Source organism: Tachypleus tridentatus, chromosome 8, assembly GCF_004210375.1.
Source record: "Tachypleus tridentatus isolate NWPU-2018 chromosome 8, ASM421037v1, whole genome shotgun sequence".
Taxonomy (NCBI): Eukaryota; Metazoa; Arthropoda; class Merostomata; order Xiphosura; family Limulidae; genus Tachypleus; species Tachypleus tridentatus.
The window spans coordinates 139,646,720-139,790,898 of NC_134832.1; the positions used below are offsets into that span (position 1 = coordinate 139,646,720).

At 34.4% G+C, this 144,179-nt stretch overlaps 3 protein-coding genes, 1 long non-coding RNA gene and 1 other non-coding gene across 9 annotated transcripts; 2 read left to right on the forward strand and 3 right to left on the reverse strand.

Moving 5' to 3' along the window:
* Positions 1 to 46,677: 46,677 nt before the first annotated feature.
* Vta1 (vesicle trafficking 1) lies at positions 46,678 to 70,633 on the forward strand. 2 transcript variants are annotated; one of them, XM_076451777.1, is made up of 7 exons: positions 46,678 to 46,991; positions 48,980 to 49,074; positions 51,144 to 51,271; positions 54,839 to 54,914; positions 55,357 to 55,462; positions 61,813 to 62,070; positions 69,491 to 70,633. In XM_076451777.1, exons 1-7 carry the CDS (start codon positions 46,886 to 46,888, stop codon positions 69,637 to 69,639), a joined length of 918 nt encoding a protein of 305 aa, XP_076307892.1. In that variant the 5' UTR covers positions 46,678 to 46,885; the 3' UTR covers positions 69,640 to 70,633. The 2 variants fall into 2 exon arrangements, with proteins under 2 accessions (XP_076307892.1, XP_076307893.1); XM_076451778.1 differs by lacking the exon at positions 46,678 to 46,991 and adding an exon at positions 47,053 to 47,101.
* A 1,253-nt stretch (positions 70,634 to 71,886) lies between these two features.
* LOC143223611 (uncharacterized) lies at positions 71,887 to 85,888 on the reverse strand. 3 transcript variants are annotated; one of them, XR_013012979.1, is made up of 2 exons: positions 84,707 to 85,888; positions 71,887 to 78,127 (listed from the first exon to the last, which is right to left on the reverse strand). It is a non-coding gene; the product is annotated as an uncharacterized LOC143223611 (long non-coding RNA). The 3 variants fall into 3 exon arrangements; XR_013012977.1 differs by lacking the exon at positions 84,707 to 85,888 and adding an exon at positions 83,007 to 84,693; XR_013012978.1 differs by lacking the exon at positions 84,707 to 85,888 and adding an exon at positions 82,886 to 83,016.
* Positions 72,282 to 72,418, reverse strand: LOC143224373 (small nucleolar RNA SNORA14). Its single transcript, XR_013013366.1, has one exon. It is a non-coding gene; the product is annotated as a small nucleolar RNA SNORA14 (small nucleolar RNA).
* Positions 85,889 to 90,378: 4,490 nt separating the features above from the next.
* On the reverse strand, positions 90,379 to 107,246 carry LOC143223612 (transgelin-2-like). Its single transcript, XM_076451779.1, has 4 exons — positions 107,064 to 107,246; positions 93,031 to 93,167; positions 92,559 to 92,769; positions 90,379 to 91,190 (listed from the first exon to the last, which is right to left on the reverse strand). The coding sequence occupies exons 1-4, from the start codon at positions 107,115 to 107,117 to the stop codon at positions 91,020 to 91,022; spliced, it is 573 nt and encodes a 190-aa protein (XP_076307894.1). The 5' UTR covers positions 107,118 to 107,246; the 3' UTR covers positions 90,379 to 91,019.
* An 18,667-nt stretch (positions 107,247 to 125,913) lies between these two features.
* On the forward strand, positions 125,914 to 140,404 carry LOC143223613 (sorting nexin-12-like). Of its 2 annotated transcripts, none has more exons than XM_076451780.1 (4): positions 125,914 to 126,125; positions 129,926 to 130,021; positions 133,974 to 134,098; positions 138,389 to 140,404. In XM_076451780.1, the coding sequence occupies exons 1-4, from the start codon at positions 125,928 to 125,930 to the stop codon at positions 138,492 to 138,494; spliced, it is 525 nt and encodes a 174-aa protein (XP_076307895.1). In that variant the 5' UTR covers positions 125,914 to 125,927; the 3' UTR covers positions 138,495 to 140,404. The 2 variants fall into 2 exon arrangements, with proteins under 2 accessions (XP_076307895.1, XP_076307896.1); XM_076451781.1 differs by lacking the exon at positions 138,389 to 140,404 and adding an exon at positions 136,978 to 138,365.
* Positions 140,405 to 144,179: the final 3,775 nt, after the last annotated feature.

Consider the following 144,179-nt stretch of genomic DNA (forward strand, 5'->3'; position numbering starts at 1 on the left):
AAACACGAGACTGAGATAGAACTTCCGAAACATTAAAGTTAGTAGGTTGTATACAAACACGAGACTGAGATAGAACTTCCGAAACATTAAAGTCAGTAGGTTGTATACAAACACGAGACTGAGATAGAACTTCCGAAACATTAAGATTTGTAGGTTGTATACAAACACGAGACTGAGATAGAACTTCCGAAACATTAAGATTTGTAGGTTGTATACAAACACGAGACTGAGATAGAACTTCCGAAACATTAAAGTTAGTAGGTTGTATAAAACACGAGACTGAGATAGAACTTCCGAAACATTAAAGTTAGTAGGTTGTATACAAACACGAGACTGAGATAGAACTTCCGAAACATTAAAGTCAGTAGGTTGTATACAAACACGAGACTGAGATAGAACTTCCGAAACATTAAAGTCAGTAGGTTGTATGAAAAACACGAGACTGAGATAGAACTTCCGAAACATTAAGATTTGTAGGTTGTATACAAACACGAGACTGAGATAGAACTTCCGAAACATTAAAGTTAGTAGGTTGTATACAAACACGAGACTGAGATAGAACTTCCGAAACATTAAAGTTAGTAGGTTGTATACAAACACGAGACTGAGATAGAACTTCCGAAACATTAAAGTTAGTAGGTTGTATACAAACACGAGACTGAGATAGAACTTCCGAAACATTAAAGTCAGTAGGTTGTATACAAACACGAGACTGAGATAGAACTTCCGAAACATTAAGATTTGTAGGTTGTATACAAACACGAGACTGAGATAGAACTTCCGAAACATTAAAGTTAGTAGGTTGTATAAAAACACGAGACTGAGATAGAACTTCCGAAACATTAAAGTTAGTAGGTTGTATACAAACACGAGACTGAGATAGAACTTCCGAAACATTAAAGTCAGTAGGTTGTATACAAACACGCGACTGAGATAGAACTTCCGAAACATTAAAGTCAGTAGGTTGTATGAAAACACGAGACTGAGATAGAACTTCCGAAACATTAAAGTCAGTAGGTTGTATACAAACACGAGACTGAGATAGAACTTCCGAAACATTAAAGTTAGTAGGTTGTATACAAACACGAGACTGAGATAGAACTTCCGAAACATTAAAGTTAGTAGGTTGTATACAAACACGAGACTGAGATAGAACTTCCGAAATATTAAAGTCAGTAGTTTGTATGAAAACACGAGACTGAGATAGAACTTCCGAAACATTAAGATTTGTAGGTTGTATACAAACACGAGACTGAGATAGAACTTCCGAAACATTAAAGTTAGTAGGTTGTATAAAAACACGAGACTGAGATAGAACTTCCGAAACATTAAAGTCAGTAGGTTGTATACAAACACGAGACTGACATAGAACTTCCGAAACATTAAGATTTGTAGGTTGTATACAAACACGAGACTGAGATAGAACTTCCGAAACAATAAAGTCAGTAGGTTGTATGAAAACACGAGACTGAGATAGAACTTCCGAAACATTAAGATTTGTAGGTTGTATAAAAACACGAGACTGAGATAGAACTTCCGAAACATTAAAGTTAGTAGGTTATATACAAACACGAGACTGAGATAGAACTTCCGAAACATTAAAGTCAGTAGGTTGTATACAAACACGCGACTGAGATAGAACTTCCGAAACATTAAAGTCAGTAGGTTGTATGAAAACACGAGACTGAGATAGAACTTCCGAAACATTAAGATTTGTAGGTTGTATACAAACACGAGACTGAGATAGAACTTCCGAAACATTAAAGTTAGTAGGTTGTATACAAACACGAGACTGAGATAGAACTTCCGAAACATTAAAGTTAGTAGGTTGTATACAAACACGAGACTGAGATAGAACTTCCGAAACATTAAAGTCAGTAGGTTGTATACAAACACGAGACTGAGATAGAACTTCCGAAACATTAAGATTTGTAGGTTGTATACAAACACGAGACTGAGATAGAACTTCCGAAACATTAAAGTTAGTAGGTTGTATAAAAACACGAGACTGAGATAGAACTTCCGAAACATTAAAGTCAGTAGGTTGTATAAAACACGAGACTGAGATAGAACTTCCGAAACATTAAGATTTGTAGGTTGTATACAAACACGAGACTGAGATAGAACTTCCGAAACATTAAAGTCAGTAGGTTGTATGAAAACACGAGACTGAGATAGAACTTCCGAAACATTAAGATTTGTAGGTTGTATACAAACACGAGACTGAGATAGAACTTCCGAAACATTAAAGTTAGTAGGTTGTATACAAACACGAGACTGAGATAGAACTTCCGAAACATTAAAGTTAGTAGGTTGTATACAAACACGAGACTGAGATAGAACTTCCGAAACATTAAAGTCAGTAGGTTGTATACAAACACGAGACTGAGATAGAACTTCCGAAACATTAAGATTTGTAGGTTGTATACAAACACGAGACTGAGATAGAACTTCCGAAACATTAAAGTTAGTAGGTTGTATAAAAACACGAGACTGAGATAGAACTTCCGAAACATTAAAGTTAGTAGGTTGTATACAAACACGAGACTGAGATAGAACTTCCGAAACATTAAAGTCAGTAGGTTGTATACAAACACGAGACTGAGATAGAACTTCCGAAACATTAAAGTCAGTAGGTTGTATGAAAACACGAGACTGAGATAGAACTTCCGAAACATTAAGATTTGTAGGTTGTATACAAACACGAGACTGAGATAGAACTTCCGAAACATTAAAGTTAGTAGGTTGTATACAAACACGAGACTGAGATAGAACTTCCGAAACATTAAAGTTAGTAGGTTGTATACAAACACGAGACTGAGATAGAACTTCCGAAACATTAAAGTTAGTAGGTTGTATAAAAACACGAGACTGAGATAGAACTTCCGAAACATTAAAGTTAGTAGGTTGTATGAAAACACGAGACTGAGATAGAACTTCCGAAACATTAAGATTTGTAGGTTGTATACAAACACGAGACTGAGATAGAACTTCCGAAACATTAAAGTTAGTAGGTTGTATAAAAACACGAGACTGAGATAGAACTTCCGAAACATTAAAGTTAGTAGGTTGTATACAAACACGAGACTGAGATAGAACTTCCGAAACATTAAAGTCAGTAGGTTGTATACAAACACGCGACTGAGATAGAACTTCCGAAACATTAAAGTCAGTAGGTTGTATGAAAACACGAGACTGAGATAGAACTTCCGAAACATTAAGATTTGTAGGTTGTATACAAACACGAGACTGAGATAGAACTTACGAAACATTAAAGTCAGTAGGTTGCATACAAACACGAGACTGAGATAAAACTTCCGAAACTATAAAATTAGTAAATTGTATACAAACACGAGACTGAGATAGAACTTCCGAAACATTAAGATTTGTAGGTTGTATACAAACACGAGACTGAGATAGAACTTCCGAAACATTAAGATTTGTAGGTTGTATACAAACACGAGACTGAGATAGAACTTCCGAAACATTAAGATTTCTAGGTTGTATACAAACACGAGACTGAGATAGAACTTCCGAAACATTAAAGTTAGTAGGTTGTATACAAACACGAGACTGAGATAGAACTTCCGAAACATTAAGATTTGTAGGTTGTATACAAACACGAGACTGAGATAGAACTTCCGAAACATTAAAGTCAGTAGGTTGTATACAAACACGAGACTGAGATAGAACTTCCGAAACATTACGATTTGTACGTATGCAAAAACGGCTCGTTTGGGTTGAAAAAATATTTTACGTAGAAGAGCGAACAACGTTTCGACCTTCTTCGGTCATCGTCAGGTTCACAAAAAAGAAAGATGTAACTGACCGAAAGCTGACCACATGTTTGGAAGGGATTGTGTAACTGAGTTTCGGAATGTAGAGGGCGGTGTTAGATGTTTGAATATATAATTTTATTTTATTATATTTAATATAGGTATAAAGGCGTTCCTTTATATTGGTTTATTTTGGGTTTACGTTGTTGTATAAGTAAGGCTTCTTTAATTTTGCGTTTGTTTCTTTATTTAGTATTTGAGTGTTTTCTATGGTTATGTTGTGTTTATTTGACTTGCAGTGTTCAAAAACGTATGAAGGTGACTTTTTATGTTCTTTAAATCTGGTTTCCATTTTTCTACTTGTTTCTCCAATATAGAAGTCGTGGCAGTTATCACATTATATTTTATAAATAATGTTGGTGTGGTGTTTGTCAGTGTAGTTTTTACATAGTATAGACCTAACTTTTGTGCCTGGATTTTGAATAAATTTGGTATTAACTGGAATGTCATATTTTGTTACTAGTTTTTGCCAAATGTTGGCTATTTGTTTGCTTTTGTCAGGAATATATGGTATGCAGCAGTATATGGTATCGTGATTTTTTGATTCGTGAGATATATTTACTTTTGTTTGATTTTGCTTTCTGTTTAGCTCTGTGCGTATAATGTTTTCTACGGTTTGTGGAGGAAACTTATTGATGTTGATGAAGTATTGTGTTATTTTGTCTAATTCATCGTTAATTTTATCTGGTGAGCATAGTTTTATGGTTGTGTTTATTTGGTTTCTTAGTATGTTGAGTTTTTGTTTTGTTTCATGTGCTGAGTCCCAAGGAATGTATAGTCCAGTATGGGTGATTTTTCGGTGGATTTCTGTTTTGAATTGTGTGTCAGTTCTTGTAATTTTGAGGTTAAGAAATGATATTTGATTGCTTTCTTCCTGTTCACATGTGAAGTTAATGTTGGGATGTATAGAGTTAATGTGATTGAGAAAATTAAGTATGTGTTCTGTAGATTTGAATCCCGCAACCGTGTCATCTACATATCTGTACCAGTATAGTGGTGGACGTAATGCTGTGTTAATTGCTTGTGTTTCAACTTGTGTCATAAAAATATTGGCTAGAACTGGTGATACTGGGCTGCTCATGCTTAGGCCATTTGTTTGTATATAGTTGTGGTTGTTGAACATGAAGTTTGTCTTCATCGTGGTGAATTCTATGAGGGTTGCTAACTGGTTACTGGGAATATCTATAGTTGGATTATGGTCTCGGATATAGAGTTCGAAGGCTATCTTGCACGCTTCAGTGGTTGGAACTTCTGTAAAGATGGATATAACATCGAAACTGGCCATTAAGGCTTTATAATTAAGTTGATTTAGATTAGACTTGAAATTAAAAGAGTCTTTGATGAATGAGCTGGCTGATGTTACATATTTGGAGAATGCCCATGCTATGTATTTACCAAGATTGTAATTAAACGATTCATGTGTGGACATTATTGGTCGTAATAGACAATCTGGTTTATGAGGTTTGGGGAAGCCGTATATTTGCGGTGTGCGTGAATCGGTTTTACGTAGGTAGGAATAAAGTGTTTGTGAAATTGTGTTGACTTTTTTCATTTGTTGTAGTAATTTGTTCAGTTGCGTCTCGTGTGTCTTTGTTGGATTTGTGTGTATTGGTTTAAATTTGTTCGTGTCTGATAGGATGTTCTTAATTTTTTGGATGTATTCATTCGTGTTCATTATGACTATAACCTTACCTTTATCTGCTATTAGAATTTTTATGTTTTTGTCTTGTTTTAGGTTTTTAATAGAATTAATATCTCTTTTGTAAGATTGTTTTATAGCTTTCTGTTTTGTGAAATTATGTTGATGGTTTTGTGAGAAAATTCTTTGAAAAAATCTTTTAAGATGTTGTTTTTAGGTGTTTCTGGAAAATATAAATTTTTAATTTTACCTGGGAAGTTTGGCTGTTGGATGTCAATAAAATTATCTAAGTTCTTTTCTTTCTGTTGGTTGTTTTGGTTGTTTCCTTGTTTTGTTCTCTGTAGAAAGTATAACAAGTCTCCTGGCTAGATCTTCTAAACATATTTTGATTTCTATGGTTGGAATGTACCAAGGTGCTATTGCCAAGTTGAGTTCTTTGTTAAGTAGATGTATCTCGTCTGTGTTTAATTGTCGGTCGGATCTGTTAATTATGAGGTTAGTCAACGGTTTGTCGTGTTGGTGTCTTTTCTGTTGTTTGCATCTTAGTTTTTCTAGTTGTTTGTTGTGGCAGATCTTTTTGTCTCTGTCGTTCTTAGTATTGATTCGGTTTATATTTCGTTGTATAAGTCCGTAAATCTCTGGTTTAATGCAGCATGCCAGTTGATGGTCTAGGTTCATTTTTTGTTTTTGTAAGTCATGTAGTTCTTTGTATTTTGTGTTCAACATGGTTTTAAGTAGTTTATTCTGTAAATTTTGGATAATGTTTGTGTATTTATTAAAAATTTTGAAAGTTTTACCTTTACAAAATTAGGGGTTAGTTGTTCCTTTCTACATTGTTGAATAAAATAAATGTCATTTTTTCCATTGATAATTCATTGGTTTAAATTTCTTAACAATCTTGTGAGCGTGTACTGTTAATAGTGGTGTACGGTATGCTAGCTCAGACATAATGGTAACAGATAAGTACAAATACACTGAGAAAAACACAAAGACTTACACTTCTCGTACAATCACCGTGATGAAATAATAATCAGTGATGTCGAGAAAACCCACTTTAGAGAAATATATATACAAAAGGGCTCGTTTGGGTTGAAAACCAGATTCAAAGAACATAAAAAGTCACCTTCACACGTTTTTGAACACTGCAAGTCAAATAAACACAACATAACCATAGAAAACACTCAAATACTAAATAAAGAAACAAACGCAAAATTAAAAAAGCCTTACTTATACAACAACTTAACCCAAAATAAACCAATATAAAGGAACGCCTTTATACCTATATTAAATATAATAAAATAAAATTATATATTCAAACATCTAACACCGCCCTCTACATTCCGAAACTCAGTTACACAATCCCTTCCAAACATGTGGTCAGCTTTCGGTCAGTTACCTCTTTCTTTTTTGTGAACCTGACGATGACCGAAGAAGGTCGAAACGTTGTTCGCTCTTCTACGTAAAATATTTTCCAACCCAAACGAGCTGTTTTTACATATATATAATACGTTCAATAGATATGGCCTTAGAGTCCATTGTTAGTGGCCATATATTTATCTACAAGTGGGTTTTCTCAACATCACTGATTACACTGTGCAACAAATTTCAGGTTCAAAAAAAGTACAAGTTAAATAAGACTTGTTTCTGGGTCAAAAAAATTGTCCTGATTCTGAATCTGACCTTTATTCCTCCAGATTAGGCACCGTTTTCCTGTACCACGAACCATATGTTTTATAATATACTGCAAAATATCGCGTATTGAACACAACATTGCAAATACTGAAAGTTACAAAAAACAAAACAAGAATTTAGTTGGTATAACAAAACATTTATTGATTATGAATTAAAAACACACACCTGTCAGTTTAAACAACTTTTGTTCTTCTTGTGTGGAGTGTGATCTTATTTTTTTATACCCCAGCAGTAGTCTGCCATCGTGCCAGGGTTCCGTTTTCCTTTAAATCGTCGCTCCATCACTGAAATATTCTGATGGAATCTCTCGCAATGTTCATCACTCACATCACCAAGATTCTCCGCAAAAAAATCCAAATGAGAGTGGAGCACATGAACTTTTAGAGACATGTTACATCCAATATCATGATAATGAATCAGCAGATCATTCACAACTTGCACATAGTCTTCTGAACGATGGTTCCCCAGGAAGTTATCACAAACTTTCTTGAATGACTCAAAGGCAAGCTTCTCTTTTCTCTTGAGATGTGTGATGAAGGTTTCATCAAGTACAATTTGGGGTCCTATGAAGATACCTTCTTTAATTTTAGCTTGACTCAGGGAAAGAAACTTCTCTGCAAGATATGCAAATGTGGAGGATTCCTTGTCCAAGGCTTTCACAACTTGCTTAAACAAACCAAGTTTAATATGCAAAGGTGGTAAAAGAATTCTATCACTTTTGTGCATGATGTTGTGTGTTCCTTGCTCAATTTCATCTCGGATCGGCCAATAATGTTCAGTTCTTGCTCTGGAGTTCCATAAGCACAGGAAGCAGCAAAATTTAGTATAGCCAAGCTGAAGGCCAGTAAGCATGACCACAACCTTGAAATCTGCACAAATATGCCAGTTATGGTCATCATGCTGTATGCTTGTTAGAATTGCTTTCAGATTTTCATATGATTCTTTCATGGTTGTGCTATAAGCTATGGAAACAGAAGGCAGAGTGTTACCATTGTGTAGCAGAACAGCTTTGATGCTGTCCTTGAATGCATCTATGCAAAGTCGCCAGTTGGTGTTATCATATGGTATTTCCAGTTGCTCAAAAAGTTCAGTGATGTCATTACAAAAGCATAAGTCATCCTTCATGGTGAATAATGCAAGCAGATCCTCTGTACGTTTCCTGTGCAGTGTTATCACGTTTCCTGTACAGTGTTATCTTCACTCCTTTCTCAAGAAGATTACGTTCTTGAAGCCTTGATGCCAGAAACTCACTTTTGTCTTTGGTTAAATAGAGATCCCTGCACAAGTCATTTAGAGCCTCTTGAGAAAATGGTATTGGTTTATTCTCGCTTTCTGGATGATTGGGCTCCACATATTCACGACTGGAATGTTCATTTGCACTGCTAGAACTATGCATTTCTTGTATCTGGTGGTTTGGGCATATGTAAATATTCTGAGTGCTCTACTGGGCGCATTGCTGATTGCAAATTTGGGTAAACAATGTGTTTTTTTTTCTTTGCTGTAGTACAGCCTGTAAAGTCTTGCTGACAGAAATAGCAATCATTAGAGTGATCTTTTTGCTCACGCCAAATCATTGGCACACCAAACTTCATGTGAACATTTTTTCCTGCATACCAGGCACTCAATGTCTTCACACGTGTAAGGCAACATACATGAGGAGCCCATGACTTGTCCTGGTCTCCTAAGTCACAAACGAAGTACGCCTTGTACATTTTCTTGATATAGCGTGTAATACTGCGCTTTTCTTTAGCAAAAGTTAATTCCCCACATATGTAACAGAATCTGTTTGGATCATTTTTGCACTGTCTTGCACTCATTGTTGAAAACAAATAAGATCTGAAAGAAAAAAATAAATAACATTAAACACAAGCTTTGACGTATAAAGTATTAAGTGATAAACTCAATTAAATATAAGCACACAATAATAAACCAGAAAATATGATTTTAAATTGTACTGTGCTATTTATCATATCACATTGTAGGTGTTACTAAAATTGGTCTCTAGCCCTGGGTTGAAAACCATTTTACAATGCGGTAGATAATTTTATTTAATAATAATGACAAAAAGGGTATACAGTGACAATTCTGCAAACACCATGCCTAATTCAACAAAAAAAAGGCCAGAAATGGATTTCCCATGTCATTTTGCATATAAAAATGGCCACAGATCTCTTGTACTTTTTTTAGTGTTGCACAGTGTTATTAAGATTTGTAGGTTGTATATAAGCACGAGAAGATAGAATCTCCAAAAATTTAAAGTTAGTTGGTTATATATGAACAATATGCTGAGATAGAAACTCCGGAAAATTAAAGTTAGATTTCCGTATATATGTAAGAGACCGATTTAGATCATTGTTTAAAATCGTTAGATGACCATTTAAATTTCACAAGTACGAATAAGCCACAACAATGTACACACGGGAAGCATGTAAATAAAATAATGTTAAGGAATACCTAAACCAATCGCTCTCACATTTCTGTGATATACTTGGAAAGTTTACTCGAGAGAATTCGGTATTTTGGTGGACAGTTAATAGAATGGGTAGAAATTACAAACGTAATGGATTTGCTGATTGTCTGTAGCACAAATATGAAATTCGCAAGTATGTTAATAGTTTAACAACTAAATAGCTGTCAACCAATCAACTGAACAGTGCCACATCAGTATGATGGTTATAAATATAAGTACAGGTAGTCTTACTATTAACAGTAGTAGTGTGGTGTATTCACTCGTGTTTCTAAGGACAGAAATGCAACTTTACAAACGTAGGATAAAAATTAGTATTTTAGACGCGCACTATAATGAAGTGAAATTTTGTGTTTCGATAGCAGCTGTGTGGAAACTGAGGAGAAAGTTTGAGAAGCTGGTACCATTGGTAATGGAAGCCGACGAAACGACAATGGTACGTTCTTTTCGTCATATTTGACGGTTCATTAGAGAACTTGCCAATAAGCTAGCTGCAAGTATCGACGTGAATGTTACTTTCAGAACAGCAGGGTTCACATTACTACGAACTGGTCTCAATGGTGATCAACTGCTAATGAGAGACAACCAAACTGAAGAGTATAAGGTTTGAAATAACTTAAATGAGCGAAGCTGAAAAACGGTTTGTTTTTTAATTTCGCACAAAGCTACTCGAGGGCTATCTGTGCTAGCCGTCCCTAATTTAGTAGTGTAAGACTAGAGGGAAGGCAGCTTGTCATCATCACCCACCGCCAACTCTTGAGCTACTCTTTTACCAACGAATAGTAAGATTGACCATCACATTATAACGCCCCCACGGGCGAGCATGTTTGGTGCGACCGGGATTCGAACCCGCGACCCTCAAATTACGAGTCGCACACCTTAACACGCTTGGCCATGCCGGGCCCCAAAGAAACGGTGTAAAAATAAAAAAAAGTCAAACACTTTGGCACTGAAGTATATTTGGAGAGAGGGGGTAGTACAAGTCTGGACTGTGGGAGAGAGGGGGTAGTACAAGTCTGGACTGTGGGAGAGAGGGGGTAGTACAAGTCTGGACTGTGGGAGAGAGGGGGGAGAGTACAAGTCTGGACTGTGGGAGAGAGGGGTCTGGACTAGTACAAGTCTGGACTGTGGGAGAGAGGGGGTACTACAAGTCTGGACTGTGGGAGAGAGAGGTGGGAGAGAGGATAGTACAAGTCTGGACTGTGGGAGAGAGGGGAGTAGTACAAGTCTGGACTGTGGGAGAGGGGGGTTGTACAAGTCTGGACTATATCTCAAACGCTGGTGTTGGAGATCTAAACATAACTTATGGCCACCATAACATCTGTCAGGTACAAGTTGATTCTTGTCCATCATGTAGTCTTTCAAATGTAAGTCGTATACGGTAGAGATTAATCTTCCAGTAAAACAGTGGACCAACACTTCCAGTAAACATGGTGAAACGTTACCTGGAACACTATCAACCATAACTTAGCCTGCACATAGTACCAGTAGGAATATCATTATGTGAAGAGTTAGAAAGGCAGAGCAAACAAACAGTTTGGTTGAATTGTGGAGGTGTAATACAAGACATGTGGAAAAATTGTTCATAATTCTATGCTGATAATATGCTCTATTTAAATCGAATACAAAATATTAATACATTGTACAGTTTATTCGCTTTCCATTTGTATTTTCTATTATAACGCATTGTACAAATAGTAAGTTAGCTACTTATTTGCAGTCACCCCTTCTTCATGGCTCATGTGTGTATGTCACTGGTATACTATATTAATTATATTTAATAATATGTATAATCTTATCTGAACTTTCTTAAAGGTTAGTAACAACAGACAGCTGACTAAATCTTTCAACACACACCTTTTACATCGAAATATCTAGAAAAAATAAATAGTTATTTAAAAAATTCATTTTAACGGGAATATCTAATACGTATATATTACGTTCCACACTCTATATATTACGTTCCACACTCTATATATTACGTTCCACACTCTGCATTAATATATTAAAACTACTGGTATTCTACGAAAAAAAATTACACTAGATTTTCTCTTTACTAAAATACAGTGTTTCTATAAATGGTCGTACGTATTATAAAATATAAAATTTTAAACAAAAACAAATGTGTAAACAAGCAGAGAGTACCTTTTAGTTTAGAACAAAACACACATCTTATTCTATAGCATCAATTCTGACCAAGCTTTAAGATACTGTCAACAGATAGTATCAGAATATTGGGTGTAACCAAAACAGAACAAAAGTTTTTATGGTAAATGGAACTCAAATAGTTCATCACCACTGACATACGTCATGGAACAAGATGGTGTAAATGTACTCTCTAGCGAATCTCTCCGGACCTGAGATCGAAAGCCTGTTTTGGACTCTATCTCTGTCAGAACAATTAAGTTCAAGCCTGCCTCGATCACAGCGTGAATTAATATTTTACTAATGTACTCAGCAGGATTTTACTCACTCAGATAAGAGTTTGAAGATATGTTATATTTCAAAACTCAATATTCCACATAAACGTCTGTTAATTAGTGTCTAGCATCTCTTGCCCTGAAAACTAAGCACTAGTATCTCTAGCTGAAAGCTATAAACAAACAATTTTATTGTTAACTTCGTGTATTCAATGTGTAATTGTGCAACTCAGAGTAACCTCATATGAAACTTCGAGAGAAATCGATATTAAAGCCACAAAATTAAAAGAAACAACAGGAACGTGCTGTATGTACACAGTATATATTTGTCAAATGGAAGTACACTTAGTGAACTTTTCTTGGAGAACTTGATACGGTTTTACAAACATACTCAAGTAAGAAACGTTGAAAAAAACAAAACAGTTTAATTAAACAGAACACTATTTCATCTATTTTCCTCATTTATTCATAGAAATAAAATAACTCAGTTTATTTTTACAAAACATACATAAATCAAATAAATATGATGTATTTCTTTTCACAGACTACGGAATTCGCAAACATTTTTTCCTCTTTTTTCCCTAACCATCAATAAAACAAAACTGTTCCTCTGTTTTTCTGCCTCTCTTGCTTACGAACCAGAAAGTTGAGGATACTTTTACTCTTTGTTACTCGTTAGAAAACTCAGAATATTTCTTCTCTTTTTTACCAAATATAAAACTGAGGATAATTTATTTTTCCTTTTTTACTAATTATAAAAGGGGAGATATTTTTCTTACTAACTATAAACTGAAGTTTTATTTCTATTTCTTACTAATTAAAAACATGGGATATTTTTAATTTTTACTAATTACAAAACTAAGAATATTTTTCCTTTTTCTTACTAACTATTAACTGAAGTTTTATTTCTATTTCTTACTAATTAAAAACATGAAATATTTTTAATTTTTACTAATTACAAAACTAAGAATATTTTTTCTTTTTCTTACTAACTATAAACTGAAGTTTTATTTCTATTTCTTACTAATTAAAAACATGGGATATTTTTAATTTTTACTAATTACAAAACTAAGAATATTTTTCTTTTCTTACTAACTATTAACTGAAGTTTTATTTCTATTTCTTACTAATTAAAAACATGGGATATTTTTAATTTTTACTAATTACAAAACTAAGAATATTTTTCTTTTTCTTACTAACTATTAACTGAAGTTTTATTTCTATTTCTTACTAATTAAAAACATGGGATATTTTTAATTTTTACTAATTACAAAACTAAGAATATTTTTCTTTTCTTACTAACTATTAACTGAAGTTTTATTTCTATTTCTTACTAATTAAAAACATGGGATATTTTTAATTTTTACTAATTACAAAACTAAGAATATTTTTTCTTTTTCTTACTAACTATTAACTGAAGTTTTATTTCTATTTCTTACTAATTAAAAACATGGGATATTTTTAATTTTTACTAATTACAAAACTAAGAATATTTTTTCTTTTTATTACTAACTGGAAAACTGAAGATATTTTCTCTTTTTTAACTAACTAGAAAACTGAAGACGGATCGTTTCATTTAACTAGAAAACAAGAGAACAAATTGTATATACCGACTTATACTTACTAAACAAAGCTTTCTTATCTACTAACCTCGAAGATAAGCAGTTCTTGTGTTTTTTTCTATTCTTTGCGAAAATGGAGATTTACGTATCTGTGTAGTTCTATTGTTTTTGTGTGTATGAATGTTTCCACATACTTTCTGATCTTCGTTGTCTGAGCTACCATTGCATGTGGTACGTTACTTTTTTCCGTAACTTATTATTAAATTTTGTCTGAAACTGATTAAAGCAGAATGGTCATGCTTTTAACCAGCAACAGCTGTGTTCAGCTTTTTTTTTATTGTATATGTGTATTTGTCTTTATATATATGCTTTATATAAATCGATTTTCGTGTTTTCTTTACGTCTTATAGAATATAGAATTGTCCCTCACACACTTATATGTGCCAGGAACTGGTCTGTGTGGGGGACCGATAGAATTTTATTCAGGTTAACGGTACCTCTTTATGCGGCTCTCTGGTAACTCAGCAATAACGTTGAAAATATGCAATGCTAAAAAATCAGGTTTTGACATCCACTGTGGGCACAATTTCCGTTACGTAACTTTGCACTTCACAACAAACATCTGTAGTTCACATTGAACTACCCGGGCGGAATTCCTTATTGGATTCCAAAAAGAGAACCAACAGTGAGTTTCATTATGTATTGATGATAGCTCTTACAACCATTAGTGTCTTTTGGGTTTTTTTCAACAAGGTTAGTGGTTTAGGCTTTTATTATCGGTATATTTCTCTGAGTAAATTTCTTAGTTTCGAGAACTTGTTCGTTAAAAGCCATCTTATGTGTCTGAACTTGAATGACATTTCCGTCAAACTTGAGTTGAAACTAATTTTAAGACTTCTTAACTACCTGCTTAAGTTGTAACCAGAAATAAAATCTAAAAGAAAAAAATCCCTTTGGAGCACGAATAACTAAACCTAAATAACTCTATAATATTTCTCCATTATTTTTCTGTAGAATTCGTTTCAGTATCTACAACATTCGGACTATTTCTCCACACTAACGTCACATCCTGTTAGGAGTAAATTACTGATGGAAAAGGACATTCCAGTTTTATAGTAAAGCCAAAGACAGCCGGATAGTTTGTTTGGTTTTATTTTTAAATTTCGCGCAAAGCTACTCGAGGGCTGTCTGCGCTAGCCGTCCCTACTTTAGCAGTGTAAAACTAGAGGGAAGGCAGCTAGTCACCACCACCCACCGCTAACTCTTGAGCTACTTTTTTACCAACGAATAGTGGGATTGACCGTCACACTATAACGTCCCCACGGCTAAAAGAGTGAGCATGTTTGGTGCGACCGGGATTCGAACACGCGACCCTCGGATTACGAGTCAAACGCCTTAACACACTTGGCCATGCTGGGCCTGAGCCGGATAGACACCCCACAAATTATTAATGTATGCTTCGATCTTTGAATATCTATATGATTGGATTGAACTTGTATGTAAATATGTGAATATATTCAGATACATATGTACAAAACATTGCGCTGGTGTATTACAATATGGACATATTTGTTTCTACACTTCATTTTATTTGCGAGGTTATTATTAGGCGAGAGAGTTTTATCCATACGAAATGGTCCTTGCTTCCCACCCCTATCACGTATTAAAACAAGTTCACGATAATGTTCCAATGTAAATACCTAATTCCAATTCAAAGCGTCAAACGATAAAGTTACTAAAGTCGATTCATTTTCATTTATAAAGACTACATCCGTATATATGCCTGACGAACACTATATAATACCTGAGGACGAAAGGCAGAACCCTTCCAAATCATCTCCCAAAACACCATAATTCTAAAACTGTCGCCCATTTCACAGTCAACATAAGCTCTGAAAATGTTGTGTTTTCTAGAAGGAAGCCAATTTTGAATATACAGAGCTCAGCCTTTATTTGATTTTCTAAGTTATATAAGTCAGTTGGTTTCAGTTTTCTTATTGTTTTATGTTACCTCAAATGGTAAAATGTTACCTCAGAAGTCAATGGTAAACGTATTAGAAATTTATTGCTGTGGACGTAATGAGAGTTAGTTGACCCAACTGCTTGATGAGTGTGAGTACGCTTCTCATAGAAACTATTACCTTGTTAAATGTTTCCATCAAAATAAAAGGTCGTGCCATCTATTGAGCACATTGGTAACTCCATTTCGTGAACATTCATATTATCTAGGGATAAGCATAAAACAGAATAATGAAACCAGTGAATGAGAAACCAATAATTATTAATAATTATACTGGACTTTATGCCACAGGTTATCTATGTTAGTTACTGAATATCTGGAAGTCTATATTTTGGGTCAAAGTGGCACAACACGTGGACGTAGTTAATCGAACTGAGAATTGTTCATTATTTTTTGTCTTTCTGCAAAGATCACTCGAACGTTTTCAAAATGGATCCACTTGAATGGACGGAAACTGGCTGTTGTGGAGACACAAGTATAGAGAACAACGTTTTGAAAGTCTTTCGCCTTACGTCTTTAGGTCAGTGTGTGTGTGTATGGTGTTGTCGGTCTTTTGTAGAGTCCTGGCGGATTGTGGAGAGCGTGTTATGATTGGTTGTATTATCACTCTTTCTGATTGAAAAAATTTCCTGTAGATTCAACCAATGGTAGCCACAGGTTACTCACCTCTGATCAGGAATCTCTATTTAATGAAAGTTTAACAGTGTTAATATAAAATGAGTCTTTGATTATTTGTCTTCCACAATTTGTCTGTGTCGATGATTCTAGTTTTCTCCCAGTTTATTCTGTGTCCAGTTGACGTGACGTGCTCTGCAATGGCTGAACTTTGTGTTTCCATGAGTCTTGTACTATCTTTATATTCTTTTATTCTTGTCGTGAGTTTTCTTCCCGTTTCTCCAATGTATGTACCGTTGCAGGAACACGGAATTTCATAGATGAAGTTTTTGAGATTCTCTTTGGTAGGTCGCTGTTTGTTTTTTACCATAATGGACATGAAGGTACTGTATGATTTCCACCAGACTTCTATGTCGAATTTCTTGGCTGTGCATTTGAGTTTTTTATTGAAATGTTGCAGGTATGGTAAGTAAATAGTGGTACTGCTGGTGATTTTCTGATCTTTTCTTTCTGTCGTGATCTTCAAGGTGTTTTTGATGAAGGAGAAGGTTTAAAACTCTCTATGATCTTTTGGTGTTCTGTTTCTATGGATGTTTTATCGCAAATGTTTTCTGCTCTCTTGTTTAAGCAATGGATTATACCACGTTTTATCAAGGTTGGATGTTAGGACTGGAAGTGTAGGTATCTGTTCGTGTAGATGGGTTTTCTCTACACATTTGTGTTGATTTGTATTGCTTATTTCTTGATGAGTATATCAATAAACGATAGACTGTTTTTTTCCTCTATTTTTATAGTGAAGTGGATTCTTTTGTCTATGGAATTGAGATGTTCTAAGAAGGCTGGTAAGTTTTCATGACTGTGGGGCCAAATAACAAAGGTGTCGTCAACATAACGTCTGTAGAAACTTGGTGTTATTGGTGTGGATGAAAGGTATCTTTCTTCAAAGTCTTCCAAGAAAATGTCTGTTAGGATTGGAGAAAGTTGTAATCCCATGGCTAGACCATCTGTTTGTTCGAAGAATTTCTCATTGCATTGAAAATAGGTTGATTGTAGGGAAATAATTCTTAATTACATGATGGCGTCTATTTTCATATCTGTTCTGTGTGGTGGACAGTTGTCATTCAGCAATCTTTGTCTGGTGATGTGAAGGGTTTCTGAGGTTGAAACATTTGTAAATAGGTTTGCAACATCGAAACTGACCAAAATATCCTGGGATTTGATGTGTAGCTTCCTGAGTTGTCCTATGAAATGTGATGTTCAGTGTTTCCTCGTAGTGGAGATAAGATAGGTACTAGCCGGTTGATAGCAAGTGAGTTTTTAGCACTGACGATAGGCCTAAAAGGTATATTAAGTTTCTGTACCTTAGGTAGTCTGTAGAACTGAGAAGGGAAATTTTTGTTAGATTTCAAGTCTTTGGCTAGTTTTTCGTTGATTAAGCCATGTTTATTTAGTTTGTTCAGTGTTCATTTGATGAGTCTCTCTCTTTTCTGTGTGATCATTGGTGATATTTTTATATTGATGTTTGTCTAGTAAATGTTTGATCTTCGTGTCATAATAGTTGAGGTCTAGGATGACTGTTCTGTTTCCTTTGTCTGCTGGTAGAATTTTGATGTTGTTTTCTCGTTTTAGACGGTTCATCACACTGCATTAGTGTTTAGGGATGTTCGGTTTTGGTTTCTTGGCATTCTTGATGATAGTGTAAGTTTGATGTCGGAATCGTTCAACCATAGGGGTCGGGAGATCCTTAACCTAGGTCTAAGCTTTGCCATCCAACCTCGCATAGTTCCAACTATTGACTGCAACCTCATAATCTGCTGCACAAAGCCTCCCGGACCCTATGGAAGAAAACTCACGACAAGAATAAAAGAACATAAAGGTAGTACAAGACTCATGGCAACACAAAAATCAGCTATTGCAGAGCATGCCTCGTCAACTGGACACAGAATAAACTGGGAGAAAACTAGAACCATCGACACAAACAAATTCTAGAATACAAGATAAATCAAAGAATCATTTTATATTAACACTGTTAAACCTTCACCAAACAGAGATTCCGGACTAGAGATGAGTAATCTGTGGCTATCATTGGTTGAATCTACAGGAAATCTCTCTTCCAATCAGAAACAGTGATAATGCAACCAATCACAACACGCTCTTCACAATCCGCCAGGGCACTACAAAAGACCGACAACACCTACACACACACACTCTTCCTACAAAATACATTTCACCACATAACATATTTCAACAATTACAAATCAATCACTCAACAAAAAATCATAAATAAGGTAAATTCATGTTTATATTTATATGTATTTATTTTTAGATTTGGGCACAGAACAGGTGAAACTTTCGACGCCTGTCCTGTGAAAGTGGGTTTTCTCCTGGCTCACTTCTCCTGTGCCGCCTGTCGGGCTCTGGCCTGGCTCACTTCTCCTGTGTCCCCTGTCGGGCTCTGGCCTGGCTCACTTCTCCTGTGCCACCTGTCGGGCTCTGGCCTGGCTCACTTCTCCTGTGTTACCTTTCGGGCTCTGGTCTGGCTCCTTCTCTCACCCGCCTATTTTATAATGCCTCATCACTTCTTCTGTTACCTTAAATTTCAGTAAAATTAAATACCGGTATTTTATAATGCCTCATCACACTTAATCACCTCTTTCACAAGAGGGGACGAAGAGGAAAATTCCAACGTTCCTGGTCACAATCTTTCACGTGAGGGGACGAAGAGGAACCACAACGTTCCTGGTCACAATCTTTCACGTGAGGGGACGAAGAGGAACCACAACGTTTCTGATCACAATCTTTCACGTGAGGGGACGAAGAGAAACCACAACGTTCCTGGTCACAATCTTTCACGTGAGGGGACGAAGAGGAACCACAACGTTCCTGGTCACCCCTGTTGGGGTGAGAATTCTTGATACTTCTCTCTCTCTCAACTTAACCCCTGCCAAGTTTACACACACTGACCCGCCCCTGAAAGAATCCTTTTCTTCCTCACTTCTTCTTTCCTTTTTTCTTATATTTCTCCCATCTTTATCTCTAAGATTTGTCTCTCTCTTTCTCTTCTCTTCTTTTTCTCGCTGCTTTCTCTTTTCTCTTCACTGCCTCCCCACGTAACATTTGGCGTGCTGCGGCTTGAATCTCTCTGCTCAATCATCGTTTTTACCACCAGAAGTCCTAAGTGCAAGGAAAACGTAGCTGCACTACGAGCATCGACTTATCAGGGCTTCTTCCCAACTCTTTATGACTCCCAGGTCTCCCATCCAAAATAACCAAGACTTATCGCTACCTCCTAAGTTATTTATGTCTAACCTATGAACGCGTACGGGCTGAAGAGAAACAACAGTTTCTGAGCGCCCCTGGTTTTTCTCTCAGGCTCTACCTGTGAGGTTTAAAAACCTGAGCCACTGGCATGACGAACTGAAATTGAAACACACGCACTGATCTGAAGACGAAAAGCGGAAGACTTTCAAAACGTCGTCCTTTATACTTGTGTCTCCACAACAGGCAGTTGCCGTTCATTCTACAAAGTTTCATCATGAATACTCTTCCTGAACAATCTATCTCATATTTTCTCATAACTCCAATTTTTCTTGTTAAACCAAAGTGATTTGGATATAAATATATACAGATATACAGAATTGTTTTATCTTCATTAGATATACATGACTTGGACGAATAAACCTTTCTAGTTTATCTGTTTTAGGTTTACCCGTTTCCCAACTTATTCTTATCTTAATCCTATCAGTTTTATCGGTGTTAGAAAGTTAAAAGACTGATATTTTCACACCTTTACAAATTAACCTGAAGATAGATCCCTATTATAAAACTGGTTTTCAAAGATGAAGTACAGTATATGAAAATAAAATAAAAAACTTTCAATTTTGTATTGCAATATTCGATTCATAGTTTTTACGAGAGATCTCAGAAGGTCCCAAATGCTATCACGTAGGGCCCGGCATGGCCAAGCGTGTTAAGGCGTGCGACTCGTAATCTGAGGGTCGCGGGTTCGCATCCCCATCGCGCCGAACATGCTCGCCCTCCCAGCCGTGGGGGCGTTATAACGTTACGATCAATCCTACTATTCGTTGGTAAAAGAGTAGCCCAATAGTTGGCGGTGGGTGGTGATGACTAGCTGCCTTCCCTCTAGTCTTACACTGCTAAATTAGGGACGGCTAGCACAGATAGCCCTCGAGTAGCTTTGTGCGAAATTCCAAAACAAACAAACAAACAAGCTATCACGTATACACATTTCTTGTTGGAAGCCTAAATTCATGTACATAGAAAGTGCTCCACAGCGGACACGTAACAAACACCTTTGTGATTCATGACATTTTGTACAAACTTTACTGAAGGTATTGGTTTGATGCATTGGAGAATGACAGCAAGCATGAATAATGACCTCTCCAATTTCTCTGCCTATGAATCCCAAGCTATATTAAAGGGAATCACGTTTCTTGTCCTTAGGGATCATGAGTCATAAAACGAACAAAACTCGTTGAGTTTCTGTAAGTCATTATTTCATATCTTTTGATGTCTGGAATATCTGTTGTAATTTTCAGTCTGCATTTCTGAGTTTTAAAGCACATCGTAATCAAAAGAAGTCCATAAATCACGTACCAGGAGCATTCCTTAGAATAATTTCATGGTTGTTTAATATAAAATTTCCAGAACCTATTCACCAGGTGATAAAATACCACGATAGCCAGATGTCACGTAGAACTCCGATAAACCTTCAACGTAGCTTTGAGAATAAAGTAGCGCCGTTACATCAAATCCGATAGATGACAGCACTGCTGTAATGTTCCAAATAACGACTACATATGACAAAATAATAGGTGTGCTTCTCAACGCTTCAGTTTGATTGTATGGTACATGTGCACTGTCGTCTTCGCAATGTCAGTTATATATATATAAGTTGTCATTTGTATTACCAGCATTAATTGTGAATTTAAATTTTTATATAGCGCTTTTGTTTGCGATTTAAACATTCTGTTCACGTTCATTTGTTAGTTTTTAACAGACCATCATCACAAGTACAATAAATTAGTTATAAATTCGCAATCTCATGTAACTTCAGCTTTGACTAGCCACCACAATGGGAAAGACTGCCATTCTTATCACACACTCACACCTAAAAGTCGTTCGCACCAAACATGCTCGCCCTTTCAGCCGTGGGGGCGTTATAATGTGACGGTCAATCCTATTATTCGTTGGTAAAAGAGTAACCCAAGAGTTGGCGGTGGATGGTGATGACTAGCTGCCTTCCCTCTAGTCTTACACTGCTAAATTAGGGACGGCTATTCAGATAGCCCTCGAGTAGCCTTGCGCGAAATTCAAAACAAAACAAAACAAACAAACCTAAAAGTACAGAGGTTCAATTCTCCTCGGTGGATTCAGCAGATAGCCTAATGTGTCTTTGCTATAAGAAAAAAAATACACACACATACACATCTAAAAGTACTCAGCGTGTTCTTTGGTGTCGTGGCACTAGCTTTGGACCCTCCAGCCCTCAGTCCACCATACTAACCACAAGTATATTTACATGATAATAGCTATATATCCCAATAATCAGTTATACTTCAATGCTGCTACATTAACTACATTTGTTACTATTTCTCAATTGTTGTTATTATTCTCAGATACATTCTACACAACATGACGTTAGTGTTCTAACATACCTCAGCCATATGTGTATATATATATATATACTTGTAATCTGAGGGTCGCGGTTTCATTTTTCTGTTTCACCAAACATGCTCGTCCTTTCAGCCGTGTGGACGTTATAATATGCCATCAATCGCACTATTCGTTAGGAAAAGAGTAGCCTGAGAGTTGGCAGTGGATAGTGATGACTAGCTGCCTTCTCTCTAGTCTTATAATGTGAAATAAAAGACGGCTAGCGCAGATAGCCTTCGTGTAGCTTTGCGCGAAATTCAAAACAAACAAACAAAATTTGTTTATATTCTGTATAATCCAATAAACTGTTATTTGACATTTGTATCCCCACTTTAGAATTCAAAGAATTCCTATATTGTTGGAGACGACAAAGAAACATCATTAAGACTTTGTTCCAAGTAGCATCATTAACACTTTGTTCCAAGTAGCATCATTAAGACTTGATTCCAAGTAGCATCATTAAGACTTGGTTCCAAGTAGCATCATTAAGACTTTGTTCCAAGTAGCATCATTAAGTCTTTGTTCCAAGTAGCATCATTAAGACTTGATTCCAAGTAGCATCATTAAGACTTTGTTCCAAGTAGCATCATTAAGTCTTTGTTCCAAGTAGCATCATTAAGACTTTGTTCCAAGTAGCATCATTAAGACTTGATTCCAAGTAGCATCATTAAGACTTGGTTCCAAGTAGCATCATTAAGACTTGATTCCAAGTAGCATCATTAAGACTTGATTCTAAGTAGCATCATTAAGTCTTTGTTCCAAGTAGCATCATTAAGACTTGATTCCAAGTAGCATCATTAAGACTTTGTTCCAAGTAGCATCATTAAGTCTTTGTTCCAAGTAGCATCATTAAGACTTTGTTCCAAGTAGCATCATTAAGACTTGATTCCAAGTAGCATCAAGACTTGTTTCCAAGTAGCATCATTAAGATTTGATTCCATCAGATTTAATTCCAAGTAGCATCATTAAGACTTTGTTCCAAGTAGCATCATTAAGACTTGATTCTAAGTAGCATCATTAAGTCTTTGTTCCAAATAGCATCATTAAGCCTTTGTTCCAAATAGCATCATTACGTCTTTGTTCCAAGTAGCATCATTAAGACTTGATTCCAAATAGCATAATTAAGATTTGATTCCAAGTAGCATCATTAAGACTTTGTTCCAAGTAGCATCATTAAGTCTTTGTTCCAAGTAGCATCATTAAGACTTGATTTCAAGTAGCATCATTAAGACTTGATTCCAATCAGCATCATTAAGACTTTGTTCCAAGTAGCATCATTAAGACTTGATTCTAAGTAGCATCATTCAGTCTTTGTTCCAAATAGCATCATTAAGTCTTTGTTCCAAGTAGCATCATTAAGACTTGATTCCAAGTAGCATCATTAAGTCTTTGTTCCAAATACCATTATTAAGACTTGATTCTAAGTAGCATCATTAAGTCTTTGTTCCAAGTAGCATCATTAAGACTTTGTTCCAAGTAGCATCATTAAGACTTGATACAAAGTAGCATCATTAAGATTTGATTCCAAGTAGCATCATTAAGACTTGATTCTAAGTAGCATCATTAAGTCTTTGTTCCAAATAGCATCATTAAGTCTTTGTTCCAAGTAGCATCATTAAGACTTGTTTCCAAGTAGCATCATTAAGACTTGATTATAAGTAGCATCATTAAGTCTTTATTCCAAATAGCATCATTAAGTCTTTGTTCCAAGTAGCATCATTGAGACTTGATTCCAAGTAGCATCATTAAGACTTGTTTCCAAGTAGCATCATTAAGATTTGATTCCAAGTAGCATCATTAAGACTTTGTTCCAAGTAGCATCATTAAGACTTGATTCTAAGTAGCATCATTAAGTCTTTGTTCCAAATAGCATCATTAAGTCTTTGTTCCAAGTAGCATCATTAAGACTTGATTCCAAGTAGCATCATTAAGACTTGTTTCCAAGTAGCATCATTAAGACTTTGTTCCAAATAGCATCATTAAGACTTTGTTCCAAGTACCATTATTAAGACTTTGTTCCAAGTAGCATCATTAAGACTTGATTCCAAGTAGCATCATTAAGAGTTGATTCCAAGTAGCATCATTAAGACTTGATTCTAAGTAGCATCATTAAGTCTTTGTTCCAAATAGCATCATTAAATCTTTGTTCCAAGTAGCATCATTAAGACTTGTTTCCAAGTAGCATCATTAAGACTTGATTCTAAGTAGCATCATTAAGTCTTTATTCCAAATAGCATCATTAAGTCTTTGTTCCAAGTAGCATCATTGAGACTTGATTTCAAGTAGCATCATTAAGACTTTGTTCCAAGTAGCATCATTAAGTCTTTGTTCCAAGTAGCATCATTAAGACTTGATTTCAAGTAGCATCATTAAGACTTGATTCCAAGTAGCATCATTAAGACTTTGTTCCAAGTAACATCATTAAGATTTTGTTCCAAGTAGCATCATTAAGTCTTTGTTCCAAGTAGCATCATTAAGACTTTGTTCCAAGTAGCATCATTAAGACTTGATTCCAAGTAGCATCATTAAGACTTGTTTCCAAGTAGCATCATTAAGATTTGATTCCAAGTAGCATCATTAAGTCTTTGTTCCAAGTAGCATCATTAAGACTTGATTCTAAGTAGCATCATTAAGTCTTTGTTCCAAATAGCATCATTAAGTCTTTGTTCCAAGTAGCATCATTAAGACTTGATTCCAAGTAGCATCATTAAGACTTGATTCCAAGTAGCATCATTAAGACTTTGTTCCAAATAGCATCATTAAGACTTTGTTCCAAGTAGCATAATTAAGTCTTTGTTCCAAGTAGCATTATTAAGACTTTGTTCCAAGTAGCATCATTAAGACTTGATTCCAAGTAGCATCATTAAGACTTGTTTCCAAGTAGCATCATTAAGATTTGATTCCAAGTAGCATCATTAATACTTTGTTCCAAGTAGCATCATTAAGACTTGATTCTAAGTAGCATCATTAAGTCTTTGTTCCAAATAGCATCATTAAGACTTGATTCCAAATAGCATCATTAAGACTTGATTCTAAGTAGCATCATTAAGTCTTTGTTCCAAGTACCATTATTAAGACTTGATTCTAAGTAGCATCATTAAGTCTTTATTCCAAATAGCATCATTAAGTCTTTGTTCCAAGTAGCATCATTGAGACTTGATTCCAAGTAGCATCATTAAGACTTGTTTCCAAGTAGCATCATTAAGATTTGATTCCAAGTAGCATCATTAAGACTTTGTTCCAAGTAGCATCATTAAGACTTGATTCTAAGTAGCATCATTAAGTCTTTGTTCCAAATAGCATCATTAAGTCTTTGTTCCAAGTAGCATCATTAAGACTTGATTCCAAGTAGCATCATTAAGACTTGATTCCAAGTAGCATCATTAAGACTTTGTTCCAAATAGCATCATTAAGACTTTGTTCCAAGTACCATTATTAAGACTTGATTCTAAGTAGCATCATTAAGTCTTTGTTCCAAGTAGCATCATTAAGATTTGATTCCAAGTAGCATCATTAAGACTTGATTCTAAGTAGCATCATTAAGTCTTTGTTCCAAATAGCATCATTAAATCTTTGTTCCAAGTAGCATCATTAAGACTTGTTTCCAAGTAGCATCATTAAGACTTGATTCTAAGTAGCATCATTAAGTCTTTATTCCAAATAGCATCATTAAGTCTTTGTTCCAAGTAGCATCATTGAGACTTGATTCCAAGTACCATCATTAAGACTTTGTTCCAAGTAGCATCATTAAGTCTTTGTTCCAAGTAGCATCATTAAGACTTGATTTCAAGTAGCATCATTAAGACTTGATTCCAAGTAGCATCATTAAGACTTTGTTCCAAGTAACATCATTAAGATTTTGTTCCAAGTAGCATCATTAAGTCTTTGTTCCAAGTAGCATCATTAAGACTTGATTCCAAGTAGCATCATTAAGACTTGTTTCCAAGTAGCATCATTAAGATTTGATTCCAAGTAGCATCATTAAGTCTTTGTTCCAAGTAGCATCATTAAGACTTGATTCTAAGTAGCATCATTAAGTCTTTGTTCCAAATAGCATCATTAAGTCTTTGTTCCAAGTAGCATCATTAAGACTTGATTCCAAGTAGCATCATTAAGACTTGATTCCAAGTAGCATCATTAAGACTTTGTTCCAAATAGCATCATTAAGACTTTGTTCCAAGTAGCATAATTAAGTCTTTGTTCCAAGTAGCATTATTAAGACTTTGTTCCAAGTAGCATCATTAAGACTTGATTCCAAGTAGCATCATTAAGACTTGTTTCCAAGTAGCATCATTAAGATTTGATTCCAAGTAGCATCATTAATACTTTGTTCCAAGTAGCATCATTAAGACTTGATTCTAAGTAGCATCATTAAGTCTTTGTTCCAAATAGCATCATTAAGACTTGATTCCAAGTAGCATCATTAAGACTTGATTCTAAGTAGCATCATTAAGTCTTTGTTCCAAGTAGCATCATTAAGTCTTTGTTCCAAGTAGCATCATTAAGACTTGATTCCAAGTAGCATCATTAAGACTTGATTCCAAGTAGCATCATTAAGACTTTGTTCCAAATAGCATCATTAAGACTTTGTTCCAAGTAGCATAATTAAGTCTTTGTTCCAAGTAGCATTATTAAGACTTTGTTCCAAGTAGCATCATTAATACTTTGTTCCAAGTAGCATCATTAAGACTTGATTCTAAGTAGCATCATTAAGTCTTTGTTCCAAATAGCATCATTAAGACTTGATTCCAAGTAGCATCATTAAGACTTGATTCTAAGTAGCATCATTAAGTCTTTGTTCCAAGTACCATTATTAAGACTTGATTCCAAGTAGCATCATTAAGACTTGATTCTAAGTAGCATCATTAAGTCTTTGTTCCAAGTAGCATCTTATTTATTAGCAGCGTTCATTTTAAATACGCATCTTTAAACCTCATTGAAGCATTAATTTTTTTTGAAGATGAAAGGTTTGATTCAAACATTATGACTATCGTTTGTTATTTACATGTACTTGATATCAACACGTCTATACTGTAAGTTTTTTTTTTTTTTTTTCGAATAATATTTCTTTCAAATAACCTAATTTTGAGAATCGAAAATTCAGTTTCTAATTTTGACACTAGTAGAAACTATTGTTTTTACGATTTTTTTAACTCGGCTACTTACTAAAGAAATACAAGTTACAAATTCTCACGACATTTTTTTAAAATAACAAACCTCTAAACAGCGGATTAAATATTTTAAATCTTGAAACGTCACATTCGTAAAATTGTTATTGCAGTGAGGTAACGTCACAAAATACACTACACTAATGAACCAAAACATTTTGAAGGTAGTCTATGATTATTATTATTTTACTTAAGCTATGTTTGCAAGTAATTTCAATATTTTTAAGAGACTTAGTACGAAAACATAACATCGAAGTGATATAGCTTTCAGAAAACGTCTAGGAAATTTAATGTGCTTTAGGCCTAATTTACATTTAGGCCTAATTTACATTCATTGGTGTAATAGTATGAAAACTACTTCAGTGTATGAAAGCCAGTTTAATCTAAAGATTATTGTGCTTTGTTATTTTGTATTGGTTTGATATTAGAAATACATATAAAGCTCAACTTGACTGAGAAAAAAAATTGTAACTGTGCAGAAGAATATCTAACTAAATTGTTTTGACAGTATTTTTGTTGTTGTTGTTCCGAAGTAAATCATTTTTGATTAATGTGAGCCAACTATAGAATTCTGTTGAGATTTCCAAAGTAAAATTGGCCATATTTTTGGCATTACCTTTAGATTAAACTAAAACTGCTGCATATTTATGTGAGATCCGAAATCCTACCTAATTTCCTTTGGGAACAAGTAATCCTTTTTTAACGGAACTCGGGCCTATTCCAACTTTAAAGCATATTTACCTTTATTTATGGAAGTAGCATTACTGATATTGTATTAATCTATTTATCATTGGTCGCGTACAGTTGGCGGTTCATTTGCTGAATAGTTGTTTCTCTCCTATTTCTGTTACATATCGTACAGTGAGAAATAGAAATATTACCAGAGGGATAGGTGGATAAACAGAAGCATAGTTGTTGTTAAGCACGTAGATACACAATGGGCTGCCTGTGCTGTGCCTATTTTCGAATATCGAAACCAGATTTTTAGCAGTATGAGTCCCCAGACTTTACACTGGGGATAGGAAGGGGCTACCATTAATAGATACGAACAACCTTGGTACAAATGACATTTAAGAGATAAACGTGTTTAACAAGGGTTATATGTACTGAAAAAGCGCAAGTAATTTAGAGTTAGCGTAATACGATTCCTCTAATAGTAGGCTCGGTGTAGCCTGTGGTTAACATACCTGGATTTTAAATCCGAGATTTCTTATTTTGTCATTTATTGCCAGGAAAACGCACTCCGTACTTTGGAGCAGTGAGTGCGCTTTAAAAGTGATGGTCAAATCCTACAACTCAATCACACAATAGTAACTTAAGAGGCCCGGCATGGCCAAGCGTGTTAAGGCGTGCGACTCGTAATCTGAAGGTCGCAGGTTCGCATCCCGGTCGCGCCAAACATGCTCGCCCTTTCAGCCGTGGGGGCGTTATAATGTGATGGTCAATCCCACTATTCGTTGGTAAAAGAGTAGCCCTAGAGTTGGCGGTGGGTGGTGATGACTAGCTGCCTTCCCTCTAGTCTTACACTGCTAAATTAGGGACGGCTAGCACAGATAGCCCTCGAGTAGCTTTGTGCGAAATTCAAAAACAAACAAGTAACTTAAGATTTGGCGGTGGCTATTATTAACTGTTTTCGCTATAATTTAACAATCCACAATTTAGGACACTTTACGCACAAGTATCTGTTGTGTAGTTTTGCGCGTACAATAAAATAATATGTCTAAACGAATAACTTTTCTTAACTTTCTCACGTTTCTATTCGTTAGCATTAGCTCTTATTACGTTTCTCGTCAAACATGTGTGTCTAATGTGTTTATCTCGCAACCATCGATAAATAATCCAATCTCGCTTTTGTTAAGTTCAACTCCTTAACATTTTAACCAAATGTTTTAAGTATATCCTAACAAATTTAAGAAGACAAATAATATCCAACAGTGTACTTTCACTAATCGAGACTCTGTAGTCATAGAAATCTCTAAAACTACAGTTGCAATAAGTACGCTTTCATCAAAGATGTTGTGGGTAAGACAGAAGCGCTTATAGAGGAATTAACAGTTTAGTGTTGGATGCACGAGGAGCATATTCTCGTGGCAGTCTGTAGATCCTAGTGTCCGTGGTTTGCGTGCCATTTGGGCAAAGTTTTGTTCTGCACTTTGGCAAGGTGGGCGCGTAATAAGAGTGATGGTCAAATCCCGCTGCTATATTAGAATGGCTGAACAGTTTGCGGTGGGTGCCGTATAATTGTCTTCCCACTAGGTTATTAATAATTAGGAATAGCTAACACAAGTAAACCTCATGTACCTTTGCACAAATATCCGAAATGAACAAGGAAAGAAAGAAACCTCTTGCTCATAGCTTTACAAACATATTTCCAGTAAGGAATACGAGGGCTGTTCAAAAAATACGCGGACTGTTTAAATTGCGCGGCTCGAGTTGGTTCCAGGGGAATCCGCTTGGTGTCGCTAGGTTCGCACAGATCAGCTGATTACGACGCCATTTCCCGATTGCAGATATCTTCATTTATGTATTAGCTACGCGGTTTTAAGTGAAGTGCGATTTTTTCGTTTGGCGGATTTCAGAATGAATGACCTGAAGGAGTAACGACTTGTTGTGAAATTTTGTGTTAAACTTGGAAAATCTGTGACTGAAACTTTTGCTATGCTTAACACGACTTACGGTGATGTTGCTATGAAGCGTACGGCATGTTTCAAGTGGCATGAACGTTTTAAGGATAATCGACAGTCCATTGAAGATGATGAGCGTCCTGGACGTCCTTCCACGTCAACTGACGACCCACACGTTGACAAAATCAACACCCTGGTGCGGGCAAATCGACGTCTGACTGTCAGGGAGCTTGCTGAAGAGTGTGGGATATCAGTTGGATCTTGTTACGAGATTTTGACCGAAAATTGAAAATGCACCGCGATGCTGCGAAATTCAGCCCTCAGAACTCGTGAGTTTTTGGCCAAACACTCGATCACTGTTCTTCCCACCTCCCTACTCACCTGACCTTGCTCCTTGCGATTTTTTCTTGTTCCTCAAACTCAAAAGACCCTTGAAAGGAAGAAGATTTCAGACGATTCCCGAGATTAAGGTAAACGCGACGAAGGAGCTGGAGGACATTACAAAAGAAGCGTACCAGGACTGTTTCAACAAGTGGAAACACCGTTGGGATAAGTGTGTGCGTTGGGGAGGAGAGAACTCTGAAGGGGTCCCAGACCTGTAACTTCTAAATAAGGTACATTTTGTTTTATGACGTCAGTCCGCGTATTTTTTAACAAACCTCGTACACCAGAAACTGTTAGAGAACGCTCATCTAAAAACTTCGTAAACCAAATCCTTCGAAATACATATTCTACATAAATATTATAGTACTATCTGTTGTCTATTTATATAACTACTTCGCAGGATGTGTATGGACCTTCACCGAAATTAGTAAAGAGATTCATTAGGTTCATGTGGTGGGTATGTACAAATTTTTAGTGTTCCGGTTTTTATGCTTGTTTTTGTGTTTTCGGGGGTTTTACTGATACTTCACCCCTTGTGGATGGATCTTTACCTCATTTAACATGAAGAGTTATTGGGATCGTGCAGAAGCACATGCTAATTTTTTGGTTTCACATTTTGTGTCCTGCATTTTTATGGGTGTTTTTTACAATTTCAAATCAGGGGTTTGTATATTTGTTTATTTTATATTTCGCTCAAAGCTACAGGAGGTCTATTTGCGCTAGCTGTCCCTAATTTAGCAGTATTAGACTAGAGAGAAGGCAGCTAGTATTCACCACCCACCGCCAACTCTTGGGCTAGTCTTTTATCAACGAATAGTGGGATTGACTGTAACATTATAACGCCCCCACGTCTGAAAGGGCTAGCATGCTTGGTGTGGCGGGGATTCGAACCCGCGACCCTCAGGTTACAAGTCGAGCGTCCTAGCCACCTGGCCATGCCAGAACGTCATATAAGGGAAGCAGCTTTTCATGTCCTGAGATAACCTTTCGTAAATCAAGAATCTACTTAACTTCCGTCCAGGGGACGGGTACTTCAGCAAGTATATATATATAATAATATTGACGTCTTGTTAAGTTAATGCATTTCTTGAGTACGTATTAAACTGGAAACATTTCTCTCAACAACGTATTTTTAAAGTTATATTATTTTGTCCTTTTCAGTATTGATTATTCTTACGTGTTTAGTGTCAAAATGCTGGACTTACCATGGTGCTAAGGTAATATTACCATAAAGTAACAACTAGCACTAATTAAAGACCTATTTGTGTTTCCTCAGATCAACGCCACATCGGGCTATCTGCTGAGTCCACCGAGGGGAATCGAACGCCTATTTTAAAATGTCAGCATTATAGTTTGTTTTCGTGCAAGGTTTAGCGCTGTGATCCGTTAGACTGATCTTGAGATTAGAGTGTTGTCAGAAACACTTGGGTATCAAATATAACCATCCCTACCTATAAACATCAGATCAGCATCGTAACCACCGCCACAAGGGTTTTATATTAGACTATTTTGAACCGAATAACAATATTGACTGTCACTCTTCTAACCCGTCTACAGCTAAAAGTGCGACGCTTTGAACAGCGTCGTGACTCAGGTATTCTATGCCTTTTCATTTGCAAGATCATGCATGATACATGAATTTATTCAATCCTAAAATGTCAAAATCTAGAAACGAAAATAAATGTAACCCTTCGATATGTGCTGTCCATGTTGCGTATACAACTCAGTTTTTTAGCCAGAGGAAACATATAAATCTTGCACCTGTTTTTATAACTTTTAGATAGTAAGATACTGATGTAATAAAACCGTTAAAACATGAATACCATATCTTCCTTAATTTCGCACAAAGCTACTCGAGGGTTATCTGCGCTGGCCCTCCCTAATTTAGCAGTGTAAGACTAGAAACAAGGCAGTTAGTCATCACCACCCACCGCGAACTCTTGGGCTAATAGTTTAACAACGAATAGTAGGATTGACCGTAATATTATGACGCCCTCACGGCTAAAAGAGCGAGCATGTTTGGTGCGACTGGGATTCGAACCCGCGACCCTCAGATTATAAGTCGAGCACCTTAACCACCTGGCTATGCTGGTCCCAAAGAGAAGTATCTTTTTAAAATAAAGTAAGGGCTGGTCCTATTAAATGCTATAAAAGTGAAGAGTCAGGAGCCGCACCCCTCAGGCATGGCATGGCCAGGTGGTTAAGGCACTCGACTCGTAATCCGAGACTCGCGGGTTTGAATCCCCGTTACACCAAATACGCTCACCCTTTCAGCCGTAGGGGTGTTATAATGTGTCACTCAATTCCACTATTCATTGGTAAAAGAATAGCCCAAGAGTTGGCGGTGGATGGTGATGGCTAACTAACTACCTTCCCTCTAATCTTACACAGCTAAATTAGGGACGGCTAGCGCAGATAGTCCTCGTGTAGCTTTGCGCGAAATTCAAAACAAACCAAAGCTATATACCTCAGATAATTCGTGCATAAACTTCTAGCGATTTCGCCCTCAAAATTAACACTGAGCCACTGATGAGTAAAAAAAGAACTCTCTCTGTATGTGACTTTAAATTCACTTACGAAACCTAGTGCTAAAATATTACATTTGTATGACATACGAGAATTTGGAATAACATTAGCTTTTCTGTAATATAGTTCAGTTTAAATGCAGTTGAGTGCCAGAACGATTGCTTAAACACACCAAGTCTGCCTTTATGTTTTTTCGATGAATATATATGAAAGTTCAAGAACAAAATATAAGATGTTAAATAACAAGTCCCTGGTTTGGCTGATTTTACATAGCACTATTGAAAAAATTTACATCAATTTAGACTTTTCAAATAAAAGTATACTAACTTATATTCTTTTCTATCTGGCTAATTTATTACATGATGCCTGAAATACAAGTAAACTGAATCTGGCAAGTCTTAACTGTCGCTAAAGTCACTAATGACATTACTTTTGGCAGGTAAGTTGAACATCATGTTTATGTTTTAGCCAGAGGCAAGCTGCATAAACTACTGGAATACTTGGAGAAGTTTAATGGCAACATACAAGTGTATTTAACAATATAAATACGTAAACAAATACACTCTTCTAGTCCCACACACAAATGTTACATGGAATCAATCATAAATGTTTTCAAAATAAGTTAATACAAGTGAATCAATTACGCAAAGGATATAGTGATACAGGAGAAAACAGCAAGGTTATAAGAACGTAAGATTTTATCTCAACATTCAGAATTGGTAGATATGTGGTTAACTGTAAAAAGCAACCTGGAAAGTACAATTGGCAAATGCTGTGTTTCTATTATTTGTATCAATATCAATAAATAAATGTTTCGGTTTGGGATGTTGAAATGTTTGGTAGGTAATGACTTCCTCATGGAAGACCTAATAATAACAAAAAGACTCGCACTATAGCTGGAGAAAAAAATTCAGTTCTACTTGAGGTCTTGAAAAACACAATTTTAGCAAGTAGCTCTTTTTCCTGATATTTCTCATGAGCATAGTGTCAAGAATATTTCAATTCGATGAAATTTAAATATTAATAAGAAGGTGAAATTATCGATAGTACTAGAAATTCACAGAGAGGGACTTAGATACCGTAACAGATATATTCACAAGGTATACCCAGTGCTTCATTTTAACAGATATACTCACAAGGTATACCCAGTGCTTCGTTTTAACAGATATATTCTCAAGGTATACCCAGTGCTTCATTTTAACAGATATACTCACAAGGTATACCCAGTGCTTCATTTTAACAGATATACTCACAAGATATACCCAGTGCTTCATTTTAACAGATATACTCACAAGGTATTCCCAGTGCTTCATTTTAACAGATATATTCACAAGGTATACCCAGTGCTTCATTTTAACAGATATATTCACAAGGTATACCCAGTGCTTCATATCTTTACTAGAGGTATGTTTTTAGTCTTGTAGATTGAAATACTTTTTGAAACAAGTTTACAGAATATTTTCTTAACAGGGTTTAATTACAAAATATTACAAGCTGCAAGTGTAGTAGCAAGAAGCAAAATGTGCCACTATTACAATGAAACATTGTAATTTACTCATAATTTATAAATGAAGAAACTCTTAAAAGGAAAGGCAAAGGCTAGCAGTCCTAACTTGAGTCAGCTCAACTGTTTAAAAACCTATTGCAATCTCGATTATCTTTCTTTCTTACTGGAAAATGGTTGTCTACATGACAATTAGATGGTAGGAAAGGAGTGAAACCATGTCAAAGAGTATGAGTTCTGTGTTCCCTTCACATGGCAGAGACAAAATGAAACAATATGGCCAGAAGGCAAGCCCAGGGTTTGGGAATGCCTCAGGTTCCCTGGACACGTCTTTTACAGGTCAGAGCATGAGCAAACATTAAACCTATCGACATGTCACATGACTAGTACCTGTCATAATTCATGGTTTTTACATATTTCATGGATCATGACCCAGTTAAACTATGAACTCCATTAAACCTTTGGTCATTTAGAATTTGGTCACTCACACACATATGCATACAGTAATTCAGTATATAAGGTCAAGTTGCAGCCTTCATCAATTTTTACTTTGAATTTTGACTCAGCCTAATCTGATTCAGTGTTTATGTGTTCCTTTTTTCCAGTTTTTGTTTCTGACTAGCAGTATTGTATAGATTATGGACCAACCTTTGAAGTCTCATAATTGGTACCCAGGTCTTCCATTACAGTAAGAATCCAAAAGTCGCTGTGAAGATGAAAGTATCAAACTAGCGATTACCATTAGGAGACTCATGGATGAAAATACATTGTTGCCAATGCATCTGACTTTAGAGAAATTGTCAACTTAGTTAATGCATTAGTACTGATGTACCCAATGACTGTACTTCCTGTGACGACCAGTGAAAACCATGGGGCTGTTGACAAATCCATGGAAATTCCTAGCATTAGACATTCAGGCTGAATGTCATTCCAACTGGATGATCCAAATCAACAAAACATTCAATAACCATAATCTATATCACTGTTCATGACACCTTAGGAGATCAGGCAAGCTTTTATTTTGGGTTTGAGGAGTAGCCTTGAAAAGAAAACTATGTAAGGTTTTTTAAAGTTTTTCGTTTCTCTAGTTTCTGTTCTATTGATGTTCCATTGTTCTATCTTCTTTTTTTATTCTCTATAGCAATAATATCTACCCTATCTTAGGAGATATTACAATAGCATCAGACAGTGATGTTGAAAACAGGTGTCACAAAGTGATTCTATTCACTGGACATAGAAACTAAATTAACCTATTGAATTCAGGGATGGATCTATAAATCTTCGAGTGAAGACTAGTTTTGAGAGCATTGTGTTTTAATTCTATGTCGATGAATATGAAAAAAATGAAAGCTGTAAGACTTAATACCACTTAGTAAATTTTCGACTATGATTCTGTCTGCAGAAATACTGACTTTTTCTTTTGTTCACGTTTTAATAATGATCGTGTTTATTTTCTAAACAAAAACTTGTCCAATGTCTTTATTCAATACACCAGAGAACTTACTCAAGTCGTGAAGCATAGTTATTTCACAAATCACCTAATTCTTCCTGTTGTCAGTGAAGTGGGTTTTAATGTACTTTTATACATTTGCCAACCAGAGTGGTTACGCCTGGCTCTGGTCAATGCCACCCATCACCAGCTGAGAAAGACTATAAGTGCATCGAGTGAGTTATATCCACCAGACTTGGTTGATTTGTTAGCAGATGAGAAAGTGTGTATAAATTGATTAAAGTTGTAATCATTGGTATAATGATGTACATCTCTCTGACAGGAGATACGTTGTCAGAGTTATCATGGATCACAATAAAGCCTATGATCGTGCATAGTTAAATAGAGAATAACTTACAGCTACTCATCATTGTGAGACCAAACAGAAAAATCTAACACTTGTAAAAATGTAGAGATTTTTCTTTAAGTCCACTTCACTGTACCACTAATATTTAAGATGCCTCAGCATAGTATTGACCAGCAATCCATGAAAGAGAGGTTTATACAAAAATCATATACAACTATAACTGATGATAGATAACATCAACATCATTTAATGGTGCAGTATAAGAAAACCTAGACACTTCCTGAAATATTTCAGAGAATTCATTGAAAGGGCTGAGCTTGGGAACAGGCAGCATGAGGCTTTCCTCTAGTTGGGAAGATACACCATTTAATGCTTTCATACATCTGTGCAAAATGCACACTGATAAAATGCAGCTGCAACCAAGTTGTGATGGTGTTTCAATATGGTGGAGAACTCTTCTATATATTGAGTCGGATTTAAGATTCAAAGAAAGGCTCAAAAGAAGCTTCCTTTCATGAAACTGCCCATTTACATGACAAGATGTAAGTATTTGATGAGAACGTATATCCTGAAATGGTGATGGCAATTCATGAAGATATTCTCACTGACAGCTTTATGTAGGAACACTCTGATGAGATGATCATCACTTGGGATAGAAATCTTCTCAATTTAATGAGGCAGTTTCTTTGACAACAGGGTTTGAGATTATAACTTCAAATATTTTGTGAAAGTAAAAAACCAACACCAGCAGGTGGAATTACTTTGTTTTAGGACGGACAGTCATACTTTATGTGAGTGCCTCACAATACATTAAAACTACAGAAAGGACATACAATACACTTATAGCTGTTACACAACCCAATGAATCCCAGTATGGGCAGAGCTTCCTTCAACTTCCCATGACTTTTCTACCACAGCTGATGATATCTCTGCCAACTCTGGAAAAGAGAACCAAAGCATTTTCTTTAGATTTGGTCAGAGGTTCACTTCAAAATAAATTGCTTATTACTTGCCATGCAACAAGATAAGTAAAGTTACTGATTTTTAACCATCTGCATTGAAGGTCTGGAAGGCTCAACAGAGAGCTATAGCTGTTGCAACGTCTACTGCAAGAACTAACTGAAATCGAGTTGTGTTTGACCACTGAGTTGAGATAGTACAACAAATAGTTGAGAAAAAAGTTCAATGATAATTCCACGTCTCCCAGAATTGGCTAATACTTAGTATGTTTCTTTAATATATACATAGGGTTCCTGGTTTATACAGGAGCTGTTAGGGCCCTTTTTATCTGACAATGTATCAGAAACCCTGAATTAAGCTGCCACTCTGGTCAGTTTACATTGAATGTGTCCTAGTAAATGGTGATAGACAAGATATGACTGGCAAAGCGTGATTCCAATTTCATCTAGGTAAAGTAAACCAAAGAATGGAGGTAGTTATATCTGACCTTGAATCTAATAGTATCCTAAGGAAGAACAGACTGCAAAATTATTGTTCAATTTTACATTTTCAACAGGTACATTATGTTTCTGTGGAAGTATCGTCCAGAAAAAGTAGCAGTGAACTGGACAAGAATATGTCGTAAAGTAAGTCACAGAACCTCGATATAAAGAGTTGTGCTGTGTCGTTTATTACAGATCAGGTCTAGTGTTTTCATTACATGTAACGTACTGATAGAACCAATGTACAAAATGCACTGTTCTCTGTCCAAAAAGCAAGCAGCATTTACCTTTCTGTGAACTGATGAAGTCCAGCATTGTCCTGTAAAAATGAAGAGTCTGCACTCCAGCTTTCCACTGCAAACAAAATGGAGATAACACAGCTAGCAATATTGATAGTATTATTTCCATTGTGCAAAAGCAAACACTTGGTTTCCAACAAATCTGAAGCCATTCACTGAGGATTGTGCAAGATTACCAACAGATATAAGGTCGCTGATTATAGAGAATAAATATAACTTCGATTTAAAACGGTGGCAGAATCTCGGCGAACTGGTGGTTGAATGTTCAGAGGAATGTATCTGTGGAGCTATATGACTGATTGGTTTGAACAAAATTACATCACCATCACACAGATACACATGATGCATGTCAGTTAAATAACTGACGCCCAAGCTTCCCTGAAGCACTAGAAACGCTCCCAGTAACAAAATACAATGGATGTGTGACCAACTCCATAAATAAGCTTATGTCAAAGTTCAATGTTGATTTCTACATCTATTAAGTGACATATTTGTGTGTGATATATGGAACAATGTTATATGGTTCAATATCTTAGACGTGGCATCTGAACGGACAGATTGATCTCTAAGACTAGAGCAGGCCTAAAACTGTTTTCAACACTCTAAATGGTTTGTCGCGGTTTTGCATCGTGCCATTCAGCCTGTATATTGTATCTGTAATTTTTAAGAATCTAATGTAAAGATTAAATTACAGAGGCTGTAATAGGAAAGGTGCCTAATCGACATCAATTATGTCTTAGTGTTTGACTGAAGTGACTTTAAAGCTTTAAAAATTCGAAAAGGGTGATAACATACTGAATAACATTACAAGAGAATAATTTTGTTATACTACATCATTACATGGAAATATTAATGAATTGATTGTCTTGCTGTGTGATTAAGCCCTACACATCTGTTGAATGTCATAACCCTGGAAATCATGTGTGAGTTAAAGCCATACCTGCCATAGTGACATTAAACAACCATGGAACGCCTTCATTGATTCAGAGGAAATGAAAGTTCTGAGAAATAAAGTATCATATTGTTTAGCTAGTAAAGGCCAAAGACTGAAATTTATTAGGGCAGTATACAGTCAGAGGGACACCAGTAACATTAATAAAGGACGTAATTTCTACCTCCTGCGAGGCAACTGGTTTGCACATGAATCAGCGCTTCTTGAGATTATCAACTTGTGATCATTTTAATGTCCATCATTTTGACCTGCATGAAGGTGTTGTTTACATATATGTGATAGCAAAAAGAGTGTGAAAAAAGAAATCATGGCAAAAACAAAAGTTTGACACGATGTCCAGCTTACATAAAAATAGGATCATAGAAACAACTTCGAAAAAGACAAATTAATAAAACAATGTACCGTTCCTGGTAGGCACAGCAGAAATAGCTTACTTTATTGCTTTGTGCCTAATAATAAACAAACAAGCTAAAAATGTCGAAGATAACAGTTATTTTTAAAATTATTAAAATGTTGTCACACATTTTGTGTGGAGGCATATCGATAACGTTATTTTCGGGCCAACGTAAAGAAAATCGCGTTTGGCACATTCTGAGATTTGTTTATTGTCAACCGACACCAACTGTTCGTGCATAGGGATTCGAACCTGCGACTCTCAATTTACGAGTCGCACACCTTAACCCACCTGGCCATGCCGAGCCTTGTTCATACATAGCTTCAATACTAATTGAGCATGTGCGATTTCTAAAATTCTAGTAACTCTCTCTCTTTATCTGCGGCTGTTGAGGATTCCCTCTTGTTTTAAAAGTATAAGGTGATAGACATGAATTAAACGTGTCGCGATAACTAACTATATAAACGATTTAATGTACTAATTTGACGTTCCATTCTTGTCATTCATCCATTTCAGATTCTCTTAAGTCATGTGTGTGATCCGGCATGGCCAGGTAGTTAAGGCATTCGACTCGTAATCTGAGGATCGCGGGTTCAAATCACCCTCATACCAAACATGCTCGCTCTTTCAGCCGTGGGAGGCGATAATGTGACGGTCATCCCACTATTCGTTGGTAAAAGAGTAGCCCAAGAGTTGGCGGCGGGTGGTGATGACTAGCTGCCTTTCCTCTAGTCTTAAACTGCTAAATTAGGGACGCGTTGCTCTGCGCGAAATCCAAACCAAACTTAAGTAATGTGAGCTATTTATATAAACAATCTCACGTAAAAACTGTTCAACATGAAAAAATAATACGGTTTTCATCAGCTTTTTTGTTGTCTTAAAACTTCCAAACGAAACAATTTTATAAATCATTTACGTCATGTTCCATTTTTATGATGTTCGGTTAGCAAATTAAATTTTATTTTCTAAGATTTTGTTAAATTATTAATGTGGACTTTTCTATTTCATTTTTTATATTATTATTCAATTTTCATCACTTTTTCGTCCTCCTAGTGTTAAATTTATGTAGTTAGTTAAAAAAAAAGTATTTTTAGATAAACTACACAGATTTAAAACACCTTTCATCACTTAATAAGAAAACAGAAAAACAACTTTAAAATACGTGACACTACACGAGTTCAAAAACGCCACTGAAAGAATAAAGATTTCTTTATTTCACACTATTATACGTGTGCAAAAATATCACAATAAGGCTGGTTATAATATAAATCACTGGCTAACAATACCATATTGCAATATGAAATGACACGCCAGCTGAGGTGTTTTGTGTGAGAAGGATTGATATGTTTATAAATCATCGCATTCATTGTTTTTAGTTCAGTTGATTAATCTTTTATGTTAAGACTTTAATAACAGCTACAATATAGACACATTTATCACGCGTCACGCGGTTTCTGAGGTATTGTTTTTCGGCTTTTATGTTAGGTTTGATCTATTGTTCATTTTCTGTCTCTAATGTAAGACTCTAATCAGTCAGAAAGCTTATGTTTGTTTATGAATTAAACCGTTTTAATTTTATATGAACCACTAAAACATTTTTTTCACGAAAACCTAATTTTCAATAGTATAGTAGAATGGCTGTCTCTAGCGGAAGAATACGAGTGTTATATTTGTATTTCTATGCGAGATTTCCTAAACAATGCACGATCATTATTCTGAATCACCATTTTTAACCAATTACCATTCGTAAACTGACAATATTCATACTTACGTGCGTAAGATTAGTAGGTAAATAAAAGCCTAAGGAATTATAAAGGATCAGATTAATACATTTTTCTCATCTATATTTTCTGAATGATATATTTTGTAATAAATATAAAATAATAAACTAGAGCACCTTAGTTCGAGAGTAAAACGATCTACTTTGGAGGTTATTTCATAATGAAGTTTGATCACTTGCTGTTGTTTTTAATGTCACGCAAATCTCCGTCTCTAATTTAACAGTATAAGGTTATAAGGTAGTTACCACCACCCACCGCCGCCACCTCTCTGGCTACTCTTTTACCAACGAATAGTGGAACTGGTTATCACATTATAACGTCTTGATAGCTGAAAGAACGAGCATGTTTGATGTGACGGGTAATCGAATCTACGACCCTAAGATTACGACTCAAACGTCCCTAACCACCTGACCATACTGTACCTTATAACACGAACATTATTTTGAAAATGTTAATTTTGTATCATAACTGTGTGTTATCCTTCTCAACATATCTAAAGACAAAATACGGGATAGGGTTGAAAGAAAAATTGTCCTTTCTTTTTTTATTTTCGCCCGGCATGGCCAAGCGCGTTAAGGCGTTCAATTCATAATCCTCGGATCGCAGGTTCGAATCCCGGCCGCACCAAAGATGCTCGCCTTTTCAGCCGTGGGGGCGTTATAATGTAACGGTCAATCCCACCATTTGTTGTTAAAAGTAGCCCAAGAGTTGGCGGTGGGTGATGATGACTAGCTGCCTTCCCTCTAGTCTTACACTGCTAAATTAGGGACGGCTAGGGCAGATAGCCCTCGAGTAGCTTTGCGCGAAATTAAAAAAAAAAACATGGGCCAGAAAGATTTTTTAAATAATTTCTTACTCAGAAGTATATGCACTTTTCAAAGATTGATTTCTTATTGCCGTTAGTCTGATATATTTTTCCAGAGTTTGTCAAATGATGACACTGTCAAATTAAATTACGGTCAATATTTAGTTACTATTTATAACATATACATTTATTTATTAACTAGTTCTGTTTCTGTCACAACCTCGTACATTTTATAAAGCAATGACATGAATAATCCAATATTTTATTTCTTTTCCCTAACGAGTTTTTCGTTGCTTGTTTGCTAGTTTTAGAGCAAAGCCACATTGAATTATGTGATGTGTCGATCGCGTGGAATCAATCCCCAGATCTGAGCTTGAAAAATATATCCGTAGACTGTCCCACCAAAGTACCAGTTTGATGAAACTGGTAATAGATAATTGTCATTCTACTAGCACTTCAAATCATTTTGTGAATAAATCACAACTTTTGTTATTTGTTTCAAATTTGAGTAGCTTTGCGCGAAATTCAAAACAAACAAACAATGTTTCAGATTTTTTAAAACTACACACTTACTCCTCAGTGCCACAGTTGTACGTCAGCGGACTTAAGACAACTAGACTCTGTGTTTCGATACCCGTGATGGACAGACCAGAGATAGCTCATTGCGTAGCTTTGTGCTTAACTTCAAATAAACAAACTCCACATTTACAACGTTTCATGATAAATACATTCCAGTCCATGTAGAACATATTTCTTATACGAAGATTAATTTAGAAAAACACTAACCCTAACCCACAGTTCTGTCAGAACATACTGATTGCTTAGACCACTATTTCTAAACCACCTGACTGCTGACCGGATCCGTCACGACCACCTCGCTGGTTTACAGGATTTCACAAAAATAAAGAAACAAACAAAAACTGGTAAATTATCCATACATAAACTGTACTTACTATACTTTTTTCAAGACAATAATATCAGGCCCATTTTTAAACACTATATTCTTTATCTGGTCGTTTAGAGATTTGCAAGAGTTAGAAAAGTATACAATAACAGTCTAAGTTTTGTAGTATAATATTGAATATTTCTGTGAAAAACCGAAAGACGAAAAGTGAGGACAGCATCAAGACTTAAACCCGTTGCGCTTGACTAACAAGATGAGTAATTTACCACGAGCTATCTACGTGCACTAGCCATTCCTCTAAATGTTCTCTTATGAAGCTTGTAACTATGAATACAATGACCATATTAATTTACGAAGATAAACAGAGATAGCCCAATGTGTAGCTTTGTGCATAAAAGGAAAGCAAAGAATAATATATAAAAATATATTACAGACTTACCATAATATAGTACGATCCGATAAAAATCAGTGAAATGTAATATTATTATATTGTAACAGTTAATTATTTTATTTGACAACTAATAAACGAGAAGTGAATCCAGCACAATGGTGGAGCCCTAGTCTTGTTTGTCAGACACGTTTGTCCCTAAAATTAAACTTAACATATTCAACTTACCACAAATCTGCCGCTTACTTCATCGGCTGGCATACGTACTACCTCTCTTGTAATTTATTTCAAACGTGAAAAGAATCGTAAAAAGTATTGTGTGCATTCTACATAGCAGAGTGTTGCCACTACGTAGAACAAACGTACAGTATTAGACCATTAAGGGCCGGTTAAAGATTACTCTTATATATATAGGTAAACATTTAAAATGATGCACCCGCACACATAACACAGACATATATATGTGTCTATATTATTATTATGTTTGGTTCTACTTCAATAAAATTCTATTGTATGTCTTAATTTCATAAAGTCAGTATTTTGGTTTAAATCATTCATTACTATTCCTACTTTGGTTTCTGCTGATTTGGTTTCATTCAAATGGTTTCACGTTATTCTGTGCCTTTTTCCAGGGATAGGATAATTATCCTTATTATTCCTTCTGGTCTCCAGTCTGCCGTTTCGTACAATATACCGCTCTACTTTGAGCGCCGCCACACGGATAAACTTTTTGTTTTACACACAAATATATATAATTCATTCCATGATGATTGTCTCCAGTCCAACTGTTTCATCGTCTCACATATAACATCGATTCATCTACACTTTGGAATGTGTAATATATTTCATTCCCTGATTTAAACATAACATACTCTCATAATGAGACCACGCCAACAAGGCTCGGCATGGCCAAGCGTGTTAAGGCGTTCGACTCGTAATCAGAGGGTCGCGGGTTCGAATCCCGGTCGCACCAAACATGCTCGCCCTTTCAGCCGTGGGGGCGTTATAATTTTACGGTCAATCCCACTATTCGTTGGTAAAAGAGTAGTACAAGAGTTGGCGGTGGGTTGTGATGACTAGTTGCCTTCCCTCTAGTCTTACACTGCTAAGTTAGGGACGGCTAGCACAGATAGCCCTCGAGCAGCTTTGTGCGAAATTCAAAAACAAACAAACAAAACTTTTTTAAAGTTAAAGCAATTACTTTGTTCAGAAATATAAAATCACAGTTAAAAGGTGGCTCAAGTTTGCAATATTTTGTTTTTCTCTGTATTTGGAGATAAATAATCAGTCGGCCTCGAGAGCAGCAACCAACACAATTTCAGAAAGTTTAATGCAAAGATAATTTAGAATCAAGTCATTTAATACGTTATAAGAATGTGACGAGGTTACGATGTTTGCCAGTTGATATAACATGAATTTTCAAATGTGGATTCAATTCTTTTTAGTACAAGTTTCCGAGTGAGTAACATCAACACTGTCTTTCATTTCAGCTGTTTAAAACACTTGACGAGAGTTTTCTCAATTTTCATTTTCAAAATTCTGAAATTGGTTGGTTTTAACTTTCGAGCAAAGCTACACGAGGGCTATTTGTGCTAGCTGTCCCTAATTTAGCTGTATAAGACTAGAGGGAAGACAGATATTTATCACCACCCACCGCCAACTCTTGTTTGGTGTGAGGAGTATTCGAACCCGCGACCTTCGGATTACGAGTCGAATGCCTTAACCGCCTGGCCATGCCGGGCCAATTCTGAAATTACTATTTCAGTTGCTGTTTCTGTAAATACACATACCTACCTTGGGGGTATTTATAAGTCTTGTTTCATAATCGCTAGCAGAGTCAGAATGTAAATCTAAACTCTTCAATCCGAATGATGATTCGCTAGCAGTATCATAATCAAAATTACCATTGTAACCAATAGGTTCTAAAGTATAATTTACTACAGTAATCTGTAAAAGATATATGGTTTCAACAAAATGTTGTGCTCAATGAATTCAGTGTACTAGTTCCTTTAGTCCATTTAAGACAAATTGGAACCATTTCTTTAACACGTGCCTATAATAATGTTTAATGGCCAAATATAACAGAATAGCTTTCAATCCATGAAGATTATCAAGTTAAAGACCATGCTTTTAAAAATGTTCTGCTTTTGTTTGTTTGAAGTTAAGCATAGAGAAACACAATGAGCTATCTGTGCTCCACCCAACACGAGTATCGAAACCTGGATTCTAGCCCTCTTTATTCCGCAGACACACAGTTGTGTCCCTGATGGGGGGGGCATCAGTATAAGAAACAGGTTATCAACTGAAATAGATTAACTGGTGTATTTGAATTAAATAAATAGTTATCAAAACGCCCTAACATTTAATAGAAATAACTCACAAATGTAACTATAGTATGATAAAACCTGAAACACAAAGAAACTGTTAAAATCATTGTAAAGAAGTGAAGAGTATATAACCATCATCGTGACCGAAAACTAATGGTAGTCCAAACGATAATATGACAGTATTAATAAACAGCAAATATTAAAATAAATTTAATGGCTATCTTTATTTGGAAACAGATGTAGCATAGTTAAAGTAAGTAAGCTAAATAAACTGTTGACTAATGTTAAAAGGTGAACTGTAGTGAGTAAGACAAATAAGAAACAATATAACAATAATATTTTTTGTTATAAGACATTAGTGTTAGGCCTATTACTCTTTTTAACATCACATTATTGATCTAGTTTCTTAGAGGTTTGCACAATTTAGAAGAGCTCTAGACAAAGCGAAGCGCGACACTGGCAGTTGATATTAGAAATATAATGTGGTTGGAATGTTATAATTATACATTTTTCTCATTTTTAAACATCCTTAATGAATAATATAAATGGGTTAATATTGATGTTGTATGCAGAGTTTAATTGTAATCGTTCTTCTACGGCTTGTAAATGGGTGTATATACACATCAATACACTAATAATTATGTTTCAATCTTAACGTCACCAGTTATCAAAAATTTAGTTTATAAAAAAAATACCGATTAATAACTCTAAATGCTGTTTCAAGAATAGTACTTTTGTATTAGAGTAAAGAGTTTCTTGAAGAAATTCGTACAAAAAATACATTTGCGAAATTTTCATTTATAATCCAATGTTCGTTACATTTATTATCCATCTTATTAAAGTACAGACCTCTATAAACTGAAACTAATTTTTTTTTAATTATAAGAATAATATAATTACCTATTTTAACGTTCAATTAAAGCTCATATAAACAGTGTTTAGAAACAAATTACAATTTTGTTTCAGTGAATCCGATATGTCCAGGTGGCTAATCCGAGGGTTGCGGGCTCGAATCCCCGTCACGCCGAACATATTTGCCCTTTTAGCCATGAGGGCGTTATTATTTAACGGTCAATCCCGCTATTCGTTGGTAAAAGCGTAACCCAAAAGTTGGCGGTGGATGATAATGTCTAGCTGCCTTCCCTTTTGTTTTGCACTGCAAAATTATGAACAGTTAGCGCAACTAGCTCTCGAGTAGCTTTGCGCGAAATTTAAAACAATATGGTGAGAATATAACATAAGTTAATTACAACAATCTATCTTCACTATTCCAAACCATTCTTTTCTTTGCCTGTGATTTTTGTCGCATTGCAGATTCTGAAATATTTAACAAATATAAGTATATTCTACTTTGAACTGTTTACATTTTGCATCAGCACCAGTATTTCCGCTTTTTTTTTTATAAACCACGCATTTATAAATGTAGAATTTTATAATAAACTTTTATATTAGTTTCTACAAGGTGGCGTTAAGTGTATACTATGAGTTTCGAGATAACATTAGTATTATTAAATATTATCACTTAATAATTTATCACCTGATTCGTGGGTTAGTGTTAGTAAAACTGTACATGTTGTTCCTGTTATTGTAGTTGGATGTTGACATACGTTAAATATTAGAATAAATTAAATAACGTTACTAATTACTAGAAATATATTAGTGAAATGTCTGTGTCCCTTCCACCAGTTTCTTCAACTTTAAAATCGATTCAACCGCTTCTCAAAATAGCATCTGAACATGACAAGAGAGATCCAGTTATATCCTATTGGTGTAAGTTTGTATTGCCATATTCTTGTTAGACATATTTAACGTAAAGTCACATTTATTGTCATCATGAATGGTCATCATGCTACTACTGGTGGTCATGAAGAGCAAATATGGTAAGACTAAGACTACATTCCACTTCAGGAGTGTTTTGCAGTAACAGAAGAAAATCCATCTTTTATTTTTAGTATAATTTATTGTTACACAAAACTTTTATTAGTATTAGTTTTAAAGATGTACATTACCTTATGATAAACATTATTTTACGTTTAATAGAAAAAACCTTTTAATAAAAGTTTTATTTAAAAGATATCTTTTATAAATGCAATTTAATATACTTTCACTAAATGGAACGAGTCTCATCAGAAAATTGATGTTTTTCTTTAATGGTATGGCTATGCAGTGCATCTACCTGCTTTTCCTTATACTGTTGCCAGAATTTTCCAACTATTTTTCACACATTCTCCCTTTTAATGCATTCTTCCAGGTTGCCTGTTATTTTAATGAGTGAAAGAATGTGTTAAATGGCAAGATATGGTACACAGATATGCATCAATATATTATATATATATTGTAGTAATTACTTGTTATTTTCATTTTTTCAAACTATATTAAAATGTTTATTTTTACATTATTGCACTATTAGCATTCCTAACTAAATGTTTGTGGACCACTGGGGAGGTGTACCCCACACTTTGGGAAACTGTATTATGTCAAGTACTGTAGTGTTGAAAAGTCTAGCTCCCTCCTAGTCTTCACTGGTAACAATACCAATTGGAAATAATTTCATAATGTATTATAATTTTTAAAGCAACCTTCATGTACACGTCAAAATACCCCCAAATGCAAGATATTATTAGCATGGCTTTGAATTTATTAAACATTTTCCAATCCATATTGCTTAAAATTTAACATTCAAACATTTTATTAACTGTGTAAAAATGTATAGTGCAATATAATATGGTGTTTTTTGCTCTTGGCTTTTTATGTAATCAAGTTTTAAAATGAGTTTTAAGAGTGTTTTTGAGGTTAGACTGCAGTATGACAAATTACCTGAGCATAATTTTTTGTCAAATAGTAATTTTAATGATACCAGGAATGCCATATGTAAATCACAGAATTACATGTAATAGGTTGATAATGTATTGGTGTAAATTTGAAATTTTTGGCATTTTTATTTTTTCTATCAATGAACTACAAGGGTGATACCTGGGATGGAAAGTTTGTCAAGTGAGAATAGATCATGATCTTGAAAATTTTCTCATTAAAAACTAAGAGTTAGGGGTGATAATTTTGATCTTTTGTTGTTGTTGTTTTTTTTTAAATACATTTAATGGTGAGAATGGTAAGGTAAGAGCATAAATATAAACTTTGGCAGGGTAGGATTTACCTTCAGCTTATTAGTCTTACTTTTCTAACAATGGGTTGACTGTAGAATGGGTTACATTCAGATGTGTTGGATCCAGTAAATTTAAGGGAGATAAAGGAAAGGTTCAATATATATTTGCCAACACTAAAATCAGGGGTTCGAATCCCCATGGTAGGTTCAACAGATAGCCTGATGTGACTTTGCTATAAGAAAAACACACAATAAATATTTGAATGATCAGGGCTGGTATTTAATCATGTTTTGTTGTTTTTTTAAAGAGACCAAAAGGCCTCTTATAGTGTACTTAAATGTTTCTTTTATACTGAGTTGGAAGTGGCAATCTGAATACAATAGGCTAATAGAGAAACTTGTGTTATTGATCTTTGTAAAGGTGTACGTTAACTGAAAGTTTTAAAGATAACTCATTAATTTCATCAGGAGAAAAGTAACTTTGCTTAAAAAAATTAAGTTTATTGTACATTTCTATAAGAAGGTTAATGGATGACCTTGAATAGGTAATTGTCATTTGATATCTACTTGTTTCTTATATTTTTTAACCTTAGATAAAACCTGGTGTTTACAAATAGTGTTTATGAAGTTTCAACATATGCTGTTTTTTTCTCAGGTCGTTTGCATGCTCTGCAGACGGGACTAAAAATTGACAAGAAATCAAAAGAGAGTGTTAGTCTTTTAACAGCATTGATGGACTGGTTGGAAAAGGTGAAGTTTTTACAATTATGTGTTTTTAATTGTGAATTTTAGAATGTCAAAACAGTTGTACTTTTATTATCTATACTCTTCAAAAAACAAAAAGCAAAAGGCAAAATTTGAGACATATTGTTAACAAGTTTATTCCGGGTAGTTCTGTATGACATGTGTGAAACTTTGCACATTCACTGCTGAACATCCAAAGTCTGCAAAGGCGAAGTCCACGCTCACTAGGTGAAGTTTAACGTCACTCAACGTCAATAATGAGTATGCCCCCGTGAACATCAATAACTGCTTGGCATCTCCTGCCCATTGAAATGATGAGATGATGAATCACATCCTGTGGAATGGCTGTCCACTCAGCCTGCAAAGCTGCTGCAAGCTGAGGTAGAGTATGCGGTTGAGGTTGTCACAGACGTCGGTCCAACTTGTCCCAAAGATGTTTGATGGGGTTTAAATCTGGTGATCTGGAGGGCCAGAAAAGAACGTTGATGTTATGGTGTCTCAAGAAGACAGTGGTGAGTTGGGCTGTGTAAGGACAGGTGTTGTCATGTTGAAAAACGTCGTTGACGTTCACCATGATGGGTTGCACATGGGGCCTAAGATTCTCGTTGACGGTTGCGTACGGTCTGATCGGAAATCCTACGCAGCCCTGGTATGGTTGAGGCAGTGGACGTCGCAGTGGTGGTCCTATCCCAAAGGTGACGTAACCGGATGTAGCGATCTTGTGCGGGCGTGGTCACACGAGGTCTGCCAGATCGTGGATGGTCACAAGTTGATCCATGTTGTTGGTGATGATTCCATAGCCTTGTGATGGTGCTTGGGTGGACATTCACAGCTCTGGTAACATCTGATCGAGATTCGCCTGCTTCCAAGCGACCAATGGAGTTGTTGCGTTGTGCTTCAGTCAGTCTTGGCGTAACTGTATTGCGTGTCGGTGGCTTAACACTGAGCTATAGAAACCGAGAACCCATCACTTTTATAGGGATTTTGCACATGTTGCACTTGCAGAACATGCAGATCTCTCAAACAAATTTATTGGACACGAATGCGTTTTGGCGAAAAATCCGATGTTTTCCTCCGTTTTCAAAGTGCACAACTTTTATTGTCATTTTGGTCTGACAATCAGTGCCTTAACACGTGTAACATCACATACTCTGAGCTTGTAACGTTATTACGTATATTTCTCTTTAAAATAAAAACAATATCCCTTTTGCATTTCGTTTTTTGAAGAGTATATTTAAATCATTTTTATGGTTACTTTGTACATACAAATACATTTTTATTTTAATATTTGATAATTTTATGGACAAGGAATTAATTGTTAAGTTGCAAACATGTACTAAGTAAATTAGGACCTATTCCATCAAATATTGCTAAAGCTATCTTATTTTAAAGAGTTTGAAATAATTGTGACATCTGAACAACTTCTATTTGTCGTTCTCTCCTCTCTTTGTAACTTCCCTTGTAGATAATAAAGATCACTTTTATAAATAAATTTAGTTTTTTATGCTTAGAATATTTAAAATAAAGTACATTTGTAAGGCTTAAGATCATATATATAATCACGTATTCTAGTGTTAATCTTTGTGAGAAATTATATGCATTTTACATGTTCATTGATGTTAAAGTGGAAAATGCATGACTTAATGCCTAAAATAAGATTATTATTTTTTAAATATTAGAGGTATGTTTTATACTTGCCTTTGAAGCTTGCATTATTAGGTTTTCTTCCTAAAGTGAAATGTCCCAGATTCCGTTCTCCAAATGTGCAATAAAATATAGAGCAGCTTAATATCAAAATTTTGATATTATAGTTATGTTTGCACAAACATAATCAATTAATTAAAATTACTTATTATTTTCAACTCTTTCAATCATTTACCTATTAAGTGAGATAATTAAGCAGTTGAATGTAATTGGTTAATGAGCTGTATTGGCAATTAATTATAAAATTAAATTAATCATTCAGATATGCAAGTAATTATATCAGTACATTGTAAGTGATCACATAATATTAGTATTGGTATTTATGTATGCATATATTTATATGTGTATTTATTGACTTTTTTTTTGTATAGGAGAAAAAAACTAATCAAAATAATGAGGCCATTTCAAACGATGTTGTTGCGCAAGCTTACATTGAAAATTATGCTCTGAAATTATTCATGTGGGCAGACGGAGAAGACAGAGCTGAAAGATTTAACAAGTTAGTTATTTAAAAAGTAACTGTAGTTTTAATGTAAATTGTTTTATGAATAGTTGAACATTGACATTGCAATGTACAGCAGGGTTTTCCAAACTTTGCCAGCCAGCAAACCCCACCTCAACTTCTTTACTGCATTGGTGGATGACCTTCAGTTAAAAATAGTCTATCTTGTGTATCATGTGTATTTTACTATCTCTACAACTTGATCCTAGTTTTAAGAAAAGAACAATGAAAAGAGTTTTAAATATGGACATTTTTTTAACTCTTACAACTTTAATTTTATTTTGTTGAAACAGTCTCACAGATTTTAGAGTCACTGTCTGACAGTTTTAAATGAAGATCTGGCTCAGCATTTATCTTATCTTTATACCTTGGTTTTATATGTGTGAATCCAACTAGAAATCAACTGTCTTGTTTTTTATGATCAGCAGGTAACAGTGCCACGTTCAATTTATGTGAATTACAATTGATTTGAGTGTTATGTATATTAATATATTCACTTTATAATCTCTTAGAATTTTATTTCATTTGTTACTCTTCAATAAATAATTTTGTAAATTTGATATACAGAGTGTTTGGAAAGTCACTGTGCAGTTTTGTAATCATATGTCTATTCAGGCTATTTCAAGCCAGCAACTGATAGCGGTGTTTAGAAACAAAATAAGAAGGATCCAAGCCTGTATTGATGCCAATGGGGTTCATTTTCAACATTGTTTATAATTGTCATTCATATTTACCTCCTATATTGAAACATGTCTGTTAATAAATATACAAGTTCATAGTGACTTTCCAAACACCCTCTATTACCAAAGCCCCCTTAAGTACACTCTTTGACCCCCAGGAGTTCACAGACCACAGTTTAGGAATCTCCGTTGTACATTGCTTCTGTTAGTTTCTGGAATATTATACACCTAAAAGTTTCCTTTGAAGGCCAAAAATTAATGTGTAGAAGTTTAAAGGATATATATCCTTTGATCCCATATGTCTAAAGGTGTTAAAAAGTCTCTTTGTATTTCTGTAACTGCAACTTAAACTAATTTTCCAGCATTTTCTTAAATATAGATTTTGGGAAGGTCTAAAAAATTTTGAGTTTTCTTTTTGATCCTTTTAGTGCACTTATAATGATTACAGAAGTAAATCATCATGTGTTCATTTGTGTGTAATTATAATTCCTCAAAATATTTGGAGTACATTTGATCCATGTGTCAAGTTTCTTAGATGTATTCCAAGTGATATCACACACACACAAAAAAAAAAAAACAGTAAACAGATGTTCATTATAAATGTGATACTTTGGATTATGCATGTGCCGAACTTGGAATGGTTACGATAACTTTTAGCATGCATTACAGTTTTGAGACCTCCAAGGCTTTGAATTGGACTTCCAAAATTGATTTCTTAAAAAGAACTGGACTTTGTTTTTTGTAAGCTAGTGGAAAGGTAGAGAGTAGTTGGGTTGTTTAAAATATCTGTCCAGCTAGCAGTTACAGACTCGAATCACTTTTAAAGTATCTGTCTAGCTAAGCATGATTCCAGTTTGTAACTGTTAGCTAGACAGATACTTTAAAAGTGATTCCAGCTTGTAACTGTTAGCTAGACAGATACTTTAAAAGTGATTCCAGTCTGTAACTGTTAGCTAGACAGATACTTTAAAAGTGATTCCAGCCTATAACTGTTAGCTAGACAGATACTTTAAAAGTGATTCCAGCCTGTAACTGTTAGCTAGACAGATACTTTAAAAGTGATCCAAGTCTGTAACTGTTAGCTAGACAGATGCTTTAAAAGTGATCCAAGTCTGTAACTGTTAGCTAGACAGATGCTTTAAAAGTGATTCCAGCCTGTAACTGTTAGCTAGACAGATGCTTTAAAAGTGATTCCAGCCTGTAACTGTTAGCTAGACAGATACTTTAAAAGTGATCCAAGTCTGTAACTGTTAGCTAGACAGATGCTTTAAAAGTGATTCCAGCCTGTAACTGTTAGCTAGACAGATGCTTTAAAAGTGATTCCAGTCTGTAACTCTCGTAATAGTTTCTGAGAGATTTTATTCATGTTTAAGATAATATATAAAGTGTTTTCTGCAAATTCATGTGGCTTAATTATGGTTTTATAAGTTTAGTTAATCAATCATTGAACTTGTTTTATTCCCAGGTTATTTATCATTAATAAAAAGTGTGTTTACATGTATTTTTATATGTATTCTTTGATAACATCATACAAGTGGGAATGTTATGTCTTCTGTATGTGATTGAGTATAAAATTAGAAATCCTTGACTGAGAGATTTATTGATGTCTTACACATTTTATTTTAATGGTAAGTTCAGGTTTTACTTTTTGTTTAAATATTTACCCCACAGTTGTAAGCTGTGGCTTTTTTTTTAACCATGGGTAAATCTGGGGTTAATTTAATATAATATTTGTTGTTTTCCATAATCCAAATGACATTCAAGTTAGTGTATGATTCTTTGTCCTATATGGCACAAGAGATTGTGGAATATCACAAGACTGGGGTAGAGTTCTCAATCTTTTGCAACTGGCTTGGTGTAATATGCACAAGTTCATTTACACAAGTTAAACAGTTACACTATAATTTTTGATACAGCTTGTGTATATTCACAAAATTTGGTAAACATTTACCAAACATTACAAGTATTTTGTTTATAAAAAAAATTGGATATTTTTACAAAACATTTGTTTCTGTAAAATAGTTTGTTTTTTTTACCAGCCTGAGTGGAAAGTAATTTCATGTTATGATTAAAAGACTTCTTTATCCCCAAAGTTTCTGATATTTGCATAATCTCTAAAACCTCCTAAATACATTTCAAGTATTTGTTTTCTGTAAAACTTTATATTTTGCCATTTTCTATTCTCTCATTTATTGTAACCAAATTAGTACGTGCTATAAAAATATTCCTTTGTCACATTTCTTTAGCTTTCATCAGTATTGACACACTTTATAAAGAAATTTATGTGAATTATTACGTGATAGTTTCCCATATGTAAGAAAATGGGTTTATTGTTTTCACAATTTTTTATGCAGTTAGATTAGATTTATTTATGAACCTTTTTATTGTATCAAAAATATATTTAATATATATTTTAATATATAATTGTTTTGAGTTGTTAAGAAAGCCAATAATAATATTTTTTGTGCCTAGTTAAACACTTTTCAGTAATAGTGATTGATTAAAATCTTTTAAGTCCCCATAAACAGTTCACTTCTATTTATCTTCTTTCCTGTAATTTGCATAAATAAAGACTATAATAGAAACATTGTTTGTTGAGGATCTAAATCTTTAAATCAAATATTTATATTTATCCATGATATAGTCTGAAAATTACCCTTACAATTAAGTGGTGTAAGCTTTGATTTTATAGTTGTTTAATAGCATGTAAGTAACTTTGAGGTTTCACTTTTGGATTTCTTTAAAAATGTTTTTTTGTTGAACCTTGCCAAATGGACTGGGAATTTTGTGATAATAATTTGTTTAATTTGAAACCAAAAAGACTGCCCTTGAAGGGTTATAAAGTTTGTAGAAATTAAACTGATCAATACAACTTTTCTGTTAGGAATGTTGTGAAGTCGTTTTTTACTTCTTCTGTTCTCTACGACATCTTGACCACTTTTGGAGAAGTAAACGAGGAGGTGAGATATCGTAGTAATATTTCCTTTGAATAAATAAATAACTAGTACTGCAAGTAAATACAAAAGTTGTAAATATTTAGAAAATAAATTTTATTAAATAAAAATTTGAATGTTCAGATTCTATGGAAGTGTGTCCCTCTAGCGATGTGTCTGTGGACTTACAACACTAGAAACTAGGTTTCCATACCTGTGGTGGACAGAACACATACATAGCCCATTGTGCATCTTTGTGTTAACTATGGTCAAACAAACAAACAAGCTATGGATATGACACTTGTTTATTGATGAGTTAATTTTGTGCAGTCTAAAGGATTTAACATTAAAATGTAATGTATTACAGTGTTGTAAAGTAGCTCAATACCTTACGTTGGAAAAGTGAAATGACAATCTTTAATTGTTCTGTAGTATGTGGTTACAATTACAGTTTATTTTTGTATTGTAGGTAGCACATCATAGAAAGTATGCCAAGTGGAAAGCTACATATATTCACAACTGTTTAAAGAATGGAGAAATACCACTTCCTGGTCCTCTGAGAAATGAAGATTTAGGTTTGGGATCACATTTAATAGTTCTTGATGTTACGTGCTTACATATTTTAAATAAAATAGAATAAGTTTTCTGTGTTTATCAAGTAAAGATCAGATTGAAACTAACTCTTTCATGCTGGGATGGGTGCAGTTATGCTTGAAAGAAAAATTGCATCACTGATTTCAAAAAACGTTGTAGAAAATTAACTTGAAGACATTTATTCGCACACTAAAAATGGTAAAATATTTCAGAGTTGAAATCTATTCGATAAAAAGTTAAATATGTTAAATTTTTACAAAAATTTTTCATCACATTGCTAACTTAATTTTGAGTTGATTTCAGCATACTTCATACAAAACTATTTATGGTTGTGAATATTATGAATATATCTGAGCATTATATGACCCTCATAAATCAGTCACTGTTTCTCAGTGTGATGTAATTATTTATATTTTTCCTTTGAGAAGTCATATGCTCATGACTTAAGCACATAATGACAGCACTTTTCATTTTCTTTTAATCCTATCGCTATGTCACAGGTCAAAGGCCATATCATATCCTGTTCTTTTATTTGCATTCAAAATATTATTGAACTACTATTTTATCAATGTATGTCAATAACTTTGGTTTCAAACTACAGATTATAATTCTAATTTTAGTATGATCTATAAATTAATTTCATAATTTATAAGTAAACGTTTAAAAGTAATTCTAAATATCAGTTCTTGTGTCATGTAATATGTTGAATGTGTAGCATTGGTTCAAATTAGATATTTGTGATGTCCAAATACAAAGTTTGTAGAACTCAAATTACCATTATTGACAAACTAGAATTTAAAATAAGAACCTCTTATCTTTTCTATTTGCTGATATATCACTACATTTACTAAATCAATTACCATGGCTCTGCCAACCTTTTTCCAATTTTGGAAATGCTTGCATATACCTATTACCATCTATGATGTGTCAATAACTAATTGTGTGTCACCCTTTCAGCTTTCTAAGCTACTAAGAAGTTTTCTGGTGTCAAATTTTTCTTTTTATGCTGCAATCCAAGTGGTAAAGTAATACTTCAAGTTTCATATTTTTTTTAGACCCAAATGCAGGTGTTAGTAAGTTTGATAAATTATAGTGACATTCTATGGTATTGATCTGATGAATTGAGATTTTTGTCACTTGAAAATGTGTATATAAAACCTAAAACATATTTTGTTTCTTCCATATGTGAAATTTGAAAAGGCTTGACAACCTATGGCAAGCAGTAAATGGATACAACAAAGTTTATAACTAGAAGAGATAAATGTTTGCTATACTTCTTCATTTACTGTTTACTATTTATCTTCAATTTAACTTTTGTCTGAAGCTTATCCACATTCCCTTCGGCAGTTTGAGGATAAGTTAGAGATTTTGTTGACAACTACCTCAGTCATGTTGTCTTTTTCTATTACTTCTTTGGTTTCCTGGCTGGTTTGTTATTGGGATTTATTGGATAGAGTACTTTATTAGAGATGGTTCCTTTACCATCTTCTGCCTCAGGGATTTATGGGAATCTTCTTTTCTCCATCCCATGTTAATTGCTGGAGTTTCAGAAATGTTAGAATCCTGAATTAATACCACCTATTTACATTCTTCTTTATTGTTATTGGCTTCTTGTCATTCTGATTCGCATTTGGCAGTATCGGCCTGTAATGTTTTTACAGTTCCCAAATCTACTGATTCTCATAATTGGGTTCATCCATTTTCTTAAGGACCTTAGACTTGGGCAGATCAACAACAACAATGTTGGTGACTATCCCAGGAGTAAGGGAGTAGTGGAATACAATTACATCACTTCCTGAACATGTTGAATTCTTTCACCAGGGATCCATGGTTACTCCATGTTCTCTCTTCAGAGTTGGTCATTCAGTTTGCATCATCTCCTTCACTGCCTGCTCATCCTGTTGCCTTTTCTCCATAAACAGACCCAAAGATAATGGAGCTCTGTTCTTAAGCCATAAGAAAGTTGTTAGTCTTAAAGGTAGTAGAGAAGGTTGATCCCATTTTACTAGGATTTTATTCCCATTTGTTGTACCAAAGAAGACAGGAGATTGGCATTCCATCATTGATCTACCTTGACTCAACCAAGTTTTAGGTCCTTCTTACTTCACAATGGGAATTTTTTCACCCTGTGATGGCTCTTTGCACCAGAGCTCTGGATGATGTTATCAAGGCTTATCTTTTCATTCTCTTAGTAGAATCTTTCTGTTTCTTAGGTTTGTGCACAAGGGTCAGATGATACTGTTCAGGCTCTTCCTTTTGGTCTTGCATCAGCTCCTTGTGTCTTCTGCAGAATTGTTTGAGTTTTTTTCCTCAATGCCACATGTGCATACATCATTATATGGATGGCTGGCTCCTTCTGGCTTCACTAACCAGAACAATATTCTTGCATTTTCCTTTGAGGAGCCACAAATCTTTCCATAGGCCAATCACAATCCTTTATCGACAGAAATGGAATATTTGTCATCAATGGTGTATTAAAAGGGATTTAAACCCACTTCATTTCAAAAGTATTTATCATATCTTGTTTTCTGACTTGGATGTTTAAGAAGGGTCTTGCTTGGCTATGGTGGCTTCATATAAGGCATCTTTATCCACTATTTTGAGGTATTCTAAATACAGGAGGATTTTAAATCCCTAGTTCTCTCAGATCTACTAATATCTTTTTGTATTCTTTGGCCCAAACAACCTTTTCAGTTATTGGGATTTTACAGTTATTTTATTTGTTATATCATCCTCCTTTGTGACCCCTAAGCTTCATATTGTTTGTTTCACCTTTCTCTTAAATTATATTTTTTGTTGTTGTTGGCCTGTGGACATTGTTGGTCAGAGTTGTTTGCAATCCATGTGCATAGGACTCTTTATCATTCTGCTTTTGTCCTGCTTTACCCTTATAGGTCTTTGCTCCCCAAGACTGTGGCAGTCAGAGAAGAGCAATGATTCTTCTTATCAATCCAATTGTCAGTCATTTCTCACCTTTATAACTGCTCTAAGCCTGATTGTTTGTTATGTCCTGTCAGGGCCCCCAAGTGGGAACTGGATTCCACTCTGTGGGAAGTGTTGCCCAGGAAAGCATGCTTTCTCTTCTCATTTCTACACTAGCAACCACTTTTGCTATAATTACTACAAGTTTCAACAAGCTCTGTCAAAATGTTTGTCCATTAGACCCCCAAGTTGCCTACTTGATGACACTACTTTATTATGGACTGTCACTCATGGACAATCATGAGTAAAGCTATAGAGAATCCTGCTCATTCATACAAGTTCAATAATTCCTTTTAAAAATGTAGGGAACTTGATTCACCTATTGCACAGTTTCCAGAGCACTATTCTTCAGGATTCCCTAATGCATATTATCACTCAGAGCCAACTACTAGAGCTCAAAAGCCCTTATCACCACTAGCTCCCAGTCACTGGGGAAGGACAGAGGTTTTTCATCCAGAGTGTTTTGAATGTGTTCTTCTACTCTTGGAGAGGAGGGTGAAGTTGAGGGGCTGTCCTACTATGGTACCTGGATGTTTTACCCAGATGTCAGTAGCATAATTCCAGTTCAGGTTTGACATCACACTATTCACTTGAGATGTATGTGACTATTCTCTTTGATCAATGCTAGCTTAGTATGTTGTTCATAGAAGGTGGTCCACTAACTCCTCGTAACTAAATTTAAAATGATTCCACCCTTGGTCCTTGTTTGAGCACAGGTTCAGTGTCCTCTCCATAATTTCAGGGGAAGTGGAATACTCTTTGTCCACTTGGTTGGAAAGTGTGAATGATTGTTTATAATTCTTGACCAAATGGGTTCTGTTCCTTTGATTGAGTACAGCATACATAATCTCATCATTCCAAGCCTGGGGTGTAGCCTTTTGGATTTTTCTTCAGGTGAAGAAGAAAGTCTATCCACTTTGTTGTTGCTTAATTTCTCATTGTATTTCTGGTTGAGAGAAACACACCACTCTATGGCTATAGGTTGTGATCCAATCAAAGTGTATGTGTATAGAAGATGCATTGAAGTTGGTGGAGAAGTTTGCAAATTAGAATTTGTCTAAAACTGTATAATGTATTATTCCTAACTAAGAGAAAGTCATAGTTTTAATTTATCAAATAACATATTATATTGCATTGTTTACTGTACAGAGTATTACATATTTCAAGTTCAGTTTGAAACTTTCTCTCACAGTATTCACGTCAACAAACTTAACTAAATTTTTAATGACTCTTATTGTGTAGTTATAAAGCCAAGTAAATTATAGCAGTTAGAGAACATTGTTTTCTTTGTACATGTTATTATTCTGTATTGTTTGATGCATTATTTAATTAAATAAATATTTTATGTACTAGTGCTGTTAATGTAAAAAACAAAAGAGATTAAACAAGGAGAATGGGAACAATATTTCTTGTTTTTCAGATATTTATTTTTTATAAAAATAACTAAAATGCAAATCTTGGAAATGAATTAGGTTAGATTAGTTAAGACAATGAAAATAATAATTCTTCATGAGGTAACTTCACAAACAACTTGTATGTTATGTAATTCAGTGCAGTAACTTGTGCTGTGCTTTCACGTAGTAATTCATGACTAGTATGGATTGTTAGTTAGACATGGGTGAAAGGGTAATTGAAAATAAAAATAAAATTTAATGATGTTTACTGTTATGAACTTTAAGCTATTTAAAATAATCAAATGTAGTTTCCTTTGCAGTTTGTAATCATTGTGGAAGAAATAAGGGGTAATGTAGATTCGTTTTTAAGGTGGTTAGAAGGTTGGTTAAATTAATTGAATGTATATAGAATTAGGTTAGAAAACTTGCAGATAAAAATGTGAAGTTTTAGTGTAAAACATGTTTATTAATTTTGGAGGTTTCAGAGATTACTCAAAGGAAATTTAACAATTTTCAGGTGAAAAAAAAAGTATTTTTAGTCTTAACATGAAAATCACTTTGCACTAGGAACAGTCAGCACTATGATTCCATATATTCATAATAAATTTCTTTTGTTGAAAATTCTTAATTAAAAATGTTATTTGTATACAAAAGTCTTGTAGTGTTTACTGAAAGCTTTGCCAAATTTCATGAACATACCAAAACATGTAGAACCTTATGAAATCACTCATGGGCACTTTTGGGTCACAGGGCTGGTGTAATTTGCTGAGCTTGTATTAATAGGGTTAAATGATATCTTCTGATTAAGAATTTTGAAGAAAAAAATGCACTTGCTTATACGTTTAGCACAGTAAAATTGATTTATTTTACATCAATGATAATAAACACAGTAAAACTGTACTTTTTATTTTCAGATCAAAATATAATTTACTGTTTTCTGAAATAAAATTCTAAACAAATGTAAAAGAATGTAGGAAGTCTTAAAAACCAGTAATTAATATTTGCTGCCAATGTAAGGCAGTTTTAATTGGTTGTGATATTTAATAAAAGAAATGTTTTCCACATTTCAAAGTTACAAGTTCTAATGAATACTGTGAATTAAAAATAAGATATTTCATTTCCAGATACTTTATGACATGGTAAGAGTAATTCTGAAGTTTCAAACTATTCCTTTAGTAGAAGTGTGTAGCAATGCAAATGGTATAATAGGTGCATTAAACTGAAACACCTGGGTTCTTAGCATTAGTCTAGTAAACAACCTAGTAATCTGAATGACCATTGGGTACTTATGTTTAATTTAGTGACATAAGTATTGTGATTTATTTATCATCCTAAATAAACGTAGAAGCAATCATTTCTTTGTTCCATCATTGTGTGTGTTTTTATGGCCATTAACTTTGTAAAATTGAGAAAAATGCAAGTGCCACTTTGGTTGATTTAACAAACATAATAAAATAATCTATTTATAAACCCTGCACTATCTTTGTTTCCATCATGATACATATATACAGTAGCTAGTGTTTCATTTTACTTCAAGTATAATTAATTAAGATCTGCCATGAAAATATTACATTTTGAAGAAATGTAGGACAGACATGACAAAGAAAACACTAAATCATTGTTAAAATGTACAGTACTCTTATATGTATAAAACACACAAAGCTAGGACAATTGGTTGTTGTATTTGGCCCACCTAAATAATAATAATTCAGTGAGATGTATAGAGCAAAAAAAAACAACCTAGCATTACGTAGAATCTCTACATCAAAGTTCTGGCAAAAGTTGGTAATAAATGAATATCAAATAGTGGATATAGATAACTTGTAACATACATCAGGCTTATAAACTGGGTTTTCAGAAACCAGTAAGAATGTGTATTGTTTTGATAAAATAACTCAATATTAAAAATATGTTTCATGAAGTTGAAGATATATTTTTTTAATTTTATTATGAAGATTTCACACAGTCAGATCTAAATTTTGAAACTCAACCAACAACACTTACTATGAGTAACCATCTCCCTGAGAATACATATTCTGATGAACCTTACCCACCAACACCCAGTGGACCTTCTAATCTGCCAACTTCACTAGTTCCTCCACCAGCAGGGATTTCTCCATCTTCAGGTGTTCATGCTCCTCCTTCGACACCAAGTGGCTCCTCCCAACCTTCTCCAACCTCATCATCAACTTACATTCCACCTGTTGCATCAAGTGAGTATTCTTAATATTAACATAATTTATTATATGTTAGTTTTGTGAATTGAACTTGTTTAAATCACAGGAATTAAGATGATGTTTCACTGTTCTATCAAAAAAAGCTGTGAACCTGCTCATTCCAATTCAACCTTATATTGGTATTTGTTCTGTCCCTGCTCATTCCAATTCAACCTTATATTGGTATTTGTTCTGTCCCTTCTCATTCCAATTCAACCCTATATTGGTATTTGTCCCTGCTCATTCCAATTCAACCATATATTGGTATTTGTTCTGTCCCTGCTCATTCTAATTCAACCCTATATTGGTATTTGTTCTGTCCCTTCTCATTCCAATTCAACCCTATATTGGTATTTGTTCTGTCCCTTCTCATTCCAATTCAACCCTATATTGGTATTTGTTCTGTCCCTTCTCATTCCAATTCAACCCTACATTGGTATTTGTTCTGTCCCTGCTCATTCCAATTCAACCCTATATTGGTATTTGTTCTGTCCCTGCTCATTCCAATTCAACCCTATATTGGTATGTGTTCTGTCCATTTAAGTTGTTTTATGTTTTACTTTTTCATTGAAATAAGTTATATAATTTTTACTTCCCTTTCTGTAATGTTTTAATAAACATTCACTAGTGATCAAACACTTTAAAATCTGTTACTTTCTTTATATGTCTCTCCCCCGTTATTTTCTGGTCAAGCTAAGTAGTTGTTCCTAACCTTCTTGCTGTCTTTCCAATTTATACTCATTGCATTCTTGATTAAAATTAGAAAGTAGAAATATTTGTATTTGTCTAAGAATCTAATGTTTGTATTGTATAAATAAAGCATTAAAACTTTGTCTTAAAACAAAATATTAAATTTAATCTCTGAACCCTGGCTAGGCTTGCTCTGAGGGCAAAATTGCACCAGTGAGTTAAAAAAAATTTAAAATAAATTTGCACTCATTCTTCAAAACATTTTTTAAATGTATTTCAGAGTTAAAATCTACTAAATAAAAACGTTTTATTAATTTTGACTTGACATCAGTATACTAAGAATGCAAACATTAGTGTTTGAAATTTTCTACATATTTCTGATCTTTCATATGCCACCCCACCCCAGAAGGAAAGTCATGCTAGTTTCAAACACAGTACCACTAATATGACCCTCTAATCTGAATAAAAATGTAGTTTTATTGATTTTTAATCAGTCATTGTTTCCAAATCTTAGTTCTCGTGATGTGATGTAACTGCTTATATTTGAGCTTCAAGAAGCCGTAGACTAATGATCTAAATATATAGTGAAAGTTTTATTAAGTTCATCTAGAGATAGGAACAATATTTGTGAATAATTTCTGACAAAGTTCCCATTTTTTAGAACTTCCAGAAAACAATTCTTTATCATTTTATACTTGAGTTACTATGTTGTATAACAACAAAATGTTTTTGAAGAACAAGGTAGGATGAGGTTAGTTCAGTCATTTTGCACTTAACTGTATCAATATATTTTTTCACTGACCAGGTTACTCTTAGACTTAATTAGGTGCTTGAAAAGGTCACTGAAAGTCATTGAAAAAAAAATGTAAAATGTATGTTTATAAATTAATATACAGTGCATAAATTTTATGACGTATTAAATGAAACATTTAAGACTGAAAACTATAGAAACATATAATTGTTTATAATTTTGATATGGTAAACAAGTTATTATACACCTGTGATCATAAACACATGGAACTGCTTATGTTGTTTTGGTTTTTCTTTTACAAAAACAAAGCTTAAAAGTTTGTTTCATTAAATAATCCCACTACTCATTGCTAAAAGAATAGCCCAAGAGTTGGCAGTGGGTGGTGATGACTAGCTGCCTTCCCTGTTGTCTTACACTGCTAGTGTAGATAGCCCTCGTGTAGCTTTGCAGGGAATTCCAAAACAAACAAAAGGGGCATGTCTCAGTATGTTTGCATCAGGTTAAGTTTCTCTCTCAGCCGTAAAATATTTATAAATACTGCTTCTTGCTTTTTAACCCTTTTTTTACATAACCTTATATTGTGTTACATTCAGTATTTAATTAAAGAACTTCATTATCAGTATATGTAAATAAACTTGTTACTAAAATGTATTTTATAATTGAAATTTGTATATTATCTAAGTTGTAATTTCTTAATTTTGAAATGAAGCTGTTAAAAAATCTTGAACATAATTTTGTTTCACATGTTGCATTTGAATTTCATTTTCTCCACCCTTCTTTCGTTCTCTGATTGATAGATGGCGTTTCTATAACCAATAGAAATAATAGATTATTGTAAATATTAAATTTTCCTGCCACTAGTCTACACTCAATGAAAATTCTTTGATTTTAGTTTAATCAGCATATCAACCTTACAAAAATTTCAGTAACATTATATATTTGAAACAAAAAAAAAATAATAGCATTTTTGTGAATTTTAAGACTGAAATATAGAGAAGGGTTTTACACACACTCACACATTTTATAGAATCACAAGTCCACTAACTCTGCTATAATGTATATAAAATTCTTAGTAACCTAACCCTAAATTTGGTTGTCCCAGTTAGTGGGATAATGAGTTCTTATACTCGTGTTTCTAACCATTTGCAAGGACAACCTAACTCCTATGTTATGTGTGTCTGTTGCAGTGAATATTTACTTCTGAATTAGGTTGGAGCACTGTAACCCTAAAAAATCTATGAAAAAAGTCAAAGGTTTCAAACATTGTTTAATCAGTTTTTTTTTTATGTATGACTGCAGGTTTATATCGATGAAAAGTGCATGTGTGTGTTTTTAAATAAGTAAAGTTCTTAGTATTTTCAACTTTCTCAGATATAAATTATGATTATTCTGTTTGTAGCTAGTTATAAGATTTTTAAAGTTTTATTCTATAAAAATGTAGGTGGTTGCAAATAAATATTCAGTCTAAATTATTTGTCTTTAGAGATTCTAACCTTATAGTGGAGTATTCAGGTTTGTCAAAGAAGCTATATCTGCAAAATATCTGAATTTCTCACTTGGTACTTTCATTCAAAAATTACTGAAAAGTAAATCCTCTTGATAATTAGCAGGGAAAAATTATCTAATAAACAACTGGATTTAATATAAATATCTCTAAGATGGATTTTAAGTGAATGTATACAATGATTTAAGCCTATTTGGTATAAAGGAAAATGCTAACCCTAGAATAACTAGAGAGGACTGTGCATGCCCATTGGCTTTGTAAACACATCTTTCTAAATTGCTACAAAACTTCTTGTCCGATTCTTAATATGGCTGTATCAAGAGCATGCAGGTGATGACAATTCACTGTTAATCTAGATTCCACAGCATTACCGCCCCCCCCCATTAGTACAGCAGTATGACTTCGGATTTACAACACTAAAATCAGGGGTTCGATTCCCCTGGGTTGGCTCAGCAGATAGCCCAATGTGGCTTTGCTATAAGAAAACACACCCATAGCATTACTGTAAAGAAAATTATTTATACTGTTTTAGAGAGAAAAATCTACTACCATATATTTTAAGGGATTTAGTTAGTTCTATAGACTAAAGGTCTGTCCCAAATAACAGGTTTACAGTCTTAAAACTAACATTGATTACTATCGAGTGTTGCTTTCTCAATTGCTGTGTGTTGTGACAAAAGGTCATAATATCTAATCAGATACAGGTGTAAAAAAAAAGGACCAAGCATATGATTTAAAGGAATGAAATCAAAACTGGCAGACAAACTACCCTGAAAGCATTGATAATAACTTTACAGGAAATATTAATTGATTAGTTAGCTAGAATGTGTTTTGTTTTACCCACAATGTCTAAAGTTGGACAAGTCACACACTGTCCTTTTTGACTGTACCTTGCTTCCACACTAAAAGTTTCTTTTTTCTTTTAGTAATTTTTATTATTCATATTCTTACAATTTGGTTATGCTTTGGGTACCAAAGTTACCTAATGTACACATACAAATACTGGAATAAATTTATGCTGTCATTAATTATTATAAAAAATGTTATTACGTGCATTTAAATTTCAGAAATAATTATTTCATTTTAATACTTGGAAATCTGTGATCCAGTTTTTTAAAAATATTACTCAACTTGAATTAAAATGGTTGTCAAATTTTTACATTTACTATCCATTCCTTCTTCTTAGGATGCCTAATACAGCATTCCATATAAGTTGTATCATATTTTGTCCTGCCATTGTTTATATTATAAAAAACAAATTAATAGCCATATACTGCATAACTTTTTTTTTCACTGTAGATTCTTCACACATTAGCAGAAGTCGTGTGAATTTTGCCAAATTTCAACGTTTTCTTTTTCAAAGAGCATGTACTTAATCTTTCTCAGTTATATCTCCAATGACCAAACTAAGTTAACCTCTGACCCAGCATGGCCAAAAAGTTAAGGTGCTCAATTTGTAATCTAAGTTGTAGGTTTGAATCCCCATCATATCAAACATGTTTGCCCTTTCAGTCATGGGGACATTATAATATGAAGGTCAGTCCTATTATTCGTTGGTAAAAGAGTAGTCCAAGAGTTGGCTGTAGGTGGTGATGACTAGCTGCCTTCCCTCTAGTCTTACACTGCTAAATTAGACAGCTAGCTCAGATAAGCCTTGTGTTGCTTTGCACAAAATTCGAAAAAACAAACAATTTAACCTCTGTTTTTAGGGGTAGTGACTTGAGAAGTCAAGTAACATCCATCTTAAATTATAAATACTCTTTGACTGAATGATTCTATGGTGCAAAATGCAATACTCCTGGTGTCACAGGAATGAGGTGTGGCAGTACTTTGGGACACAGATGTAATCTGTAGTAATTTTATGTAGCATGCCAAGAACAAGCCTGAACTCAACATAACATTTAGATTACCTATGTTATCAGTAACAAAATGTTTTAGTTTTGTAGTTAAGTCTTGTTTTTTGGATGTATATACAATTTATCTTCATACCTTGTAGTGGTAGCATCTTGAGATGACTTGCACCTTTATTTAATTAAAAACTAGGGAATGTTGTTCATTTTATCATTTAGTAAGTCTTTTATATTTAACCCTAATGCTTCATACATTGGGTTTCCAGGTGGAGACAAACCAAATTATTTTATTATGAAGCTAAAAGACGTAAATAACGTAGTGAATTTCTTTTTGGCTAATATCAATATTTGAACATTAAAGAATGTTATTCAAAATGGCAACTACTAATTTCAAACATAAACCTTAAGTATATAAAATTGTAATTTTATGATTAAAAGTTACTTTAATTTGCATTAGTTTATTACTGTTTAATCAGTATGAAAAATTAGCATGTTTGAATTCATTCCAGATGTTTAATGTTTGCTAGACATGTATGACTGTACTTTTTTATGAGAACATAATGTCCAGTTCAATTCATACAGAATAACAAACTGATAATGACTCAAGATAAAGGATTGTTTTCACCAAAAGTTTTTTGTCAGTTTAATATATGTATATTTATTTTTGAAATTTAAAATCTGGTATTTCTTATTCAGGGTTAGATTATATCCAAAATTTATTCTCCCTTAAGGCTTTTCAACATTAAAACTGTTTATAGATTATCTGTAGGAAATTTGTCAATATGTGTTATGCAAAGATGTAGAAGCTTGTTGCAGTGTGAAAAAAAAACTTGAGTATACCCATGGTAATCAAGTTAATTATGTTACAGTGTGAATGCATTTTCCAAGCTGGCAAAGTACAGTTCTAACCAAAAGTACTTTTCATGTACCCTTAGTCTGAGATCTGTTATATTTATTAACATTACATTCTTTATTTAGTCATTTGGGGAATTCCTAGAACTAAAAGAATGTTTATATATAATATTCCAATTGCATTATTTTCATTCTATCCATTACCAATGGTGATTTTCACTCAGGTTAGCTAGGATATAATAAACACAGTTGTGGTTAAAACATTTTATTATATATATAAAAAAGCACAGATCTCTCTCTCTCTCTCTATGCAAGTCTGTTCCTTATCCATGGCTACATTTTTAAATCTCCAGATGCAGCTACAAATACAACGCTGTAGAGGAAGCAACATAGATTATGTGGTTATGACCTCAGAGGGTGCAAACTGAAGCCAAACAGAATGAGATGTTGGTCTTGGATTGTACAGACCAAATTTGTGGGTAGTATGTGACCAAGATAGTTATTAATGTTTCTTCTCTGTGTGAGGAGTTCTAACCATTATACCCATGTACAATTGTGTTAAAATGATTCAAAAACTTCATGCAGCCTTCATTTGTGCTTCCCTCTCCTTCCTTTCACTTCTACACACACAAAACATGCTTATTCTACAACTCCCTTTAAATTAAAAAAGGCTAAAGCTTTCTCTTGAACATGTGTGCACACTCCCTCAAATAAATAGTTTTGCTTTAACCATATCGTTTGCTTTGCTTATATGTACTTTCAAGAGTCAACTATACAATAGCTTTATAAAAACACTTGGTATTGGCAAATTATTACATTATGTTGCAATGAGAATAAGAAAAATCAGAAGTTAAAATATGCTGCAAATGACACTTGACCACATAACAAATTTAAAATATCTTGCAAAGCATATGCAAGAAGCAATGTACCCAGTTTTGCTCTGATTAAAAGAGCTTTAGCAAATATTTTTCACATTATTGCTATTGATTTTGATCAAAATATTTAGTTGGGTAAAGAAATCATTTTGATTTTTTCTGCAAACGTCACTATCACTATGAAAATAGTTGATTTAATTAAAGCTATTTTCATCAACACCGTGCTGAGTACTCTGCTAATTAGATGTAAAGATTTTTTCTTGGAATTATGTTAATATACATTCTTCTAGTTCTCAAGGTATTAAAGAATCCAGTGTTAAAAAATATAATAGGCCTAACCCTAATTTCTTATGACAAATATAGTTGATTGTAATCGTGCTTCTTCAGTTTAAGAAACAAAACCAAAAAAAAAAAACTTTTACACAACAACTGTGGTTGTAACAAATGCCCTATATAGTGTTCAGGTCACTAGAGAGAATATAGCTGCCCATATTCTTGCAAAACATGCAGTACCCCAACCATATCTTCTATGGGCAAAACTGTTGTTAACTCCAAAGAATAACAAAGGAACAAGTACAGCTAGAAACACAAATTTAACGAGTTTCTTGACCACACTATATGAAAACTGCACAAACTCCTAAATAACCAAGAAATTCCAAATAAGGGTATATTAATATAAAGTAATAGCTTATGATATATTAATGTAAGGTAAAAACTCATGGTATTTCTATATACCACAAAAGTATGATTAACTATTAGTATTTTATCCACCTTTTGCATACATAAACTACAGCTTTGGAATAGCTGGGCTTCAGTATGTTGGTATTTTGTTTCACAACATTGATACTCTGTTTCTTCATATTATCATTGCATTTTCAATTATCTGATTTTGTAGGTGGTGTAGTCTTAAAGCCTGAACACTTTCACAAGGCTCAAAAATACTGTAAGTGGGCTGGAAGTGCTCTTCAATATGAGGATGTAGCAACAGCTGTCAGTAACCTGCAGAAAGCTTTAACCCTACTGACCACTGGTCAAGAGGAATAGTATCACACTCAGAACAAATGTATGATTATTGGATATTTAGTACTGTAGTATATTTCTCTATGCTTTTTTTGTTTACCATAATCATAACAATGATTAATTCAAAAGATACATTCTAAAATTATTCTTCAATATATTTTGAAGATCATAACAAAAATAATGAGTAAACCTTAAAGCACACTTCATGCTTTTATTTAGATAGTTATACGTAGTTCAAAGAACATAATGTAAATCATATAAAGATTTAATTCTGAACAATTGCCCACTTACAAATTAATGAGTCTTGCACAAAATAATTTTTACTTGTTAATTTGATATAGTATAGTTAACAGAAGGAACCAATGAACAGAATACATATTTTTCAAAGTGTGTATTAAAATAATGAATCTTTTGTAATTAATAGATAATTTGAAGATTTTCAGTTTAAGTTCTGAAAACAAAAGTTAAGATATTTCTAGGTCAAAATATTCATTTCTTAATCTAGCAATGAGTCATTTAGTTTCACTTGTAATGAAGAACTTCAATTTCCATTTGATGCAAGGTTTTCCTTTATATAACAGTGTACGAGTTTCTCCAGTTTACTGTTTTAATGAGACGGATTTATTATATATTTCAAAAGTTAATACTTAAAATACAATAACACTTAAAATACTTCAGATAGTATTAATAAGAGATGTCTTGACAACTGTTTTGTTTCTGTAGCAATAAACCCAAACTTTCCATCTTCAAATTTTTGTTTCTAACATTTTTAAAAGGCTTTTTTAAATACTCACCAACATGATGAAAGCCATTGCTATATGTGAAACTGTGTAACTTGTATCCATATACTACATATAGTTCATACTAAGTTTTGTTGACTAAAAATTGTAGTAAATTTATGATAAAAGCATTTCACTGTTATCAGCTGTATCCAGTCAGTCAAGAAATAAATTTATTTTAATGCAGACTTCTCACTGTATACTAAAATTAAGTAGCAAAGTACAATGTATCAATTATATTATTGTAGCCTTTGTCACATTTTATCATGGAATGTATATCCATCTTTCTTGGTTCAAGCACCTATTTTCTTCTACTACAACTCTATAAGAACTGGCCATGTAGAGAATGAAAGTGTGGAAAATGTTTGTCACTATATATATAGTTGCATGCAATCAGACAACCATCCTTCATCTTATAGAAATACTTAACATCAGTAACAGACATGACTTAAGTTCATTGATTATAATACAAAATCTAATGTTAGTTGCTCATCTATCAAACTAGTATTAAAACTGATGCACATTTCTCTTAATATCTAATGCTATGGGGCCATAAGTTTTCATCTAAAATACTGAGGACATGTAAAAATTCAGCAAATCCAAATCCTGTGCTCTTACTCTTGTACATAATACATCCTGGTATACCTTGTGTTATAAAAAAAACAACAAAAAAAACAGTATATCATAGATATAAGGTTTTCATAATATCAACCACCTGCATATATCTTAAGCCTTGTAATAGCTAACAAATTATTTGCCTAGAATTGTAGGTGCTAAGTAAATGGTTTTGGCATTAAGGATGCTGTGTTGACCTCTGACATGACATCACAGAAAAGTGGCTTCCTTTCAAGTGTCATTCAATAAAATCTTAATCAATGGACAATATTGAGGTAAAATAAAACAAGGATTTTGTTTGACACTAATTCGAGATGTTTTCATGTTTATGCAAACTTGTATAATGATTGTTTATACTCATTTCTAATATGTTAACAAAACTGCATGGTACTTGCTTGTGTAAATAAAACCAATTGGCCTCCAGTTGTAGTTGTTTAATCATATTTTACTGGTATCTACTAATCTCTGTGCAAATCAAATCTCACATGAACTATGTCAGGAACATTTTTGAATTGGAGCCAACTTACTGAAGACAAACAAGCCTGTTGGTCAATGACAATTACAGGAACATTTTGAAATGAAACATGAAAAAGAATTAACACAAAATAGAACCACAAAAATTAATACTATATTAAAACAGTTTTAAGAATATGGAAAAACTATGTAGCAAAAAAAGAAAAACAAGAAATGTATTTATAGAAAACCTTTTCCTAAAGTGTTTTAACAATGTTTTCTTGTGTTAGAACATGTTGATGGAGTGAAATAGTTTCCAATCTTTTGAATGATAATGAAAGAATGCCGATACTGAGAGAAAGGTGTTTAAAATAATTTACTAAAAATTGAACCATATTAATACCAAAAGACTTGCACAGCCCAATTAAAAACTTTGTGGTTATTTTATTGGTTTTCACATGCATTTTACATCACAAAATAGAAAAACACAAAAGTGCAAAGCTACTTTCATAACATGGCTAAAGGTTGTTGATGTGCTTGCCCTTGATGCACTCATCTACTGACCACCATTAACATACAGACCAACCTAAAACAAAATAATATTGTCAGGTCATCAAAAACAAAACATTTGAATAAAGTTTACTGTGCTTACATAAAATGTTTTTTTTAACACTACATAACCATATGAAATTTCTAGACACCATTATGATTGTAAAAGTTTTAGAAATCAAAAACAAAATTGTATTGTATTTGTTTCTAAAACCATCTTCATCCCTGTTTATTTATAGAAAACCTTTCTTAGTGTTTTCTTTTGTTGGGACATGTTGATGGAGTGAAATAGTTTCCAATCTTTTGAATGATAAAACTGATAAGAAACTTTGGAAATCCATCATTAATCTTGCATTCTCACATTGACACAGCAGATACAAGTCTACAGTGTGGTTTCTTGAATGCTGTACCTAAATTCTTTTAATACAAGTCAGTAAATACAGATTTGTTTACATATTCAAATGGAATCCAGGACAGTGTCTCACCTTTATGATTACCGACTCTTCCTTTAAAACAAACTTTTGATGCTGCATTCCTATTCATATATAGATTTTTGTAAAATTTAGTGTTACTTTGATAAACCATAAGATGTATACTTTATGAAAAATAACAAGACTTGAATGCAGTAATCAAATGAAGTCTACCACAAAAATTTCTCTTTTTTTTTTAGAAAATTCAAGATTTAGTGTTTTTAATTGTACCAAGTTTTTCTTTACATGAATTGAATTATCAGCTTTTGTATGTCTTTTGTATTAAACTAAAATGTTTGTTTTTGGATTTCACACAAAGCTACACAAGGGCTACTTGTGCTAGCAGTCCCTAATTTAGCAGTGGAAGACTAGAGGGAATGCAGCTAGTCATCACCACCCACCGCCAACTCTTGAGCTACTCTTTCACCAACAAATAGTGGGATTGACTGTCACATTATAATGCCCCCACAGCTGAAAGGGCAAACATGTTTGGTGTGAAGGGGATTCGAATTCCAAACTCTCAGATTACAAGTGTCTTAACCACATGGCCATGCTAAGCCCATCTAAAAAAAGTTTGACAATTGTATTATGAAGAGATTTTTTTTTTTTTTAATGAGATGCCAATTTTATGCACAAGTGTAATTTCTCATCTTCAAAAATACAAGCTGTAATAACCTATCAAATTATATTCTCACTTTGAAACAAACTTTCGAGATGGCTTAAAAAAGACTAAAAACATTCAGGTAAGACACTGTCCATATGATAAAATTAAATTTTAGATAGGAATTTATTTCTAGGCAAAATCTCAAATTTACAAACATGCCAAAATTAACCTGAACTTTCATAAAATCTTACATTTATTATAACACTAACAGGTACTTTTGTAACACTGAATTAACATAACAGGTTTTCCAACACTTGTCATTCAGTTATCTCTATGGAAATCTCCAACAAATATCATTTTTGCAATTAACATACTACTTTCCACTTTTGTATCAACATATTTACACTTGCTGATGACAGTAAAAGAGGTGCATTTTCTGATAGCAAAGGCACATTGGGTTATCTGCTGAGTCAACCAAGAGGAATCTAACCCCTGATTTTAGGGTTGTAAATCCATAGACTTACTGCTGTACCAGCAGGGAACAACAGTAAAAGACAAAACAAAAGCCCCTAATTTGTGTAGGCTTTACATACATTTGTTATTGTTTTCTACTTCAGTAATAAAAGAATGAATTTTTAAACTTGGTGGTGTCAAATACTATAAATATTTTTTTTCTGTCTACAACTTCCAATTTCCTTAAGCTAATACAATTGTATATATATTGTCTTAGAGCTAGGATTTGTTCTTTTAAATCAACTTGCAATAGAACTTCCTTATATGGATTATACATTTATTAATATTACAAGATTCTCACAGTACATGCTTTGAAATAACCCGAGTTACTAAAATAAATAAACTGGACAATAAACTTTAAAACAGCAGAGATTCATGGGTAAAATAAGTTGGTTACATTTTACTTAGTTATACTGAGTTAACTTACTAAATAAAATGTAACATCAACTTCTTTTACCCATGAATCTCAGCTGTTTTAAAAGTTTATTGTCCAGTTTCAATCCTAAACCTTAGCCATATTTAAGTTACTAATAGTCCTGTATTGTTTGTATGCTTAAAAAAAATCTACATATTTCAATCTCAACATCAAACATTTCCTACTTGGGTAATTTAGGCATATCAAGTAAAGGGTATTTTAGAAAGGACAACAGAAGTGGGATAGAGTTATATAATTACTATCTGTTTATACACCTGTAATGCTTTAGACAAGCATTTCCCACCCTGGGGCCCATGAAACTTGCTGAGAAGGGGAAGGCATCAAAAAAGATGTTGAATTTTAATTCTAAATAAGCAATAAGCCAATAAAAGTTATGTAGAATTAATTAAATAATACAGAATGTTAAAAGATGTTCCTGTTTTACTACAGCACTGTTAAATTAGTGGGGAGAAAAATCACACAAGTTGGTCACAAGAGAGAACTGACTGACTTTATAGGTTTGGGGACTTCAGACTTTATTCACATCAATGTTTCAGACAGAGTTTGGGAACCATTACTTCTGACTAATTTATTGTACTATTTCTTTTAAGAAATCACATCAGCATCTAAGAATAGATTGTATTGTTATTAATAAGCATATGCAAAAGAATGGCTTTTAAGGTTAATGAAAAAATATATATTTAAATTCATTTATGAAAGGTTTACTTTTACACACCTTTTTGTTTCAGCAGCCATCTTTAGTGTTGTCTTCCAGATCTGAATGCAAAACATTGGTTTTCCATTTGAAATGTTTCACAGCTTCAGGTGATCTTCAGTCATACGTTTTATGGTGAAATACCTTGTCACAAACAATATGAAATAAATTTCTGCTTTCCTTATGACTGTTTGTAATTCTGTGACCTTTTCATTGTAGTTATACTTCAGGTCAAATCTTCTTGGCTTCAGGAAACCATTAACCCTGGTGTTAAGAATCTTTACATTTTTAATGGTAACAATTTTTCATTACCCCAGTCACAGTTATTCACTCTACTGACAAGCAACAGACTACCTCCCATCACTGATTATCCTACAAAATAAAATATCTGTGGCAGGTATTTAGTTGTTTGAGGAAAGGTTTTTTCACTTTCCAAAAGTGAAATGTTTCTGGATAAAATTATCCCTTCACCCTACATGTGTAATGATTGGAAAGGGTCAAAGAATTTAGTGATTAGAGTTTCAGCAGTTGCTAATGTATGTTAATCAAGGAACTTGAGAAATGTCTGCCAGAGGCAGAGAGAAGACCAAGGTTAGCTCCATCAAAGGCAATGATGACAGCTTTGATGTTGAGGCATTGATGAGAAAAAGCAAATCGATAGTATTTAGAGAAAGTATATCCTATTGGACGACCTTTTAACAGATCCACCTGGTGGCTGGGATCGAAGGATCAAAGAGTGCCAAGAAATTAAATGTGGTGGGGTAATAAAACCCCACTTCCATAGAACAGGCACCAAATAGTCTACCTGTCCTGTGTCCAGAGCTTAAAACAAAAACATAAGTGGGTTATTAATGTTCAGATTTCTTTTGTGACTAGGTACTTGATGTATGGAGATACCGTTTTGTACAACACACTCGTTACTGTGTGGAGAGCAGTGATTAGGTTAGTTTTTTTCTGGTTTCATGGCATTTAAGTGCAAGGAAGATATTTCATTTATTGTTTCAATATAACATTTTACATAGGTAGCTTATTGGAGAGAATTTTAGAAGCTGTAATGCTAATTTGAGAATTCAATTCTTTTGTAACTACCTTGTTTTTAAACTCTGTTTAACATGCTGATGGTAATTTGACACCTGTATTCTATTAAGGGGCAAATGTATGCTGTGTAGATCTTTATAAGTTTTGGGTTAGCAATCTTTATTTCTTCCTGCAATGATACTTAAGTGTGCAATCCATTTACTAATGGATTTTTTTTTTGTGTGTGTTTGACATGCTAAGCCTGCATAAGATGGCTATCAAAGGTTATACCTAGAAACTTGGATGAGGGGCATATTTTTATCTCATTACTGCTTAGCTTTATTTTGACTTGACATTTTGAAATTCTCAAGGCTACATTGAAAAACAATCCTTGTTCTTTTAAGAAGGTCAAGAGTTTCTCTCCAATCATTACACCAATTGATAATGGCATCTAGGGATTTTTGAATTCTACTGGTAGATAAGGAAATTTGATGAGGGGCTCCAAACAGCAATATCACTCACATACTGAATGAAGAATGTTTAGAAGTCTAGAAAGAGAATGTTACTAAGAAAGAAAATATATAGATGTGATAAGAGGACAGCCTTGTAGAACTCTTGCTGAGATGTTCAAAGATTTAGAGGTGATAATGTTGACTTTAACAACTGCTGTTCGATCAGTAAGGAAGTTGGATATGCATCTGAGGATTGTCATTTACTTCTGTGTAATCAATATCTGAGGGCATTGTGCCACACAACTGAAAAGTTTCTCCACACCAAGGAATAGTCTTTGTTGTTGTTAAATGCTCAGTTGATGGATTCTGTTAGTTTGGTTAAATGATCTACTCTTTGTCTGCCTTTATGGGAGGAGTCCTGGATGTAAAATCAGACTTATTTTTGCAATACAAAAGCAGTCTCTTTGAAATGATGCATTTAGGGAGTTTACCTTGGCAAGTTATTTGCTTGGTGAACAATACATGGCTAAAAGTGAGATAAACTGTCTGCTGTTAAGCCAGATATTGTGGAGAATACTTTTGTTCATAATGGAACAGTGGCTGTTTCTATGCTTATGAAGTGACAGAGGATTTTTAATATATAGTGCAAGACCTATTGTTTTGTCTGTTTTGGGACATGCAAACAACTTGTAGTTTGTTAAATTTATATTGGTGTTATCTTTGGCTGTTGTTTATGAAGTTGTGATAATATCAGCATTGATAATGATGTTTAGGTCCAAACTTTCAACTGTCTTGGTATTAAATCTGCCTTCACAGTTAATGTGTAGGATTTTTAATGAGATTCTAAAGTCTCTGCTTTCTGCATATGAGTTTCAATACAAAGTGTGATGTGGCACAGCTTAAGTTTTGATAATGGAAAATAATGTCTAGCTGTTCTGTAAATGTAGTGATGTGATCTTCATGGGTAGTGTCAGGACCACGTGGAAAGGTGCATAGCTCAATAAGGAAAGCTAAAAGATTTACAAATTACCAAGATTGGGTCATAACTGATCATTATGTTGTTGTGGTAGGTTTGTTGTATTGGTATATTTTTGAACTCTTGTTTGAATATGTCATAGATTGTGAAGTTGTAATATTTGGTATGGCAAAGAAGATGAAAGGTGTTGAGAATTGAGAAAGGGTTGGCCTATGTCTGTAGCACTACTAGTAGTGGGGATTTGTTTTGGCAAATGGGGGTAAAGTAAGTGGTGTTAAATGTGAGCATGGGTGCTCCAGGTTAAGTGGATGTGGTCCAGGCAAGGTTAAGCCTATTTCTGATGGTTTGATATTTTGGGCATGCTCTGTAGTTTGTAGCATGGAAGCCTTGGCAATTAGAATATTTAACTTATTTGCAGGCATTGGGGTATTGTTCAACCTCACGTGGGCCAGATTATTCTAAAAATTAATAAATGTTTATGCAACAGACAACTATTGCATTTCATACAAAACCAATACCTCTTATTGGTAAAAAGTCACAAAAACCAATCAACCCTCAAATTTTTAAATTTTCTGCAATGGCAAACCTGCAACTGAGCCATTTTTGCATTTCTTCTGTGACTACAAATTTTTGTTTTTTTCCTGAAAGGATTGAGCTCACTCTCATATAGAATTCAACTCCTCAAATGGTTTATTGAGTCACGTTATTCCAGTGCTATAACAGGAACACTTGATTTATGCTTCAGCTCCAAAAAAAAGGCAAAATCAAGAATTATTAGCAAGAGCACAACTTTGACCACCACTGACAATCCTAAACTCTGCCAACTTCTCAAATTCTGTAACCCAGTTGACAATTAGTTGTAACTTAACAGTAGAATTTGGTCAGTTCACAGCAAGGTTGTTTAACCACATTTGGAGGTATCCCACAATTTCGTAACTTTGGACAGAAGTTCCCCTACATGTTTGGAGACAGAATTTATGGTTAGTCCTAGACCCATAAAATAAGATGACAATAATCTTTATAATAAAATAGAATACACTTAAAATTAGTACTATGTATAATAATCATCACAGTAAACTTAAAAATAATACAAGGAAAAAATGTTTTCTGAATAAAGTGTTTAAGATAGTAAATGGAACTGATAGTGTTGATATATCATCTTTCTTTTGAACTTTATGGTGAGAATGGTAGGACCAGGGAACAATTATTTTGACAGAATAAGAGCCATCTTCAATTAAGTTTTATTTTTCTAACAGGGTGATTGACCTTTGGATGTTATGAAGGCAGTTAATTTCAGTTTAATAGAAAGCTTCATAACTATATAAATAATAAGGGCTGACTTTGATATTGTTGGTTTTTTCTTTAAATAGTCTTAGTTCAATTTGGAGAGGATGAGATGCCCCAAACAGACCAACAAGTCCCATGTTTTCTCTAAACATTAGATTGAACTCAACCTTATTTTCAGGACTAAACGCTCATCCCCTAATCAAAGAATAACATTAGAATATTAAAACTTTTGAAAACATTTCACTAAGTCACCCTTGTCAGTGATAAATCCACTACTTTTTTTCATACCCAGACAAAAAGCAAGATTTATTAAACATAGAAATAAAAATAAAATCTTTAGGCACTGACGTACAATGTCTGTTGAATCCTAATTTTACTGTGAAGCATCTTACTAACAAAAGATAAAACACGACTATTATTCCAGAGGAATACATTTTCTGGGTGATAAGTTGCATTAAACCAGTAACAATAAGTACAATATTACAGTTAATATTACTGGAATTTAATAACTATTATTTTCTCACAGACGAATCACAGCAAATTTTCTGAGAAATAAAGAAATTACCTTAGTAAAACAAAATTACAGAATATATATTTATGAAAAGCAATACTTGTTTTGTTTGTTATTATTACAGTAACTGTTCATGTACATGAGCTGAAATGGTTCCTAAGCTGATAAATCACAAGAAACTTTGGAAACCCATCTTTTAATCTTGCATTCACAAATCGACACAACACATATTTTTTTGTTGTGTGGTATCTTGAATGCTTACTTTCACACAAGTGCAATTCAAATCTATAATTCCTAGTTTATAAGAATTTTACCCATCACAAGCTATTTGGTAACTGATCCGTTATTCATGTGTCACAAAATTACAGTTTTACAAGTTCTCAGGTACTCTGGATGCACTCAAGAATCAGTGAGGTGTTGAAAAACTAGTTTATTACAAAAAGTTTTGCATTCTGAAGACAGAAATTAACTGTTAGATTGATATTGAATTAAAAAATGCTTAAAACGAAAGTCCGAGGTGTCATTATTGGTAATGTGTTAATTTTCATGTGCTAATTCTGAAGAACTGCACATGTCGTATCTAGAATATCCTTTACAATAAAATGAGGAACTGTGCTAACAATTTTATTTTACTTCTATTACAAGTAAAATTTCTTATCTATATATTATACAATACATTTTTGTGTATAACAAGAGCTAACTGGATATAATTCCTATCCTATCATTATTATCTGAAGTTGCTTAATGTTATGCAATTTATAATTACATAAAAATCAAGGAATATCACAGAATACAAATTATTAGATGTATACATAATATGATTCACTTTAATGGAAAGTCGTAAGATTTTAGTTCAGTTTAATCTATTAAATACTGGATAACATTTCAAGTGTTACTCTATCTTGAAGTATTAAAAACTGAATTTAAAGAACTTATTTAAACAATAGCATTTATTCAAATAACTTGAAAATTGTTTACTCAAAGATATGGAAAACAAAATATTTACCTGAAAATATTTATAAAGAATAAAAATAAAATCAGATAAATTCTTAGTGAAAAAGCTTTTTTTTTTTTTCTTTCCAAGGAAGTTATTTTAACAGCTTTAGCTGAACACTACAATATTGTTTGGTTACAGACAACTGTGAATGTACTAATCACTTCCTTACTATGCACATCCACTTATAACTAGCAAACTTCTGGAGGAATTGCAAACAAACCCAATAAGTATGGTTTTCCCTTTGACTCCTCAAACCATCCATACATTTTATTGAATAATTACAACATTTAACAGACACATAAAACACACTAGTTAAGTTTGTAGTCAAGTGGCTTTTTTTTTTTTTATATATGTTTAAAGCACTACTAAGGCCATTTAGAATTAAGTTTAAAAGGTACAATTTTACAAATTCCACTGGTATATAGATTTGTTGCGCTTTAATAGGGCTGTGAATTGTTTTGAAAAGTGTGTGTGTGTGAAATCACTACATATTTGCAAAATCTATGCAATAAATTTCTTTTAATACACATCTAAGTCATTACTCAATCTTATAATTCATAAGTTATTACCAATTAATACAGTAGCATATCTTTAAATAACAGCATTTAAACATGTTTTTCTTCTTTATTACAGGATGATACCATGTGCATGCTACCTCTTTGGTTAATATGTTGATTTTTTCCCAGCTTGTTTTAAAACAGAAAGTTACTCAAATAAATAAATGTAATGTTTCCTAATCTTAACTCTGTCTAGGGCCTAGGTAATTAATTGACAGTTAACCATTTTCTTGCAAGAAAGCTCATGTTTTATTGGATAATTCTGTAAATGAATCAGGTAATGGCATGGTCCTGCCACAATCTTGCACTTGAATCACAGCATATAAATGTCACATACATGATGAGAATTTCAAAGCAATCAGGCTTGATTATTGTGTTAGTACTTAAAGCCACATTTACCCCTATAATTTAACTTTTAACAGACAAAGATAACTTTGTGGAGGAATAACAGATCTTATTGTAATTTTGTTTTGTGCTAAATATTCTATAACTCAATTTTTCTTTTACTTTTTTTTTTTTTTTGGAGGGAAAGATTGGACCAGTTAAAGATAGAAGTCATTAATGAATCACTTCAACTCTGTTGCTACTAACACACTGTAAAGAGGTTTGTTATTTCTAAGACACTATAAACAAGTTTTTTTTTGTAGTGTACTGTATTATTTAATTAAGGGTTGTATTTGTCCATTTTTCTGTGTCTATTTTTTCTTTAAGTTGAATTCAGCCAGGACTTGCAGAATAACATTCCTATATTCTATTCTTGATATCCATCAGACCTACAGTTAGAACCTATCCTTCTGCAATAAAAACACTTACATAATGGAGTATACCACTGTATATAAAATTACCAAAAACATACCACACCCAAAAAAGATTAAGAGTCCATTTATTTCTAAATCTGTTTCTCTCTCTCTCTCTCTCTCTGTGTTCAAATATATCAGCATCCACAATAAATACCCACCTGTCAACTTTGTGCCTGACTAATAATATGTACATAAATTTAGATTATGACTACAGACACTTTATAATTTATTTTAGATTATGTCTAAACCTCATACTCAAATTACAAAATCCCATGAAAACAGTTCATACACAGGAAGTTCTGCTTAAAATTAATCTTCATCAAACTATGCAAAAATGAAATCTGTAGTAAATATTATGTTATCTTATGCATAAAAGAGATGTAGACACTACCAATAACTACTATGCATTGCAAGGAGAAAAATACTTCGGGAAAAGATGTATCACTTCTCAGAACACATTTCACTCAGCAGTTCTTGTTTTAAGGTTACGCAAAAATATTTCAGTTTATATACATTTGGAGTACTGCTAATATCAGCCTGTTTGAGTTTTAATAATTGTCCCCAGTACCAAAGTTTTGAACACATTACTAGATACAGTGGGTTGTACTGAATATGTTGATTAGTTTGTCATTGACTACAAGAGTAGAGGTGTTTAATGGGTACCACATGGTGTGAAATAAGTTAACGCTGCATTCACTGAAGCTCACTGCACAGCAATCAGATGCATCAAAAACTATGTACATAACCTAACACAAGTTACAGTGAGTTACACCTAAGTAGTTTATACAGGTTACTTAATTGTTTTAACTATTTTAAATACAAAGAACTGCCTTTACATTTTATAAAATTTGTGTATTTAAATACAAATTTTCAAAACCAGAAAAATGTTTTGTGAGTAAAGTGAGCTTCCTCAACTCATAAAGGATTATAATGTAGCTTATAACTAAGTATTGTAAGCTTACATCACCAATAAAGCTAACAGTGAAGCATAATTTATTCCTGTTAGAACCCTTACAATTCATATTTCATCACTGGCCCTAACATAATTCTACTATTTCGAAATTTAGGACAGAGTACAAGAGGCATACTAATTACGTATACTAAGAATGTAGTCAAATTCTGCCTTGATAATGGTTTGTTTGGTATTTTAATTTTTAACAGAAATCTGTCAAACGACATACAATTTACAAATTAATCATTTATTACACAATAAAAATAATTTTTATCTGCAAAGTCAAGACTGTTAGTGGTAGTAGTACTAGATAGTCTAGACTTAGGCAGGCTTTACGATTTACGTAATAGATATTTTTAAACTTAAAATTTAGATACAAATTTATGATAAAAGTTCAGCACAGCCCTAACTGAAATTCAGAACAGTGAAATGCATAGATTTTGGTGAAACTTGATCAAAGTAATCCTAGAACTTATGTGTAATATACACGTGAATTTAGTCTTAGTATAAAACCACAAAAACAGCTGTGAGGCTTAATTCACTATTTAACGTTAGTCTAGTTTAATTAACTTCCAATTCCAAAATCGAAGTTAATCATAATTACTTACACCGTTCTGGCAAGCAATATGATGATTAGATACAATAAAGATTAAATTACTGTAATAATTATCTAATATTTAAGTCATTAAAGTAATAGTATTTAAATTAAATGATGACACAACTACTTACAGAGCTTCGGAGTACCAAAAAATAACGACCTTCACCACGTTGTAACATTTAACATCAAGCATCTACGTTGTGATTGGTTTTCGCGGGATTACGATATTTGGCTTTTTCCGAACACTCTATATCTTTAAAAATTAATAAAATATATAAATATTTATATATATGTTATTGTGCTAAATGTGACGAAAAGGATAATGTTATATTTTTATGTTTAGGCGACAAACAGACATATAACACACGAAACGTGAATTTTAAATTAAAAATATGCATATATATAGTGTCTAGACGGCTAGAAAATCACAGAGGAGGCTTGCGAAGAAATAGAAACCCCTTATTTTTACAGTAAAATTATGTAATTTAGACTATATACCTGTAGATATCAACAAACAGACAGGCGACTTTCAATTATTTATTAGTGTTTTGAAGTAATTCAGAAAATATATATACAACATTTTGTTCCAGCTGACTCAAAAGAGTTGTGGTTTGAGCGAAACGCATCGTCGACATTGGCTACGGTGAACATTGTGTGGTTGGAATACTATTGGTATACATTCTTCAAAATCCCTAAAAAAACTAGATAAATAAAGCATTGTTAAATATACACTAGGCCTAACACCATTGTCTAATGACAAGTAAATTAATTACAGTCATATTTCGACATCTTGAAAAAGGTTTCCAACATCATAATAATGTACGCAACATTTATGTTTATACAAATTGCTTCCGTAGCTTATTCAGGAAAAGAAGAACAACGGTAGGTACCTGTATTATTGATACCTACCTGAATAGCAATAACAATAAGTTGTGACGCTCGAAAATGATATGTGTGCCTTGATACTTAAGTATAAATAACACTAAACTGGCCCTATTTATTGAAAGTCATTAGCGCAAAGGGCCACTGTTGTTATATGTTGAAGTTCGTACTGGCAAACAATGTAAAATAACTGTGAGTGATAGTTGTCAGTCTCAGTCAAGGCCTGAAAGAAAGAAGGGAACACACTGCTCTGCTGTTTACTGTGCAACACGGTAATGTCGCTCAATGCAACTCGATATGTTATAAAGACGACATCGAACTGATTTGGATGTTTACATCAACTTTCAAAGTATATATGCGAGTCTTTTTTGAAAAGAATTTCACCTACAGAAGTGAACTTTTGGTTTGAATTGTGACAATATTAAGTACTCATATAAACTGAAAGAAGCATTCTAATGTTGCTTAATGACCAGCCAAGATAGGCTATAGAGATACCGCTAAAACACACACATACTGTCTATGTATAAAGTTTTGTGAGCATTCACTTTTGATGGTATCACTGAGTGTCGAAACAGAAGTTTATTAAATACACTACTTCACTTAATAGACGATAGAGGAAATCTAGATTAATTTCCATGGTTTAAGATAATTCTAGTCTGATTGCTGGCGGTATGGCTTATCCAGAAAACAATTCTAACATAGGCCTAAACTCATTCTCAGAACTACATGAGAGATTGATTTTTTTCAGGTCCTGCCAATTCAAAATTCTTGAGTTTTCAGTGTCATTATGATAATTAATGATCATTGCAGTACAAGTGGCTCAAAATATCTTATGTTGCGTAAACGACAATAACAAAACAATGTCAGTTTGTTTTTGAATTTCACGCAAAGCTGTCCCTAATTAAGCAGTGCAAGAACAGAAAGAAGGCAGCTAATCTACACCACCCACCGTCAACTCTTGGACTACTCTTTTACCAACGATTAGTGGGAATGACCGTCACATTATAACACCTCCACAGCTAAAAGGATAAACATTTTTTGTGTGACAGAGATTCGAACACACGCCTCTCGAATCACGAATCGAATGCCCTAACCACGTGACTATATACATGAAACATCAGTTAAATGTATTAGATATATAAATGTTTTGCGCACTGCCGACTGTGTATTCGTATGTTCACATGAAAATAAAGTACTACCGAAAAGATTATCATATGGAATAGCAGAATTTGGCAAGCATATAATTATGAATTGTAAATTTAATATTGAAACTTGTTGATTATGCTGTAGCTAAATAAATTGCTGCAGTTTTCTTAAAATTGCTCCATTGCATTATACTTACTTAGTTGGAGAAGTCTGTAATTGATTTTTCTTTACTCTCGATACCATTACGAAATGTAAAATACAACTGATCCCTGTTGACAACTAAATGAGCCAGGGTGAGAATACCTATCATTCTTTGGAACTTCAATATACTTGTACCAAGAGCATAAGGTTTTGCTTCAAGTGAACATACTGATCAAATTCGGGTTTTGAAACAACTGTCACGCAGTGTCTTAACTATACAGAAAAAAGCTAGTAAGGAAATAGAATACTCTATTCGCTTCAAGAACTAAGCTTAATAACACTCCGTAAATAAATCTTCATAAAAACTGTGCTTAAAACTATATATTAAGTTTTGTTGTCATGCCACGGCCCAGAAAACATAAGGTATTGTCAGTAGAGCAGAAAGTTCGCAAAAAAATTTTACGTGAAGCTGGTTGGACTCTTAACGAATTGCTACAGACTTGAGATGCCTCCCAAACACTGTAAAGTACACCCAAGATCACGAGACCGAGACAGGAAATTTGAAAATAGGAAAGGGAAAGTCAGTACCCCTGTACTCAGTGATACAGATGTTAAGTATCTTTTTTTATGCAGCCTTCAGGACAGAAGGAAGACTGACTCTGATCTTAAGCATGACATAAACAACCATGTACTAAAAGACAGAAAAGTGTCCAGATCTACAGGGCCCGGCATGGCCAGGTGGTTAAGGCACTCGACTCGTAATCCGAGGGTCGTGAGTTCGCATCCCCGTTGCACCAGACATGCTCGTTCTTTCAATCGTAGGGGTGTTACATTGTGACGGTCAATCCCACTATTCGTTGATAAAAGGGTAGCCCAAGAGTTGACGGTGAGTGGTGACGACTAGCTGCCTTTCCTCTTCTCTTACACTACTAAATTAGGGACGGCTAGCGCAATATCTCCCTAGTAGCTTTGCGCAAAATTAAAACAAACAAATGTGTCTACAGTATCAAGAAGACTCAATGAGAATGAAACATTTGGTTGTGTAGCAGTTTTAAAACCTTTTCTTCAATCTCCAAATATTCTTAGGAGACTAAAATTTGCTGATACTGGACTGCTGATTATTGGAAAATGGTGTTATGGACGGATTAGTCAAAGTTTAAAATATCTGTGTCAAATCATAGGTTGTACATTCGGCGGAAGAAAGGCGAAAGATACTTGTCTCAATGCATAGCACCTGCCATGGAGGAAGCAGTGGGATGGTTTGGGGATTTTTCCTGCTAAAGTGATAAGAGGTATTTACAAAGTAGATGGAATGATAATCAGATATTTTTACACCCAGTTATTTGCGTGTTATGGTAAAGGATTCTACTACCAAGAAGATAATTACCTCAAGCACTCATCCAACCTATGCAGAAATTACTCAGCTAAGAAAGGAACTTCTGGCATCATTCAAATGATACAATGGCCACCACAGAGCCCCGATTTCAACTCAATTATGGAGATCTGAAATTTGATGGATCAAAAACTTGACAAATCAAACGTTGCTGCCAAAGAAGCTTTACGGGAGTGTACGTATTAGAAACATTTGTAGTAAAATTCCAAAGTACACTTTGATTAAATACGTTGCAACAATGCCTGAAAGATGGTATGCAGTTATTAAAGTAAAAAATAAAGACACACAAATTGTTAACTATTTGCTGACTTGAAACACTTCCACTGAAGTTCTGTTGTACTAGATATGAGGATTAATAAAATGATGTTTCACCTGTGATTTACCTTCAAGTTTTGTTTGAAAGTATTCTGAAATATAATTTTTAACATTACTGTATATTTATTATATTTGTAGCACAAGTTTTCTTATTTATTTCAATTCATTTCAAATAAAAACGTCGAATGTTTGGAGGTGCAGATTCATAACATTTGAAAATGTATGCTATAAATATAATAAATTCGTTGTTGTTGTTGTTTTGAATTAAGCACAAAGCTTCAAAATGTGTTATTTGTGCTCTGCCCACCACAGGTGTCGAAACCCAGTTTTAGCGTTGTAAGGCTACAGACATACCGCTGAGCCACTGGGGGGCCAATTAATTCGTTCGGATTTAGTTGAGAATTTGTAGCGCGAAATTTTTCTCTGACACATAATGCGCGCACGTATGTGTTTTCTTATAGCAAAACCACATCATAATATCTGCTGTGTCCACCGAGGGGAATTGAACCTCTGAGTTTAGCGTTGTAAATCCGAAGACTTACCGCTGTCCCAGTGGTGGACGTGACACGCAATAAACGCCAACGTAAATAACAAGTTTTAATCGTAAGATTTCCCTCTGGACTAAAATCCAATGCATTGTTCACATGACACGTTATATATGTATATTTTTGGACGATTGTGTCACTAATTTATAAGTCAAAATCAGGTTTAGATCATCTTGGCTTGATAAATTTAGTAAAATAAAATAAATACTAAAAGTATCCAAAAGTTCAGTTTAGTTTAAAAATGACCATAACATTTTGAGGTGAGATTGCCATTATCCTTTCGAATGAGGGCTTTAAAAGTTCAACACGTATCAATGGCAGTCACTTGCATTTGCTGACAATCGCGTAACTTTTAATCTAGTGTTAGTTACACCTGTGGCTTGATAATTGTAACTAAATAGTTATAAGTAGAGTAATATTAAAATTACTCATTGTTACGAACTTTTGTTATTCAGATCATATGATCTTCAAAATTGAGTTTTTTTCGTCTAGAGATTTATTACTTAGCTCCAGATAGGTGAAGAAGATAGTTGTCCGAAACGTTGTATCAAGGAAAGTGTTTATCAAGATATATAAATAATCAACACCCTGTCTTGGGTGGTTTATCCTACAAATTCTTTGTTTTCCCAGCATCAGTCAGCTTACAAAGTTAAAACTCTACATATAAAATTTTATAACTTTCTTTAATCCAACGGTTTTCTCAAACAGATTATTTCTCACTGTGCATTTTAAAAATAAAATTGATTCGATTTTGCGTAAATTTCAATGACATTCTTGTTCCACATTATGAATTTTAATGAGTATCACGCTGTTTTAGAAACGTCTATTGTATAAAGTAACAGTGAATCACTTTAGCGTGTGTTTTTTCTCATAGAAAAGCCACATCGAGCTGTCTGCTTTGTCCACCGAGGGGAATTGAACCTCTGATTTTAGCGTTGTAAATCCAAATACTTACCACTTTCGTAACGGGGGATCGATTCAGTGAGTTCAGCCACCACTGGCTTTTACCTCACATTAGTTGTTATTGCATGCAATTAATATAACTGTCATGTATGGTGTTTTTATGTTTTTATTTGTTTGAATATATCGCTAAGAGAAAAGTGTGTGTAATTCCAAAAGTTGTTGTTTTGAATTAAGCATAAAGCTACACAATGGGCTATCTTTGCTCTGCCCATCACGGGTATCAAAACCCGGTTTTTAGCGTTGTAAGTCCGCAGATATACCGCCGAGCCACTGGGGGTCCAATTCCAGAAGAGTAAATATTTAAAATGCTTTCTATTATTTAAACCAGGTCCACGAAGAGTCCTTAAAATATAAGAAAATTGTGGGCTTTTTTTTGTATCTTTGTTTATTTTTACTTTAACCTTTGCTTTGTACGGTGTGGTGCGTAAGTACATTCAAATATTATTATCTGTTCCACGCTCTGGAGGAAGTCACATAAATTTAATTTAGGCCCGGCATGGCCAAGAGTGTTAAGGCGTGCGACTCGTAATCTGAGGGTCGCGGGTTCGAATCAAACATGCTCGCACTTTCATTATAACAGGCGTTATAATGTTACGGTCAATCCCTTTATTCGTTGGTAAAAGAGTAGCGCAAGAGTTGGCGGTGGGTGGTGATGACTAGCTGCCTTCCTTCTAGTCTTACACTACTAAATTAGGGACGGCTAGCACAGATAGCCCTCGAGTAGCTTTGTGCGAAATTCAAAAAACAAATAAACAAACTAAACCTACTTTAAACTCTGTGCATGTTAATTGTTTGGAGATTGGAAGTACTAACATATATTAGAGTATCCTGATATGTATACGTGTGTGTGTGTTGTCTGTAGAAGGGTCTGTGTGAAGTTATTTTAATTTTTTACCTTTTTTTTATTACTTGTGGTGAGTCCACCGTTAATACAGCGGTAAATCTACGGATTTACAACGCTAAAATCAGGGTTTCGATTCCCCTCGGTGGACTCAGCAGATAGCCCCATACAGCCCTGCTATAAGAAAACACACACACATTTCTGGTGGTTTCTTTTTTGGAAGTAGTTGGTAGAACCAGGCTCTTTTACATAATTTCCGAACTCTTTGTCATTCTGATAATAAATTTCTGCTTGGTAACAAATATTGAATGGTATAAAAATAATGTTCTTACTGTTTTATGACACTACTCGTTAGGGTGAAGAGCGTTCACAAGATTAATGGTAATTTAAAATAACGAAAATTTACTTTGTAAAAAAAAAAACAAAAATATTAATTATAATAATCTGTTATTGCTTGATTTTACAGAAGTACAAAACGATTGGTTTGTTTTGATTTTCGCGCAAAGCTACTCGAGGACTATCTGCGCTAGCCGTCCCTAATTTAGCAGTGTAAGACTAGAGGGAAGGCAGCTAGTCATCACCACCCACCGCCAACTCTTGCGCTACTCTTTTGCCAACGAATTGTTGGATTGATCGTCACATAATAAAGCCCCCACGGCTGAAAGGGCGAGCATGTTTGGCGTGACGGGGATTCGAACCCGCGACCCTTAGATTACGAGTCGAGTGCCTTAAACACCTGGCCATGCCATACAAAATGAAACACCTGAAAGTACCGATTTTCCGAATTAAGGATTTAATGAAACCGATCCAAAAATAAATATAAACATTTAGTACCCACTTTTATAATAAATTCAAGAAATGAAAGGTCCGGCATGGCCAGGTGGTTAGGGTGTTTCACTAGTAATCTGAGCGTCGTGGGTCCGAATCTCCATCACGCCAGACATGCTCGACTTTTCAGCTGTGGGGCGTTATAATGTGACGGTCAATCCCACTGTTCGTTGGTGAAAGAGTAGTACAAGAGTTGCCAAATTAGCCCTTTCGGTTCTTTTGTTTTGTTTTGTTTTTGTTTTTGAATTTCGCACATAGCTACACGAGGGCTAACTGTGTACTATAAGGTTTTTTAAAAAATGAAAGGAATCTTTAAAGAAAATAAGACGTAAAAATGAAATAGAAATTATCATGTTTCTTAAACAGAGAACGTGAAATAGTTTATTCTTTAATTTCAAAAATTCAAATTTTCTAGTGATTAAGTAGCCACATTCAATGGACACATTTGATCATTTATTAAAAATTTATTTTATTTTTGATCGATTCTTATTCGGAAGGAAACTAACAGAAACGTGAGATATAATAACGCACTTTTCTTTAATATTTTTATAGTTTGTACTTACAAGAAATTAACTGGTAAATACATTAATTAATCAGGACTTCATAAAAGAAACGCCACACTTACAAAAGCCAAGGCGAGAGAGAAATACTTACTGCTCACAAGTACAAGATGAATTCAAGTGTACAAGTGTAAAACATATTAAAGAAAATATTGAAAATAACAGGGAAATTATTTTCAGAAATTACAGAAAGACCCAAATTTAAATAAACAGTTTATGCAACAACGTGTTTTCACATTCATCTTGATGTTTGCCTCATTAATTCTAAAATATACTTTAAGTATAAGAATAGATTTATGAAATATTCAGCAGATTAAACAAGACGTACGCTGAATCTTTACGAGTTCCCGTCAGTGAAATACCATTGGTTCAAAGAACCAAATTTTCCCTAGAAAAATATCAAATATTAAAGAAGCTAAAGTTTTAGGAGATTAGGTTCTTTGCCAAATATTTGGTAGTTTTTTTTTTCATCGAAAAATAATTATAACTGAATATATAAAGCTTTTCTTTTCATTTTTTTAAATCTCTCATCACATGTGACGTGTGTTACCAAAGATGATTCCGCTGGCGTTGGCTCCTTTATTAGAGCCATATTGGAGGCTAATAATTGATTTACCAGCTTGGAGTTGTTCACTCGTCCATTCTCTAACATTTGCCTCAGATTCTTTAGGTCCAATGGACTTTTGCCCATATTTGGAAGCCTGTAATGAAAGCCAAATAAGTTAAGTTGATTTTATTAATTACACTGCATAACAATTTTTTTGAAAAGTTTTACTTCTTCAAAAGTTTTTGCTGATTGTGACAGGTACCTGGTGGGTATGCACAAATATAGTTTTGGTTTTGTTTCATCACGTAGGAACTCTGAGAAATAGACAGTTAACTGTTTACCGGCAATAACGTATTTAATTGCGTTTATGTTTCTAATACGCTATTAAGTTCAACGTAATTAAAAGTGTTTTGCTTCTGATGTCCTGATTTTGCTTCAACGTGGTACATCACGTTGCAGTGTCCAACAGTAGTCAGCAAGCACTGACGGATTCCAGTTGGCCTGATATCGTTTTTTCATTGTAGCAATGTCCTGGTGAAACTGAAGATTTCGATGAAACTGTACATAATGGGCAAATTTGGATGTGACTTTCGTGATCAGCAGCAAAATATCTATAAGGAACACCCAACAGTGTTCAAGAAGCAAACACTTTGTTGTGCAGTGTTATTATTTACTGCTTCCTTAAAGACATTACTTAATTATAAATTACAGCTTTCACAGTAAGGAAGATTTACTTTTGAAACAAGTCCAACGTTTTGATCATTTTCAAGTGATTGACACGTCGTACCTGTTTTAAAGAGAAATCTCTACTCTAAACGATATAACTTGTAATAGAATAGTACATAATCAGTAATAAATAAATTCAAAATGGGGTTATTTCTTCGAGAAATTAAAATGTTTTAAAGTTATTGTTTTTATTTTCGATTATGAAGATAAATTGTTCTCCAATTATTTATATTTAATGAGTTATGTACACTATTTGAATCCTTTAAAAGCAAAATTTCAAGTTTTGAAGGTCAAAATGCTATGAAACAAACGCCGAAAAAAATCAGTTATTTTGTGGTGTAATAGCTTTAATGTGTAATTCCTTTTACATTAACGCTAAAATTAGGGGTTTGATTCCCCTCGGTGGGTTCAGCAGACAGCCCGATGTGACTTTGCTATCAGAAAACACACTCCTTTTACATTAGTGCTGTAGTACATGCAGTGTATGTGATGGTTTTATAGTACAAAGTCACAGCGCGAGCTGTCTGCTGTATCCACCAGGGGGAACTGAGTCCCTAATTTTAGAGTTGTAAACTCGTAGATTTAACTGCTGCCCCACGGGGAGGACAGTAGACACAAAAAGGAATTAGAAAATTAAAAAAAAAAAAAGTATTATTCGATGTCATCTAATTTCCGAGTTTCTTGCGTGGTAACATACCAACTTATTAACCGGTGCTTTATCGGCAGAATCCAGTATGAGAAAGAGTCTAATTTGAGTTACATTTGAATAAATTTACATTAAAAAATTTTAACTCACTTTTCGCGCAAGTGATTCTAGGCACGTGACAACAGCAGCGAGGTTCTGTTGCTCCCACAAGTCAACGGTTTGGAATATTTCCTCAGATGGAACACCCAGTTTCTGCGCTCCAGCTAAGAAATGATGAATGTTTTCCATTTGCTTAAAGGCTGCTTTACTAGTGTTGATCTTCTTTTGTGAAATTGTTTCGGGCTGAAGGGCGTTGATTAGTCTACAAAATAGAATAACTGGGCATATTAATAATGCCCTTATTTTATTCGATTTTCAATATTAATGATGAGTAATATCACATATATAAATGTAGGTAAAAGTAATATTATTGTACTGTATGACATTGGTTAAACTATGACGAGGTAAGGGAAAACAAAAAAAACAACATTTTTTAAAGTGACGTAGTTGGGTAAGACTCAATACAGGTACAATAACACACTGGGATATACATATATATAATCAATATGATAGTTTTAGATACCTGCACAGCACTATCCCATCTTGTAAGGTTTTGTGAAATTCATTCCATTCTCCGTTTGTGTCAATATCCAACTCGGTAACTTCTTTCACCCACTGAAGAACTGTTCCTGCTAGTTGGGAATCGAATTTTTGTTTAACCTGAAAGAAAAAAAAAATCAGAGTTGGATTGTGAAAACACTTTTCTTGCCCTATATGGTATAATCAACAATTTTGTTCTAAGGTTAACATATAAGTTTACATTCAGATGCTAGCTGAGAACTGAAGTTTTGAGTAATAACCACTCCTGTTTGTTGTTAGAAATTCATACTATGGAAATAAAGAGCAGCCAACTGCGTAAGAGTTGTAAGAAAAATAGGTTTTAAAAATAAATAACAATTAAAAACCAACCATGACTTTACAGCTTCGTACCAGTTGACATAAACACACAAGTTTCCAAATTGTGCTGTAGATTAGTTGTTTCTCAAAGTGAGAGCCTAGACTCCCCTTAGGGTTATGAGCTTGTTCTTGGGGGTTCCGCCAAAAATGGGCCGAAAACAAAGATGCTGAATTGTTTCAATTCTAAATAAACAATAACTAATATAAATTATTTTGGGTAATTAAATGATACAGTACGTTGACAGTAGAATGCTGTTGTTTTTCAATCACAATGATAAAGTTGTAGGGTCTCAAACGGTTTTATTCACATCAAGGGTTTGTTTGTTTTGTTTGTTTTTTGAATTTTGCACAAAGCTACTCGAGGGCTATCTGTGCTAGCCGTCTCTACTTTAGCAGTGTAAGACTAGAGGGAAGGCAGCTAGTTATCACCACCCACCGCCAACTCTTGGGTTACTTTTTTATCAACGAATAGTGGGATTGACCGTCACATTGTAACGTCCCCACGGCTGAAAGGGCGAGTATGTTAGGCACGACGGGAATGCGAACCCGCAACCCTCAGATTACGAGTCGCACTCCTTAACACGCTTGGTCATGTCGGGCCACACATCAAGAGGATCGCAGATTAAAATATTTAGAAAACTCTGATCTACGTAAAGAAATTTCCTGTTTGTTTTTCCGTTTTCGTTCCTTTTGCTTTTCACTGAATATTCTTCTAGTCTGTAATGATATTGTTTCATTCATATCTTCATTATTCTTGTTTAACTTGCATTTTTTGTTATCTTTGTTAATTTACCACATTGTAACAGTTGCTAATGCTATTAGGCCTAACGGTTTCTACCTTGATCGTACAGGCTCAGCCTGAAGTTTTTCTGTTGCTGATACTATCAGATTTAGTAGTTTGTGCCTTGATTGTGTATGTTTATCCTGGCATTTATCTTCGAACTGTTAGCTTCCTGGAGGCAATATTCTTGTTTTCTAATCCACTCAAGAAGACTATAAATATTTGTTTCTTCCCTGTCCTTTCGTTGGCAAGCTTACGCTAACCTGCCAGCCACTAGCCAGTTTGGTTGGTATTTCTATTAGATTACTGTATAACTTTGCGCCAACCTTTCTGTAAATGATGGATTATTTCCATAATGATGGAATTTTTAATTTCATCATTTTATTAGAAGTTACTTACAAGACTACTGACTGCATTTACATTTGAGAAACAAGCTAAGTCTCTTCTCTTTTCTGATTTCTACGTTATTTTTTTTCCATTACAAAGCTGAGAAGCCATGTGTTAAATCTTCCATTTCTTCAGTTAAGACTAACCAACTTCATTCCCTAGGCCAGTCAACTTAGCTTGACATCAACCTCGTAAGCCTTCTTTCCCTCCTGTCAAATTCAATCTATCCAACTCATTTGTCAAGTTCTCCACTTAAACTAGCTCTGTTTCTTTTTTACTGTTTTAGTCATGCCCTTTCTCAAACGAACATTCCCGCTTACGTCAGTGTATCATTCCAAACTTAATCACGTTAGCACAGACTGCAACTCATCAAATGATGAAAACGGCACATTACGGTCAACACACTCGTTGCTCGACCTCAAAATTTTTCTGTTTGACTGCAAGTTATTTTGCCATCCTTACCACTGCTTTATCACATTCTAAACCAGTCGGCGATTTCTTTATAATTCGTTCGTGTTTCTTTGCAACTACATTGAATACCACGAGCAGTATCTCTTTTGATAGATGTTTCCTTCGTCTCTGTAGTTTCATAAATAGTTTTCTTCTCTGTTTTATGAGCCGTTCTTGTTTCTCTTCCTCGATCTGCCACAGCCGTTCCCCTATAAGTTAGGTTAGACGTCCTTCTTAGTCGCAATATGATGGTCACGAGTTCGAATACCCGTCACACCAACCAGGCTCGCCCACTCAACCATGGAAGTTTATGATGTGGTGGTTAATCCCACTATTCGTTGGTATAATAGTAGCCCAAGAATTGGCGGTGGGTGGTGATGACTAGCTGCCTTCCCTCTAGTCTTAAAGGGCTAAATTATGGACGGTTAGCGCAGATAGCCCTCATGTAGCTTTGCGCGAAATTAAAAACAAACCAAAACTTCTTACATCATGTTTTGTAATATGGTTTCATTTTAGCATCTGACAGTGTAGGTAAAGAAAGATTTCTAACATCAGACCACCCTTAAATCTTCCCAAAATTACCCATCAGGATGTTATGACCACTGTGTTGACCTGATGAGGGAGCATGGAAGTAACCACGAACAACGTTTTATTGTTTATTTTTTCAATTACATGAGCAAGTTTTTCGTCTAACTCTTAATTAAATATAGAACTGATATCGTTATAGCATTTGGGTTTTCAGTAGAAAGATTCCTCTATAAGAGCCTTATTCAATTTCTGATTTATGGAGTTCATCTCGTTCAGATTTCTATACATCTTTATATGAGTACTAGTTCAAGCTATATGTCTTTAACTCTTTCCTATAAAGTAAAAAAATACTTGTTAACGATGTAGAAGTGTTTCAACTTTTAGTGCAATTGTTTCTATTGTCATAAAAACACTTATTACAGAAAATCAATGAGATTTCTCGGATACAGGATGAGTTTTTCTTCTTCTCGTAACAGATATCACCATCACCCCTCATCAAATTGAAAAAATTATATCCTTTAACTGGTGATATCGGTATATCCCAGGCGGCGAATACCATCAGAGAGTAATTGTTCGTTGGTAAAGCGATCGGAAGACAAAATAAACGAAAGATTTACTCAGACTTTAAACTTCAATTTCAGGCAGTCCTATCTGGCTTTCCTCTGGACTGATTCTGCAGAGAATCAATTAGAGAGATGAAAACCAGAAAATGTTGTCACTAATCTTGTAAGGGCGATTGTCCACTTGTCTACCCACACTTGTTATTGTTTTTGTTTGTGTGTATGTGTATACGTAATTTTGTATTCCAAAATTTTTTTCACTGATTTCAAAATTCTATCCAATCTACCTACTTTTCACTCAACTCAGAAACTGAGTTTTTCAGAATCTGATAACTCAGCAAATTTTATTTAGCCCTATTATTATTAGTGGACCTATGATGCACTTGCATAGAAACTCTTTTGTCTGAGAATATAACATTGGTACGAAAAGGACAAAAAATATAAAAGTTTGACCTCAATTTCAAAATTTACATCTATACTTTCTTCGATATAAATGTCGGTTTAAGTAAAAAAATTGCATACTTATATGTCTTTGCAATAAAAAATAAATGCTATGTACTATTAAGTGTTGTTACGCAAGAATCCACTGTTAATTTTTAGATCTTAAAAGTACTTATAAAACCAATTGAATAGGAACATAAGAAGAACTGTTTGCTTCTCATGGCTTTTAGTTCGGTACTTTACAAGTATTGGCACATTTATAAGTGGGTATCCGAAAGTCTGGAACCGTAGGCAGTTCAACGAATTTTACAGAATGTTTCACGTGCCATCTCTACAATTCAAAAATTTTACAGAATGTTTCACGTGCCATTTCTACAATTCAAAAATTTTACAGAATGTTTCACGTGCCATCTCTACAATTCAAAAATTTTACAGAATGTTTCACGTGCCATCTCTACAATTCAAAATTTTACAGAATGTTTCACGTGCCATCTCTACAATTCAAAAATTTTACAGAATGTTTCATGTGCCATCTCTACAATTCAAAAATTTTACAGAATGCTTCACGTGCCATCTCTACAATTCAAAACAAGTTTGGATAAACAGCAAAATTAACCGAATATTCTCAGGCTTTGACAGCGTCTTAATCAGTTACATATCCGAAATTAAGAAAGGATGTAAATTATCCATGGTTCTAGGTTTAAATCAATGTCTCTCCAGAAGGTAACAAACATATGGTACTTTCGTGAGGTATGCAACACATATTTGTTGTCAAACCCTGTACAGAGACTTGACACAAGTAAACAAACGCTCGTGGGATGAAAAGTCATGGCATCAGTTATTCTTCCAAAGCCTAACCAATCATCGGCCACGACTCCCTCTGAGCACGTGTGAGCTTCTCTCGACCGATCCCCATGTCTCAGGGATCATCACAGATTCCGCCTAGCGATTGGGTTGCGATCCCACATGATAAGCAGAATTATTGTTCTTGTGCATGTTATATGTAATTATTTGGTTTATCTGCACAAGGTAAAGGATGACAGAAGAAAGCACTAACCCCCTCAAATTTTACCAGTGCTACGCATGGCTCTCAGAACTATCTGGTGTTCTTTTAAAGTTGGATGTCTATTTTTTTATGTCAGATCTCCGCATAGCATTATCTTTGGAAAGCTTTAAGCAATTAACATTTAACCTAAGATTCTACAGAAATGTGTACCACTAACGAAAACCACAGTTTTTCTATGAAAACTTGATATTTGATAAGTGTACAAGTGAGCGTGGTATTCCGAAATAACAAGTTCCTCAAAAGGTCAAAAGTTCACAGTAACATACAGAAATAGAGATGTGGCAATTTGTTTGTTGAATTCCGTACAAAGCCACGTGGGGGGGGAGACCATCTGCTCCAGCCGTCCCTAACTTAGAAGTGATAGATTAGAGCGAATGTAGCTAGTTAATGCCATCAACCGCCAATGCTTGGTCTGTATTTTTACTAACAAAAAGTGGGATTGGTTGTACATTATAAGGCTCTTACGGTTCAGATGTGTACACGTACCGTACAAATTATGTTCGTATGAAACAAGAGGAAAACAATTTTTTTTACAGTAAACCATGAAACTATATCGGGCTCCCTGCTGTATTCAGCGGGAGAGAACCGAACCCCTAATTTTAGCGTTTTAAATCCGAAAACTTACCTCTATCCCACCAACAGACGACAAGAGAAAGTGGTAAGTGACAACACAAGTCTTGTGAAATACGTTTTTGGTTGAAATATAGATAACTTACAAATATTAGACATTTCAGATGCTTTATTTCTTGTCCGATAGATGGTGCGTTGTTCAGTGTACTCGTTGTATTTCTATCTCAGTGCTCAAAAAACAAGTACATTTGTAACTGAATATGACACTTTTTATAAACGTTTAGATGTATGTGCATTTCATTGATCAAAACCCGACAAACAATCACTACAAATTCCTTACAGGAACAGTGTTCCAGTCAAATCCATCTGATGCCTAGTAGCACACAGGAGGCGCTGCTGAACTTCGGTTTCAATAGCACAAGGATATGAGAATGTTCACACATTTCATCCAAGGTTAACCTTCATCTATCTACTTTACAGTCAGGTAGACTGAAGTGCAATTAGTGTAAACTGTCACACTATGTCTGCTATATCCAATCCAGGGTTAATCAGACTGGCTTTGATACAACAGACATAATTGTGGTCTAGACGCAGTGTATACCATCTGGTTTCACGAACACCAGCTGTTATCGTGTATATTGTTTGTTTGTTTATTGGAATTTCGCGCAAAGCTACACGAGGGCTATCTGCGCTATTACGATATAAACCAGATTAAATAGGTTTTAACTATTACCAATGTAATGTTTAATAACACGCAAAAATTACTTTGTAACGTGACGTGCTTTGAAACTCTGTATGTATTTTAAAATAAAGTTTCAATATTTAACAACGTCGTAATATTTAAATCAACTTGTGTTTTGTGTGAGTGTGAGCAGCTCACGGTGTAAATCCTAAAACACGCTTTCAGCAAATTAAATTATGGTGAAACACAACTGGTAGAAAATATTCTTGTTTAATTTCGAGTATTTTCACAAAAACTTCATCGCACTATAATAAGGAGCTGTTTGTTTTCTTTTTTAATTTCGCACAAAGCTACTCGAGGGCTATCTGCGGTAGCCGTCCATAATTTAGCAGTGTAAGACTAGAGGGAAGGCAGCTAGTCATCACCACCCACCGCCAACTCTTGGGCTACTCTTTTACCAACGAATAGTGGGATTGACCGTAACATTATAACGCCCCCACGGATGAAAGAGCGAGCATGTTTGGCGCGATGGGGATGCGAACCCGAGACCCTCAGATTACGAGTCGCACGCCTTAACACGCTTGGCCATGCCGGGCCATAGGGAGCTGTTCCAAGTATTTTTGTGTTTTTAATGAAGCTTGTTTGTTTTTTTTTTTTTAATTTCGCACAAAGCTACTCGAGGGCTATCTGCGCTACTCGTCCCTAATTTAGCAGTGTAAGACTAGAGGGAAGGCAGCTAGTCATCACCACCCACCGTCAACTCTTGGGCTACTCTTTACCAACGAATAGTGGGATTGACCGTCACATTATAACGCTCCCACGGCTGAAAGGGCGAGCATGTTTGGCGCGATGGGGATGCGAACCCGAGACCCTCAGATTAGAAGTCGCACGCCTTAACACGCTAGGCCATGCCAGGCCGTTTTAATGAAGCTAAGTGATGCATTTTCGCCCATTTATTTTAAGGATAAACGTGACAGAATATGAAGTCTAGAAAATGCAATATACTTATATGAAAACTGAGAAATATATTATGACACAAAGTTACGTTAGTGCATTTATAAGCCCGCCGACAGCGAGGGTGGGGGATTGCCCAAGGACTCGGGCGAATGAAACCTGAATATGCCGATAAACACCTGCAGGCTATATCTTTATTTAATAACAACAGGTGTAGTTTTGGCTTTTCTTTGAACGTAGACGCTTGATACATTAAGAATGGTTGAATTAATAATTTGAGTCACAACTTGTTTATATTTGTTACTTTATAGATTTAATAGATATTTGTTACTTTATTAACACTTTAAGCCTATTCTGTGAGGTAAAAATGACTTCTGCTATGATTTGCCTTGTTTATGAACTCTTTACTGTTCTAATTTACGACTTTCCTTTTAAATAAGTTCTTTAAAATGATAAAAAAGAAAAAGGTTAGCCGGCGAGGATGTTCATCCTGGGGTTTGTGCTGGTACCGGACGTTCCTGTACATATATCTTGAAGATCTACAAGCACGCACCAAACAGCAACTAAATATTAATCCTTCTCGGTAACGAACGAATGTGAATCGTTCATAAATATTTCTGTTTTTACTGAGAAAGAATTCCCGGAAAATAACGAAGCCACGAGGAGAGAGACCAGCTACTCTCCAAATGATCGTTTATCCACTGTAATAATACTGCACAATTGCGAGACGAAAATTTAGGTTTAGAATAAAGCGAGGTTTTATACTCTCGGACGTTAGGGCGCGCTTGTTCAAGGGTCCAATTTCCTGAAACTCACGGCTCATACAAGCCCGATCCTGTCTTCAAATAGTTTAGGGATGAAAGAAAATTTTTTGACTAAAATATTACCCACATAGTAATTGTGGTATCCAGAATGAGAAACAATTAAATAGGTATTTCATAACAGAGTTTTCGCTCTATTTTACCTCAGTGGTGCTAACCGCTGGTCTCCGATTATACTTAATAAATTGTATCACCACGTAAAAACATCCGGTGGTGGAGCTTTGTAGGGTAAGTAGAAAATCAAAGAAGAAATGTTCATTTTAATGACTAAAATAGTTTAAAATTTCTTCTAAATCCATATTTCTATAATTCTTACACATATTATTATACATATTCTCTAGGCTATATACAATTATGTCCGTATATTTTACTTTAGGCCTACTTGCTCCAAACAGTTCGAAAATAATTTGTCGCCCTAAAGGGAGAAAATACGAGATATTAATGTTCTAAATTCATTTAGAGCACATACATACCCGAGTATCAAGTATTTAGAACACAAGTTAATTGCTAATTCCTGTTTTTCCATATATGTTTGTACATATCACGTTATTCACGACAGACTTATCTTCCAGTGACTGACTGAAAGGAAATCTCGCGTTTAGTATTAATCGTAGCATCCTGGAGATTCCGGCATGGCCAGGTGGTTAAGGCACTCGACTCGTAATCCGAGGGTCGCGGGTTCGAATCCCCCATCCCACCAAACATGCTCGCCCTCTCAGCCGTGGGGACGTTATAATGTGACAGTTAATCCCACTATTTGTTAGTAAAATAGTAGCCCAAAAGTTGGCGGTGGGTAGTGATGACTAGCTGCTTTCCCTCTAGTCTTATACTGCTAAATTAGGGACGGCTAGCGCAAATAGCCCTCGTATAGCTTTAAGCGAAATTCAAAAACAAAACAAACAAACATACTTAAAAGACCGAGTCCGTAAACATCTGAAGGTTATTTACTATTTCTGATCGCTAAAGAAAACGGTATTGGTCTTTTTCTGTGACAGGTGAACTTTAAATTAAGACAGACTTATCAATTATTATATAATGGTTCAATTTTGTCGCTTTTTCTTGGGCTTCCTTTCACTTGCATAAAATTTAAAGAAATTTGTTTTATATGAGTGTGTTACTCGTCCACTGATTTGTACATAATTTGTGCAAAGAGATTCTCAAGAGAAGGTTTGTTTGTTTGTTTGTTTGAAGTTAAGCAGGAAGCTACACAAGGGTTATTTGCACTCGCTGTTCCCATTTAACAGAGAGACTTGAGGAAAGGCAGCTAGTCAGCACCACTTACCGCCCTCTCTTTGGCTACTTTTTTCCACGAAATAGAGGGACTGGCCATCATATTATACCGCCTTCACAGCAGAAGGGCAAGCATGTTTGATGGGACAGAGATTCAGGCCTAAGACTCTCAAATTACAAGTCAAACGCCCCAACCACCTTTTCATACAGGGCCCCTTTCCACTCCCATTAAATTAAAACAGTTACTTCTTTCTATATGTTTGACAGTTACATCATGAGAAGGAAACCAAACCATGCATAGAACTTAATATCGTTATAAATCTAAATAAGCAATTTCGTTTGTCATACTATTTTGCATTTTCTTTGTTACATGTCATTTTAGACTGTTGTTAACAAATAGAAATGACAAGTATTGGGGGGGGGGGATTATCGCTAAATAAAAAATCTATCTAGGGCTGACTACCCAACTTGCAAAATCGAACTAAACAAGATTGGGATGAAAGTAGACATATCATTTGGTCCAGCGGATGATCACATACCAGACTAAGCTATCTCCGGAAAACACGGAGAATCAAATTCTCCATTATTACTGGCTTCCCCAATTTGTTTGTTGAAAATTTAGTATCTGAATAGAATTTCAGTTTTTATCACCATACCTCTCCTTCATCCCCCGCTGGTAAGTCTACATATTTACAACGCTGAAAGGAGGGGGTTTGTTTCCCTCGGTGAACTCAGCAGATAGCCTGATGTGGTTTAGCTATAAGAAAAACACACACACCTCCTTTAGTTAATTTTAGAATACAAAATTTATTAGAGTAAAATTTCCAATGGAAAATTCTCATTTTATTTGTTTTGCTAATTATTGTTTATTTGTTTTAAAATTTCGCTAACAAAGCTACACGACAGTTATTTGAGCTAGTCGTTCCTAATTTAGCACTGGATAACAGAAAGGAAGGCAGCCATTGCCAACTATTGGGCTACGCTTTTACCAACAAATAGTAGAACTGATTGTCATATTATATCATCCCCTATATTGTTGGTTCCTTTTTATAAGTTCTGTAGCTAGCCCTATGTACATTTTTTGTTTAGCGATACATTTTTCTCCTAATACATGTTTGTTTACTTTTTTAATAAAATGGTGGACAAGGTTACTAGGTTACAGAATGTATTGTAACTTTATAAATTGTTCAAGGAACATATTAATATGTTTTGTCGTATTAAATGTTAATAAAATTGTAATTACTGGTAAAACTAAGTTGGAGCTAGGCCTGTTGAAGAAAATTGGTGTTGAAAGAAAATTTCAGTTTTCGCTGTTCGCCGGTTTTTGGGACGCTCCGGATAGCTGAAAAGCGGCATATACGCCAGAGATAGAGCTTCTGATGACCTGTATGAAATGAAAGTCGAGATGACTTTTGTATTGTTTTAATTCGGGCTTCCGTAACATCCATACACACAGTGTTAGCGTATAGTCCCATAATTTGCATTAATTGTTGTTTACATTTATTCTTAACGTCTAAATAAGTTTATTTGTTGTAGAATTATAGAGGACTCATTTTTGTTATTCTTGTTCCCAGGGGACTTGTATTGCGAACTGTTACAAAATAACCTTAGAAAACAGCTTTACCGGAAAATATTAAACGTTGAAAAGAAAAATCACAACGTTCTAACACGTTCACTTCTCATCTTCAGATACAACGCACACGTGGCTGCGTTTGGTGACTGAACTTCCGACACCTGTCGAAGGCTTAAATAAGTGAGCCTAAAGATTGTGTACAGAAATAAAACTAAAACAATGCATAAGGGCCTGACATGGCCAGGTGGGTGAGACACTCTACTTGTAATCCAAAGATCGCCGGTTCGAATCCCCGTCGCACCAAACATGCTCGCCCCTTCATTATAACGGTTGGGCGTTATAATGTGACTGTCAATCCCACTATTCCTTGGTAAAAGAGTAGCCCAAGAGTTGACGGTAGGTGGTGATGACTAGCTGCCTTCCCTTTAGTCTTACACTGCAAAATTAGGGACGGCTAGCGCAGATAGCCCTCGTGTAGCTTTAAGCGAAATTCAAAACAAACAACGTGTCCAGTTAAGTTCCAGTAAAAATAACGTAACTTTATTATCTTAAAATTTATTAGCAGAGGTGAAAAAGGAATCAATTTTGTTGAAAATATTTATTATTCCATCAGACAAACACCGAGAGGTTATTTTTTTTACCATTTCACCGAAAGAACACCATATGCAAGGAGTTATCTGTTTCCTTCAGACAAACACCGAGAGGTTATTTTGTTTTTTACCATTTCACCGAAAGAACACCATATACAAGTAGATATCTATTTCCTTCAGACAAACACTGAAAGGTTGTTTTCTACCTATATTAAAATTTCACCGAAAGAACATCAAATAATTTGTTGCACTCAATTTTAGGTGGAGAAATTTTAGCCAGAAAGAAACTTTTTTCGTTAAAAAGTTATAATAAGTTTCATCACTCTTAATTTAGTCACTTTCTATGATCCAAACACAGTTGTGAAATTCACATACGACTAATGGTTTTGTTATCGAATTCTTAAGAAAACATGGATTTCTTTAAGCAATATTTACAAATTACATTGAAATTTCTCATTAAATTAGAATTTTTATGGCACGTTTTTCTCAAATTAAAACTGTAAAAAACGAGCACATAGCGGTAAAAAACGGCAGCATAACCTTAGGCTAACCTGAAATCATTAAATTTAAAAGTGTAATTAAATATCATCATCTTCCGCATTCTACCTAGTTCAAGAACCTAGACTAATGAACCACGGATCAAAAATTACTTTAATCATTGTTGGTATTAGTTACTTAGTTACGTAGTTAAACATAAAGATATAAAATATAGCCAGGTGATTAGGGCGCTCGACTCGTAATCTGAGGGTCGTGGCTTCGAATCCCTGTCACACCAAATATACTCGTTCTTTCAGTCCTAGGGACGTTATATAGTGACGGTCAATTCCATTGTTCGCTGGTAAAAGAGTAGTCCAAGAGTAAGCAGTGGGTGGTGATAAATAGCTGCCTTCCCTCTAGTTTTACACTACTAAATTAGGGACGGTTAGCGCAGATAGTCCTCGTGTATCTTTGCGCGAAATTCAAAACAAGCCAAACCTTACAATTTAATCAGAGACTAATCTCTTATAAACTTATTATAAACTAATTCAAATTGCCTTACAGCGTACCTCTTATTAGATGTTTGTATAAAAGTCTATAATGTGAACATTATTTGCACCGTCTCTCGGCTGACCTGATAGGCCTTGATAGTGAGCAAAAGGCCTCTTCGTCACTGGATGTAGCAGATATAGTACATTCGTACATTCATATTCACTTTCAATCATAAGTCCATATACTTATTGATACAATGTTACAACTAATTTTACTAAATGGTTAGTTGCTAACTAATACGAGCAAATCAAGGTGAAATACAGGTAATGGTATGAAAAATGGTTTTAGGGACAGACCCCACAAAGCTGTCTCACAGTATTTTAAACAAAACAAGTCTTTACATTGAACTGAAGTTGGCCTTTTGACTATAAATAGTGCATTGAACTCTTTAAGTTACTGCTATACAAAATCATAATTCGGCTTAATACGAAATATTAAATTAGACTTTCTCCTCTGAATACTTCATCGGACACACAATTCACTCCTTTACAGAGAGCCCATTGTATAGTTTTGTGTCTGTTTGTTTGTTTCTGAATTTCGCGCAAATCTACACAATGAGGTATCTGTTATCTGCACACCACGGTTATGGAAAGCTGATTTTTAGCGGTTTTATCTTTCAGAGTTACCTCTGTGCCACTGGGGGCTCATAATATATGAGTTTTAGGAAGGTTATTTTGAGGCGTACTCGTCACGAGGTGGTATAGCGCAATTTCTGTGAATCATTCAAGATTTTATCACCCAGAAAAACGCCACCAAATTTCGAGTTTGAGAAGCTTTTGGGGAAATTTTGAGAGATAATCAAAGTTTGGTGTTCATGAGGTTTAAATTGTAAAATTATATAATAAATTTGAATTTAGTGACCATATTTTAATAATTAATGACACAATAAGTCATATCTTATGATATTCCTCAGAGATTTTTGAAAGGTACCAAAGATAAAAACACTCAAATATATATATTGATACGAAACTTCTTTAAAACAATTCCCACAATTTATTATTTCCCAACACACCGAAAAATCTTTTATTACAACGAACCATCAAAACCTTGGATTTAATTTAACCACAGTACACTACATTAAAACAGATATTTTACTAATATTAAACACATTTCTTTGTACATTCTTCAAGTTTTGCATGTAAGTGTTTCTAATAACCCTACAAAACATCACAATCACCATTTATTGTTTTGGAACTAAATTTGTTTACTTTTAATCTATTCCAATAGTTTTATTTTTACTCTTTCAAGAAAATTACACGGAAAATATCAATTGAGTGACAGGAAAATGCTGTAGGTGTCATAGTCACAAAAAGTATAAAAAAAACAACTTTGCGTCACAATTTTTTTCTTTAATTTCGCGCAAAGCTACTTGAGGGCTATTTACGCGTGCCGTCCTTAATTTCGCAGTGCAAGGCAACTAGCCATCACCACTCACTGCCACCTCTCGGGCTACTCTTTTACCAAAGACCGTCATATTATAACACCCCCACGGCTGAGCATATGCGGTGCGACCGCGATTTGAACCCACGACCCTCGAATTACGAGTCGAACGCCTTAACACACTTGGCCATGCCGGGCCATTAATTATTTACAACCAAATAATAGTCAATAACTTCAACTGTTAACTCTGGACTGAAAGAAATTCATGCAAACATATTTGAGGAAATTTTCGTATTTGTAATCAGCAGTGGCACAGGTGTACGTCTCTGGATTTACAACGCTAGAAACCGGGTGGACAGAACAAGCCCATTGCGAAGTTTCATGTTCAACAACAACAAACAAACATTTGTACTAAATTACACTTTCAAGTGAGCTTAATGTGAACTGGTATTATAAAATAGCTGTATTGTTGACTTTAGGACAATATATTTATTTTACTTATAAAAAAAGTTTTAATTTCTGGTTTTACTGCCCTCTAACAGTAACAGTAGTAATGACAACACCAAATACAGCTTTAACTTTGCAATTACCTTTTGGAAAGTGTAACAACAGCTTACCTTTTTATGAGCCTCAGCTGCGAAACCCGACTTCAATGCTCTGTTTTGGGCCATTTTTTTGGATATAACTTATAAAGTTTTTTTGTTATATTTGGTAGAGAAAATTAAAAAAAACCAATGTTGTGCGCGAGGCAGCGAAATAAAGTTTCGTACTGTAGATGAGGCACGGTGCCTTGTAATTTGAAAGTGTCAGTTATTGACACTAACGGGAAAAATGGCATAGTCACGTGATTTGACGAATACCCCAATTAGGGACCAAGAAAAGCTGTAAGACGTCACGTGTTTATCTAAATGAAATGTTCGTAATATTATATATTTTTTGGTGTTTTTGTTTCTACTGTCAGCTGATATAATATTTATACGATGTATCATTATTTTCATTTTAGAGGTACACAATCACAGCGTATTCAAGCTACTCTAGCATTAAAGTTACAATAAGTTTAAAATTTTGTTGAAGAGTCGCGATGGTATCATAAAGGGTAATCATGCCTTAATAAACTTTTGACAATCCTTGAAGAGGTTATGACTTATGCAGATGAGGGTAAAATATGGATTTGGCGTGTCTGGATTTTGAGAAAACATCTGAGAAGGTGGCACATAAAAGGCTTATTGAAAGCTATCTCTACAGAAGTATGGGATAGATCGGTCCATCGGATAGAAAATTGACCAGATGGAAGACATCACAATGAAATTATAATTTCTTTTTTTAACAGCAGTACGAAAGAGAAAAAAAAAAGCTTGATGTTCTGGTTGATCAGTCTCTTAAGCAACCAGTGCAATGTGCTGTTGCTAGTAACAGGGAAAATAGGATTTTAAGTTGCATCTGTAAACATTTTCAATACAAGTATAAAGAGGTCATAATGTCATTATATAGTCATTGGTTTGGCCAGATTTGGAGAATTGTGTTTATTCTTGGACTCCTTACTTAAGAAAGGACATTGAAGTGTTTGAAAGATTCAGAAAAGGACCATTAAGATGACACCTGGGATGGAGAGGTTATCATATAAGGAGACATTAAGATCCCTGAACTTGTGCTCTATTGGAGAAAAAAAAAGAAAGAAGGGATACAAGGGATCTGAGTGGGGTGTTTAAGATTTTTTAATGGGACTGATAGTGTTAATTTATAATTGTTTTTCATATATAATGATAAGACTTGGGGATACAGATATAAATTTTGTGAGGAAGGACGTGGTCTTCAGTTAAAGCAGCTTTATTTTTCAAACGGGGTGGCTTGTTTCTGAGAGGGATTGACTTATGATGTGGTAGATGCAGTTAATTTAAGTGAATGTTTTGGAAGCTTGAATATTTAAATGACGATGGCTGTTTTGATGGACTTTATGGTTTAATTTAGTGGATAGGACAGCCTTGGTGGACCAATAGGTCACTTGGTGTCCTTTAATATCACGTTACTTGAATAGCTAATATTTGATAGTTGTAAACTGACACTCAGTACAACCCCTTCCAATGGCTCAACGGTGAGAGTGAAGGCTTGTAATGCTAAAAACTGGGTTTCGATAAACGCAGTAGGCACAGCACGGACAATCCATTGCGTATCTTTGTGCTTAAAAGTAATAATTTGCTTGTTTGTTTGTTTGTTTTGAAATTTCGCAAAAAGCTACACAAGAGCTATCTGCGCTAGCAGACTATAATTTAGCAGTGTAAAACTAGAGGGACGGCAACAAGTCATCATCGCTCACCGCCAACTCTTGGGCTACTCTTTTTACCAACGAATAGTGGGATTGACCGTCACCTTATAACGCCCCCACAGCTGAAAGGGCGAGCATGTTTGGCGCGACCGGGATGCGAACCCGTGACCCTCAGATTACGAGTCGCACGCCTTAACACGCTTGGCCATGCCGGGCCTAAAAAGTAATAAAACAAGAACAAAGACTCAATGCAATCTAATAAAAAAAATTAGAGTACTTTTGTTAATTGATTTATAACATGAAGCTTTTCTAATGAACTTGTTTTATTGGCTTGTCTTCGTTGTGGAAATGTATAAACTATGAACGTTTTTTTTTTTAAAGAATTCGTGAAGAGAAGTTTATAATTATAGCAAAAACTTGACATAAGAAATATTATTCGATCTCCAGCTGTAGGTATCGCTGTGCTACTTGCTCTATAGGTTAGATGGACATCGATTCTTTTGTCTGTTTAATCTATATGTTTGTTTGTTTTTCTGCCTGCCTGCCTATCCATATTTACTCGTCTTTTTGACCAAGACACTGTCTTTAGCCATTTACATACTCGTTCACATAATTACCTGTCTTTCTCTCTCTGTGTTTTACACTTTACCCACCTATTAGTATATTTTTGTAAGTCATTCTTTCCTTATAATAACATATTATGACGATCATCATATCGTAACACTTGTAAGTCGAGATTGTGGTATTCGCAAATTCTAATTAGAGGTTCATTAAACCAGAGAAAGAGATTGGAACATAAAGTCTGAGAGCAGACAAAAGTACTAGATTCATAAAACATGGTGTACAGAACGGCACGTGGACGAAAGCATTTAACAGTAGAGGACTACACCCTCTCATCTGTGTTTACAGATATACCAGACTTTGAACTAAAATACGACAATCGGGTACCACATACTTATTTCAATAAGGGGAAAGCGCCAATTCTAGCAAAGTTTATTTGTTGCACACGTTACCTTATCGCTAGACAAGAGCTATCCTTTGGAATGTCTGTACCCCTGTATTATTATTATATTGATGAGACCTGCTAAAAATACATTTGAACAACCCTAATGAAGTTTCTCTAGTGACACCAACCATGAGAAGATCTAGAAATACCAAAGTAAATAACTTACGACAATATGTGACTTGCTCAAGAATAAAGGTAGCACTTTTCAGATCTAGTTATCTACAAGCAATAAGTTAGCACATGTAAGAAAAACTTTAAATCAGTTAACTTGAAAATATATTGACACAAACACCTGTACATGTAATAAAATAATTATCTTTGTTTTATATAATGTTTAATTTAAATAAAATTGTAACAGGAAATAAGTCGACTATGTGAGACTTATTACGCTTAATTAATTGGTTTGTTTTGAATTTTGCGCAAAGCTACACGAGGGCTATTTGCGTTAGCCGTTCCTAATATTTCAGTGGTATTATGGTATGATCATCTTGGTTGCTTTGTTTGTTTTGAATTTTGCACAAAGCTACTCGAGGGCTATCTGTGCTAGCCGTCTCTAATTTAGCAGTGTAAGACTAGAGGGAAGGCAGCTAGTCATCACCACCCGCTTCCAACTCTTGGGCTACTCTTTTACCAACGAATAGTGGGATTGACCGTCACTTTATAACACCCCCACGAATGAAAGGGCGAGCATATTTGGTGTGATGGGGGATTCGAACCTGCGGCTCTCAGATTACGAGTCGAGTGCCTTAACCACCTGGCCATTTCGGGCCATACTTAATTGAAAATAAATTATTAAATATTATTAAGATTTTTAAAACGCCCATTTGCGTTGTCTCTGAAAAGTTTGGTTATCACAGAATCACTTATGGGATAGTATACTTTAGTATACAAATATCACATAGTTCAATTATCATTTTTAATTGAACAGTAAAGCATTATTGATCTGATAAAACAAAAAATGCAGTTGTTCTCAAATGTAGCATATTAGGTCACAAAGATCGAAAAAATCGAGAGTTTAATTTGATAAATATATATATTTTGTAAGCAGAAAATAGGCTTGAGTCCAGTTTGGTGTTGGTTTATTTGTTTATAGAAAATATAGTATTTATACCTTCTAAACTAAGAGGCCCGGCGTGGCTTGGCGGTTGAGGCACTCCACTCTTAATCCGAAGGTCGCTAGTTCGAATCCACGTCACACCAAACATGCCCACCCTTTCAGCCGTGGGGACCTTATAAAGTGATGGTCAATCCCACTATTCGTTGGTAAAAAAGTAGCCCAAGAGTTGACGGTGAGCAATGATGACTTGTTTCCTTCCCTCTAGTCTTACACTGCTAAATTATAGTCTGCTAGCGCAGGTAGTTCTTGTGTAGCCTCGCGCGAAATTCAAAATAAACAAACAATTCTAAACTATGGTGTGCCATCTTTAGGGGAAATGTTGATATACTCTTTTTAGAGCCGCATATTGATAACTATGAGTGATAAAGGATTTTCCCTGCAACAAAATCAACTTTGCACAATGCTGTGTTATGTTAGCGCCAGCTGTCATTTAATGTTATAGAAAATAATAAATTATGTCTTTCTGATACCACGTAAATAATTAACAAATATACATAATCTATATGAAGTACAAGATATATATATATCTGTGTTTAAAAAGGAATAGAAAAAAAATAAAAGCTTAAACACCGCGGGCCTAGAGGTTAAAGTTACGTAATTACTGTGAAAAAAGACATAGAAGTTGAAATCTATTCCCAGAAATATAAGGTCTTATTTATGATAAATCGTTGTTTTCTGTGTAAAACATTAAGAACATTTAACTGATAATAAATGTATAGTTTGAATGAATAAAGAGACCTGTAGGTTGTAGTAAGTCATTACAAAGAAAAGTAAAGAATAATTGTCTCAAGTGAATCAGTTTGGTTTCTTGTTTTAGCGTAAAACTGCGAAACTGGTTATCCCAAGTTTGTCCGCCAGGGAGATCGAACCTTGATTTTAAGCATTATAAGTGTCTAGTTTACAAATGAACCACATGGGGACTGATTAATTGGTTATGCGGTTATTTTAAATTGTGCACAAAGCTACACAATGGACTGTATGTGCTCTGCCTACCACGGGTATCGAAACTCGGTTTCTAGCGTTTTAAGTCCTTAGAAATACCGTTGTGCCACTGAGGGGCAAAGGGAACTAAAACAAATCAGTTTGAAGACAGTCTTGCTTTGTGATGATATAGGTTTAGCAACACCTTTGAATATTTTCCAGTTTTTAAGGTCTCTCGCAACCAAGATAGGCCCGGCATGGCCAAGCGTGTTAAGGCGTGCGACTCGTAATCTAAGGGTCCCGGGTACGAATCCCTGTTACACCAGACATGCTCGCTCTTTTGGCTCTAGGAGCGTTACAATGTTATGGGGAATCCTACTATTCGTTGGCAAAAGTATAGCCCAAGAGTTGGTGGTGATGTCTAGCTGCCTTTCCTCTAGTTTTACGCTGCTAAATGAAGAACAACTGGCACAGATTATCCTCGTGTAGTTTTGTGCGAAATTTAAAAGCAAATAAACAATTTTCCGTCAAAGGTTAAGACAAATTATTCTTCTCTACACTGTTATTGTAATGCAGACTGTGAAATTTGCACTTAGGAATCGCCACTATACTATTTTAATGGCTGAATTCACAATTACGCAGTCTAGATCTATCTGTCTATATCTCTCACTTAACTAGCTTACTATTTAAACTATCTGTGATTTTTATTTTTAATAACTTTATTGCAACAAATATATTTTTTTATGTTTAGTAAAGTTCTCTTCCTGAAAAGTAAAACAAACCAAATTCCCCATTTATTTTCGGTCTATGAAATTGCACATCTAGTTTTTGTAGCAAAATTCTTTTTTAATATATTTTACTGGCACTCTTAGGCTTAAAATAATCCTTATAGACGATGCATTCATAGAATTAATGGTATTATAAACTATTTTTAACGTTGTGATTTAGGTGTTAGCTAGACGGCACCTGACTTTCATTTCGAAAATTTTAATAATGTAGGCCTAAAGAGTTCTAAAAATGGTGACGTCACATTTTCTAGTAAATTCGAGAAATAGGTCATAAATGTCAGATTCAATGAAGCAGCTGCAAACAGATACATATCATTTCTAGTCCGTAGAATGAATCATTAAGAGTATTTTTGTTTCAGCTAGCGTTGAAGTAGTCTTCTTTTTCTTTTTTTTTGGTTTTCTGTTGAGCTCGTGAAAACATTAAAGATTGTTCTAGTTTGAATTTCACACAAAACTAAACGAGCGCTATTTATCCTTAATTTAGCAGCGAAAGACAGGAGGGAATGCTGATAGCCATCACCACCTACCACCAATTCCTGGGCTACGGCCGAAATCGCGATTCTGTTTGGTGCCACTAGGATTAGAACCCGCGATTCTCAGGTTGCAAAGCAAGCGTCCTAATCACCTGATTAAGTCGGACCAGATAATATGAAAGAACCCGATAACGAAGAGAAAACGTCAAACTTCAAAATAAAAGATTTTAATGATACCTTTGTGACAAACATTTTTTTTATGCACATTGAGGCATTTGTTTTCAATGTAACGACATCTAGCAATATAGTTGTACATTTTTGTCATAAAGCTAACGTAAGTAAAGCAATGTTCAGTTTCATTCTCCGTTTCATCGACTTTTGTTTGTGAAACTTGTAAAAACATACGCAGTAACATTATGGTATGATCATCTTGGTTGCTTTGTTTGTTTTGAATTTCGTGCAAAGTTACTAGAGGGCAATCTGCGCTAGCCGTCACTAATTTAGCAGTGTAAGACTAGAGGGAAAGCAGCTAGTCATCACCACCCACCGCCAACTCTTGGGCTACTCTTTTACCAACGAATAGTGGGATTGACCGTCACATTATAACGCCCCTACGGCGAGCGCCCTAACCACCTGGCCAAAGTAGGATTCGAATTTGTATGATACCATTAAACATTCTACACACTTTAAACTGTGAGTGCATTATAAGAGTTGCTACCATTTTCTTAGCTTGTATGGGGGTGGTGATGGTATAAGGTGCTGCTTATTAGTTATCTCCTCCACTGGTGGGTATACTTCAAAATTAGGGACGGCTACAGTTATGTTTAGTAGCTTCCTCAAATATACAAAATTCAAATACTTAGGCAATAACATATGTGGATGAACTTCGCGGAATTAGTTTATTCAACATGTTATTAACGCTTTACTTTTTACTAAATTAATTTATACAACTAGTTTAACAAACGCTTTGTTAGCTCTACTTCTTACAATTGCAACTCGTGTCCCGTTGCCGCAAAATTTCTCTTCACATTTCGGGGTCATGGATGCGTTATAAGGAAAACTGTTAGATCCCACTATTGAAATTTACGTAGCCCATTAATTGGCATTGGTTGATGTTGGCTATAGAAGCCTTCGTTTCAGTAAGTCAGTTTAAAAATAGGAGCTACTATAACACACCCAGATATTGTGTATTTTCACGCGATTATGCAAAACAAGGATTTGCGCAAAGTTATTTTGACTTAAGTATATTTAGAACTGTTATAAAATTATTACCAGTATTCAGAGTAAAATCCAAGATTTGTTTCTTTTATAGAGAAGACGATATATACACCATCATTACACAAATATATATTTGGTACTATATAAAGTAACCTAATATGTTTGTTGTTCCATACAATGATCCCCCTTAAAATAAATAGAAAAAGAATTCATTAACAAAAATAAATAAATACAAAAACAGTTCACACCACAAAGTAGAAAACATAAAAAACAAGTAAACACCAAAACGCCTTTAGGCTGACAAGTTTACACCTAGATAGTATCTGACCTAGGAAGTAAGACCCAGTTCCAATGATTCGTTCTGGTGTCCTTTTCCACGCACAAACATCATGGTTTTAGGACATTTTTTAATTTCCACGTAAAAGTTGTTGTTTTGAATTAAGCACAAAGCTACTCAATGGGATATCTATGCTTTGCCCACCACAAATATCGAAACTCGGTTTTTAGTATTGTAAATCCGCGGACATACCGCTGAGCCACTGGGGGACTCCACGTAAAAGAAGGAAACACCGTGGTATTTATGTGTTTAAATTAGTTTTGAATTATATTTTATTTAAACGCTATTAAGTTATCCAAGAGTAATACATGTGTGTAAGTACATATGTGCACAGAAAAGTCGGTCATTTTCCACTTGAACGTTTTTTCTTTCTCTTTAAAATTAATTTTAATAAGTTAAAAAAATAATAATACTTATTTCATATATAGGTATATTTATTGAACGTTTTCAGTTCATTTTAGGGTAAAATTATCACATATACCGAATGTTTCACCAACTACGTCACTGGTTGTAGATTAAAGCTAAATTAGAACATGTCCAAATAACAAGCAGCGCCCCCATAAGATTTCTTTATGTCACCTTTTCTATGAATTTGAGTACAAGGGACATTTAGATTTATAACCATCGTTCGAATTAAAATTTGCTCTATCCCCTTCGTATTAATAAAATGTGTCATTTAATTAAATTTAATTTAAAATCACTTTCAGAGTTGTGCGTGACGTCTTTATTTGGTACCAACAGCTTTCTAATCACATCATCGCATCATTAGACAGAATATTAAGATGAAATGTCACACACACAAGTTACCATTTATGGTCACGTATACTTTCTGCTTCATATATATTACTTTTAAGAAGTATACCTCACAAAATGTAAAAAAAAAAACCAACCACAAATCTATATAACCAGTACTTAGTTTCCACTGGAACCACTTTTATGTTTTGGTTTCAAATCTCATGGTGATAATGCTAATAAATTTTAAGGTTGCCTCTTATGTAAATGACGTAACCTGTTATAGTATTTCCCTCTTCAAATACTAGCCTTTATAAGTTTAAGCTCCCAAGTGACTCAACGGCGAGGCTAAGTGTTCGTAATACGAAAAACTGGGTTTCATACTCGTGGTGGGCATAGAACAGGTAGTCGCTTGTGTAGCTTTGTACTAAGCACCAAACAAATGGATAATATTATTTAAAGTGTTATCTTAAAAAATCCAAGTTCTCTTCTCACACATCTGCTACTTCCCCCATCTGGGAAATAAACAACGTATAAATATTACGATCACATTTTGAATATATTTATAAATTTTCTAATCGACCATATGTTTACGGTTTGATCTAATAAAATAACAAGTTGTTTTATGTTTAATAGTTTAAAATAATTTGATGTTTTACATCTTCCGTTGTTACTGTTGAAGACTCCTGGTGAGACAGCGGCAAGTTTACGGACTTATATCTCTAAAATTCATGGTTCTATTCCCTGAGGAGGACACAGTAGGTGGCCCAGTATGGCTGTTTTATGTTTAATAGTTTAAAATAATTTGATGTTTTACATCTTTTATTATTACTGTTGAAGACCCCTGGTGAGACAGCTGTAAGTTTACGAAAAATTCATGGTTCTATTTCCTGAGGAGGACACAATAGGTAGCCCAGTATGGCTGTTTTATGTTTAATAGTTTTAAAATAATTTGATGTTTTACATCTTTTATTATTACTGTTGAAGACCCCTGGTGAGACAGCTGTAAGTTTACGGACTTATATCTCTAAAATTCATGGTTCTATTCCCTGAGGATGACACAGTAGGTAGCTCAATATGGCTTTGTTTTAATAGAAACAAAACTAATGACGAAAAATGTGCAAGTTTATTTCCAACATTTCCCACAATTCAATTCTTCTACATCCACTAATTTATTTCTGTCAAAAAAACAAACTTTGCGTGTGTTGTCAATAAATTAACAGAACTTTTAAACTTATTTTATATCAACTCTAGTTTGGCATAGGTCTATATAGCGTGTTGATGGCCTGCTCCGTCTGACCGTTAACAAACCTAGAATTCCATATAAGGCAAAATAAACGAAAAACAACAACAAATGTTTTCGTGACATGGCTGTGCACTGGTCGAAAGTCTAAACAACTGTTCAGTGACGCCAAACACAGGGTTGCACTCGAAATTAGCCTAAAAGTGGCAAGTGGTTAGCTGTTCCCAGCATGTGTTGACGGTGTAGCTCACGCGTTACGTATAAACATTTTCCAGCACGCGGACGGTAGTTTCACGTTCTCTATTCAGCCCTTGTTATCACACCCCTACCTAACCCTCAGCCTGCTGACATATGAATGTAAGTTAAATAATGAAGCACAAATACCACTTGTGGTCACGTTAAATGGGAAAAAATGTTAAATTTAAATACACACAAATTATGAAAAGTAGCATGTTTCTTACGAAATGCCACAACACTTTTATTATTTAAATTAAGTCATTTAAAGAATAATCTAATTAGCATAAGGTAAAATATTCTAATGTATTACTGTAAATAGCTGCTAAATCTCAAGAAAATCTTCACACAAAAACTCAGTGGCTTGCTTGTTTTAGAGCAGAGAATGGTACACCGAATTTCGGCCCGGCATGGTCAGGTGGGTTCAGGCGTGCGACTCGTAATCTGAGGGTCGCGGGTTCGCATCCGCGTCGCACCAAACATGCTCGCCTTTTCAGCCGTGAGAGTGTTATAATGTGACGGTCAATCCCACTATTCGTTGGTAAAAGAGTAGCCCAAGAGTTGGCGGTGGGTGGTGATGACTAGCTGCCGTCCCTCTAGTCTTACACTGCTAAATTAGGGACGGCTAGCACAGATAGCCCTCGTGTAGCTTTGTGCGAAATTAAAAAAACAACAAAAAAACACCGGATTTGAACATTGTAGGTCTGTAGACTTACCTTTCCTACCAAAAGACCAAAAACAGTGGACAATCCATAAAGTACTAACAGATAATTGGTTGTTTTTTTAAGGTAGTGTACATGTTTTTTTGGTGTATGTATTTTGTACAGCGTCTTAGTTACAAACAGCGCTGGTCTAATTGGTTGGTTTATTTTAATGTGCATGTTTTTCTAATGTACTTACTGTACTTTATGTCCTGGTTACAAACAGCACCAGTCTGATTGGTTGATGGCCAGGTGGTTAAGGCACTTGACTCGTAATCCGAGGGTCGCAGGTTCGAATCCCCATCATACAAAACATGCTAGCCCTTTCAACTCTAGTTTGACATAGGTCTATGTAGTATGTTGATGGCCTGCTCCATCTGACGTTATAATGTGACATGCTCGCCCTTTTAGCCATGGGGGCGTTATAATGTGACGATCAATCCCACTATTCGTTGGTAAAAGAGTAGCCCAAGAGTTGGCGGCGGGTGGTGATGACTAGGTGCCTTCCCTCTAGTCTACACTGCTAAATTAGGATTGGATATCTCAGATAGCCTTCGTGTAGCTTTGCGCGAAATTCAAAACAAACCAAACTGACGGGTTGGTATATTTCAGTATACATGTTTTTCTGATGTACTTAATTTGAACACCATCCTGCTTACAAACAGCAGTGTTTTGATTGGTTGATTTACTGTGCCCCCCGCTAGTACAGCAGTATGTCTCCGGATTTACAACGCTAAAATTAGGGGTTCGATTCCTCTCGGTGGGCTGAGCAGATAGCCCTTTGTGGCTTTGCTATACTAAAAACACACACACAAACACCTGATTTACTGTATATAACTTGAAACACATACGCTCTTGATTAACGAGGCCCCAATGTATTTGTCAAGCTCTCCATTATTTTTAGTCATATAGTTGCCCCAAATGGCCCTGTACCCAAGAAAACAATCCCATTAGGACACCCGCTTGATACCTGAGCGCGTGTGCCAAGTTTGGTCCTACTAGTTTATGAGTAAGGGTGTAAACACAATTTCAAACATGGCACACTCTGGATCTCTAGATCAACCAAGAACACAAAATCTGATGCCAGATTTGAGTTCAGCGACCTGAATACCTACTTCTGGCTTAGGTGACCTTCTAAGCGTATTGAAACTCGGTGGGCGGGGATATAGATAAGAACTTACCACAGTCCATCCCCCCCCCCCACCTGTTGAATTTGGTCTAGCTGTCTCCAGTAACCAGGGGAGATGTTAGCGACCAAACAAATGCCTTCACACACAACGTGATTTAACATAGGATGTGCAAAGCACATTTTCATTGGTTAATTTATTTCCCCTGATGCAGTTCAAATTGTCACAGTGTAGCTATCTGATTTAGTTGATGTGATTACTTCAAATTTATTATTTTCTGATGTGCTAACTTCAAAATCTGTTGTAACTTATTCTTTTATCGTAGAATCAAAGCCGCTTCGGAAGAATACACGTTTTTCTATTGTACTGATTTCTTCCACATTCGCTTTCCTTACTGGTCGTTATTTCTCCCAAAAGAGGGTCGAAACCGCCTTGAGAAGTCACGTGTTTTGATCACTCATACCACTGTACAGTAGTGTGCTGTTTGTCAGTCAGTCAGTAGAAATTAAAATTATCTATTTTAATGCTGTTAATAGGTTGGCAGTTGTGTCCAGACATACCTACCTGACTTTTAAAATATTTATATAGTTATTACGAATGTTCATTTCCTTACAATATGTTTATTTTTTAAACCATTATTTGACAAAAGTCTTTGCATGTGTGTGTCCACTTATAAATGTCAAAAGGCTGGACTGATTATTACCAAATCTGACATATACATTTAGGGCCCTGAGAGAATTTCATAGGAGCCGGTGCTTCCATATGACCTCCTATGTTAATCACAGGGATCCCCATGTGTTTTTTTTTCGAACATTAAACGGATACTTTAGCTAGTATCACACAGACGTGGACATTGTTTATTCAGTCCATGACATTTGTTATGTATTATTGCGCCAATTTATATAAACTAAACAGTATTGCGACAAGATCTGTTTTATAAATTAGTTTTAAAATGGGCCATTAAGATGCTTCTCTTGTATTTTTGTTGAGATATATAAAATAGCCTGGCATGGCTAGGTGGTTTAGGCACTCGACTCGTAATCCGAGGGTTGCGGGTTCGAATCCTCATTGCACCAAACGTGCTCGCCCTTTCAGCCGTGGGGGCGTTATAATATGACGGCCATTTCCACTATTCGTTGGTAAAAGAGTAGCCCAAGAGTTGGAGGCGGGTTGTGATGACTAGCTGCCTTCCCTCTAGTCTTACACTGCTAAATTAGTGACGTTAAGCGCAGATAGCCCTCGAGTAGCTTTGCGCGAAATTCAAAATAACAAGGCCATGTTACCGACATTGGTTAAAGGAGTGCTATCTTCCAACTTAACGTGTGCAGAAGGTTGAGTATGTTACATGAAAAGGGACTGGAGCTTCACGACTGGCCACCTTTCATCTGTACATCTTCAGAATATCTCTTGCTGTGAAGTTTCCACTGCAGTAAATGTCTCCGTCATAAGACTGTCATATCCAAAGCATGCCGCTTCTTGTTGTCATATTTCCATAATCCATGTAGTGTACCAGAACCATAGTTTCACAGCACTCATTTTAATGTAATCATACAGAATTACCTAAGTATTCTATTAAGCAATTTGACTTCATTTGAAATGGCCCGGCATGGCCAAGCGTGTTAAGGCATTCGACTCGTAATCTGAGGGTCGCTAGTTCGAATCCCCGTCGCGCCAAACATGCTTGCCCTTTCAGCCGTGGGGGCGTTATAATGTGATAGTCAATCCCACTATTCGTTGGTAAAAAGAGTAGCCCAAAGGTTGGCGGTGGGTAGTGATGACTAGCTGCCTTCCCTCTAGTCTTACACTGCTAAATTAGGGACGGCTAGCACAGATAGCCCTCGAGCAGCTTTGTGCGAAATTCCAAAACAAAGAAACAAACAAATGTAGCAGAAACTGTTTGGATAATTTTTGTACTTTTAGGTTTGTACTGGTGGCAGCTAACATCTTAAATTAGTTTTAAGATATATTTTAAAGAAAATTATATTTACAGAACTGGAGTATAATAGATTTTAAAAATGCAGAATTTGATTATATCGCTGGTGTGATGTGAGGGAGAAGACTGGACTTTATTTTGACTGAGTGAGTGAGATGTTTGGTTTGAATTTCGCACACCAAACATGCTCGTTCTCTCAGCCATGGGGGCGTTATAATGTATCAATCAATCCCACCATTTATTGGTGAAAGAGTAGTCGAAGAGTTGGCAGTGGGTGATGATGAATAGCTGCCTTCCCTTTAGTCTTATGCTACTAAATTAGGGACGGCTAGCGCAAATAGCCCTCGTGTAGCTTTGCGCAAAATTCAAAACAAACCAAACCAATACTATGGGAATCTAGTAGCCGCGCCGAACGGAAATTCAAGATGGCGCAGACCACCAATGTCACAAAATCTAAGTTTCTCATATAGAGTCTCCCGCTGCGTCAGTGGTATATGTACGAACTTACAACGCTTAAATCCAGGGAAGAATTCTCCAATGTAAACTTAGGAGATGGCCCAGTGTCGCTTTTTGGATAAACAAAGGAAATCTTAATATATGCAAATATTTTAAATAGTATACGTTCTTTCTAAACTATCCAATTAACAACAACAACAAACCCTTTACTTTAATTTGTGACATAAACTATTTTATTCACCATACGCAATTTCAATGACGACCGGCCAAATTCGATCTGTAGGTAATTTGCTTGCTTTTAGAACAAAGCTATGGAGAATCGAAGTCTTACCGCTATTCCACAAGAGAACGAAATATACAAAATGCCATTTGTTTTCAATTTATCCTGAATAAGATAAATACAGAAGTTCTATATTCCAAAAACACTTGCGTTATATAGTTTCTCAATAATTTCAAATTATTTGTTGTAAAACTTTCATTACGTCTGATTACTAAAGGTAGGGTGGATTTAGCAGTGAAAAGCTAGAGAGTTATATAAAAGCTATAGTTATCACCACCTACCGCCGATTCTTGAGATATTCTTTTACCAACAAATGGTGGGGGTGACCATAACTTATAAGGGAAAAAAGGAGGAGCCTGTTGGGTGTGACGGGGACTCAAGCACTCATAACCATTGGTCACGCCGGGAAAGGATGGTCTGTTTGTTTGTTTTGTTTTTAAATTTCTCACAAAGCTACTCTAGGGCTATCTGCGCTAGCCATCCCTAATTTAGCAGTGTAAAACTAGAGGGAAGGCAGCTAGTCATCACCACCCACCGTCAACTCTTGGGCTACTCTATTACCAACGAATAGTGGGATTGACCGCCACATTATAACGCCCCCACGGCTGAAAGGGCGAGCATGTTTGGTGCGACCGGGATTCGAACCCGCGACTCTCGGATTACGAGTCAAACGCCTTAACACACTTGGCCCGGAAAGGATGTTAGTTCTTTATTTCTAAATTTAGTTCGAGAAAGTGAAAAAAAATAAGCAAAAACTACAATTAATAATTCAAATTAAGTGTCATTTTAATTAAAATTCTTTATCATTTATATACTGCACGCAACGTAAATAAATGTTAGATGACATCAACAACTTCAAACATATCTTTATATGCAGAATAACATAAAAAAGGGCAGAGTAACTTGAGGTCCATAAAAATTATATGAACTTTTGACCTGAATTACGACTTTTGTTGGATATAAGATTAATAGTTTAGAACCTGTCGGTATTTGTCAGTAGTTTTGAAGATTTTTCTTAAGATATTTCACAGATGTTTTGGGCTTGTTTTGAATTTCGCGCAAAGCTACACGAGGGTTATCTGCCCTCGCCGTCCATAATTTCGCAGTGTAAGACTAGAGGGAAGGCAGCTAGTCATCACCACCCATCGCCAACTCTTGGACTACTCTTGTACCAACGAATAGTGGAATTGGCCGTCACATTATAACATCCCCACGGCTGTAAAGGTGAGAATGTTTGGTGTGACAGGGATTCGAACCCGCGACCCTCAGATTACGAGTCAAGTGCCTCAACCACCTGACCATACCAGGTCTCCGCGGCTATTATCGTATGGTTTGAGTTTATATTAATGTCAGGTATAAACTAGCAAAGAAATTACATTGTTACATTTTGCATGAAACTTTCAGTCCTTGAAATAAAGGTTTTACGAGCTTATCAAACAACATATCTTGAATATGAGTAAAAGACTCAGAACGTTTGTTTGTTTTGAATTTCGCACAAAGCTACACGAGGGCTATCTGTGCTAGCCGTCCCTAATTTAGCAGTGTAAGACTAGAGGGAAGGCAGCTAGTCATCACCACCCACCGCCAACTCTTGGGCTAATCTTTTTACCAACGAATAGTGGGATTTACCGTAACATTATAACGCCCCCACGGCTGAAAGGGCGAGCATGTTTGACGCGACGGGGATGCGACGAGTCGCATGCTTTAACACGCTGGGCCATGCCGGGCTCGACTCAGACCGTATTTATTGGTGAGGATTTATGAATTTCAAACATAGTTAACGTACACTTGTTCATTACATTCGTTCTGTCCCTTTCTAAGTGGCTTTTCTGGATAACTAAGGTCACCAGGCAATTATAAAAACAGTTATTTTGTTTCAGTGATGTCGAGAAATTTATATGCAAAAACGGCTCGTTTGGGTTGAGAAAATATTTTACATAGAAGAGCAAACAACGTTTCGACCTTCCTCGGTCATCGTCAGGTTCACAAAGAAAGAGGTATTAGATGTCTAATACCGCCCTCTACATTTCGACACACAGTTACACAACCCCTTTCAAACATGTGGTCAGCTTCCGGTCAGTTACCTCTTTCTTTGTGAACCTGACGATGACCGAAGAAGGTCGAAACGTTGTTCGCTCTTCTATGTAAAATATTTTCTCAACCCAAACGAGCCGTTTTTGCATATAAAGTTATTTTGTTTGTTGGAATTTCTTGCAAAGCTACTCAGGGGCCATCTGCGCTAGCCGTTTCTAATTTTGAAGTGATAGATTAGAGGAAAGACAATTAGTTAATACCGCCCACCTCTAACTCTCAGACTACTGTTCAACCAAGAAATAGTGAAATTTAATGTTGCATTATAAAACATGTTTGACTATAAGTTTCGATTTCGCAGGCCCGGCATAGCCAAGTGTGTTAAGGCGTTCGATTCGTAATCCAAGGGTCGCGGGTTCGAATCCCCCATCCAATCAAACATGTTTGCCCTTTCAGTCGTGGGGTCGTTATGAAGTGATGGCCTATCCTACTATTCGTTGGTAAAAGAGTTGCCCAAGAGTTGGCGGTGGGTGGTGATGACTAGCTGCCTTCCCTTTAATCTTATACTGCTGAATTAGGGACGGCTAGCGCAGATAGCCCTCGAGTAGCTTTGCGCGAAATTCAAAATAACAATAACAATCGATCTCGCAACTCACAGATTGCCAACCGAGCGTCCTAATTACCAGTGGTAGTAAAATAAAAAATTTTATACAGACACTAAAAAGTTTAAATATACAACTTTTACATAGCTGTGCTAATATCTAAATATGTATTTAAAAACAAAAACTATTGCAATGTTTTTTTAAACCTCGAAAGTTGTTATTTTGTCTTTTGTATTCTTGAATCCTTTGGTTTTTGTTTACGTCTCTCGTGAGTCAAAAGCAAATTTACGGACCTATAATGCTAAAATTTGGGATTTGACCCATATCTTGGCGATAAAACAATCACGTTTTTTTTAATAAGTGGATTTAACATTCTCCCACGGTTATATTTCTTTATATTGCAATAGATTGATTTAGATACATTTAAAATGAAATAGACTTTAAGAAGTCAAATGAGAAAGTCTGTTTATTAGTTATTTAATGCTGACAGAAATTCTGTGATGCGTTTCGTTTAATTCAGGTCTAAAATAGCTGATGAATTCTATAATGACATATGTTACTTTTATATATCTTTTGAAACAGAGTTGTAACATTTTAGTTTAAAAACAAGTAACAAAATATTTATTTATTTGAAAATGATTTTGTCTTTTGTTATTAACACAAGCTTTTAGTTTATTATTAATGCTTGGTTATTGTTAAACACATCCTGCAATATTGCTCTGCTCACCAAAGGAATATAACTTTAACTTTTAGCGTTAAAAGCCCTCAACCTCACCATTGAGGCAGTGGAAGGATTATTGTTACTGAAACACTTCTCTCAAATAATTCAATAAAATCGGTTTTTATTGTTTTCTATTAATAAATCTTAATTGAATTTAAACGATGATTTTATCTTGGATTTGATTTTTTGTTTTTTTTAATTTCGCCGAAAGCTACACGAGGGCTCATCTGCGCTAGCCGTCCCTAATTCAGCAGTGTAAGACTAGAGTGAAGTCATCACCACCCATCGCTAAGTTCTACCAACGAATAGTGGGTCTGACCGTCACTTTTATAACGCTCCAACGCCGAGCCTTTCATCTTAGTAGGAAGCAGAAAGCTAGACATAAAAAGATTCGACACGTACATACTAACTGGATATTTTATGGTTCGTCTTCACTATGTTCGGGTTATTAGACGGCCACTTAATCATGCAATTGACATAACTGTATTTAGTTTATTTGTTTGTGTTTAAATACAGGAGTATTATGCGCTTTGCTAACCATGGATATCGAACCTGGATATTTAGGGTTATAAGCCCTCAAACCTACCGTCGAACCATTTACAAACCCAGCTGGTTAAACAAATTATTTCATGAAAATGTTCAAGCGTTGTGCCAGATAAAAAAAAACCAAACAAAACGGAAAATCAAATAAATATTGACTTAGGCGGCACCACTGATAGGATTATATAAGTATAATTATATATATTGTCCTAGAGTCCTAGACCTAATTGGAAGGCTAGACTAGGAAGTGTTGACTATAGTGACAGTAATACATGTCCCCCGCTAGTACAGCGGTAAGTCTACGGATTTACAACGCTAAAATCAGGGTTTTGATTCTCCTCGGTGGGCTCAGCAGATAGCCCGATGTGGCTTTGCCATAAGAAAACACACACACACACACACACAGTAATACATAATGTAATAGTTACTGCGAAAAAATTTCACAAAAATATTGTTTTCGAGTGATATCATAGTTTTAATATGTCACAAATGGGAAGCAGTTGGTTGTTAATGTATTTTTTAAATATTTAAAATATATAAAGTATCATTATTAATAACAGTAAAGACATTTTATGTTTGAGCTCATTATTAGCATTTTCTTTTTATTTAAAAACACTTTTAATTTTTAAAATATCACATAACTTTCTTCGCAACGCTCAAAATTTCTATCAGGTGAGTTAATATGTGGATTCTGTAACACACCCGCATCACCGAAAAGATAAAATATATCAGTAACCAGTGTTATACTATTCCGGTAGATGTCGATTTATCAGTTCATAAACATGGCTTCCGAGGGAAATCTTCCTCATGAGGCAACTCGCCGCCTGCAACCAAAGAAACAAACTTTGGATGACGCTTATGCTGCTCCAGCAAATTTTCTAGAAATTGATGTTTTTGAACCATTTACCCACGGAGTCGCACGGAAACGGTACACTGATTATGAAGTTCGAATGAGGGTACGTCTTAAAGTTAAACCTTAAAAGTAAAATTAACATTAAAGTTATAAACTTTCTAATTCAGTTAACTTTCGCACAAGACTAAGATAAGTTAAGACCTTAAATTTACGATTACAGGTTATAAGTTATATTTTAATTATTTATTCTTGTTCGTAGTTTCACCTATAAGCTTAACTCTTAGTTTCCTCCCACAAATAGTACCTTCAAGTACCATGCGTTTTGAACACGACAGTGTAAATCCTGCTATCTATAGCAGTTTAGTACTAATTACTATAACCTGTAAGTTAGCAGTTGTTTACTGATCGTAAAGTACAACTACAGATTTACTATCAGATACTTTTAGTATTGCTTAATATACTTTAAAGAAGTTTAGGCATAATGTAATTGAAAGTCATCCTTTAAACACGGGGAAAATATCCAGTAAATGAATTTACACCACTCTGAAAATTTAATTAATATATAATTTTAAAAGTAGAAAAAATTGAACTTCTTTTGTAGGTAAGAACATCACCTATTAATTAAATGGTCAAGTGCAAAATAGCTTTAGGGATTTTTAAAATTTTTCTTTCAGTGACCTCATAATATGAAATGACCATTTAGTATTTAATATTAATTAAAGAGCAAAATCCTAGAGTGAATTTTTCCTTGAAGTTGTGAAATATTATCTCTGTTAGAATAACTTAATATTTTATTCGAACAAAAGCTATTGCTGTATTGTTTCAACATTTTATAACTAGGATTTTTTCTTCTGAACTTTGAATTAAAGTTAGGTTAAGTAAGAAATAGTAAAAACTTTAGCATGTGTAATAAGATTTTTTATTTTTTTTAGGGAAGTTTTTTTGTAAGATTAACCATTGTTAAAATGTGTGGCTAACACACATAGACTTGTGTCTTGTAAAGAGGCAAGCAAAATATTAAGGTTCATTTAATATCATTAGACTTTGCTATTCAGAATGGAAGGTAGAAACTTTTAGGTTTATTACCAATTAGTACAAGCTGTGATACTAAAAGTAAAAATAAGCTTGAAATAAGATATGAAACTTGAGAATTTGGATTTGGAGGGAGACAGAAATATAGTAAAATTATAGGGGACATAATTCATCCATTGTAATTTTTCGAATTTGGTTTTAAGGCATTAAAAACAAATGGTATTATTCTTATTTTTTTTAAGAAGTTAAAAAATGTTTGGTATACAAGCAAGAATATTCAAATAATTAGCTTGGTCAGTTCTAATCACTTTGAGGTCACACAAAAACACCATGTGAGCTTCCATCTGAACAAATGTGATATTTCCACGAGGAACAAATCCTTTCATTTATGTTGCTACAGGTATAACAATTTATATAATATATTCTGTTGAGAAAGGTCAAATGTAATTAATATATATTATACTCATAATTTGCTAAATCTATGAGAGGAAGTGGTATTCATATTTTGACAGAGCCACTGAAATTGTTCAATGATAAGTAACATCAGTTTTGCTAAACTTGACAGGGAACCAAGTGTCCACTTTCCAAGTACAGTTAACTTTAGTTCTTTTACATTCTTGTTTGGTATCAAATATGAACAGTCAATTTTGATGTCCAGTGTAAAAGACTACATGAAAGTGTAATTTTTGTACTACAACTAAGATATCTGTATTACAACTTGCCAAAAGTTTTATGTATTAGTAATGTTAGTGTTACTACTAATCTACAGATTAGGATGTAAGATCTTACCTTTTAAATATGTGGACATATATGTATACCAAAATTTATAATGAACTGTACAGATGCAACTACTATTTTTTCAACACTAACCTTCAGTTAATTAGTGAAAAATGATCCAGTGTATTTTAAATTTGCATTGAGCACATTCACTGTACAATAGACACCACCATTTCATCAGATTAAAATCAGAATTTAAATGTGTTTTATCATTTATAAACTTTGGTCTTCATGTAATGCTAAGAGACATGGTGTATGATCTTTTGTGTTTTTTTAACACTACAGTACTGGAAATTATAGACTTGAATACCTGGTCAGTTTTAAGTGGTGGAATGAAGAGGCTAAGAGTTGAATATTAGTCCTAATAACTTTGAGCTTTGAGAACTGACAAGTTCTTTAACCTGTTCAGTGCCGTAGACAAGATAACTCGTCCAAGCCGATCGGTAACACAGTGCCACGGACGAGTTAATTCATTTTCAATAATATTTAACTTCAACGCTAGATGTCAGCACCATACATCCATTTGACCTACTTACAAATTGTTTCACTTTCAATCCAAAATGGCATCAAGAAAAAAGTTACAAGATGAAGAAGCATTAGAGTTGTATTGTAGCAGCTGAAATACTTGGCAGTCAACAAGTTAAATTTACTTTGCATAAATTTCACTGATGTTGTACTATAACCTATGTCTTATGAATAAAGTGTATCAGCTGATTGTGTATCATCGAAAGACTAATATCCTAGTACTGTCTATTCTATGTTCATATAACTATTGCACAAGGTATGGATGGATCTTTAATAAAATTAATATGGAAGTTCATTAGATCCATGCAGGGGTAAATACAAATTTCCCGTTTTAGGTTTTGCAGTTTTTATGGGTATTTATGTTTTTGTATTTTTCACCACTACTTTTTCCCCTCCCTTTTATTGGATCTTCACTAAAGGTTTGTTGAATCCATGTGGAGATGTATACAGATTCTGAATATTTTGTTTGGTGGTTTTTATTACCACTTTTGCATTTTGACATTTTTTTGTCACTAGTTTGCCCCAGATTTGGTGTGAAGGTTTGCTGGGATCAGAAGGAGATATGTGCAAATTTGTGGTTTTGCATTTTGTTTTACAGTTTTTACAGGCATTTTTGCATTTTTTACAATTATATATAAGGGATTTTCTTTATGTCCTAAGATAACATTTCATTAACTGTGATTTTACATCATTTTTATCCAGGGAACAGGTACTCCAGTTGGTACTACACCCTTCATATATAAACTCTTATTTTATAATCACTTTGAAATATAATCTGTGGTCATGCATTATTTCCTCTTTTGTGATTCTTGTCGGGCATACCATTAATTTTTAAGTAGTTACGAAATGAAAATTTTAAATCCTTTTGTCCATCCAACCTGTTTCTTAACATTCAGTTAAGCTTTTGCTGGATAGATTAGTGTGGACTTCCCCTCAATTAAAAAAATATATATATAACTTGGAATGATTTTTTTTTCTTGTGGGCAGGAGGATGGTCTTTATTGGCCAGATTGTTTTGTGTTACATTGCTTTATCTTGTGTTCATTTTTTGAAATGCTAACAGGTACATCTGAGTGGCTGACTTGATTAATTAATAACCTATGAGCTTCCATTACTTTGATTAGTGTGACAAGTCTTTAAAATAACATACTTTTTTACTACAATTTTTCTGGTATGATCACTGACAGCACATCAATGATGTTTAAACAATGGTTATGAAAAGTTTTAGTCAAGTTTCTAACAATACCAAATATTTTGTAGAAGTGAACTTTGTGCATAGTTTAGGGCAAACTTTCTTTTTTTTTTAATAAGCTGTGAAATTAACAAAAATAGATTTTTGTGAGGAGGGGAGGCATTGATTGGATTGCTGCATGTTAGGATATTTTTGGATAGAATAGTAGCTCAACAGGTCATCCAGAAACTTACATAGGTACAGTCTATCAACATGACCTTTTAAGTATACATGTGTTCTGAAGTGCATAATGAGCTTATTATGATGTCTTTCTTGTAATATCATTGTTATAATTGATGTTTTTAAGTAGAAAATTTAGCAATTTATGTGTTATCCAGACAAATCTACCAGTCTTCAAATTGAAGGAATCTAGTGTGCGGAGACGTTATAGTGATTTTGAGTGGCTAAGAACTGAACTTGAGAGAGACAGCAAGGTAAGAAATCATGCAGTTTTTCCTTAATCTGAAAAAAAATTGAAATTTGAATAGAAATATTTGGTTGTAATGATGTATTAACTGTTTTATTTATTCCAAACAAATACACACACACACACACACACACACAAATATACTTGTGTATAATATTTTTCATTTTTACTGTTTCCCAACATGTAAACTAAACATATAAATTCTTAGTTTCATTTTATATTTTCTTACCAAAGTTGTGGAAAAACTTTTTCAAGCCAGAATTATAGTTGTATTTCACATTTATTTTTTTATTAAAATGTTTAGTGGCCAAAAGTATTTGATCTTACAATAAAAGTGTATAACAATTCTAACAAGAAATATTTGTTAATCTAGTTTATAATCAAATACTACATTAACAGAATATGTATTAACTTGTGATATAAACATAAATAAATTCTTAACAGATAATCACAAATCAAAATATTAGATTCACATTATTAATCAAGTGATAACACTTCCTTTTATCTATATCCAGTATTTCGGAAGTTTCTTTACATGCACTGTTTACAATGTACTTCATAATTTGAGAAAAGCTTCAACTTAAAACTAATGTAGGAGAAATTAGTCTATGTAATCATATTTAAAGTTCATTACAAGTTATTGTTTGTAATGTTTTGTTTCAAAATATCTGAGAAAAATTAAGCATGAAGGAAAGTTACTCATTTATCAGTGAAGGTTTATGAACCTGAAACAGTTTTGATGTTCTTAGACCATCATAAAGCTTGTTGAAAACTATTTTGTCCATTCTGACAGGTTTTCCACTGTACTGTCTTCCACTGACTTTGTCTATAAATACATATTCATACAATAATATTAAATACATCAATCTCAAAGATAAGAAAATGCTGTATAGACTACACTACTCTTCAGGGTCTTAATATAGAGTACCTTTTTATTCCCATGATTTTGATAAAGCAAAGAAATTTTCTGGTGGTGACTATTCTTAGCTTTTAAAGCTGAGAATTAATACCCTTCTTATATCAAAGGTCAATTGTGTGAAAACAATGAGAGAAAATAAAGCAATAGGTAATCCTCAGTTTCCACTGCCTTGAAATTACTTTAGCCAGGATTAGAATAAATTAATCTAAGAGACTGTTTTTCTTCACCTTTTTTGTGTGCTAGCGATACCAAATGTGGGATGCATGTACAATCATGTGAAAAAGTTAAGAAACTTTATGAAAGCCTGTGTATTTTTGTAACATTTTTGGATTTATAGATATTTAATCTCAATTTTAACAATACTGAGAGATTATAGGAATATAACTAAACAATTAAAGCTGAAGAAAAGACTTTTCAAGATATTCTGTAAATGTAATTCTACAAAAATGCATATTCAAACTGAGGAAAAAGTTAGGACACCCTACCCTCTAATAGCTCGTGTTATCCCCTTTGGCTGAAATAACTGCAGTGAGATGCTTTCTGTAGCCATCTACCACTCTCTGACATCGGTCTGAAGAAAGTTTGTCCCACTCCTCAATGCAGAATTCTTTCAGCTGTAAAATGTTTGAGGGTTTTTTTGCATGTGCAGCCCATTTCAAGTCACCCCACAGCATCTCATTTGGATTAAGATCTGGGCTTTGACTCGGCCATTCTAGGACTCTCCATTTCTTAGTTTTCAGCCAGTCCTTGGTGGATTTACTGGTATGTTTTGGGTCATTGTCATGTTGCAGGGTCCAATTCTGCTTCAGCTTTAATTTTCTTACAGATGGTCTCACACGATTCTCAAGCACCCTCTGATACACAGTAGAATTCATGGTGGATTTTATGATTATGAGCTGTCCAGGTCCTGCTGCAGCAAAACAGCCTCAAACCATGACACTTCCGCCTCCATGCTTCACAGTTGGTATAAGGTTCTTTTCCTGGAATGCTGTATTTGGTTTATACCAAACATGTCCTCTGTTCTTGTGTCCAAATAATTCAATTTTGGACTCATCTGTCCAAAGAACATTATTCCAAAAGTCCTGGTTTTTGTCTACATTCTCTCTGGCAAACTTCAGTCTGGCCTCGATGTTTCTCTTACAGAGCAAAGGTTTCTTCCTTGCACACCTCCCATGCAAGTTAAACTTGTGCAGTCTCTTTCTGATTGTAGAAGCATGCAATTTCACATCAACAGTAGCCAGAGCTTACTGTAGGTCCCATGATGGCATGTTAGGGTCTTTGGAGACCTCTTTTAGCATCTTATGGTCTGCTCTCGGGGTGAACTTGCTTGGACGACCAGACCTGGGCATGTTGGCAGTTGTTTTGAAAGCCCTCCACTTGTTGACTATTTTTTGGACAGTAGAATGGCTGATTTCAAAATCTTTTGGGATCTTTTTAAATTCCTTACCAGACTCATAAGTTGCTACAATCTTCTTTCTGAAGGCCTCAAGACAGCTCTTTTTCTCTTACCCTCACTTCAACAGTCAGGACCACACCAAACTGTGTGAGGTTTAAATAGGGCAAGCCTTATTCACAGTGCTAAGTTATGATCTTCTAACCATGTGCACCTGGTGTGATACACCTGTGTGTAAGTTGAGCCATTTTAAGTGGGAATAAATGTGGGAGTGTCCTAACTTTTTCCTCAGTCAGAATATGCATTTTTGTAGAGTTACATTTACAGAAGATCTTGAAAAGTATTTTCTTCAGTTTTAATTGTTTAGTTATATTACTTTAATCTCTCAGTATTGTTAAAATTGAGATTATATATCTATATATCCAAAAATGTTACAAAAATACACAGGCTTTCATATGGTGTCCTAACTTTTTCACATAACTGTGTACCTGATTCGATTTTATTACTCATCAGGATCTCTACCAGGCTATCCTTAAATTGAAATTCTTTGAGGAAGTATCAAAATAAATACATCTCTTAGACTTTGGCTGTGGACAAATGTATCAATTGAAAGAGCGTATTCTTCCAAGTCCAAAACTGTAATTAGATCTCAAATTGGTTCAGATATAACAGAGCTATGATTTAAAAGTATGTACTTGAAAGAAAACAAAGAAATTTGGAGCCATTCTATGAGTCTCTTTGCCTCAGCTGAAAATCACTATTAGTTTTAAGAACTGAGTACAGAAGTATAAATCATTCGTCAATGAGTTACAGCATTAATTACAAACACACAGTATGTAGTTGAGCTTCTGTTTGATTTCAGTTAATTTGTTTATAGGAACAAGTACTTTAACTGACAATAAGTTAAATAACTATGAAATATATACTACAGTTTTGTTAGGGGGGAAAAAAGTGAGAAATGCATAATGTTAACATGTTTTTCCTTGTCAGTTGAGAACAGTAGTTCATGAAATATTGTACAAATAAACATTTTAAAGGCAGTTTGCACTGTGGTTTTAAACAAGTTAAGTTAATTTTAGTATGGATTTTTCTAAAGGCTAAAAATATATAATCAGTAAAGATAAGGAAAAAAGAAATTGATTCACAGAAGTCTTAGGTTCATACATGTTATAATCCTTTAAAAAATTCTATGTAGTATTCTTAATGTTTTGAATGTTATCCTTAAATTCATGTAAACTAAACATTTTAAATTAGTTTTTTTACTCTCAGTTCTTGACATATTTCAGATTTTAAAATTTCTTGCTGTTTCAACCTAGAGTATTTATAAAATGAAGACATTTATTCTAAATTGTGTATGTGCAGTTTTATTCAATAATTCTATAGCCATATTCAGTACTGTTTTTCCTTTTGATTTCTTTTCTTAAAAAGATAGTTTTAATGTGTATAATGAATGCCAAATATTTCTGTCAGCTGTTTCCTTATTCTAAGAACTTAAAATGGAAAATAAATAGAATAACTTTACGACCGACATGCAATCCTTTGTAGTACATTCTGAGGAATTTTAAATAAATGGATTAACATATTAATGATACCAATTATAATTATTTGATTAATAACAACAGTTATTATTATTGCTTTACTGTGTAGATTGTAGTTCCACCTTTACCAGGAAAAGCATGGAAAAGACAACTTCCTTTCAGAACAGATGAAGGAATATATGATGAAGAGTTCATTGAAGAAAGAAGGAAAGGACTCGAAATGTTTATCAACAAGTAAGTCTGAGTCTTTCTGATACCTTCTATTAAAATATTTGTTTATATTGGGTTTAAGTTGTAATTTTGAACTTGTTGCAAATGTTTATCAACAAGTAAGTCTGATCTGAAGTTCAGTCTTTCTGATACCTTGTATTAAAATATTTGTTTATATTGGGTTTAAGTTGTAATTTTGAACTTGTTGCAAATGTTTATCAACAAGTAAGTCTGATCTGAAGTTCAGTATTTCTGATACCTTCTATTAAAATATTTGTTTATATTGGGTTTATGTTGTAATTTTGAACTTGTTGCAAAAATTATTAGAGCTGTGCTGCCATCCTCAACCATTTTGCAATGGGTTATAGGTGAAAGGCCATGTCATTGCACATGTTAACTTGCATTCAAAATTTTATTGAACTACTATTTTATGAATTTGTCAGTAAATTTTGAATCAAATTGTAGATTATAATTCAAACTTTAATATTATATGAGTTAATTTCATAATTTAAAAGTAAATGTTAAACCATCTAGATATAAATTTTTAGTGAGTCATGTGGTATGTTGAATGCAGAACTGTTTAAAATTAGATGTTTGTGATTGTTAAAATACTAAAGTATATAGTTTCATACAAATTAGGAACTCAAATTACTAATTATCAACCTATAGTATAAAATGAGAACCTCATGTATTTTTTATTTTGCTGAGATATAGCTTGCTCACTGAATCAAACTCGGTGGTCCCATTTGCCTCTTTCCATTTTTGAAAACAGTCCCTTATATAAATATATATATACTTGTTTCAATGTATGACATGTGAATAACTAATTAACAGCTTAGAATATCCACAGAGTAATTTTATCAGCCATTTTAATCTGTAAAAAATCTACCATGTCATTTCAATCCCAGATTTCAAGGAAGGGGTAAGTTGTGCCTTCAGTTTGCTCAAAGTTATATATTTTTGTAAATCCAAATACATCTTGTTACTAAACTTAATAAACTGTAGTGGAATTCTATAATATCAGTGTAGTTATTTACGATTTTTTGGTTATTCAACTGTGTGTGTATATATATAAAACTTAAAATAATTTTTTTCCGATATCCTCCATGTGCAAAGCTTAGCAATCTATGTCCAACAGTAACCAAGTGCAAAGGTCATAGCAGGAAGAGATAATTGTTTACTTTACTTCTTGATTTGTTGTTCTATATTTTAAGCAAAATAAGTTTAATTTATTTCTAAATAGCAATAGTATATGTAATGTATAATTGAAATTTGACTTCATATTACAAAATACTAGACCACTAAAGCACATCCAATACAAGGAAGAATAAAAGTCAGGTTTGTGTTATTGGATACGGTAACATGAGTACACGTGCACCCTTTCAGTGGAAGTTATGTAATATTAGCCAGGCATGACTGGGAGGGTCAGTGTAATAATAAATATATAATGTTATGAGACTTAAGCCATTTAGACTAAACATTTATATTTTCGTGTTGTAATCTGTAGTCTTTCTGGAATGAAAAAAATAATATATTCTAAAATTATTTTGTGACTTTTTATGGTGGTTACAAGATCAGTCAAATTGACAGACCCTACATAGTTAGGGTAAAGAGAATAACAGACAAAATATAAAATCTTACTAAAAACAAACATTTGAAATATATTTAAAGTTTTAGAGATTACACAAATAATATTGAGGATTTTTTTGGACAAAGAATAATTTTTAATCTTAACAAGAAAATCACTTTGCGCTCAAACTTGTAATGAAACAGATTCAATATTTTTAAAATGCATCTTTTGTAAAAAAATACTTCATTAAAAAATCTTATTTTTTTTGCACAAGAAATATGTAATATTTATTAAAACAAGTCTACCAAATTTTGTGAAAATACACGTACTGCATCAGAAGTTATAGTATAAATACTTAATGTGTGCAGATATGTGCATGAACTTGTGTATATTATACCGAGCCTATCTTGAACGTGTTAACCAATGTGTGCGGATATGTATATGAACTTGTGTATATTATACCAAGCCTATCTTGAACGTGTTAACCAATGTGTGCAGATATGTGTATGAACTTGTGTATATTATACCGATCCTATCTTGAACGTGTTAACCAATGTGTCCAGATATGTGTATGAACTTGTGTATATTATACCGAGCCTATCTTGAACGTGTTAACCAATGTGTCCAGATATGTGTATGAACTTGTGTATATTATACCGAGCCTATCTTGAACGTGTTAACCAATGTGTCCAGATATGTGTATGAACTTGTGTATATTATACCGAGCCTATCTTGAACGTGTTAACCAATGTGTCCAGATATGTGTATGAACTTGTGTATATTATACCGAGCCTATCTTGAATGTGTTAACCAATGTGTCCAGATATGTGTATGAACTTGTGTATATTATACCGAGCCTATCTTGAACGTGTTAACCAATGTGTCCAGATATGTGTATGAACTTGTGTATATTATACCGAGCCTATCTTGAACGTGTTAACCAATGTGTCCAGATATGTGTATGAACTTGTGTATATTATACCAAGCCTATCTTGAACGTGTTAACCAATGTGTCCAGATATGTGTATGAACTTGTGTATATTATACCGAGCCTATCTTGAACGTGTTAACCAACGTGTGCAGATATGTGTATGAACTTGTGTATATTATACCGAGCCTATCTTGAACGTGTTAACCAATGTGTGCAGATATGTGTTTTAACTTGTGTATATTATACCGAGCTTATCTTGAACGTGCTTATAGATAATCAGTTATATTGAGTTATTTGATAAACTCGAACATACAACACAGAATGTTCATACAGTTTTTTTATTGCCCATATTGTAGATCATTATTTAATAGACTTTTTAGCTTACCTTGTCTATTAAAATAGGGCTTTTGGACCATCACTAGATCTGCAATATATAGAAAGGATTTGACTTTTATAAGTGGCAATATGGAGTCTAGGATGAAGCTGGAATATAGTAGTACAGACAACACAACATGAAGTTTATTGTTATTCAGTGTTCAAACTGTTATGTATGCAAAGTAAGGCCAGGCAACTTGGGATACTAAACGTATTGACTTCCAGTCTTTCATGTTAGGTTTATTGATATTTTGACAGTTGTGTAAGAACAGAGCAGCAGAGACAACAACAGAGAATGTGTTAATTAAAATTAACCTGTTGGAAGAGAGCACTCTACATTGTACAACATGGAGCTTACGGATATTCAAACTGTGTGGTAGGAACAGGCCAGTAGACCACTCAGTAATGAGTTTACAGATGTGTATTCAAATTAACTATTGTTATTCTCTAAAGATGATATATGAAAATAAGGAATTGCAGAAACCAATACTTTTAAATATATTGATGTAACTTAAGGTCATTCTTTTTCAATTGGAAAAAAACGTTATTTCTTGTTTGGCAAAAGAAATACCAAACCTACATTGCTAAGTTTTCAGTAAGAACAATAACTCATGCCCTTTGATAGAAGACAAATAGTTGAAAAAATTCCACATGTGAAGTTAATACTTTGAACTGATGATGAAACATTCTATCTTCTATTGTTTAGTTCAGGATTTGTACCCTGGCTTAAGATGCCAATCCATTAAATCTATAGATATTGAGTTCTTTCATTTCAAACTACATGTGTAAAGAATGAATCAAAAGTCCATTTTAAAAATTACTACATGTATATTTATTGTTTTCCACAGCCCTTTCAAATTTTGCTCCACTCCATTGTTTGGAACTTCTGATATATAAGTAATTAAAAATCAAGTTGTAATGAACTGAAAAAAATGTAAAACAATAGAAGTATTTTAAAAATAGTAATTTTTATTAATGACCAGCCTAATCGAAGATTTGTTAGTATGACACATTTTAGTTAAATAATTATAAAAATAAATCGGTGTTTTTCTTCATTGGATTAACACATCTTCATCAGAGCTGTTTTGTTTCAACCTCAGTGTTAACCATTAATTAAACCTTATTTATTTGTAGTTTTAAGAATTAGACTGAAACTATTTTCTATCTCTACATTAGCTGCTGAATTCTGGTATTCAAAACTTCTTGTCTCTTTCTTGTTTAGTTTATAAAACTACTTGAATAATTCTTTTAATGTCTATGCTGGAAGAAATTTCAATTTTTTTATTTGAAGCATAGATTTATTTTAACAAGTGTTATTTTACAGTTTAACAACCACAAGTATAATAATGATTAAAATTAAAAAGAATAACAAGGAATTCTGACAATTCTTATTGGTAGGGTTAAAATCTTGTTACAGATTCAATATTCTATTTTTTAGGGTTGCAGGCCATCCATTAGCACAGAATGAACGCTGTCTTCATATGTTTTTGCAGGAACCAGTAATTGACAAAAATTATGTTCCAGGAAAAATTAGAAATTCATAAATGGAATATTTATTGATTACTGACTTTCCTGGCGTGTGTCTTCAGCAGAGTGTATTTTTTTGAAAGGGACCTTTAGGAAAAAAATAATTGAATTCCACTTCATATCATCATATTGTGCATTTTTACATTTGTTTTGATCAAAGTTTTTACTGTATTTATCTTGAATAATATAAAAACATTTAAGTATTAGTTACCAAGTATTCATCTAATATAAAGACTGTGTACACTGATTGTTAATATATTTTATTAAGATCTGATATATTATAAATGTGCTTATTTTATTTCTAATATACATGGAAATCTACTAAAAATAATTTATTCATTAACCATTATAATGAATGTTATTTGATTAACAGATAATTCTATCACGAAAGAACTAAACTATTGGTTCAGTTTTTCTTTCTCTTTTTGCATTATTTTAAGATGTGTTACAGAAACGAGTTAGCCTAATACAATACGGGTAATGTTTGTTTCTTTCATTGTTATAGAAAATGTGGTTATATTATGTAATTCTTACCCGAGTATAATAGATGGGTGTGTATTTAAAGTTATCTGACTACAATAAACTGTTTGAATTGTTTATATATACATGAAACTATATTTTATTAAATTAAATAATTTCAAATGTTAAGTAATATTGCCTATGACATAAAAATGCAAAGTCAGAACTGTACAAATGGACCTAAGATGTATTTTTGTCTTGGTTTTGTTCAGTCATTCTGACAGGGTCTTGTTACCAGTTAGTTGTGTCAAGTGGAATAGAGTTACCTTTGATTATAAATATGTAAAATGATGCATATTATGTACTGTTACTATGCCTCTTGAACATTAATTTGATGAACTTGCATTTGAGAGAAGAAATATTACAGTTAATAAAATTATTTTAAATCTTCCTAATGCATATTTACTGTCTTATAAACATTAAAGATGTTTATATTTAAAATAAGTTGTTATTAATAATTTAAAAGTGATCATGTTCTTAAAGACAATTAACTTAGTAATAAATCTTAAATGTTTTTGTAGCTCATTTTATTTCTTGTTTGAATGTAAAAGGAAAAAAAACTGCAGTGGAACCCCCTCTAAGCAGTCACCCCTTGAAAGCGGTCATTCAATCACAGTCCCTTTTTTTTGTTTACATAATCGCTAATTATGTACAGTGGACCCCTCTAATCAGGTCAGTTTGTCTCGGTCCCGAAGGTGGCTGCTTTAGAGGGGTTCTACTGTATAATATTATTGATAAACATATTTCTACACGTAAAGTTAATAGATATCGCTACTGAAAATGTTGGAACTTGTTAGGTAAATTATTGTTGAAAAAAATATTTACGTTTCAAATATGATCTCAGTTCTTTGGATTATTTTAAAGTATTTTATAGTAAGGTGTAAAATGTTTGTTCCAATAATTGTAAAGTTTTAGTTAAAGTGTATTTACCATGAGTTGTTTTCAAATTGCTTGTAGTTAAGATAGAACTACTTAAATCTAATGTGAATAACATTATGGTAGGCATGTGTAAAGTCTGTGTATGTTTTATTAAACACACTGTTTGTGTGTATGAAATAGTTTCAGTTCAAGATGTTTACCAAAGTACTGGTATTATTGGTACATTGCTCATTCTTGTCCAAATATTTTGTTTATAATTTATTTTTATCAGAGGGTTGGCATGCTGTTTCTCTCTTTTAATATTGTGCTTTATGATCCAATGATTAACAATGAACAAAACTATGAAACAGTGTCTTTCTACATTTCTTTAAATTGTTGTACTCTAAAATTTTGAAGTATTTAAAATGTTGGCAAAGATCTGATTTCAAAGGTTCATGTGTATGCTCCTCTATCTAATCAAACTAAATGTATTCATGTTTTAAGATATTGTAAATCAAAGACTAGTAAAAATTATTTTCTACACCCAAAAGAACCTGTTTGAATATTTCTTGTCAATCATAAAAATGATCAGTGTATTCAGTTCTGTACAGCAAACATGACACACTGTGATATTGTTGTTATCCTTATAAAACCAGTTTCCATACAATACTATATTAATTCTTATCTTATAAGATTGAAATTTACCTGTTAAATCTATCAATTTGAGTATTATCTATTACAGAAAACCTATTATATAATGGTTGTAGGACACCAGTGTTATTTTATTTTGGAGGGGTAAGATGCTCCCAGTCATATAGTTCTGGATTTGGAGATGGTAAGCTGAGTTCTGATCAGTATCTTACTAAATATATCCTCCTCACTTTCTTCTGTGGCTGCAATTTAAAAGTAACAGTCCATCTCTTACCATAGGAGTTGAGTATTGCTGACTGCCTGCTTTCTCTTTGGTCAGTACTTCAAAATTATGGACAACAGCAGATAACCTTGGTAGATATGCCATAAATACAAAACTGCGTCTACTACTGATATGTAATCATCACATATTCGGCGTTTCGGTCTATGTCAACGTTTTAAGTTATTCAACTAAACTGCTAGGATAATTTTAAATTTTATAAAGCAAGGACCTCTGAAAGTACAAATTGTAAACTTGTACATAACACTGAAGTGGTGTAGGAAATGAACAACATGAATGTGTGTTAGAAAAACTTTAGTAATATAATAAACCGTTACGTTTTTTTGAAGTTACGATAACTAAATCAGCATAGAGCATTGTATGTAGACAAATTTATGTTGAAAGTCAACAATAGATGGCGGCAATTGATCAAGTTTAATACGGAAGATGGTGTGTAACGTATAATAAAACACTATAACTGCCATAAAACTACAGGGTGTTCATAAATTATTCACCCCATTATAGACCTTTATAACTTCTTTATGATAGGAACTATTTTGAAACAGTTTCCGGCAATTAATAACACAACTCGAGAAGTTTTTCTTTATTTCGCAGAACATCCACTCGGAGCATAATGGCGACAGTGAAGGAGAAAGCTATGTATGTACTATTGAGAAACCAAATTACATAGATATGCTTGAAGCGTAGGCTGCACCTCAGCTTGAGGATATGCAGCCCCATGTGTTCTTTCAGCAAGATGGGGCACGACCACACGGGATTAAATGTGCGCAATAAAAAGTTCCTTTCTCGTTGGATCGGGCTAAGTGGACTTATTCAATAGCCGTCTAGTTCCCCAGATATCACGCCTTTGTATTCTTTTTTTTCGTGGGGCTACATGAAGTACAAAGTGTAGGCAAAGAAGCTTAATAACATCACAGAATTAAGACACGGGATTGAAGACGCATTGGCTTCCATCAAGCGAGACATGCTTCTTAATGTTTGTAACAAAATCTACCACCTTGATGTTCTGCGTGCTGCCACTAGCGCTCACGTGCAAATGTACTGAAATCTGGTTCGCTGAATTATTAACTGAACTCTGGCAGTGTACTTAATTGAAACAAAAATTTCTTGTTATGTTATTAATTGTCGCAAACAATTTTGAAACAGCTCATGTAATAGAGAATTTATAATGGGGTGAATATCTTATGGACACCCTGTCGCTTAACTAGGCTGTCAGCCTACTAGTCACAGCCGTAAGAAAAACTTCAAAAGTAGGGAATCCATTCGATACAAAACTGCAATATCAGCTGAATAACAATTGACACTGTATCGTAGCCAAACATTATATATATATATAGAGAGAGAGAGAGAGAAATGTTTTTTCGTGATAAGCGAAAGTAAGCCTTTTTTTTTTTTCTCATGTGGTATCCACTTCTCAAAAGTTTCGAACAATTTAAATTGAACCGGTTATACAATGAGATTTATTACAGTTCTGTATCATGTTGCTTGGCTTTTCCAAGACTTCTTTTATTATGTGACCCTATTTTAAAACGCACGTTTCCGACTCCACGTAGCACAAAAAAACATTATAACATCCAAGGTGATTTACAAATAATTTTTTTCTTAATCGACTTCGCACGGCCTTGCTGGTTCATGTCTTCCTTTTATATTTAGTAAAGCATCGTATTAGAGTTGGTTATTAATAATGGGGAGAAGTGCCCCTCTTTAAAAAGTATATTAACAATAGTCCTCTTACTCTCCTGGTTTCAGCGCTTAAAACATCTATAAAACAATGTGTATGTAGAGTGAACGAGTCCTATCGTGAGCTGTAGTTTTACATTACCCTGACATCTCGAAGTCGTGGTGTTCCATTTAATTCACAAGGTAAACTAGTTATTGCATGCTTTGGATAAAGACAGTTAAAACGCCAACACCAAGGACAGTTCAAGGGTGTGGACTGGAACTTTATTTAGTTTGAAACTTCTGCGCTGAAAATTAATTGTGTGAACCAGAAAACTGGTCCAATAGCTCAATTGAAGTTCGAAATAAGATTTAGCAGCTTGGGTACTCGGCTCACAATCTGCAGCTCTCAGATTCAAATCTCAACATTGTCCATATTCCGAGTGTGTTGGGTGTTATTAAGTAACTGCCTTTCCTCTAGTCAAACACATCAAAACTGGGAATTAGGACTAGGATTATACGAAAGGGTGTTGGGCGTTATTAAGTAACTGCCTTTTCTCTAGTCTCGGGGCCTGGCATGGCCTAGCGCATTACGGCGTGCGCTTCGTAATCTGAGGGTCGCGGGTTCGCGCCCGAGTCGCGCCAAACATGCTCGCCCTCCCAGCCGTGGGGGCGTTATAATGTGACGGTCAATCCCACTATTCGTTGGTAAAAGAGTAGCCCAAGAGTTGGCGGTGGGTGGTGATGACTAGCTGCCTTCCCTCTAGTCTTACACTGCTAAATTAGGGACGGCTAGCACAGATAGCCCTCGAGTAGCTTTGTGTGAAATTTCAAAACAAACAAAAAAATCCTCTAGTCTCACATATCAAAACTGGGATCATACGAAAGAGTGGTGGGTGTTTTTGTTTTGTTTGTTTGTTTTTGAATTTCGCACAAAGCTACTTGAGGGCTATCTGTGCTAGCCGTCCCTAATTTAGTAGTGTAAGACTAGAGGGAAGGCAGCTAGTCATCACCACCCACCGCCAACTCTTGGGCTACTCTTTACCAACGAATAGCGGGATTGACCGTAACATTATAACGCCCCCACGGCTGAAAGGGCGAGCATGTTTGTCGCAAACGGGATGCGAACCCGCGACCCTCAGATTACGAGTCGCACGCTTTAACGCACTTGGCCATGCCGGGCCCAATTGTAAGAAATTGAATAAGGCGTGTAAGAAAAAAAAAAAAAGAAAGATATTTATTCTTTGTTTTACATATCTTCCCTGAATTTTGTACTTGTACAGAGTAATATAATTCTACACGGACTATTAGAAACTGGTTTATTACTGGTATGTTACAAAAAGGAATATTTTTCTGGTTCACAAATCACGATACACATATTGAAGTGAAATTACCTTTGTTTTCTAAATGTTATAGATTTCATTCAAGGAACATTAATCTGGACAGCTTTAATTTTAAAGTGAAGAAAGTTATTCCAACTACTCAGATCCCAAAGCATTATTGTTTTTCATTATCGTTTTTATGTTTATTTTTTTTGTATTTCCGTGTTTTAAAGAGGTCTTTATCGCATTGTTTTTGAATTTCGCGCAAAGCAAATTGAGGGCTATCCGCCCTAGCCGTCCCTACTTTAGAAGTGTAAGAAAAAGAGGGAAGGCGGCTAGTCATCACCACCCACCTCTTTTACCAACGAATAGTGTGATTGACCCTGACGTTATAACGCCCCCACGGCGGAAAG

Bases quoted from the DNA above. Each gene is read 5' to 3' on its own strand.
- LOC143223613 (XM_076451780.1), top strand. From the start codon at position 125,928: ATGTCGATTTATCAGTTCATAAACATGGCTTCCGAGGGAAATCTTCCT. The intron at 126,126-129,925 runs GTACGTCTTAAA...TGTGTTATCCAG, and splicing joins ATTATGAAGTTCGAATGAGG to ACAAATCTACCAGTCTTCAA. The intron at 134,099-138,388 runs GTAAGTCTGAGT...TCTATTTTTTAG, and splicing joins CTCGAAATGTTTATCAACAA to GGTTGCAGGCCATCCATTAG.
- LOC143223612 (XM_076451779.1), bottom strand. From the start codon at position 107,117: ATGGCCCAAAACAGAGCATTGAAGTCGGGTTTCGCAGCTGAGGCTCAT. The intron at 92,770-93,030 runs GTATCTAAAACT...TCTATTTTGTAG, and splicing joins GATGGGATAGTGCTGTGCAG to ACTAATCAACGCCCTTCAGC. The intron at 91,191-92,558 runs GTGAGTTAAAAT...CTTTCATTACAG, and splicing joins TAGAATCACTTGCGCGAAAA to GCTTCCAAATATGGGCAAAA.
- Vta1 (XM_076451777.1), top strand. From the start codon at position 46,886: ATGTCTGTGTCCCTTCCACCAGTTTCTTCAACTTTAAAATCGATTCAA. The intron at 46,992-48,979 runs GTAAGTTTGTAT...TTTTTTTCTCAG, and splicing joins TCCAGTTATATCCTATTGGT to GTCGTTTGCATGCTCTGCAG. The intron at 51,272-54,838 runs GTTAGTTATTTA...CTTTTCTGTTAG, and splicing joins AGAGCTGAAAGATTTAACAA to GAATGTTGTGAAGTCGTTTT.